The sequence below is a fragment of the Perca fluviatilis genome, chromosome 17, assembly GCF_010015445.1.
Source record: "Perca fluviatilis chromosome 17, GENO_Pfluv_1.0, whole genome shotgun sequence".
Classification (NCBI taxonomy): domain Eukaryota; kingdom Metazoa; phylum Chordata; class Actinopteri; order Perciformes; family Percidae; genus Perca; species Perca fluviatilis.
Genome location: NC_053128.1, coordinates 30,231,086 through 30,372,189, shown reverse-complemented (window position 1 = coordinate 30,372,189; position 141,104 = coordinate 30,231,086). Strand labels below are relative to the sequence as shown.

The window sequence follows — 141,104 nt, the reverse complement described above, 5'->3', positions numbered from 1 at the left end:
CCTTGCAGGTGTTGCATATTGCAAACTTGTTATCTTCTGCTCACACGCTGAAGAATTACCGAACAGCTGACATGATGCAGATTAATTCACGAGGTTCCCTACATGTGCGAGAATAGCGCCGACACGCGCTTCACACCGCAAGCGGCACAGTGGAAAAGTTGAGAGAAAGGAAAAAGAGACGGTGCTGTGGCGTCCGTGTGCGTGCGTCCTTGAGAACTGTAACTCGTATAACTTATGCTGTCCGTTAATTGTAGCGTTGACCGGCAAGAAATCGGCATATGTCAGACTGACCTGCCGGTCGCCGGTCATGGCCGAGCACGTGAAAACCGGCCAATTCCGGTCACCGGCCGGTCTATCGGTGCATCTCTACATTTGACACAACAGGTTAGCGTTGCATTATCTTAAACATCTTTAGAGTCTCTTAAACAAAAGGGCATCAGCAAGGTCCAAAATTTACTTTTTTGTCCACCAGCCGAATGGCTAGTGAATGTTCCGAGTTTACCAGCCACTCAATAGATAACCGGTGTTTTTTGGCTGGTGAGTGAAGCAAGTCTACTAGCCCCTTGCATATTTTACCAGCATTTGGCTAGATGTTTTAAGCATTTAAGCAGATGTGCAGAGCAGATGGGGGAAGCAGGTCGGGGCTGAGAGCCTGGATGCTGGCGACAGAGATGAAGCAGGTCGGGGCTGAGAGCCTGGATGCTGGCGACAGAGACGGAGCAGGTCGGGGCTGAGAGCCTGGATGCGTGGCGACAGAGACGGAGCAGGTCGGGGCTGAGAGCCTGGATGCTGGCGACAGAGACGGAGCAGGTCGGGGCTGAGAGCCTGGATGCTGGCGACAGAGACGGAGCAGGTCGGGGCTGAGAGCCTGGATGCTGGCGACAGAGACGGAGCAAGTCGGGGCTGAGAGCCTGGATGCTGGCGACAGAGATGAAGCAGGTCGGGGCTGAGAGCCTGGATGCGTGCGACAGAGACGGAGCAGGTCGGGGCTGAGAGCCTGGATGCTGGCGACAGAGACGGAGCAGGTCGGGGCTGAGAGCCTGGATGCTGGCGACAGAGACGGAGCAGGTCGGGGCTGAGAGCCTGGATGCGTGCGACAGAGACGGAGCAGGTCGGGGCTGAGAGCCTGGATGCTGGCGACAGAGATGAAGCAGGTCGGGGCTGAGAGCCTGGATGCTGGCGACAGAGATGAAGCAGGTTGGGGCTGAGAGCCTGGATGCGTGCGACAGAGACGGAGCAGGTCGGGGCTGAGAGCCTGGATGCTGGCGACAGAGACGGAGCAGGTCGGGGCTGAGAGCCTGGATGCTGGCGACAGAGACGGAGCAGGTCGGGGCTGAGAGCCTGGATGCGTGCGACAGAGACGGAGCAGGTCGGGGCTGAGAGCCTGGATGCTGGCGACAGAGACGGAGCAGGTCGGGGCTGAGAGCCTGGATGCTGGCGACAGAGACGGAGCAGGTCGGGGCTGAGAGCCTGGATGCTGGCGACAGAGACGGAGCAGGTCGGGGCTGAGAGCCTGGATGCGTGCGACAGAGACGGAGCAGGTCGGGGCTGAGAGCCTGGATGCGTGCGACAGAGATGAAGCAGGTCGGGGCTGAGAGCCTGGATGCTGGCGACAGAGATGAAGCAGGTCGGGGCTGAGAGCCTGGATGCGTGCGACAGAGACGGAGCAGGTCGGGGCTGAGAGCCTGGATGCGTGCGACAGAGAGGGAGCAGGTCGGGGCTGAGAGCCTGGATGCTGGCGACAGAGACGGAGCAGGTCTGGAGGACGAACAGCTGGCCGGGCAGACAGGGCGGAGCCACTCTAGAAAACGGCCTGAAGGGCGGTGATACACACGGCAGCCAGGAGGTGGGGGAAGACGGGCTGAAGCACCATTCCCAAACAACGACCTGGAGGGACCGCTCTGAAGTTGGGGCGACTTAGGCGGGAGCGTTCTGAAGGTCGGCCAGGAGGCGGGCCAAGATCTGGCATCAGGGCATAGGCCGTCACGGTTATTGTGCAAAAAAAAAACTTGCAAAAACAAGTTGTGAACTCAACATTGACATATCAGCGTCTTTTAAGTTGATATGTTGAACTTGTTATCAAACTGTTGTCTTTTTACACATTCATCAGGAGTCTTTGTGTCTGTGTTCCACCTGATGAATGTCAGTCCAATAATATCTGTCTCGTTATCTGCTAAATGCTCCACTACGTTCACCAGGTAGTCTGTCTGCTGTTTGCTGCTGAGCAAGTAGTGCTCAGTGGCTTTTTACATTTTGTTGTCTCTGAAAGCGACGCTATGAGAGCGCCGAGAGAGAACCAGAACAGCAAAGTTGAAGCCGGACAGATAAACAAAGAGCTAAACTCACTGTGCCAACGAGGAGCTGCATATTCAGCTGATAATTCTCCGGAAGTTTTATCACTACCAGAGATTGGTTTCACTCATTTAATACATTGTTTAAAACAATGTTTATCTATAGCAGCTAGGGCTGCTCGATCATGGAAAACAATATAATCACGATGATTTTTGGTCAATATTGAAATCACGATAATTTAACTCGATTACTCGTTGACTTCTGGAAAGATGTTGCAATTATTGAACTTTAAAAACTGTGGAAAAAATTTAAATAAATCAAATGTAAAAAAAACAAAAAACACATACAACTGTGAAATTTGCCTATGGAAACTTTATTTTTTCATTCAGAACACAGAGAAAATAAGAGTTTACTTGCAAAATGTAATGAGCTAAATAATTGTTTTTCTCGATTATTCTGTTTTTGTCATCGTTGGGAGCTGAAATCATAATCACGATTACATTTTGATTAATTGCACAGCCTTAATAGCAGCTTTAAAGATATTTAGTCTAAAGGTCAAAATATGATGTATATAGACATTTATATAAATGTGAAAAACTGAGAAACAGATTTATATAGTGATACTCATATTATGTTATGTGTGTGTGTGTGTGTGTGTGTGTGTGTGTGTGTGTGTGTGTGTGTGTGTGCGTGCGTGCGTGCGTGCGTGCGTGTGTGTGTGTGTAGGTAAGGTGCTGGTCCACTGCACTGTGGGAGTGAGCCGCTCTGCCACTCTGGTGCTGGCCTACCTGATGATCAGACAGAACCTGACGCTGGTCGAGGCCATCAAGACGGTGAAGGACCACCGGGGCGTCATCCCCAACCGGGGTTTCCTCCGCCAGCTCAACGGCCTGGACGGCATCCTGAGAGAAGTAGAGGCCTTAATACACCCGCTGAAAACCCCTCCACACACACACACACACACACAAAAAAACACACACACACACACACACACACACACACACACACACACACACACACACACACACACACACACACACACACACACACACACACACACACACACACACACACACACACACACACACACACACACCTGAGGACTGGTTAAACTGGGGGAGGTAATGGGACCAAGTCAGGAGCAGCTGGTGGGTTTCTGATGCTGTGGCTCTTAGTGACAGAAGGTGAGAGCAGGGTTTGACTGATATCTGATTATAATATCTACAAACTCAATTTTTATTTGTTATATATCTATATGTTGTTTTTGTGTTTGAGGCTACATCTACACTGCTACGTTTCGGTTTAAAAACAAATACCTTTTGCTATGTTTTACGTCTCGCGTCCGCACTACTCCGGCTTTTCCGAGCAGCTCAAACGGAGACATTTTTGAAAACACTGCTGCCCCCGATTTGGTTTGAAAACTCCGGGGTTGCTTTGTAGTCTGGACGGACACAAACGGAGAGCTTTGGAAACGATGACGCCAGTCAGCCAGTCTTATCGGTTAGGTATGCTTACATACTTGTCAGTAACAGTTCGGTCCAAGCAGATAAATCCCTGCTCTTAATTTATCCGTTGTTGATCTTTCTCCAAACTATTTTGTTGTGTTTTCAACCTCTACATCCATGATTTTTTACTACAGAGTAACGTCAGACAGTCTGCTCCCTGTTTACACCGGCACGCACATGCCCGGTGTGCAGAGATGGCAAAAGTACTCACTTCCCATACTTAAGTAGAAGTACAGATACTTGTGTTAAAAAATACTCTGATAAAAGTAGAAGTACTGATTTAACTTCTTTACTTAAGTAAAAGTAACAAAGTACGGGCTTTGAAATGTACTTAAAGTATAAAAGTAAAAGTAGCCTTGCGAATGACAACCACTTTTTATGCAAAGCTACCTGGACCACACACGTTACTAGAGTGCAAGATGAGAAACTTCAGTGGACATAAAAACCAGGCTCTTTATATGCCATTGTCTACATTTTAAATGGATGTCTGCCAAACATCACATATATGATTATTGTGACAGAGACTGGGACTCCAGCTTAATAAGATTCTGACTGAGTAGCAAGATATGAATTAAATTGTGAGTCTGTGAGAATTCACAGATCCAGTTTCTCTTTTTTAATCGTCCACTTAACATTTAAAGGAATCTACATGTATGTGTGTGTGCTCAAATACAGCCAGAAAATAAAAGATCCAATATGAATTACTAAACATAGATTAATTAAGAAGTTCCCCATACTTTTAGAGTTACACAGCACATTGGCCAGGAGTCATACTTGATGCCTCCTAGCCTATCTCAAACATCTCTCTCAGATAAGACCAGGGATGATTGGGAATGTCTTGCTGCTTGTCTGCCTAATCTCTGGGATCTCTGTTTTCTTCATTTTCAATCATGTCGCCGTCCATACTACTAGTGCTAACGTTACCGCCATCAAGCTGCAATTATTTGCCGCAAATGAATGCAGAATGCGGCCGAATCTGTCAAGTCGTCTTGTAGTGTTGCGTTACATGCAACGTAGCCTACAGTATATTCCCATCCAATTAGATTAAATTCGGTATTGATCACGTGAAAAATAATAACGGTAAATCCGGTGAAATTATTTGAAACTTGCTAGTGAGGACTAGATTAGGACCGTATTTAAAGCTGATGCTGGTTTCCAACTTCGCCCCCCCTCCATCCCCCAGGTGTGTCTGTAAAACACGGACAGAGACAACTTCTCTCTTTTGATGCTTTCCAAGCAACGTGAAGCCTAGCTAACAGGTGAAGAACACAAACAACTAAATCACTAGCTAACCTACTTTAACTGTGCAGGAACTATAGACCAATACAACAACAGGCTTAAATGAACTGACAACATAAGTTATACTACTTACAGTTCTCAAGGACACACACACACGATCTCAACTGATTATCCTCCGGACAGCAGTCTCTCTCTCTTTTTTCTGTGTGGCGCACGCGCCCGCTCGCGGTGTGAGGCGCGTGTCCGCGCTATTCTCCGACATTACGACCTCGTATACAAAACTAAAGTAACGAGCCAATTTTTAAAATGTAAGGAGTAGAAAGTACCGATATTTGTGTTAAAATGTAAGGAGTAAAAGTAAAAAGTCGCCACAAAAAAAAATAGTAAAGTAAAGTAGAAATATCCGAAAAATCTACTTAAGTACAGTAACGAAGTATTTGTACTTCGTTACTTCCCATCTCTGCCGGTGTGTGCAAAGGCCCTGACACACCAACCCAACGGCCGACCGTAGCCACGAAAGGCAGTCTGACTGATCATTCGGCTCCCGTCTGTCCAAAAAAGTGCCTCGGAACACACCGAAGTGACGCCGACTTGAGTGCACGTTCTGCGCGTGCGCAAGACGTAATACGTCTCCATAACAGCCGGCGGCGCTAATCTGTATATATAACGGCGGCTCGTTCGAAATACAATCTTGTATTTTACGTAAATAGTTCAGCGAAACGTGTTTCTGAAAACATTTTAAGCGAGGAATAGGCCGTGCGGTTGCTGAATCTGTCTTCATTTCAGATCGACAACGGTCAGTTTAAAAGATTTTCGTCCGATTTTGAGAGGCGTCCGTCGCTCATCCCGCTTGTCATTTCCGGGTTAGCACTCCACCAATCAGATGGGTCGTTGAGTCCGACTGCCCGCCCTCCGATTCAACAATGTCAAATCGGCCAAAATGAAGGCCGACGGCCCCTCTGACAGACGACGGCACGGAACACACCGAACAGACTCGAGTCACCGACCTCGCCAGACTGTCAGACGATTATCGGGTTGGTGTGTCAGCGCCTTAAACGGTCGTGCGACATGTGTTGTCAGACGTGTTAATACGGACGGAAATTAGTTCTGCTACTGGAGCTAAAACTCTTGTGTGGACGGAGATCGTTTTTGTCTCAAAACTTAAAAATGAAAACGCTAGTCGTGTCGATGTAGCCTGAGCCTCTGAAACAACATGAGCTCTGGAGGGTAAAACTCTCCAGTGAAGCCAACATCTTTTCTAATGTGACATGTATTTAATGTCAGAAGGAAACTCTCAGCCCATTAATGAAGAACTCATTTAAGTCAATGAGTTTGATTGATTACATTCCACCTGTGACGAGCAGGCGATCAGATCGGGAACTCCTCGTTTTATTATACAACAGGAAAGTCCACTCCTTGAACTTTTTAATCAAACTTCAGAGCATTCCACTTGAACCTGATGTTTTACTGCCACTGAAAAGAGTACAAAATATAAATCTTGACTCTTGACAGAACCCAGGGGTTGCTAATACGCTGCAGGAATCCTCCACAGGTCACGGATTCTCTGACGCATTTGTTCTCGTTTCCGTAAATTTCTAGAAAGAAAGTCGACGACTCCACCAAGGTCTTAAAATGAGATGAATTATACTGGAAGTAGATGAAATAATCTAATCTCAGTAGTAGATTTTTTCACTTTTTTTAAGAACCTAAAAACCTGCAAACTTGTGGTCACTTGAACTCGCTTTATTTACAAAGTTTCAGTCGTCTTTTAACAGGTAAAATGTACGATCCTCGCCGTGAGGGGGGGCATGTCCGTCTCACTTTTTAAAATCCTATCTTAGTCCCCCTCACTTTGAAAGTTTCAGTCGGATTCATCCACTAAGAAAACCTTTAAAATGTGTCCTTCTACTGTCTAGATAATTCTCCTAAAATGATTTTTTTGGAGTTAAAGGTTTATTGTTGACATGGGAAACGTTATTACATTTTTGTTAAAAAATGTTTTATATAACATAATACCATTTATCAAAATAAACCGGAAAAAAAACGCCCACGTAGGTCGTTTGTACAATCAGCAATTATGACCCATTTTTAGTGGCCATACTAATTATGACGGGAGTAAAACCGGAAGACCCAGGAGACATGTCCCGTTTGAAAATGAAAGTAAACATGAGTCATTCTAACTTTACGTAGCAAACGTAACTACGTCACGTTCTCCATCACGAAATTACGTCATGAACTTTTGCATGGAAGGGTAGTAATGTAACAACTGTGCAGACAATCTTTTTCTAAACCCAACAAGTAGTTTTGGTGCCTAAAACTAACCAAACTGCGACCGTTTCACTTATGACATGTTTAGAGAAAATCCCACACACTGACCATTACGCAAGCAATACCTTATTTAGAAAAATACAACGTTTCGGTCTCAGGCGATGAAGGTCTGAGACCGAAACTTTGTATTTTTCTAAGTAAATTATTGCTTGCGTAATGGTCAGTGTGCGGGATTTTCTCTAAACTTTTTGATCTGCTACTTTTGATCATATCCTACGCTCCTGCCCGAATAAAGAGGTGTGCTAAAAAGCTTTCCTACGTTGCACTTATGACATGTTTAAAACCGTGACGTTACGTTTAGGTACGAAGACGGAAAACACTCCTTTGGGTCGCATTAGAGGGTCGGAATAAACGACCTATGTGGTCGTGTGGTTGGAAGAACTTGTTGGGTTTCTATCAATGAAATTAAAAGTGATTATTAGGTTGGTTTATTATATTGAAGCAACTTAAGTCGCTTTCTTTGGTATACTAACATTTTTATGGAAAGAATGATCATAACCCGTCTTGTATAAAGTCATAGAAAGAAATACCTTCTATAACTCTATAAAAAACTATATATACTCTAGAAAGAAGTACAAGTATCTTACCAGAAAATGACTTTGGTAGATTACTTGAGTAAAAGTCTCTAGAAGTATCTGATATGTACGCTACTTAAGTATCAAAAGAAACATTAAATATACTTAAATATTAGAAGTAAAAGTAAAAAATAACTTTGATTCTGAACTTTATTGTGGCTTCCCTATAGTAACGCATAATAGTCAGGGTTTCCACACCTTCTTAAACTTAAAATTCAAAGACTGACATCAACAAAGAGAAAAACAGAAAAAAAAATGTTTTTTAAATGTTTGTGCGGAAGGATCTTTCACTCCAACGTACGACATTTCTTGCAAGTAACGAGGAACGTTACGAGGATACATTTCCCTTATGGAAAATGTATCGGAGTAAAAGTTTACATTTTAATTAGGAAATGTAATGGAGTAAAAGTTAAAGTTTCCACAAATGTAAATAATGAAGTAAAGTTCAGATATACGTGAAATGTATAAGAAGTACAGTCACGGAATATTTGTACTTTGTTACATTACAAAACTCATATCATAATATTTGTTTTATTTTGCTTAATAACATAAACATGAACCAAAAGGTCATTAATAAAGTGAGTACAAGTGATCGACAGAGTGCAGGATTCAACAATAGACCAAATAACTTCAAATAAATAACTTAAAAGTTCAGATGGAGATAACAGTATTGCCTCTGGCCCTTTTCTTATCAGCCCGCCTGGAGCTCAGGGTCGGGATTTAAGGGGCCGCATGCTTTATTTTGTGCGGGGCCCCAAAATAACCACACCTGGCTCTGTCCACACGTGGGCTACTATTCTGTCTTTTGTAATCCAAACGGAGGGTTAAACCTGTGACGTCAGCCCTCAGAGACAAAGACTCTTGCTCAGCGATTCTCCCCCATAGTTCAAGTGTTTGCGGGTCTCCCCCCCACTTACTTTTTTTTTACATTCAGCAAGTGTCATTAAGTGCTCTGAACAACTCACACACTAGTTGTAGCCCAGGTCTAAACCAGCACAGGTATATGTAGCCTGTTGATTCATCGTATTAACAGTGTTGTCACAATCCGTACACAGTTGTTACCTGTGACGAGTTTGTAAATAGAAACATACAGTATATGGTCATTTTTGTTCAATTCAATGTATTGTTTCAATCCAGTGTATTTCAAAAATAATCACACTTTATTAGATATCTTGTGTAATGATCTTAAAAGTCATCCGGTAGAGAAGAGACTTGAGCCCATTTGGACGGGATTGAGATGGCGCAGGTGGAGGAAGGAAACCATCACTGTTCACCTCGGTAATTAAGAACCCAAAAATACATCTACAGTATAACATGAGACAGGGGGCGTTGGGAGGGGACGAGTAGATCAAAAGTTGCAAAGGAATTCCCACACATTGTCTTTACTTGCAAAAAGGGGTCGACCGATACTGGTTTTTCAAGGCCGATACGATAATTAGTAGTTAATGGGAGGGACAGACAGAGATGGGGACAGACAGAGCTGGAGCCAAGCCAAAGTAGAACACTTTTTAATTCATTAAAGGTGCTGTAGGTAGGATTGGGAAGATCCAGGACATTGCCAAAAAATTTTAACATCAACAACTTCTCAGTCTATCCCCCCTTTCTGCTAAAGCCCAAAACTGTCTCCTAAGCTCTCCCCACAAGGGAGAATGAATGCGTGTTCATGAGCAGTGATTAATGACCTGCTTCATGTAGTTCTACTGGAACATAGGGGCAGTTTCAGCAAATATGACAGAAAGTTAGATTTATAAGTCTTACCTACTGTACCTTTAATTAAATCGGTTATCAGGCAAATAAAAAGGCAGATACAGATATCTGCAAACTGCCAAAAAACGGGCCGATAATCGCTCTATCCCTAAATTTCAGCTAATAGATTTGGCAAAAGATTTGCCTAATGAAAGGTCTAGCACCGAAACGTTGCCAGCTATTAAATTTATCTTTGCAAGTTGGACAGTGTGCAGGAGTTTCTTTGCACCTCAGTAGTTTGACTCATCGTTACCGAGGCCTTTCAATCATTGTGAATACGTGAATCTACAGAATATGTCTGGAATAGATCCGGACATTTAAAGCCAGGCAAAGATACTGCAAGAGGTGAATTGAGGTCAAAAATCACACTCCTTCTCTGGATCATAACTCAGTCAAATCTAAACACATTGACGTGGACCACATATTATTAGATTCAGGGTGACTTACATTTCCCATGGATATAACAATTTCTGGTGTCCATCACGACTAAATGTCCACGAATCTGCTTGAAAATCACAGAAAAAAAGACACTTCAGAACTTCCCTGAGAATCATTTGTAAGTTATCTTCAGTTTCAAAGCAATAAATACAGTAGGTAGTTGTCTGTACATCCATGGGTACACTGCTTACAAACTGCTAATGGCTAATTCTGCATACTTTTAATTGCGCAAGTTTCCCAAAACGTAGACAAATAATGTTAACAAAACGTGGCTCAAAAGAGCCATGCTCTCCTGATGGCTTTATATAGTAGAACTATTGTTTTCTTCAACTGGCCTTGGTGTTGGTGTTAGCCTGTTTCAATGTGTCAGATTATTAGTAAGAACATTTATGCTACGTTTTCACGTGGCTATGTATATGCCGTCAATGCCATCAAGAGCACGCCAGACCTGTAGGTGGCAGTGTAACGAGAAGCTCAGGCCCACGTTAGCCAATCAGAATCCCGAAAATAGCAACAAACCACTTCCTCTCTCTTCTCTTCCTCAGCTGCCTAAACCTCCGTTTGTCTCAGTTAACATGCACACGTGCAAAAAAAGTTTTCCCAAATCTCAACTCTGGCCGGAGTTTTTAGAAATAATCGTTTTCAGAGGCAAATTCTCTGTTTGCATGTAAACGAAGGGCACAAACGAAGGAAATGTCTCCGTTTTTAAAAATAACCATGTACGTATAAACGGGGTATTAGGCTGCGACTCCATCTTCACAAAACATGGATAATAAAAAAGGACTTGCAGCTTTTTCCCAAAGAAACATTTTAGTGACCCATTTTGAACTTTAAATTAGGAAAAAGGAGCAATCCGTTCACTTGAAGTTGGATTTAAATTTCAGTTTAAACTCCCCCCATCTTCACGTAAGTAATAAATCCAGTCCAAATGGTGCTTCAGACTCAACCCAGCGCTCTAACGTGGCTATTAAACCACTTCCTAGTCTGGTGTATCTCTCCACCTTTACAGTGACTGTTAGCTGTCCCGATTGGGACTCTAAGGGATCATTGACAGCATCATGCCAGCACAAGAAGCATTTAGAGAAGACGTGCACTGGGAGACAATACCACAAATGTGCCATCGCAAAAGCTAACAACTGCCTGGATGTCAGGAAGAGTGCACCGTATTCAGCGCTGTACGCCAGTCTTGCAAAAGTCCGCTCTTTGGTCTTGGTGTTAAGTGAGGCTTGTGTTCTCGTGCTAATGAAAAACAACAGAAGATCCGATGCTGAAACTCAAACCAGCTTTTTCAAATACCCTCCTGTGTGTTATTAATGATTACCTCAAGTATGAAACATATTATTTTTGGGACTCGTGGTCTTCGTCTGTGCTGTTTTTTAACACCATGATGAAGTACAGGAAACGGGGAAAAGAGATGAGCAACTTTTCTCAGCTCGTTTGAAGAAAAAAATGTGTAAATAAAAAGTTGAATATTGTATCTGTACAGTCTGTGGAGATTTAAAGGTATAGTTTTATTTGAATATTTTGTGGAAATGAGCTCTCTGTTGTAGCTACAGAGTGAGACATCTCACTTCTGTTCCATCTTTGTTGGGAGTCGCACATGTGCAGTAGCTAGGTAAGGACTACTAGCCAGTCAGAAGCAGAGTATGAGGGCGTGCCCTGACAGTAGCTAGGTAAGGACTACTAGCCAGTCAGAAGCAGAGTATGAGGGCGTGCCCTGACAGTACCTAGGTAAGGACTACTAGCCAATCAGAAACAGAGTATGAGGGCGTGTCCTGACAGTACCTAGGTAAGGACTACTAGCCAGTCAGAAGCAGAGTATGAGGGCGTGCCCTGACAGTAGCTAGGTAAGGACTACTAGCCAGTCAGAAGCAGAGTATGAGGGTGTACCATGCTAGCAGCTAGGCGAGCATTATAACGTGTGTTCCAAAGTGACCACGTCTGTCTCTGAAGTAAAGGCTGGACTACACGATAAATGAAAGGCAAAAAGCCAAAAAAAGCATAGTCTGAGCACTTTAAATCGATACTGATTTGCATCACAGCCGGCTATTTGGGGACCAATAGATGACCCAAAGGGTCCACATCAAGCAGCCGCTACATCCCCATCTCATGAGAGATATTTCCATGAGATTCTGGACATTTGCAATTGCCACATTTTGTATAATATTTGGTTTGATTGTGTGACGGCATGAAGTTACTCCCGAAGTCCAGAATCAACCCGTCAAAACTCTTCTCTCTTGTTACATTTTGTGTCAGGAAAACAGAGACTTCCTTTGCTACGACTGTCTGTTAAATACGACGAAGTCCTGCGGAATCTGCCTTTTTTTAGAAGCTCTCCACTCAGTTAAAACACAAGTGAACTATATATATATTATATATATTCAAGGATATTTTCTTGACGGAGCCTCTCTTGCCGCAACGATCTCTTTTTTCTGTATTGGATCTGTATGTTTTGTATTTGTGGTTTTACTGTGCCGTGATTGGTTGTTGGTCTCAATTGCTGTTTTCTATTCTCGTAAAATATCTTTGTTTTCTTACAGAGAACTTTCTATAAGAAAACTTGGAATTGTTTTGAATTTATTTTTGTATCACTCTCTTTGAGGTTCATTGAAGAAGAAACTGGCAAAGGAGATGTTGATGCCTTAATCTGTGTACTTCAAGTTGGTTTTCAGACTTTTGTTTCAGTTTGTATTGTGAATAACAGTTGAGCGTTGATTGATAACTTTGTTTTGATAAATTCTCTACTTAATCAGAAATAAAATAAAACTTCTCTCACAGCTGTTGTACTGCATTTTGTAGGCCCGCGGGCCAAATCCGACCCCTCGCAGATTTTGATCCGGCCCGAATTTCAATTTAGGTTCATGATATATTTTGGCCTACCGCGTTTTTGTCGCATTTCAGAAAGTTGTGTCCCTTTATTCCAATGTTTTTGGCATTTTTAATTGTTTTTGCTACTTTTTCTGTCGATTTTGGTGCTTTTTCCACACTTTTTGTTTCTTCTTTCCATGATGGCTAAGGAACTTTTTTGCCGACTTTCTGGGGCCCAAACTGTAAGTGAGAAGGCCATATTATGAGACATGCAAAAATAGTCAAACTGTTCTTAATCAGAAATCAAATAAAACTTCTCTCACAGCTGTTGTACTGCATTTTGTATTAAAAAGAGGTAGATTTATGCTTCCACACAGGGCCGTAGACAGGGGAGGGGGTTCGGGTGGTTCTAAATAATAATAACTTAATAATGACAACAACTTGTACTTACAGTAAATAGCACCTTTCGTGAAACCCAAGGGCACTTTACAGAATTACTGTGGCTAAGCTAAAGGAGGTTGTAGGCTGTGGTGAACAGCTGTCCAGGGATGCAGCATTTCGGATATGTGCAGGGAGGGCGTTCCGGGGGGGCTGCAACACTAAAGGCTCCGTCTCCGCAGGTGTGGGGAATGGAGAGCAGGCCAGCGTCTGAGGGGTGTGGTGTATGGATGGAGTAGTGATGGCCAAATAAAGCCTCATGAAGCTTCACCAAGAATTTTCTTTATTTTCTGAGCCCACTAGATGGTGCTCACTGTTCAACAAAGGGTTGAAAACCCACTGATTTGCCATTCCTTGAGCCTTTTTATTTAACCAATAGCCCAATCTAGTGGGCTCAGACAATTAAAAGAAATGGTTCACGAAGCTTCATGATGCTTCATTTGGCCATCACTAGGATGGAGCAGGTCGGAGAGGTACTGAGGGGCCAGGGCATGGAGGGGACATTTCACTCTACTACTACTACTACTACTACTAGTCTCACTATACACTTTCGACGCATAAATTGCAGATTTCCGCACAAAATATGCGGCGCTTGCACGATTTAATAATCCCCCGCATTTTCGTTGCAAAAAAGTCACATAATATATCTTAGCAGGAAGTTGAAAAATGTTGCGTTTACTTCACACAAGAGCAGCCATTTTCCCCTGTTGCCATGGGAACGTTATGAAGTGACGTAATTACACAACGTGAATTTCATCGCATAAATATCCCGCGTATTCCATCCGTAGACACAAACGCAAACAGCAGACCGATGCGTTGTGTTCGATTTTCACGTAACCAGTTTAAATCTTAATATAGTCTTCTTGGTATTTGATCTATGAAAAGGTTGTTTGTATTGGCACTGAGGCATTGGTTTCATTTTTGGATTTATTACAGTACATATATTACATATTGGACCTTTAAATGTTTATTTAAACCAGCTCCATTTCAATTTTTGAAGTAGCATATAAAAGATTCACTCCAAAAGTATTGGTCCTATAAAATCTAAGTAAGATAAACAGCATAGCAAGAGAATATATTTATTTTTTAGGCTGATAACAATTTTGCTAAAAACAATATTTTTGTGCTTGATTTCGTTTTTTTTAACTGTATTAGGTGAAAATACTTAAAACAAGAATCTATCAATAGAACGATTTTCACAACTTAGAAAATTCACTTCTTTCAAAATGCAATTAAAATGTGTGCAACATGAACAGGGCCCTTACAGGACAACAAGATGTGTTTAGCAACTTAGCCATGTTGAAATTCACCTACCACTGCTAGCTGCTAGCTGCTAGCTGGGATGAGTGAGTGTATTCAGCCAGGCTTCGGTAATAATCATCACACAGCAGTTGCGTGTGTATTTGCAGCATATATATCCATTTTGTGTATGATCCATCTGGCGTTGGTGAGTAGGAGTCTTGTCAGTGTTGATCGTTGTGGTTTCCTAGCAGGCCCGGCCGGCGTCCTGGCTTCTGCTTCCTGCCCGCCCTCCTCACTTAACGCGGCCAACAACAATCCAACGAGCGCCCGCTGGTCGGGGGTCCGTTCCAGGAAGGAGGTTTAACAAACTCTGAGTCTAACCCTGATCTCTGAGTTGATTAACCCTGAGATGGGAAACTCTGAGTTTTAGGTTCCAGAACAGCTGATTTGAGTTGGTTCAATCAACTCGGAGTAGGTTCACTCAGGGTTACGCGCGTGCACAATAAAAAGGCAGCATGAATGGAGCCATGATTCCACGATTCACCATGGTAACAACCAAGAAACAAACAGGTCAGCGGAAATACTCATGCGCACAAACAGTGAGTTTGAACCATTGACATATATATAATGGACCAATAGACCCCGTTGCTCTGGACGGAGACCAGTGAAGGATATTAGAAGCACTTTTCCGGTGATCTCTTCCTTTACTGCGCAGCCTCCAACTGACGGAGACAATGTAAATGTGACGTGAGCAACCTGTCTGAAAGTGTGAAGTCTTCTGGTAGCTGTTCCAAGAGAAATCTCAATCATTCCCAATCTTACAGAGACGGAGAGCGTAGGTATATGTAAGGAGATAACATAGACACAGGCTAATTACTGATCACTAACATGCTAGTTAACATTAGTAATTAAACCTAAACAGCTAATGTAAGTCCAAACTGCCTTTGAGCTTCTCCTGTACTATACGGTAATTCCTCTACTGTGTGACAGTAAGTCTCGTGGTTATGACCCAATCGTTAGCCTATTTTTATAAAAGCGTCTGCTACGGAGCCATAACGTGAGGTACAAGGTAATGGAGCCTTTTATACATTGTCGTGTTTCTTTAGAAATAAACAACGGACAAATAGAGTCTTTAAACGCTTCAGATGTAAAGTTATTCGCTGTCAAAGTGGCGCCAAAATGTATGCTAGTCAATGGGATGCTAACGGGAGGTGATCTCTTTGTAGCGTCAAAATGGCGCCATAGGAGGTTCGAGTTCTGAAGCGAAGCTTACCCCCTTGGTTTGAACCTACTGTCTATGGTTTGAACATGCATTTCGTTAAAAAAGCAAGACAGCGGCTGCTGCTGCCAAATAGAGAGAATTGGTGTGGGAGAAAATTGCTGCTAGAGTCAATGCTACGCATCAGTGAAGGACTGGGATAAAAAAAAAACGGCCATATTTTTGTCAAAAAATTAGGAAATTAGGAACTCTGCCTTCTGAGTGAATGTTTCTACGTATCACTAGTGGCCCAAAGGAGTCCATAGGGGGGCAGCCCTTCTAGCATTTGCCCAAATTACAGATGGCCAGTCCGTCACTGGTACGCATTAACAGTGTATTAATTTCATATTTAATCACAGTTAACTTATAATATTACTGGTGAAAACTGGAATTGTATTACACCTAGGCCTATAATTTCATTTAGGTGCAATCCTGCGGGCTAAAAAGTAAACTATAGCCTACTAATCCCATTCTGAGGCTGCAGCACCATGATCATTAACAGAACTATAATGTATAATCATTTATTTCTTTTTAATGGCTCTCAGTGGTTTGTGTCCAGGGAACACTACAAAAAACGTACATAAAACGTTTCAGAGCAAGTCACACTTTTCTGACGGCTCTGCATACAGTGGCTTTACTATTACAGCGTGATCCGCTACACCAGGGGTCACCAACCTTTTCTAAACTGAGAGCTACTTCCTGGGTATTGAGTCATACGAAGGGCTACCAGTTTGATACAATCTTCTGAAATAACAAATGTGCTCAGTTTGCCTTTAGTTATATATGGTTATTAATGATTAATGATACTCACCTATGTGAAGACACTGATCACGTTAATGATTTCTCACAATAATTATCAACAATGACTTAACAAGGTGGGAAACAGATATCAATATTGTATACCATGTTGGTGACCCCTGCGCTACACTGTTATAAAGAAAACTGCCGTTTGCAAAAAACGTAATGCGACACAAAGAATCGGCTTGGATGTTAAAGCCTGTCCACGATGGTGGATGTTAGTGATATGAGGACCGATAAGGTATCTACATATCTGATGGACTGTGATGAAAAATACCTCTCAAATCGGTTATGTGGAAATGAAAATACATCGGGACTCAGACACTATCATCTCCCGACGTAAACTTTCTGTGAATTAATACAGCTTTTTCATCAACGGGATCGTCGACAAAAGGACATGATGACATGTTTGAGAAAAAACGTTTTATAGCCTAGTCTGCCTAACATAAACCAATACGTTTTTTTTATTCATGCAGATAACAACATGCATTAAAATGCGCCTGATACAGACTGAATGAATGAATGAGGAAATGAACTGAGAGAAACTCAAGGTTTTTTTCTCAGTTTCTCTCAGTCTCCTCCCTCTCAGCGGGAGAAACTTGAGGTTTCTTGAAGAAAAACCTGCTCACGACCAGGTTAGGTTCACAGGGTCAGTTACCATAGTAACTGACTCTGAGGTTAAGTTACCTCTCTTTCTGAAACGGAAAACCCAGAGTTTCCCTCATCTCAGGGTTAACCAACTCAGAGTTTTCACTAAACCTGCTTTCTGGAACGGGCCTCTGGTGGATTTCTTCCAGAAGACCATTCGTGCCTTCGGCGAGTGGTGGTAACCAATGACGTTCTAAAACCATATAGCCTGCGGGGCAGAAAGGCAAAGAAGGCCTTCCAGGACCTGACACTCTGCAGGGTTATAACAGGCAGGTGTTATTTTATTGTTCACATCAGTATTAAGCTTAGCTCGGCTGATAAGAGGTTTTAATTTGACTTGTAACTTTGCATCATTTTGACTTCTACTCTAGCAGCCTCCCAGAAAAACTTCCCCGCCTTGACTGCAGCAGACGTGGAGGACTTGATTGGGCATGTGCTGAAGTTTGCCCCACACAGACGGTAAATTGAAATTCTTCTATGTGATGTTCATAATAATCCAAGGAATGGGAAAACTATCAATATTTTCGATCAGAAAAAAACAGGGGTGTTAGTAAGGCAGTTTGTCTTGCTTTTGTCAACGTGTTCATTCTTAGTATGACATATTCAACTTTTGTTTTTCTTTTTAGGCCAGCTGAGAAGGACTTTTTCCTCAACGCCATCCTTAAAAAGGCTCAGCAGAGGATGTACTTCCTACAGCAACTGGACAGCAACAGCTGTTGAACATCCCCACTTTGGCCATTCACCTACACATTACATACTTTATCATTCCAATATGCATCTTGCACACTACTTTGCACTATTACTTTGCACTCTACATCCCACTCCATGTGTACTTGTAATTTCTTTTTTAGGCCTTTTATATTTTGTTAATTTTATATTGTATATTAAAGTTTTAAATCCCATCAAGTTTGCCTGTTCATTCATTCCTGCTCATGCACAGACAGTTTAAAGTAATAATAAAATTGGCACCATGGTTGTTAAAGTTTTTTAGCGGAATGTAAAAAAAAATAAAAACGTAACGAACGGGAACGTTCGATGTAACTAAAAGTTACATGAGGGAGCTTTCCATGGGAGCCAAAACCGAACTAAAACCTAGCCTTCAGGGAACGTTCCCGCAACACATAAATTGTTAGCTGGGTTAGACCCTCATTAACAATTAAATATAAAATGAAATAACTGCGATAATTTCAGCAGACTGTAGAACGCACATGAAGCGGCGAAGATCATCACAGCAGCATAGTCAGTCCTTCCAGAAAAATGCGTAGTTCTTTTGTGATTGTCGCGGGCAAAAATCCTTGATTATGCGGCACGTTTTCTTAAAAAATGCGATGGAATATGCGGGATATTTATGCAATTTTATGCGATGAAATTGCGGGAACTTGAAAAAGAGAAAAAAAAGTGACACATGAAAAAACACACAAGGGCAGTCCCTCCAGGATTTCGCGGCCTTTTTTTGAGACTGTTGCGGCCCAAAATGCCTGATTGCGCGGGAGCTTTTTAAAAAAAATTGCTGATAAAAGTTGCGATGTCTTTTGTTTGTTTGTTGCAATGAAGTGGCGAGAGGCAGTGAATGTTGCAAAAAAAGATTTTTTTTGTATAGTTCTTTAAAAATAAAAAGGAAACTTGTTTTTGGGAGAATAATAATGATTACTATTAATTTATTACTCTGGGCTGACATTTACTAGTAATCTTACCAAAAAGGCTCAGGATGCTGCAAATGTTCGTATAATATGAAAATGGCTGGTGGATTTAAGACAAAAAAATAATAATTTGTTGAATGAATCAAATTTGAACCCATGTGTCAGTGGCTTGTTGATCTTTATATTGTTAGTTCATTTCCTATCCTGGCCACACACACACATTGATAAAGTACATATTGGACTTGCACTTACAATAATGAGCATAGCTGTCCTCACTTTAGGTCATCCTGTCTCATCTGTGGTTTTTCCTGCATCAATCGTGTGTGTGTGTGTGTGTGTGTGTGTGTGTGTGTCAGTCAGTCGCGGGGGGAACGGAGCAGCCCCGCCCACTGCAGAGAGCCGACAGGATTGAAACAGCAGCAGCTTTCAGCGACTTTAGAGTGACAAATCGTTACAGCGTTCATTGATATTAAAATGTCTACAGGTAGGCAGGACGGTCTGAAATGTTTTGCACGGTCTTTCACTTTACGTTTTGTTGGTAAATGTGAGATGTACGAGTCACACACGTGTCTCGTCCACGGTCTCGTTTTCATATCAAAAACAAGGAAATGAATTTGACCCGTTCTCACTCCCGCTTGGTCACTGGCTGTCACAGTGGGACTGCTGGGATTGTCGCGAGTAATGAAAATGTGTTAGGGGGCCCCGGCTGTCAATCAATATCTTCCAGTCACGCGGGCCCGATTGGTCCGGGCCCGTAAGCACCGCTTACCCTGCTTACTGATAGTTACGCGTCTTGATCGAACCACCAGCCTTCTGATTGGTAGGCGACCGCGCTACACCTGAGCCACAGCCGCCCATAAAGAAGTGTCTTTTAAAATAACCAATAATTCTAATCCTCCCCAAATAAAAACTATCTAAACCAAACGGAAGCCTTAATCTTGTTAAAAGCACCACTTCAGTGAATTTCTAACATCCAATGTATCAACAACCCATGCAACTAACTTTATGCACTCATAACAAAAGTATTTGAACCTGATGTATATACAAAACGAGGGAAAAACTGCAAAAAAAGGTCCACTTTTTGAAGGTCTCCCCCACCTTGCAGTAGGCTGACCACGGACCTGCCGTTGCACATCTGAGGGAAATATTTTACTCTGTACTCGACTACATTTGTCTTTTTGACAGCTGTAGTTACTTTTCAGATGACAGTGTTACCTCCCCTTCGTGTCCAGTGAAAACCACGTATCTCCAGATGTGGTGATGTTGAATGTTTGTGATAATCTAAAGGATTAAGTCTTCCTTTACGTGTTGAGAAAATTCACCTCCATAAGCTAAATAAAGTCTTTAAAAAGCCTCCTGGATCAGCTTGAAAACGCACAAAGCTGCAATGATAAGTTGACAAATGGAAACCTTTTGATAATTGTCATTAACCATTAAAGTAAGTTTTCATGCAAAAATGGCAGAAAATGCAGTTTTCATCCTCTCAAATATGGAGATTTTTCTACTTCTCGGTTTGAAAATTAGAATAAACTGAATAGATTTGGGTTTTGAACTGACAAAAGAAAAACTGGAATGGAAGATTTCTGACAATTTGTAGACGAATAGAACTTTAGTTGCAGCCGTAATCATCCCAAAGGTGAAAACAGGGCTGTTTTTCTGACATCACAAAGTTTTAAAATTTTTTAGAGATACGTGGTTCTAAAACTGAAAAGATAAATTGATAGTTGTCAGCTATTAAATGAATCGCCAACTATTTAGACAATCGATTCGATTTGAGTCATTTTTTGTTGTTGAAAACTACTACTTCTTTGATGTCAGCTTGTTAAATGTGAATATGTTCTAGTTTCTTCTCTCCTCTGTGACAGTAAACTGAATATATTTTGAGTTGTGGACAAAACAAGACATTTGAGGACGTCCTCTTGGGCTTTTGGGGAAACACTGATCCACATTTTGACATTTCAGAGACCAATGAAAACTATGAACATAATCGCTAGTTGCAGCCCTACTTGGTTCTCACAGGACAACGACGCTACAAACATGGCGATCTTAGTACAGACCAGAGGCCTGTACTATGAAGCGAGACTTGGCGTTAACGAGGTGACTTCAGGTTCAACCCAGGATTTTCTGTATCACGAAGGTGGATCACTTGTTACCGGGTTCAATCGCCGTGGTAACTTATGCTGAACACCTAACCTGGTCGGGAGCAGGTTAAGTTGGAGATTAGAGATCAACCGGTGTAAAAGCACTGCCCACTGACCCATTCATTCTTGATCATAACGGCATCATCGTTCTTAGAAGATCCTGTGGACCTTGGTGCGCGGATAGTGAGAGGTGTGCTCAGAAGAGCCAGAACATTTAGAGACCGACAAAACCCTTTGTCATTCCCTGATGACTATCTTTATGAAAGATATAGATTCTCAGCGGAGGGAATTACGTATCTTTGTCAGCTTCTTGAGCCCCATGTTGCCAATGCAACACAACGAAGCCGTGCGCTCACAGTCCCACAGACTGTATGCTTAGCGCTGCGTTATTTCCATATACAGTATATAAGAATGGCCCAACAGAGCCCATTGCTCTGGACGGAGACCAGTGAAGGATATTAGAAGCACTTTTCCGGTGAGTGCTGAGCGTTGCTGCGCAGCCTCCAACTGAGAGAGACAACGTAGATGTGACGTGAGCAACGTGTCTGAAAGTGTGAAGTCTTCTGGTAGCTGTGCCAAGAGAAATCTCAATCATTCCCAATCTTACAGAGACGGAGAGTGTAGGTCTATGTAAGGAGATGGACACATGGGCACAGGCTAATTATTGATCACTAAAATGCTAGTTAACATTAGGAATTAAACCTAAACAGCTAATGGAAGTCGAAACTGCCTGTGAGCTTCTCCTGTACAATACGGTAATTCCTCTACTATGTGACCCAATCGTTAGCCTATTTTTATAAAAGCGTCTGCTACGGAGCCATAACGTGAGGTACAAGGTAATGGAGCCTTTTATACATTGTCGTGTTTCTTTAGAAACAAACAATGGACAAATAGTCTTTAAAAGCTTCAGATGTAAAGTTATTCGCTGTCAAAGTGACGTCAAAATGAATGGGAGTCAATGGGATGCTAACAGGAGGTGATCGTTTTGTAGCATCAAAATGGAGGTTTGAATTCTGAAGCGAAGCTTACCCCCTTGGTTATTTCGCAACAGGTACGTTCATGTACAGTGTGGGTGATGCGGAGAACCTAAGCAAGAACACCGTCTGCCGCGCAATCCGCAAGATGGTGCGTGCTTTAACGGCACACTTAAATGCATTTGTAGTGTTCCCAGGGCACTTGCCCAATCAATCAAACAATCAAATCAATCAAAAAGGGCTTTTATGAAACAGCAGGTAAATATTCACTTAAACTGAAACTTCATCTATAAATAATCTAGGCCCCTTGATGTTCACCGTTGCATATGAAATTAATCCTACTCCTTAGGCTTCCCGAGGGTAATTGGTGCCATCGACTGCACCCATATCCCCATTTCTACATCGCTGGGGGAGAATGAAGGCGATTTCATTAATCGCAAATCATACCACAGCATCAACGTTCAGGTAAAGCATAAAGAACAGGCTACACATGTTTGGACGTACTGGTAAAGGAGGAGTCCTAATTCACATTGATGTTTCCCTCACATTAATGCTATTATGTGGATGGACATTTTACACAAGATGCTTTTTGCAGATGACTTGTGACCATCGATGTTTGGTTACCAGCATTGAGGCAAAGTGGCCTGGGTCTGTCCATGACTCCCGGATCTTCAGGGAGTCTGCACTGTGCCACAAATTAGAGCAAGGTATGGCAATTGCAAGTAATATGTTGCATTTTGTAATACTGATAATGCTAATATCAATTTTCATCAGGGTACGCCTGCCTGCCCTTTCTGATGACCCCCTATCCTGACCCGAACACAGGGCCACAGACTGCTTGTAACGTGGCACTTAGCAGAACAAGGGTCAGGATCGAGATGACCTTTGGCATAATCAAAGCACGCCTCAACTGCCTGCGTGGCCTTCGAGTGGCCGCAGACCGGGCTTGTCAAATTGTGACAGCCTGTGTCGTGCTCCACAATGTGGCCACAATAAGAAAGGAGAGAGCCCCACCTGTCAGCCAGCAACCCCCAGATGTGGTACACCCCCTCACCCTTGACTACCCTACTGGCAGGGCCGTGAGAGAGGCTATTTCACAGCAGTTTTTTGTTTAAGGGGAGACTGAATTTAGAATTCAGTTGGGCTATTTTGGTTCCATAGCATTTGAGCTATACGGATTTTCTTTAATGGCTGTTGCCACCATATTCTCATTAATTGAGTGGTAAAAAGGAGATATCCAAAGTGTGCCCAGTGTAAAAACTTTGGACTCTAATATGTTGACAAAATGAAACAAGGATTTTCATTCAGTCTTATTCCAATGTTCTGATTTCCATCCTGGAAATGTATGCAAATGTAATCATATTTTACAACTTAATGCATCATTTGCTGATTTAAACATACATTTACAGGAAACCAGGAGTGAAAACAATAGCTGACCTAATATTAGTTATCACCTGGGGAGGTTTCATGTTGATAGGTTATCCCTATTCACTGGGGTGTCTCCCCCTTAACCCTTTCTGTTGTCCTTGGGTCAATTTGACCCATTTTCTAATCATTTCCATATCAGTAATTTGGGTTTCTTTCAACCACAACATTTCAAACAAAAAACAACATGTATGGTACCGTACAATGCTCTTCACAAGTGAAATAAATGATAATTTCACTACTTTCAGCTGTTTCAAAACACAATAAATAGGACATTGAAAGAACAAAATGGTGAAAACCCCCACAAAAGACTCAAAGTCACAACAAAAAACTTTGGGAAAAGCCACAAAAAAATTGTTAAAAGACCAAAACGTAGAAGAAAGTACAAGAAATACATCCTCATGTGTTGCCCCTTTCGTAGGAACACAGAAAAAGTATCAGTGTAACTGTAAGTTTTGTCATTTATACATTCAGTCATGTACTACCTTCTTCTCATGTTCCAGCTTTTCTATCTCCAGCCTTGTTTTTTTAATTAAAAGCCTCTTGTACTCAATGTCGAGCTCCAGGGTTCTTTTACCTAGGGCCCTCCCATTGTCTGCTCCAACCTGAAACAAATAAAAGAACATTGTCCCTTTGCAAGGCACACTTGGAGGAAGTTGAAGGTGTCCATTTGACTACTGTGTTTCAAGGTCCATTGCTTACCACGTGGCTTTGTCTTGGCCTTGGGGTGGAATATGTTCCTCTTCCTCTTCCTGCTGAGTTTAACGCCATAGCAATTTAATCAATTGAGTCATATTTGAAATGAGCACTTTAAGGACTTGTGTCTCATGTTCAGACCACCACCATTAGCAAGTCATTACAGACACTTCAATCACAGCCACACATTCTCACCATCTGTGTTGCAAGTGGTAAAAATACTCAAAAGTGTACCCCCATAGCGCTCTCTGAGCAGGCAGACACAGTTTCATCATCTAGGACTAGGACCTCCACCTGAGGAAATAAATGGCCTATTTGATCAATATTCAGCAACCACATATGGCATACATACTGGCGTATGACTATTAGTTTCACTGTTACCTCTGTGTGGCACAGTGGGACGACAGTGGGTGGTGGCAGCAACACCACTCTATCTCCGGTCACTGCAGAGAACAGTAATACATTTCACTCCTACAATATTCATAAAGAATTGTTGAACGAACATGGTCACGTAGATTACTTGACACATACCCTGTAGGTATGCCTGGGTCTGTGAGCTGCTGCCACCAGGGTCAGAAGAAATGCCCCCTTCCACTCCTTCCATCAGGGGCCAACCCTGATTGCTGGAGAGGGCCAGCTCCTCAGCAGGAGTGAAGTCCTGTGGGGGAGGGCCCCCTCCAGTCTTCTTTGCCTCATTTTTCTTCCTGTTGGCTGCAAATTCATTGTTCTATAGGCTTTTTGTATACCAATATCCTACAAAAGGGACTGACCCCGCAATTCTGCCTTGTAATTGTTGGCCTTACAATATGTGCAAGTATTGCTACTGCTACATACCATTTTGAATTGTGTTTTTATATTTAAATTTTTATTTGCTCCCACGATCGTTTGCCACAGGGTTGCAACTAAAATAATACAGCAACACAAGTTAAACGTTATGGAATGCACAAGTAATTATGGTCAGATCTTTCTGCTGTGGCAGTTATATCAATAAGTCATGTAACTTGCGCATTTATAGCGTCTGCTATTTTCTGACAGCTTTCCCTCCTTGCTTTGGCAGCAGCGACTGTGTTGCTTTTAGCCTGTTATAGGTTTAAATTCCTGATAAGTTTGTAGGATTACTCCTCCTGAGTGAAATATGCGGCTCTTGTTTTGTCCACGTTTGCGTGATCACCGCCCCTTTTATGTGAACGCGCGCGTCTCTAGATTGGAAAAACCTTTGACGGGTTGACCGTGGTTGTTAGGTTAGGTGAAGCCGGTTAACTGGAAGAAATCCAGGGCTTGTTGATCTTGATTTGTAGTACAGGCCTCATGATGCATGGCTGTAGATTAAACTACCCAACAGTATATAAAAAAGGAGTTAAAATGAGCACAACATTAAACATCTACAGCAGGAAAATGCAACATAAAAATGAATGCAGCAGGAATATTACTCCAGAAACATCAGATACAGTGGCTTGAAAAAGTATTCATACCTCTTGAACTTTTCCACATTTTGTCACATTACAACCACAAATGTAAACGTATTTCATTGGGATTTTATGTGATAGACCAACACTAAGTGGCGCATAATTGTGAAGTGGAAGGAAAATTATACATGCTTTTAAAATTTTTTTTTTTACAAATAAAACACTGAAAAGTGTTTACTCCCCCTTTACTCAGATAGCCCTAAATAAAATCCAGTGCAACCAATTGCCTTCAGAAGTCACCTAATTAGTAAATAGAGTCTACCTGTGAGTAATCTAATCTCAGTATAAATACAGCTGTTCTGTGAAGGCCTCAGAGGTTTGTTAGAGTGAACAAACCCAAGGAACATACCAGACAGGTCAGGGATAAAGTTGTGGAGAAGTTTAAAGCAGGGTTAGGTTATAAAAAAATATCCCAAGCTTTGAACATCTCACGGAGCACTGTTCAAGCCATTATTCGAAAATGGAAAGAGTATGGCAAAACTGCAAACCTACCAAGACATGGCCGTCCACATAAACTGACAAGCCGGGCAAGGAGAGCATTGATCAGAGAAGCAGCCAAGAGGCCCAGGGTAACTCTGGAGGAGCTGCAGAGAGCCACAGCTCAGGTGGGAGAGTCTGTCCACAGGACAACTATTAGTCATGCACTCCACAAATCGGGCCTTTATGGAAGAGTGGCAAGAAGAAAGCCATTGTTGAAACAATGCCATAAGAAGTCCCGTTTACAGTTTGCCACAAGCCATGTGGGGGACACAGCAAACATGTGGAGGAAGGTGCTCTGGTCAGATGAGACCAAAAATTGAAGTTTTTGGCCTAAATGCAAAACGCTATGTGTGGCGGAAAACTAACACTGCACATCACCCAGAACACCCCATCCCCACCGTGAAACATGGTGGTGGCAGCATCATGCTGTGCTTTTCTTCAGCAGGGACAGGGAAGCTGGTCAGAGTTGATTGGAAGATGGATGGAGCCAAATACAGGGCAATCTTAGAAGAAAACCTGTTAGTCTGCAAAATACTTGAGACTGGAGCGGAGGTTCACCTTCCAGCAGGACAGCGACCCTAAACATACAGCCAGAGCTACAAGGGAATGGCTTAGATCAAAGCATATTCGTGTGTTAGAACGGCCCAGTCAAAGTCCAGACCTAAATCCAATTGAGAATCTCTGGCATGACTTGAAACTTGTTGTTCACAGACGCTTTCCATCCAATCTGACTGAGCTTGAGCTATTTTGCAAACAAGAATGGACAAAAATGTCAGTCTCTAGATGTGCAAAGCTGGTAGAGACATACACCCAAAAGACTTGCAGCTGTTTATTGCAGCAAAGGTGGTTCTACAAAGTATTGACTCAGGGGGGCTGAATACTTTTGCACGCCACACTTTTCAGTTTTTTTGTTTGTAAAAAAAAATTTGAAAACCATGTATAATTTTCCTTCCACTTCACAATTATGCGCCACTTAATGTTGGTCTATCGCATAAAATCCCAATGAAATACATTTACATTTGTGGTTGTAACGTGACAAAATGTGGAAAAGTTCAAGGGGTATGAATACTTTTTCAAGCCACTGTAGAAGAGGAAAACACTGACAGGAACATTTCACTGTACTACATGCATTACTCCACATATTTCCCTGAGTTTAGTTGATGCTTATGATGACCTCTGGTGGTCAAATGTTTAAACAGAGCGTTCTCCAGGGAAGAATCACATGTTGAGTGACAGCACATACACAAAGTTAGCTTTTCAAGTTGCTTTATTTACACCATCAGCAACATTTTATTCAGATTGTGTTAACAAATGTCCTCAGAGAACCGATTAGAAGGTACAAAATGGTACACGAACAAATAAATCTTACGGGAGAACAAGCCCAAACTATTTTAGCTCGCCACAGTCGGCGATGACAACCTTGGCTTTGTCTTTTGGTTTGCCGCCGTCTGTGCCGTAGCTCTCCATTTTCTTGACAACATCCATGCCCTCCACAACACAGCCGAACACCACGTGCTTCCCGTCCAGCCTGGAGGGGAGAGAGGCCGATTAGTACGCCAGACGAACGCCTCAAGACTGCTGATTTAGGGCTGCAGCCAACTGTTATTTTCATTGTTGATTATTTTCTCAGTAATCGATCAGTTGTTTGGTCTATTAAATGTTAGAAAATGGTGAAAAAATGTGGATCGGTTAGTACGTTTACATGCACACTAAGGGCACCTGCACGCTGCCTGCGTGGCGTGAGCGTGTCAGCTGTGTGGCGTGTCAGTTTTTATTTTGGCTCCCATGTTAACAGGTTAGAGCGTGCACACTGACTACGTTTACAAGCTGTCAATTTTCGGGTTATGGTCGGGTTAAGGTCACTATTCGGGTTTCTGAAACATTCGGAATAACCCGTTTACATGCGTGAGCAGAGAGAGTTACTCCTGCATGGAATATGTAATCAATTGGCGATATCCCGACGTAAACGGCGACGCACGGTTAGCGTCTGGACGTAGCCTACGGACAACCTTAAGACGCAATAACTTCTCGGTCCCCTTCTTATAAATCTCACTATCTCGGTACTTTCTGCCGTCAACAAAAGACATTATATTCATGGTTTTCACCACACTGATGAAGAAATTGGTTTCCTCCTCGCTCCAAAAGTGTGGCGCTGTGCTGCGTCTCGCCATGTTTACATCTACTTCTTGTTTACTTCCGGCATACTGTGCGCAAGTCTATTGGTTTTGACATAAACGCAGATATAAATGTAATTAAAAAAATAAAAAATTATGATTTTTCAAATACTGCACCTGTCAATACAGAACGAAATATTCTGTAGCCTATATGGCCGTCAATACTGCCGACATTCTCTTTGCTGTAATCAAATCAGTATATATTTATGTTAAACATGAAGTATACTACTGCTTGAGTGCAGTAAACTTCCACAACTCTCTCCCCATATGTTGAACAAGGGTGATCCAGCCGCGTCAGACACGTTTCTGGTGTGCAAAGACATAGAAAACGCCACGCAGCAGCCACGCAACTGACGCGCAACAGAAACGCCACGCTCACGCCATGCAGGCAGTGTGCAGGAGCCCTAATATTGCACTATTATTCCAGATATGACATTATGAGTTTGATTCAGTTCATGTTATATTCCGGTTGTATTTTCTGAATAAGGCCTTTTTCCGATTAAGACGTGGGATGACGGCCTCTTGCCCGTTTACGGCTTACGGTCGGCTCTGTGCGTTGCTATGTTTTCTGCACACAAACCAACCAGCCGACAGTTTGCAGGGCTGCAGACCCGATAAGAAGGAGAAACACAGCTACTTTTAAACATGATCAAAGACTTGGATATCAACAGGTTTATGGATATGAGCGCACATCGCTACGCCGACCTTTTCGAGAAGCTGGTTGAAGGAATGAAAGAGGGACGCTGTGTGTTCGCACGATCCAACAAGTCCGCTACTGCTGTAAAACATAAAGCGTATTTTGCACGGCTACATGTAAACGTGAATATTAAACTTTCTTTAGCCATGTAAACAGCTTAGTCCGAATGTGGTCTTTTTCGGAATAAGGGCATAAACCGGAATATTATGTGCATGTAAACAGAGTTTCCCAAAAGCCCAAGATGACGTCCTCAAATGTCTTGTTTTGTCCACAATTCAGTTTACTGTCACAGAGGAGAGAAGACACTAGAACATATTCACATTTAACAAGCTGGAATCTAGTTTTCCTTTCATAAAAAAAATTACTCAAACCGATAAATCTAAATAGTTGGCGATTAATTTAATAGTTAACTGAATCGATTAATCTTTGCAGCTCTAGGTTGATTAAACCTGAAAGCAGCAGCACAGGGGTTAAAGTGGAGCTCACCAGCTAGTTTTTTCTGTGCAGAGGAAGAACTGGGATCCGTTGGTGTTGGGCCCGGCATTAGCCATGGACAGGATGCCCGGGCCTGTGTGCTTCAGCTGGAAGTTCTCATCAGCAAACTTCTCCCCGTAGATGGATTTGCCTCCAGTTCCATCGTGCCTAGTGAAGTCCCCGCCCTGAAAAAAGTAAAGGTTAACTCAGCATTTGTGGCCACAGCCATTACAAAGATCTAGTTCCTTGTCTTCACTGTACCTGGCACATGAATTTAGGGATGATACGGTGGAACGTGGAGCCCTTGTAGCCAAAACCCTTCTCCCCAGTGCACAAAGCACGGAAATTTTCTGTTAAAAAAGACACGGCACTTCATTAACTGCAGAAAAATAAAAAATTAAATTGTTCATGTCACAAGTAACAAGCACTATTTCTCAAACTCAAACCACCCGAGGTCACTAGCCAGGCTGTTGAGTACTTTATTAATTATCTTTTGCATCAATATTTTCCATCTAGCTCTACCTGTGATACTACTTTGCATTAGGCCTGTAGCGACACGTCAATGTCAAAATTACGTCGACGTCATATTTTTGCGTCGACGCTTCGCCACAGCTCGCCACACACACGTGGGAGACCAAAACGTTGCAGAATGGAGGACGAAACGGCAACCTACTCACAGAATTCCCAACAAAGTCCTGCAAAAAGCCCCAATAAAAGAAAAAGTCCTAAAAAAAACGCTCGCCCTAAATCATCGAAGGTATGGGAATACTTCAAATTTAGCCCCAAACATAAAAGGCTGCGTTATTTGCGCTCTTTGCCAAATGGAGATGGCATACCACTCTAGCCCAACAGCAATGTGGGAGCATCTGAAATGGAGGCACCCCGTTGTCACTCGTGAAGGAGACAATAATAAATAAGTACTAACGTTGGCTAAATTTATTTCATGTTTGTGTAGTGTGTTGTGTAGCTTGAGCTCTACGCACTTCGGTGGTGCTAGCTAACTATCTTAGCTCTCTGTGCAGTTTGTTCGTGCTAGGTTAGTAGCTAACATTAACGTTAGCTAGCTACTGACGCCTAGACAGCTGCGTTTAGCTAACGTTAGTTATCATCTAATGTTGGCTTGAATGGTAGCTAGCTTACGGCTGCAGAACACAGCTATCTATAGTAGCTAACGTTAGCTACTAACCTAGCACGAACAAACTGCAGAGAGAGCTAAGATGCGTTGGTTAGCGTAGCACCACCAAAGTGCACAGCTGCTAGACCTAGCTAGCAGTAGCTTTTAACGTTATATGTCTAACGTTAGCTAACTCACTAGTCACGACTTAACGTTAGTAAGCGTTAACTCATGCTGTGGTCGTTTACGAGTGAAATATAACATAACATAACATTAGACTAACGTTAGCCAGCTTAAACAGGCTGGCCTTTCATTCTGTACAACAGTAAAATTATTTTATTTTGTGTAAAGCAGAAGATTTTTTTGCTGTGCAAAACAGTTTAATAAAAGTATATTAAGAATTTTTTGGTATTTGAGAAACATTATGGTTTTTATTAATCGACAACAGAAAAATAATCGTTATATTAATCGTCCAATTAGTCGTTAGATTAGTCAACTAATCGCTAAAATAATCGCCCGATTAATCCTTTAATAAATAATAGTTTACCCCCAGCCCTACTTTGCCTGCTGAGTGGAGTGATGCTGCTGATATGAGACAACGGGCCTCCCCAATGCTTGCTATTGGGGGAAATTGTTGGGTCTTTCAGAGTGGGGTGTAGACCTACTCTATCTGTTAAGTGTCTTGAGATAAATGGGGTGACGCCTCCGAGCTAGTTCAGGCAGGCAACTCGAGCTGCACCGCTGTATACACGTGTGACACGCTTCACACTCCGTATCATTTTCCAAACACACCCTGTCAATTTGGCGGTCTATTTAAGCTGCTCGTCAATGGCGCTGCTGCCCTGCTCCCGTATTGCTGACTGCTCTGTAAGCTCCACCACCACCCCGGCATCCACCTGCAGGCTCCGGCCAGAGGTGGAAAGCTACTTTATCACCACTCCCCAATATTTCAACTAAACCCAATCTGCGGGGAGTGATGAGGTCGGAGTCTGGCCGCCAAACACAATGCTCTGCTGTTATAATACACATTCCAAATCGGGAGTTGTCTGACTGAACTCCTGTTATGATTTGATACTTCACACGTAAAAGCCCACCCTTCCTACAGAGGCAACGTTCTTTAGCGTCTCTTTATGGTGGGTTGAATCTGTTTGAAGTAGTACTACTTTGTGTCGCTTTGTAGTCATGTTGAGTCTCTTTGCGGTCGTTTTGCGTCTTTGCGGTTGTTTTTAAATCTCTTTCTGGTCATTTTGCATCTCTTTGTGTTTGCTTCTCTTTGTGTTTGCTTAGCATCTCCGTTGTCATATGCATCTTTGTGGTTGTTTGTACTTCGTAATTCTCCTTTTGGTCTTTTTTGCGCCTCTTTGTGGTCGTTTGCATCTCCAAAGTCGTTTTGAGTGTCATTGTGGTCATTTGTGTCTCTTTGTACAGAGTTTCTGCAAGTTTCACCAAGTCAAATGTAAGACTTTTTAAGACCATGAATGACATTAAGACCTTTATCACAACATCAACTGAGCCCTACATTCAGTTTTTTTTAAAGCCAAATATCTCTGAACTTTTACTTCCCCAAAGTTGAGGAAAAAAAAAAAAATCTGTTTTATGTCTGTGGGACAATCCCAAAGAGACTTGCGCCAATAACACAAAAGCTGATTGGCTGCAATATAATATTGCATGTCTGTCTCATTTGTAGTAGTAATACAGCAAAATTTATATTTGGAATAGCGAAAGAAAGAACTACAACACAACGGAATAAATATAAATAAATAAATAAAAAAAGCGCATTAGAGGCATTGCATGGATGTAGGAAAATGAATACCGGTTTGAAATTATTTAAGACCTACAACACAATACTTCAACGAATTTAAGACTTTTTTAGACCCCTCGGAAACCCTTTTTGTAGTCAAAATCCTAACTTCAGAGAATATGACAATTAAAACTGCAGAAACAGAATGATGCATTTGAGCCATTTACTCATAACCTAAACAAGAATGGTCTGGGAGACCAAATATCTCAGTCAGTCAGTAATGTATCTTGCAGGTTTTTCATGTTGGGAGTTACATCAAGGTTGTGTATAAATTGCTGTCATCCACCAGGTGGAAATGACCAACACCAGGACATGTAACGCTAAGAAAAGTTATTTTTAATCCTCTCCCCACTCATTAATCATATAAGTGGTACTCTTCACTGTTTACACACTTTATTTTTTTTTTTGGCTCTACAAACTTGTTATTCAGGCTCTCACAACCTGAGCCACCCACAGCCTCGCCTCCATTTTAAACCGAGACGCTCAGGTGAGGATTGATAGCCAATCAAATCCCTTTGAGGTGTGTGTAAAAAGCCAGAGCAGCTGCAGATCTCTGGTTACAGTTACTGCTGCATGCAATCAACTTCAGAAAGCTTTCAAACACTTACCTGCAGTCTTTGGGACCACATCAGCCCGGAGCTGCAACACACACACACACACACACACACACACACACACACACACACACACACACACACACACACACACACACACACACACACACACACACACACACACACACACACACACACACACACACACACACACACACACACACACACACACACACACACACACACACACACACACACACACACACACACACAGAGAGGCCTTTTTTTTGAATCAACTGATACTTATTTAAGCCGCCGATTTTAAACAATAGTTGAAATACACACAAGTTAAGTGATGCTTTCCTTACCTCCATTACAATCCTGCCAGTCTTAGCTCCATTAATAGTGATGTCGAAGAAAACTCTGGGTTTCGCCATGTTTCTCAACGAGCTTGTGCTTTAGAGTGGGAAAGATACTCTTGTATGGACAGCGTGCCAGACAGGATACACTTCCGTATTTAAGTGAGCCTATGCACCGGAAACGCAGAGGCAGCCGACAGCCAATCACAACCAAGGTTCAGGCTCAAAAATGGACCAATAGGTATGAAGATGGGCGGAGTTAAGCGGTTGGAAACGTTGCTACAGGGGCGGAGCAATGAGCAGGCAGACCGGTTTCTGAAAAAAAAAAAGTTGAAAGCATTGAAAGCGTGTACAAACGTGTTCAAATCTAACCCACCCCAAAATAATAGGTAAGGTTAAAATGCCTTTCAGTGGGGAAGAAAAGGGAGGTGGCTATCTTCTGGAAATATGTGTCCCTACATGAAAATAAAAGTGTTTTTATATGTTGTCTACTCCCATGACAACTCATTGCAACCAACTAAAACCCTACTTTTATTTAAAGTGCACTAATGATTGTCTATTCTGACAGAAATCCCACCTGGTGAGAGTATAACTTACATTTAGTCAGTTAGTGAAGGCTACATCAGTGATAGACTTTAGTTAAGAAAAAGTACTAATACCACACGGTGAAAACACCATCACAAGTAAAAGTCCTGCATTGAAAATGCAATTTAAGTAAAAGTATGAAGGCCTAAGTATCGTCAGGAAAATGTACTTAGAGTATTAAAAGTAAAAGTACCCAATGCAGAAGAATACTCACATTTCAGAAACTGGAAACAATCCAAACAGTTCTGTGTTTAATGGTCTAAGCCAAGGACCCCTTAACTGAAAGAGACACGGAGCAGGGACCCCCTACTACACATATTAACATATCATATCACATATATAAAATAGAGTTGCATATTAAACTGGGCCTACAATAACGTGAGGGCGGCCTAAAACCTTTATACATACCGTTTCAGTGCACAGAATACTAAGCTATTACAATATTTGTTGGCATGATTTAATAAATCAAGTTTTAATGTTAAACATCCATGTGGGCACAGTGAATCCTTATTAACTGTATCTGTGGAAGGCTCCCAGTGATTATCTTACCTTTAGGCCAGTAAGCCCATCATCAGTGTGTTTTTTTTTTTTTAACAAACAGGCTGATTTATATTTGCTAATAATTTGTTGGGTCATGAGCGAGAGAAATGGGTTTCCTCAGGAGGGGGGCTGGCGTCTCCCTTAGAGATAGGGTGAGAAGCTCAGTCATCCGTGAGGAGCTCGGAGTAGAGCTGCTGCTCCTCTGCTTCGAAAGGAGCCAGTTGAGGTGGTTCGGGCATCTGATGAGGACGCCCCCTGGGCGCCTCCCTAGGGAGGTGTTCCAGGCCCATCCAGCTGGGAGGAGGCCTCGGGGGAAGACCCAGGACTAGGTGGAGGGATTATATCTCCACCCTGGCCTGGGAACGCCTCGGGATCCCCCAGTCAGAGGTGGTTAATGTGGCTCGGGAAAGGGAAGTTTGGCCCTGGATAAGCGGACGATGATGGATGGATGGATGGAATAATTAAGACATTTTAATTTATGAAAAAAACATTCAAATATTGCAAAGAAACTCCCTTCATTTACTTAGCCTGATGATGGTCTAGTACCAAAACGTTGCCTACTATTACATTTATTTGTTGCAAGTCAGACACAGGAGTTTCTTTGCAACATTTGACTAACTTCTCTCCCTCCAATGCACCTGTCGCATGTTATAGATGTGCAAAGTTTTTTGTAATGAAAAAGTTTCAAAAAATGAATAATAACTTCAAAATAATAACTTAGTGGCCCCCATGCAGCAACTCTGAAGACCCCCTAGGTCTAGACCTGAGGACCCCCTGTTGAAGATCTCTGGACTAGTCATTTCAGCTGGACTTGTAGGCGGTTATATTGTTGGGTACAGGGTTGGTAGTTTAATTTATAATAAAAAATCAGAAGTACTTCTGTACTTCTTAAGTAAAAGTACTAATATCACAATGCAATATATACAGTGGAGTGAAATGTTACCTTTCAGTAGTTGACTATGATATTTCTGGATTCACGTTAGCCTGCTGTTACATTAATGTTTATGTTGCACTCACTCTAACTCTATGTTTCTGTGTGCCACTGCCAAGATTCAATGTTACCTTGTACCTGTAATCTTAGTATGATTTTAGTGAGGTGAGATGTTTTACTTCTGATTTTAAAGCATCTTATAACTAAAAGCACTCTCTGAATAATCCCTGAAACTGGCTGACATAGAGGATTTTTGATGCTTTTGTGTGCAGCAGCCATCTCTCAGTGGAGCACTACATCAGGTCAGTCCCACTCAGACACTTAATAGACAGCTTTGCATCTGGTCATGCTAACATGTAACACTGGTTTAATCTACATTACCATTCAGTTTGAGCTCTTTGTGTGGAGCAGTCATGTCTCCTGGAAGCATGTCCCCAGCTGTAGCTCCCTCTGGAACCAGTAAGCTGAACATGACATCAGGTCAGTCCCAGTGAGATACTTCTTAGCAGTGTCAGCAAGCTTTGATTTTCTCTCTCTTCCTCAACCCACACAACGAACATCTGACTCTTCTGATTGCTTAATCCTCGCGTCGTCTTCCTGTTGACCATCAAATTGTTATCCTTTTCCGACATTTTTCTTGCTTTTTTCAACGCTTTGTTTCATTAATGGCCGATAAACCTAACTTAAATGACATTATACCTCATTCTTTATTAAATTATGAATAACTTTGAATAATAGTTAAGATGAGAGGATGTTCAGTGGATCACAGACTGGTTTATGCCAAAGTTTAGTCAGGACTTTTTCAAATGCTATAAAATTTAATAAAAAAATAATTCAATGGAAGTAATGATTAATTTTATCTGTGAAGAACGTTGTATGGGTTCCATACAACGTTCATGCATGCATCCAGATTATTTTGGGTCAATTTGGTTGAAAGAAACCCATATTTGTGATAAAAAAAAGCTTTTAAAACGGGTCAAATTTGACCCAAGGAATACACAAGGGTTGAAAACTAAACTTTTTTTGACTGATTTTTTTTTTTTTTTGGGAGGAACTACTAATGAAACACATTTAGTTTTAGCTTAATATTTATTGTCTCAGAGAGGAAATGTTGGCTGAAAAAAACAACAGGTGATGGTCATCTCAAAAAAAGAAATGTTGAAAAACTGACAAAAAAAACATTGATAAAAGCAACAAAAACATAAAAAAAAAGACATAAACAATCAGCTCTAAACAACAAACATGGAGCCTAAAATAACACGGTTCAACGTGAAGGTTTCTACTTGTCCGGAGACAGTTTTTACTGGCCCCTTTCTTTTTTTAAACCTCAAAGAGGAATGTTTGAAAAAACGTTTTTTTTAAAAGCATTGAAAAAGTAAAGAAAAACATTGGGAAAAACATGTCAAACTTCGGAAAAACTGTGAAAAAAACGTGAAAAAACATTTTTTTATAAAGTCGAAGTCATTGGAAAACAAGTCAAATGTAAAAGAAAAAAGTCCTAAAACGTAAAAAATTACTTGGAAAATGTTCGAAACCGTCAAAAGTGTAAAAGCTTTTTTTTTTTTTTAAACATCTCGTGTCAGGCAGGTGGGTTGTTATATTTATTTGCCCCATGTGGTGTTTTATTTGCCCCGGGCCATCAGGAAACCCTTGTTGTTGAACCCTGAATAAGTTGAAGAGTTAAAACACAGAATTTAACCCTTAAATGACTTCTGTCTATTTCAGTTTACACAACTCAGCAGAGTCTCCAGAATAATGAACCATTAGTCCAGCATAGAGCGGCTGAGTGAATGTGGTCTGGACTCTGTGGAGGAGAGTCATGGTTTCAGAGACGCTGTAGAAGGACAGGATACCTGCACTGTGATCCAGGTACACTCCTACTCTGGAGGACTCAGGACCTGAGACATGAGTGTGGACATTGTTGTACCAAAATATATAACTGTTGTTGCAATATAACGCCCAAGATTTGTCATTGTATCCAAATCCACATTCAGCCGACCCCCCTGCTCTGATGATGTTCTTGTATGCGACTGCTACATAAACTCCTCCTCCTCTCCTCTCCACCTCCCAGTAACAACGTCCAGTCAGACTCTCTCTACTCAGGACCTGAGACCAGTTAGTGAATCTGTCTGGGTGACTAGAATAAGACTGTTGTTGATTCATGAATGTTACTTTCCTGTTCCCCTCAGATAATAACAGCCGTGTGTGTGCTGTGTTTGGATCCAGTGTGATGTCACGTGAATATTTTAAGAATCCAGCTCTGGTCTTGGGCTCTGGTTGTGGTTGTGGCAGTAAAACGTCCACTTCAGTCCCTGTCAGTGAGATGTTTGTCCTCTTCTCTCTCAGGACGTCCTGTAGTTTATCTCTGACTTCTGACACGGCCGCTGTCACGTCCTCAAAGCAGCTCAGAGGACGGATATGGATGCTGGATGCTGATTGGCTGAGTGGTGACAGTGAGGGGTAGTTGTGTAGAAACTGGTTGTGATCCTCTGTGTGCGAGAGCTTCTTCAGCTCAGCGTCTCTCCTCTTCAGCTCAGTGATCTCCTGCTCCAGCTTCTCCTGAAGCTCTCTGACTCGACTCTCTTCACTTTTCTGCCTGGATCTGACCTGCTGCTCCACATCAGAGCTTCTTTTCTCCAGGAGACGGATCAGCTCAGTGAAGATCTTCTCGCTGTCCTCCACTGTTTTATCAGCAGAGAGATTGATGGCCTCCGCCTGCTGTTGAAGCAGCTTCACATCTTTCTCTCTGTCCTGGATTCTCTGCTGGATGTTTTGTCGACTCCCCTCGAGCTCTCTCTGCCTCTCAGCTCTCTCTGCTGCAGCTGAGACTGTGTCGTGGCCTTTATGTTCCTCCACAGAGCAGAGATAACAGATAAGCTGCTGATCATTACGGCAGAACATCTTCATCACCTCATCATGACGAGAGCAGACGTTCTCCTGGAGCTTCTTGGACGGCTCCACCAGCTTGTGTTTCTTTAATGGAGCGACATCATAATGAGGCTGAAGGTGTTTCTCACAGTAAGAAGCCAGACAGACGAGACAGGACTTGTGTGCTTTCAGTTTTCTCCCGGTGCAGAAATCACAGACCACATCTCCAGCTCCAGCATAGCAGTGATCAGCAGGAGCAGCTTGGAGTCCAGTCTTCTTCAGCTCCTCCACTAAATCTGCTAACATGGTGTTTTTCAGCAGGACAGGCCTCGGTGTGAAGCTCTGTCTGCACTGAGGACAGCTGTGGGTTTCCTTCTCATCCCCTTCATCCCAGAAACTGTTAATACAGTTCATGCAGTAGCTGTGTCCACAGGGAGTAGTCACCGGATCCTTCAGTAGATCCAGACAGATGGAACAAGAGAAGGTTTCCCGGTCCAGCTGAACTCCTTTCTGCGCCATTTTACCGCTCAGTGACAACGACTGTCTGAGTCTCACTTCCTGAGAAGTGGAACTAGTCTGAGCTCTGATCTAAAAACAGCAGTGATACTCTGTTGTACTTCAGCAGCGTGTTGGTTACACCAATCTGCAAACTGTAGATCTGAAGGGGAGGGGTCAAGGAAATGAGTGGACAGAGTGGAGCTGGTTGTGTTTGAGAGCAGTGAGAGGAGGGAGGGGTTATCAAGCTTTGCTTTATTCCTGGAAGAGGAGCGCTTTGAGAGAGATACTGGGTGTGTTGTAATGCCCATACACCAGTAGTATGACAGAAAAAGATTAAGTATGTCCAAATACATAGTATGTCAAATGCAGAATGACAAAAATATGTCCTAATGCATTCAGATGTATTTGGCAAGCCAGTGTGCTTTTCTGACCCACAATCCTTTGTGCAGCATATCTGAGCAAGAGGCTCAAAGTTCAAGCTGTGATGTTATCACAGAGTCTTCAGTCCCAAATGTCTGCAGACTGTACTGCAGGCATCAGTATACATTATGTAAGAGCAGCTGCAGTTTGTACTAAAAGTAAAAAAAGTAAAAGTACGTGATGAGGAACGCAGCAACACTTGTTGACAACAGAGCTCATTTGTCATTTAAAACTCTGCTGACTTCAGCTTTTAGGAGGTAAACTCTTCTTAGAATCAGAGGGTTTGGAGACGGCCCCCCAGTTTACTAAATGACTGAGTTGTCCTGTTATTAAGTTTAATTAAACTTTATATTGTTTACAACAATTCAATTACAGTCCTTGACAGATTAGAGTCAAATAAAACGAACTTAACTCTAACTTTTTCAAGCTATCTCAAACACCGGAGTGAAATAAAATCCCAGCTCACACAGTCCTAGGTAAGAAAAACAGCTCAAACACAGCAGTCAAGTTAACATCAGACAGCAGATACAGTAACAGTGAAGCAGAGAAGTCTATTTAAAGAAAGTACTCAGCCTAGATTCAAGCAGTCTAGCAGTTAGAAACCTCCACAAGTCCAATGCACACTGCATGTTTATTATAAAAGGTTTCCATCAGCTTCAAGACATGTTGTTAACTAAAAGCTGCAGACAGAGTGATCTGAGGAGCTTTAACCTCCACTACATCCCTGGTTAGCAGGATGAAGGAGCCCTCTTGTGTCCTGCATCAGTTTACACATTTCACTTGTTAACCTGCTGGGATGTTCACTGCAGGAAGACATGTCCAAACTTCACACAACATCAGTAAAGAGACATTTAAATATATGTTATATCACACTGTGTCTGTTTGTTCACAGGAGTCACACCCTGTAACACTGATGCTGCATTCAGGTCTCATGAGAAACATGGGAGAGAATAGTTTCAGCTCTCAGGTTGAAAATAGTATTTGGGGAAAGTGAGATTTGAGGCTAAACGTTAAAACATCTCTGACTTCTTAAATTGTGATGAATCAATGTGGAAATACTTGAAACCAAATGTAAAGAATCAACTACACATTATCTGTTGTCTTATGTGTGTCGGGACTTTTAAGTCTGTGTAATATTTATTGACTCAGTTCAGAGAGGAAATGTTGGCTGTAAAAAGCAACAAGTGATAGAAAACTCTGCTCATTTCTCTGTGACGGAGCAGTTTTAGTGAGGAAAGTTGAAAGGACAGAGACTGACTGACTCTAAACATGACCACTGTACTTTGTGGTGTTTCAGGAGGAAAAGGGCCTCAGTTATTCTCTCATATCAGTTTCACATTTTCTCTGTCAGCTTTGTCTGAAACCCTGGAATGAAGACAGGAAGAAAAGACTTTGTTCATGTTAGTTTATTCATCATGTAAAGCTTCAGTTTGTTCACACATCCCATCAGTAAAGTCTGTTCAAAGACTCTTGTTCAATGATTTCATAAAGATTCACTTCATCCACACAATCACTTTGTTAGACCAGAATCTCAGCTGTTAAAAGAGAAGAATGAGTTATTGATTATGATTATAGGCGTTATTTACAGGGGAGATGGGGGGGTTACAACCCTATAATCCATTCTGGGCTTTTTCTGAAGTTTTTCTTGCTTTTTTGGACGTTTATGTCCCGTTTTCTGTCATTTTGTCCATTTTTTTCAACGATTTTGTTGCTTTTTTTTGTAGGTTTTTGTTGCTTCTTTCAATGTTTTTTGTGGACAATTTTTTTTCACTGTTTTGTTGCTTTTTTCTGAGTTTTTGTCGCCTTTTTTTAGGCTTTTTTCCCAAAGTTTTTGTTGCTTTTTCTGATATTTGTAATCTTTTGACGTTGAGGTTCTTCTTCGACAGAGTTTTGGAGGTTTTTGTCTCTTTTTTCCTACAATTTTTTCAATGTTTTTGTTGCTTTTCTCAATACATGCATACATGTCCCGGGACCTCCCTGGATAGTTGGAGATCTCAACCCCAACAATGTTGAACCCAAAGTTACCCTTGATTATGATAACAACATTTGGTCCAACGAACAAATAAATGTAAATAAAGAGAAGAAAGTGTGCAGGATAAAGGAGGTCTGGGGCTTTCTCTCTTCAGAGCCATGCAGTGGATGAGACACAACAACATACAAATACATCGATACAAATATTCATCAAACATTTAGAGCACAGAGAAGTTTTCATGTTCAGTTCAGGTCAACTAACATCATCATGAGCAGTGGAACAGACACAAGAAGGAGCGCCGCCTAAAGACACTCAACCATTTACACAACAACTAATGACAAGATGTCAAAGTACCGCCCACAATGTTTGATTGACAGCTGATCTCTGAGCAGCGAAGAAAAGCCTCAACAATCAGCTCTCAGCAACAAACATGGAGCCTAAAATAACACGGTTCAACGTTAAGGTTTCTACTTGTCCGGAGACAGTTTTTACTGGCCCCTTTCTTTTTTTAAACCTCAAAGAGGAATGTTTGAAAAAACGTTTTTTAAAAGCATTGAAAAAGTAAAGAAAAACATTGGGAAAAAAATGGCAAACTTCGGAAAACTTGTGAAAAAAATGTGAAATTATTTTTTTTATAAAGTCGAAATCATTGGAAAACAAGTCAAATGTAAAAGAAAAAAAGTCCTAAAATGTAAAGAATTACTTATAAAATGTTAAAACCGTCAAAAGTGTAAAAGCTTTTTTTTTTAAAAACATCTTGTGTCAAGCACCAACTCAGTTCCTGATTGGCCAATGGCACATTCAAATTTAGGAGCGTTCTCCGACGGGACAAGAGAACGATGACGTCTGTTATGATACGATCAACAGGCAGGTGGGTTGTTATATTTATTTGCCCCGGGCCATCGGGAAACCCTCAATGTTGAACCCTGAATAAGTTGAAGAGTTAAAACACAGAATTTAACCCTTAAATGACTTCTGTTTATTTCAGTTTAAACAACTCAGCAGAGTCTCCAGGATAAACCATTAGTCCAGCATAGAGCGGCTGAGTGAATGTGGTCTGGACTCTGTGGAGGAGAGTCATGGTTTCAGAGACGCTGTAGAAGGACAGAATACCTGCACTGTGATCCAGGTACACTCCTACTCTGGAGGACTCAGGACCTGAGACGGGAGTTTGGACTTTGTTGTACCAAAATGTATAACTGTTGTTGTTACAATTTAGCGCCCAAGATTTGTCATTGTATCCAAATACACATTCAGCCGACCCCCCTGCTCTGCTGATATTCTTGTATGCGACTGCTACAAAAACTCTCCCTCTCCTCTCCACCTCCCAGTAACAACGTCCAGTCAGACTCTCTCTACTCAGGACCTGAGGCCTGTTAGTGAATCTGTCTGGGTGACTAGAATAAGACTGTTGTTGATTCATGTACGTTACTTTCCTGTTCCCCTCGGATAATAACAGCTGTGTGTTTACTGTGTTTGGATCCAGTGTGATGTCACGTGAATATTTTAAGAATCCAGCTCTGGTCTTGGGCTCTGGTTGTGGCAGTAAAACGTCCACTTCAGTCCCTGACAGTGAGACTTTTGTCCTCTTCTCTCTCAGGACGTCCTGTAGTTTATCTCTGACTTCTGACACGGCCGCTGTTACGTCCTCAAAGCAGCTCAGAGGACGGATATGGATGCTGGATGCTGATTGGCTGAGTGGTGACAGTGAGGGGTAGTTGTGTAGAAACTGGTTGTGATCCTCTGTGTGTGAGAGTTTCTTCAGCTCAGCGTCTCTCCTCTTCAGCTCAGTGATCTCCTGCTCCAGCTTCTCCTGAAGCTCTCTGACTCGACTCTCTTCACTTTTCTGCCTGGATCTGACCTGCTGCTCCACATCAGAGCTTCTTTTCTCCAGGAGACGGATCAGCTCAGTGAAGATCTTCTCGCTGTCCTCCACTGCTTTATCAGCAGAGAGATTGATGGCCTCCGCCTGCTGTTGAAGCAGCTTCACATCTTTCTCTCTGTCCTGGATTCTCTGCTGGATGTTTTGTCGACTCCCCTCGAGCTCTCTCTGCCTCTCAGCTCTCTCTGCTGCAGCTGAGACTGTGTCGTGGCCTTTATGTTCCTCCACAGAGCAGAGATAACAGATAAGCTGCTGATCAGTACGGCAGAACATCTTCATCACCTCATCATGACGAGAGCAGACGTTCTCCTGGAGCTTCTTGGACGGCTCCACCAGCTTGTGTTTCTTTAATGGAGCGACATCATAATGAGGCTGAAGGTGTTTCTCACAGTAAGAAGCCAGACAGACGAGACAGGACTTGTGTGCTTTCAGTTTTCTCCCAGAGCAGAAATCACAGACCACATCTCCAGCTCCAGCATAGCAGTGATCAGCAGGAGCAGCTTGGAGTCCAGTCTTCTTCAGCTCCTCCACTAAATCTGCTAACATGGTGTTTTTCAGCAGGACAGGCCTCGGTGTGAAGCTCTGTCTGCACTGAGGACAGCTGTGGGTTTCCTTCTCATCCCCTTCATCCCAGAAACTGTTAATACAGCTCATGCAGTAGCTGTGTCCACAGGGAGTAGTCACCGGATCCTTCAGTAGATCCAGACAGATGGAACAAGAGAAGGTTTCCCGGTCCAGCTGAACTCCTTTCTGCGCCATTTTACCGCTCAGTGACAACGACTGTCTGAGTCTCACTTCCTGAGAAGTGGAACTAGTCTGAGCTCTGATCTAAAAACAGCAGTAATACTCTGTTGTACTTCAGCAGCATGTTGGTTACACCCATCTGCAAACTGTAGATCTGAAGGGGAGGGAACAAGGAAATGAGTGGACAGAGTGGAGCTGGCTGTGTTTGAGAACAAAAAGAGGAAGGAGGGGTTACAAGCTAACCCATATGTCCATACTACCATTAGTATGACAGAAAAAGATTAAGTATGTCCAAATAAATAGTATGTCAAATGAAGAATGACAAAAAATGTCCTAATGCATCTGGATGCAGTTTGCAAGCCAGCGTGCTTTTCTGACCCACAATCCTTTGTGCAGAATATCTGAGCAAGAAGCTCAAAGTTCAAGCTGTCATGTTATCACACTTTTATGTCCCAAATGTCTGCAGGCAACAGTACATATCTATAAGATCAGCTGCAGTTTGTACTAAAAGTAAAAAACGAAAAAGTACGTGATGAGGAACGCAGCAACACTTGTTGACAACAGAGCTCATTTGTCATTTAAAACTCTGCTGACTTCAGCTTTTAGGAGGTAAACTCTTCTTAGAATCAGAGGGTTTGGAGACGGCCCCCCAGTTTACTAAATGACTGAGTTGTCCTGTTATTAAGTTCAATCATACTTTACATTGTTTACAATAACTCAAACACAGAACATGAATTAAGTTAGTGAATATTTTAGACAATGAAAACGGCGAGTTCATGAGTTCGCCACTTGTAAGAGACACGAGAGATAAGCTCATGAACGAGCATGTTGCTACCGGTTGCTACGACAACACAAACAAATTGTTGCTAGTGCGCGTGTCCACCGTGACGTCATGGGCCAAGAATGCGGAAAAGCCGAGCTCCATGTTGTCTTAATCTTATATATATGTCAATGGTCTTAATGCGCTTTTGAGCACTCTCATTGGAACGTACGGGGCTTCCCGCCGATCACTGTATCCAGTTCTCTTAATGCATCCATGATCCAGTTCTCTTAATACATCCATGATCCAGTTCTCTTAATACATCCATGATCCAGTTCTCTTAATACATCCATGATCCAGTTCTCTTAATGCATCCATGATCCAGTTCTCTTAATACATCCATGATCCAGTTCTCTTAATGCATCCATGATCCAGTTCTCTTAATACATCCATGATCCAGTTCTCTTAATGCATCCATGATCCAGTTCTTTAATACATCCATGATCCAGTTCTCTTAATTTAATACATCCATGATCCAGTTCTCTTAATACATCCATGATCCAGTTCTCTTAATACATCCATGATCCAGTTCTCTTAATGCATCCATGTTTATCCAGTTCTCTTAATGCATCCATGATCCAGTTCTCTTAATGCATCCATGATCCAGTTCTCTTAATACATCCATGATCCAGTTCTCTTAATACATCCATGATCCAGTTCTCTTAATGCATCCATGATCCAGTTCTCTTAATGCATCCATGATCCAGTTCTCTTAATGCATCCATGATCCAGTTCTCTTAATGCATCCATGATCCAGTTCTCTTAATGCATCCATGATCCAGTTCTCTTAATACATCCATGATCCAGTTCTCTTAATGCATCCATGATCCAGTTCTCTTAATGCATCCATGATCCAGTTCTCTTAATGCATCCATGATCCAGTTCTCTTAATGCATCCATGATCCAGTTCTCTTAATACATCCATGATCCAGTTCTCTTAATGCATCCATGATCCAGTTCTCTTAATGCATCCATGATCCAGTTCTCTTAATGCATCCATGATCCAGTTCTCTTAATACATCCATGATCCAGTTCTCTTAATACATCCATGATCCAGTTCTCTTAATGCATCCATGATCCAGTTCTCTTAATACATCCATGATCCAGTTCTCTTAATGCATCCATGCACGAATGAAGTAAAAGAAAAAAACAGGAGTGAGTCGGTTCATTGACGTATGGCACTCGATTCTCCCGGCTCAGTGACACGAGTCGGGTTAATTAACCGGCTCTTCGGTCAGTTCGTCAACACTAGTGGAGTGCAAACTTCTGCTGTAGAAATGTCTTTCTCAAAGAAAGCCAAATCAGGCTACCAAAAAGAAAGGAAAGACAGGAGGAGAGAAAACGAAAGGAGGGGAAACAATTGGTAACTGACTTATTTTCAAAGAAAGGTGAGCACAAACTAAAAAACGAAATCCATGGTGCTGAACTGCTTGAATATCTCCGTGACTGTTGGTGCTAAAAACGGACTGAGACAACCCATTGAAAGAGCAGAACATACACTTTCAAATGATAATTTGGTTATACATGTAATCTGAGGTAAAGGCTAAATAAATAAACTACACTAGCAATACTGTTTGCATACAACACACCATTGTAATAGCCTAATTTAAAACATGTTTAATTTTAAATGAATAGGCTGTAATGTCTATAATTAGCAATAATAGGCTAATCAGTGTCATAGGTAGCTTGGTAGCTCATCGGTAGATACGTATCATGTCAACATTATAGTTATGTCAGATTCAGTAGATGTTAACATTGTGAAACATATGGCCCTCAGTTTCAGAAACTGTCACACCAGGGAGCAACAGACCCCTCATCCTCCTCTTTGGATTTGAGACAAGGTGAGCAAATATCAAAATTAAAGCAAACCATGTTTAGCCATTTTGACTGAAAGGTGTTAAGTAACACTAACATCTTAGTGTGTTTTATTATATTTGGTTACAATTAAGATAAGAGGTTACTATCAGATGTATCCTTCATAGAGAAAGATGATAGAGATGATCTGATTGAGGAGGATGGGAGTGAAGACAGCAGGGAGGATGAGTGTTGCTCTGAGCACACTGTGGAAATGAGAGCTGAGGAACTGGAAAGTAGGCAGAGCAGTGCAGACCAGTTTTTGCCAGAGGATCCAGGACTATGGGCAGATAAATTAACAGATGAACAGAGAGACACCATAGTATGCAGGCTGGCAAGTAAAGGTACAGAGAAAACAACCAAAATGTAGTAGTAACCACAGTAAAGTAGGCTAGAGAATGTTGAGAAAGGAGGTTTGAAATGTGTGTTATCAGGCTACTCTAAGCATTACAGTTAATAGTTATTAGCCTATAAGCATCTAGGCCTACAGATTCATGTGTAGAGAGGCCCGATTATTTTATTTTTTGGGAGGGGGGATGGTGGTGAGTTGAGGAACATGGGGGCCCATCAGGACTGCCTATGCATAGGGCCCAGGGTCTTGTGCTACACCCCTGACTGACTCTAAACATGACCACTGTACTTTGTGGTGTTTCAGGAGGAAAAGGGCCTCAGTTATTCTCTCATATCAGTTTCACATTTTCTCCGTCAGCTTTGTCTGAAACCCTGGAATGAAGACAGGAAGAAAAGACTTTGTTCATGTTAGTTTATTCATCATGTAAAGCTTCAGTTTGTTCACACACCCCATCAGTAAAGTCTGTTCAAAGACTCTTGTTCAGTGATTTCATACAGATTCACTTCATCCACACAATCACTTTGTTAGACCAGAATCTCAGCTGTTAAAAGAGAAGAATGAGTTATTGATTATGATTATAGGTGTTATTTACAGGGGGGATGGGGGGGTTACAACCCAATAATCCATTCAGGGCTTTTACTGAAGTTTTCTGTAATTTTTTTCAACAATTTTTTTTGCCGCTTCTTTCAAAGTTTTTGTCGCCTTTTTTTGATATTTGTAGCCTTTTGACATCAAGGTTCTTCTTCGACAGAGTTTTGGAGGTTTTTGTCTCTTTTTTCGAGTTTCTTTTCTAAAATTTTTTCGTTGTTTTTGTCGCTTTTCTCAATACATGCACACATGTCCCAGGACCTCCCTGGATATTTGGAGATCTCAACCCCCCCAATGTTGAACCCAAAGTTACCCTTTATTATGATAACAACATTTGGTCCAACGAACAAATAAATGTAAATAAATGTAAATAAAGATTTCTTTCCAGAGGTCCAGAAAGAGAAGAAAGTGTGCAGGATAAAGGAGGTCTGGGGCTTTCTCTCTTCAGAGCCATGCAGTGGAAGAAATATTAGAACATACAAATACATCGATACAAATATTCATCAAACATTTAGAGCACAGAGAAGTTTTCATGTTCAGTTCAGGTCAACTAACATCATCATGAGCAGTGGAACAGACACAGGAAGGAGCGCCGCCTAAAGACACTCAACCATTTACACAACAACTAATGACAAGATGTCAAAGTACCGCCCACAATGTTTGATTGACAGCTGATCTCTGAGCAGCGAAGAAACGCCTCAACAATCAGCTCTCAACCGTTTTTACTGGCCCCTTTCTTTTTTTAAACCTCGAAAAGGAATGTTTAAAAAAAAAGTTTAGAAAAGTAAAGAAAAACATCGAGAAAAATAATGACTTCAGTAAAAAAAAATTTAAAAACGAGAAAAAACTTTTTTGATGAAGTCAAAAGCATCAGAAAACAACGTCAAATGTTAAGAAAACGACCTCCAAAAACGTTTAAAAAAGCATCAAAAAAGTTAAAAACATAAAAAAGTCAAACTTAAGTAAAAAAAAGTGTCAAAAAAATCTAAAACAGAAAAAAAAACATCAAAAGAGACACCAAACTTAAAAAAGCATGCCCAATGGTCCCACAGCCCTATGTTCCCACAGCCCTATGATCCCACAGCCCTATGTTCCCACAGCCCTATGATCCCACAGCCCAAAGGTCCCACAGCTCAATGGTCCCACAGTCCAATGGTCCCACAGTCCAATGGTCCCACAGTCCAATGGTCCCACAGCCCTATGTTCCCACAGCCCTATGTTCCCACAGCCCAATGGTCCCACAGCCCAATGGTCCCACAGCCCTATGTTCCCACAGCCCTATGTTCCCACAGCCCAATGGTCCCACAGCCCAATGGTTCCACAGCCCAATGGTCCAACAGCCCAATGGTCCTGCAGCCTAATGGTCCTGCAGCCCAATGTTCCCACATTTCTAAGATTGTTCTTAAAATTAGGCCCTATGTTATAGGGTTAGGGTTACATTCCATCTGTAGTCCACTGCTACTGGATAAGAGGTTGGGTGTAATTGGCTACCAAATTGGGAGAAAGGGGGATACGATCAGATACAAATTTATGAAAAAGGAAATGTGGGAACATAGGGCCTAATTTTGGAAAAATAATCTTAGAAATGTGGGAACATAGGGCTGTGGGAACATAGGCGCTGTTTTGTTGCCGGTGGTTGTGAACATTTCTCAGGCTCTGTGCTCTGCTGAGCCGGGTTCCCTGCTTCTGCTGCCCGGGCCACATCACCTTAAAACTACCACGATGTGTGACTCCTACACCGAAACAAAAGGGGACATGCCGAATCTCTAGCTGAACGGGGCTGCAACATGTGTTGCAGTTGGAGTTTTATAAAGAATAAATGACCAAAAAACACACTCACGTGGCGCTTTATGTAGTATGGTAAAACCGCCTGTGAGCGCACAGTACAAGTTCTGCTTTCATTTTTTAGTTTTACAATTTAAAAATTACATTTTATTTTTCATTTTTTAACAAAATACAAAATAACTAAATGGCCCATCACACGTCTCTCCCCTACGGACAGAGCTTCTTAGGAGTCCTCCAGAAAGCTTCGGTACTTTCCCCATTTTCTAGTATAGACATCCAATCTGGCAAACCGTTTATATGACCTCTTTTCAAATGCCGCCACTCTAGCCGTCTCACACGCGCTCTCCTGGATTGAAGGCACTCCTTCACTCTTCCATCCTCTTAAAACAAGTTATGCTTCCAAATGTTTAGTTAAAGTAAAAAGAGAGGCATTATTAGCGCAATATATTTATATATTTTAGAGTACAATGGTTCTGGAGAAAATCCACAGGCCAAGCAATTAGCCCGGGCACTGTACTTGTGTAAATATGGTGTAAATATATGAAAAAGCACCTTTTATACACATTAACCCGTTCCAAGAGTTATTATTTTCATGGTTTTAGTATTAAATCACCAGTTAACCTGCACTGACATCTAGTGGTGAAAAGTGTCAACAGCAATAATCTTTTCCACTGGCAATAATTAGACTAACGTTGGGATTTTTTTTTTTGAGCTTTTTCTGCCATTTTTGTCACTTTTTAAATCGACATTTGTCACTTTTTTTTCAACGTTCTTTTATCATAACTTTTTCAAATGCTATAAAATTGAATAAAATACCCACATTCAATGAAAGTAGTGAACTGATCATTTATTTTACTTGTGAAGAGCGTTGTAGAACCATCCACCTTACTTTTTTTTTTTTTTTTTTTTGGTTGAAAGAAACCCAAATTTTTCTGATATGCCTATAGAATTATTTTGAAAATAGGTCAAAATTGACCCGAGGACAAACACTAAACTTCAGACAGCTGGTATTCATCAATGAGAGGACATACACATAGTAAGCTTTCAAGTTGTTTTATTTACAACATCGAGATCATTTCATTCAGATTTTGTTAACAAACGTGGTCCTCAAGGAACAAATTAGAAGGTACAAAATATTACACAACGAATATCAACGCAGGAGACGGACATTTTCGGAGGAGGAAGCAGGGTTAACTGGGGGGTTCTCTACGGATGGAGCAGATATACACGACTATCTCAGAGATTAACTGGGCTGTGGACGGTAGAGGATACATCCCAGCTGAAGGAGCCTCGTCGCTCTAGTTTAATTCCCCACAGTCGGCGATGACAACCTTGGCTTTAGGAGTGCCGCTCTTCGTGCCTTGCTTCTCCATCGCCTTGACAACATCCATGCCCTCCACAACGCAGCCAAACACCACGTGCTTGCCGTTCAGCCTGGAGGGGAGAGGAAGTCGGTTAGTATGACAGACCAACATCTCAACATCTCAAGTGGAGTAAAGTCTAACTAAACCACAGATGCACTCTGGGATAGGAAGGGGAAAAAAATGCTCTGGGATGGGAGAAAAACGTGCTCTGGTTTATTGGCATTTCTTTACACCAATCACAATCGTCTTGGGCGGAGCTAAGCTCCGGACGCAGCGACTGTGGCTCTGCTAAATAGTCTCGGGAAGGAACTTGTTTTGGCAGAACATTTGCACCCCGCAAAAGAAAAAATGCACGTCGTATGACATCAGGCTTTATCCTGGAAATGTTCTTGCGTTGATCCAGACTAATCAAACCTGAATGCAGCAGCACATGGGTCAAAGGTGGCTTGTGGCTCGGAGGTATAAAATGTTGCCCCATAACCACAAGGTTAGCGAATCAATCCTCCTCCAGCCACGTGTCTAAGGGCTCCTGCACACTGCCTGCGTGGCGTGAGCGTGGCGTTTCTGTTGCGCGTCAGTTGCGTCGCGGCTGCGTGGCGTTTTCTATGTTTTTGCACACCAGAAACATGTCTGACGCGGCGCTGCTGCTGCTAGCCTTGTCTGGACACATGTATGTTTACCATAAACATAAAACATAAATATATACTGATCTGATTACAGCAAAGACAACGTCGGCAGTATTGACGGCAAAATAGGCTCCAGAATATTTCCTTCTGTATTGACAGGTACAATATTTGAAAATTGATAATTATTCATTTATTTATTTATTTTTAATTACATTTATATATCTGCATTTATGTCAAAACCTCGAGACTTTCAAACATCAAAATGTCATTTATTAATATGTATTTGTGTCAAAATGAGGAGGAAGACACTGAACCCCAAGTTGCTCCCATGGACCCTGTGTGTATAGCTTACATTTCACTGCAGCTGGCATGTCATTAATATAAACTAAAAATAAAAGGGGGCCAAGGATTGAACCTTGGGGCACCCCACAAGTAATATCCTGAGGATCTGATATGGTCCCCTCAACATCACAAACTTGAGTCCGTCCAGTGAGGTAAGAGGTGAACCACTTCACAGCAGTATTTCTGAAGCCTATACTTTGTAGCTTTGATAGTAGTATTGCATGGTTTACAGTATCAAAAGCTTTTTGCAAATCAACAAGAATCATGCCCACATACTTTCCTTCATCAAAGTTTTGTCTCAGATTGGACAGATGGTCTAGCTAGCTGTCTGGATTTACCCTGCAGAGATCTGAGGAGCAGTCAACCATAGTCCTCAGAAATCCACCACTGTGTGTATAGCGGTCCACTGCTCCTAATACTATAGGATGGGTTAAATGCAGTAATAGAATTTCACTAGATTGTACTATGGTGTATGTGACCAATAAGGAGTAAAGTTTGTTTTGTAAGTGGAGCTCACCAGTCAGTTTTTTCTGTGCAGAGGAAGAACTGGGATCCGTTGGTGTTGGGCCCGGCATTAGCCATGGACAGGATGCCCGGGCCTGTGTGCTTCAGCTGGAAGTTCTCATCTGCAAACTTCTCCCCGTAGATGGATTTGCCTCCAGTTCCATTGTGATTGGTGAAGTCCCCTCCCTGAAAAAAGTAAAAGGTTAACTCAGCATTTGTCGCAACAACAATCAAAAGATCTAGTTCCTTGTCTTCACTGTACCTGGCACATGAATTTAGGGATGAGACGGTGGAACGTGGAGCCCTTGTAGCCAAAACCCTTCTCCCCGGTGCACAAAGCACGGAAATTTTCTGTTGAATAAAGACACGGCACTTCATTAAAATACTTGAGGTGCAGTAGGTAAGACTTATAAAACTAACTTTCTGTCATATTAGCTGAAACTGACCCTATGTTCCAGTAGAACTACATGAAGCAGGTCATTTAAAGTAAAAATCCAGCTCCTCTGGCTCCATCTAGAGCCTGTAGTGAGATTTGCAAAAATCCACAGCTCTCTGTTCAGATGCACCAATCAGGGCCAGGGGGGGTGTCTAACTGCGTGTCAATCACTGCTCATGCACACACATTCATTCTCCCTTGTGGGGGGAGGGGCTTAGGAGACAGTTTTGGGCTTCAGCAGAAAGGGGGGGAGGGACTGAGAAGTTGTCGATGTAAACATTTTTTGACCCCTTGAGGACCACTAGACACATGCGGGGCTTTATAAAAACCGTCTCATGGGTCGTATCCGGCCCTCGGCCGTTAGTTTGAAGCCCCTGCTTTTGAGAATATGGCAATGAAAGTGCAGAAAAAGCAGAAACAGCATGTACTCTATGCACAAAAGGCAGAATATAGGACACTTACTCTGCATGCAGTATAAAAGGAGGTCATATATAACCAACAGTGGCTAAAGTCAAAAGTCAGCAATGCATCATGCAGCTTCTCTCGTTGGGAGTTGCATTAAGGTTGTAGGAAAGAACAACCAATCCATATTTTCCTCTCATTAATCACAGCAGCGTCTTGCTGTTTACACTAACATCCAGCTCTGCAGAAGGCAGGCTCTTTGTGCAGTGCTCTCACACTCTGAATCACCCGCAGCCTCGACCCATATTCAGAATAAACTCTCAGCAGAAATTAATGGGGACGCGTATTTTCCCCAACCAAACATGAATGCATTTTAGGTGTGTGTGTTTTTTTTTTTTTGGGGGGGGGGGGGGGTAAAACCAGACCAGCAGCTCTGTACAGTAGGTGATGCGGCATGCAGTGGACTTACAGTGTTCTCCTTTTTGTTAAGTCTTACATACCTGCAGTCTTTGGGACCACATCAGCCCGGAGCTGCAAAACACAAGACGTTTCAATCAGTGACCAATACACAGCAGAAGTGTGTGTGTGTGTGTGTGTGTGTGTGTGTGTGTGTGTGTGTGTAGCAATAGAGATTCAAAATGTCTGAAAACACCAGCAACAACAAATTATTATTACCTTAGTTTATAAAACTAAGCACGATTAGAGGCCTAAAGCCCAAACATTATATTGCGTTTAGGTCTGCAACTTCATTTTCATTATTGATTAATATCAAAATTGTTATCTCGGTGAAACGGTTTGTCTGTAAACAAAACAAAAAAACATTGAACATTGTAATTTAATAGAAAAAAAGCCAAATATTACTTATTCAAAATAAGGGGTGCACCGATCAGATATTAAGATTGGATATCGGTCCCGATATTGACAAAAATAGCTGGATCGGGGATCGGAAAAATGAATAGATGCACAGGTTTTGTTAGTTTTTTCCCCCTCTGTGTGTCACATGCTGGAAGAGTTGAGTGTACAAATAAATAAGAATTCAATACATCACATCTATGATATTTTGTCTTAGTTAGCAAAGTCTGGTGCCTTCAGTCTCTTCCACATGGTGGAACGAAGGTATAAGGTGGAAGGTGTACTATAGCTGGGCAATATATCAATATTATATCGATATTGTGATATGAGACTAGATATCGTCTTAGATTTTTGGAAATCGTAAAATCGTAATATGGTAAGTGTTTATTTGTTTATTTATTGAGGATCCCATTAGCTGAAAGTCTGTGCAATCAGCTAGTCTCCCTGGGGTCCATTCTAAACAACAATATACACATTTCAATCATAACAAAATCGAATATACACATTTCATATCTATACATACATACACATACATACATACAATCTAATTTCCATTCATAGTAGGACTAAATGTTAATACAATATTAATATAATTACTTTAATCTAAACATATAAAAACCTACATCAACACAAAACATCTAAGATTTCTTTTAAATGACTGCTTATTACAAAGCTGACGCACTTCAATAGGAATGTTATTCCAGATGACAATAGCTCTATACAGGACAGTTTTCTTCATAAAATTAGTTTTTGGATAGGGGATTGTTATATGACCAGTATTTGCCTTTCTGGTGTTATGATTATGCACGGAGTTACAAAGAGAACTTTGAGGCCATACAGTAACTAACTTTAATAAAGCATTTAATTCTTAGACCATTAAATATCAATGATTGTACGATACGGTCAGTTATCTCGGAGGTAGTGTAAAGTGTAGTCTTTTCCTGGTTGTAAAGGCTGCATTACAGTAAAGTGACGTCATTGTCTGAACTTACCAGACTGCTATAGCTGTTCTATTATTTGCCTTTACCCACTTAGTCATTATATCCACATTACTGATGATTATTTATCAAAAATCTCATTGTGTAAATATTTTGTGAAAGCACCAATAGTCAACACTACAATATCGTTGCGGTATCGATATCGAGGTATTTGGTTAAAAATATTGTGAAATATTGTGATTTTCTCCATATCATCCAGCCCTAGGCATCGATATCAGGACGGAAAAAGTCGGATCGGTACATCCCTGTTCAAAATGCCTTTTTTTGTCCAACCAGCAGTCCAAAACCCAAAGACATTAAGTCAACCATCATATATAACCATATATAACCATATATATATATATAACTAAATAACGCAAGAAATGATGGCATTTGAGAAGCTGAAAACAGATTGTTGGGCATTTTTGCCTGAATTACGAACGATTAGTTGATTGTCAAAATGGTTGATTTTCTGCCCATTGACTAATCGATTAACTCGACCAATAATTCCAACTCTTATTGTGTTCAGAAGATACGATTCCTCTCCAGTGGTTTACAGCCTGACCTGCCCATCTTAACTGCAGTGCCGTTATTACCAGCTGTGCTGCTGCTGCCGCCGCTGCTGGGCGTTTCCATCCGGATATGATCTCTCTTGGAGGATTTGTTTATGATTTAAACGCGCTTATTTGTATTTAAGCAATTAATTATACCATATCAGAATAATACAAATATATAATATATGCAAAAAAGCTACTAAAATGGAAGCCTAAAAGCTGCATGAGAGGAGTTTGACGCACTGCAACATGTCTGTCAGAGCTCCAGGCCTTCTGTATCATACAGATGGATGTAAAAGATAGTCCTCCTGCCGCCTAAATAAAAAACTAAAACGGGACAAATGTCAAGGAAATAGTCGGTTTTTCTTACCTCCATTATAATCCTGCCAGCGTTGGCTCCATCAATGGTGATGTCAAAGAAAACTTTGGGGTTCCCCATGTTGATAGACCTGCCTGTGATACGGGTATGATGATGGAAATACGCACTTGTATGAATTCCTGACAACGCGTCAGAGACACTGGATCTGTTTGGGTCTGTGCGCCGGTGAAGTAAAGTCTGCCGAGGGCCAATCACAGCCACGTTCTTCTTGAAAGGCTCCAGAATGGGCCAATGGGAATGGAGGAGGGCGGGGGGTTAAAGGCAAAGCGCTGTGCCAGTTGGTGAGGCGTCTCCACGGCAACTGCAGTCCAGTGGCCGTCGCCATAAAAAGAGAGCTTCTGTCGTGACAATCAGCAACTTGAACTTTGCATCCGTGTATAAAGCATACGGTCTATGGTATAAACAGAAGGAAAGATTCATCTCACCCAAAATGCAATGCTGTGTGAGTGTGGAAAAAAACTGAGGTAGTTTATTCCATCTGGAAATATCTGTAAACACGCACCAACACTGTTAAAAATGTCTTAAAAAAAGAAGGCGAACTAGTAGACCTAGCATACATTTTAGTTAGCATTAAGTTACTGTAGCCTACTTCAGTGGTGTAAGAAATAAAATGTGGAACGCCTGAATACACACGTACATCGCATTTTAGACCCATAAACTATGCCTAAAACACACCATGTAGCCTATATGTATATGTATGCTGCATTTAAAATTATTTTCACTGCTTTATCTTGCTGTCGGACAGTCCTTTACCATCAAAATAGTCCCCTTTCCACAGCAGACATGTTGACATGTCATAGTATGAAAAGCACAGGTGCATTCAAAACCATTACTGATGGCTGTATTCCACTTAGGAGAGGTCCTGGTATTAAACCATTAATGATGGCTGCATTCCACTTAGGAGAGGTCCTGGTAATAAACCATTAATGATGGCTGCATTCCACTTAGGAGAGACCCTGGTATTAAACCATTAATGATGGCTGCATTCCACTTAGGAGAGGTCCTGGTATTAAACCATTACTGATGGCTGCATTCCACTTAGGAGAGGTCCTGGTATTAAACCATTACTGATGGCTGCATTCCACTTAGGAGAGGCCCTGGTATTAAACCATTACTGATGGCTGCATTCCACTTAGGAGAGACCCTGGTATTAAACCATTACTGATGGCTGCATTCCACTTAGGAGAGGTCCTGGTATTAAACCATTACTGATGGCTGCATTCCACTTAGGAGAGGTCCTGGTATTAAACCATTACTGATGGCTACATTCCACTTAGGAGAGGTCCTGGTATTAAACCATTACTGATGGCTGCATTCCACTTAGGAGAGGTCCTGGTATTGTGCATGCTGACTCACTGAAATATCTTACTGGGACACTTGATGGAACTGAGCCATCGTTAAGGTTATCAATTTCAGCTGTGCTTTTCCTACTATGACAAGTCAAAAGGTCTGGGGTGATGAAATTAAATGACTGTTTTTGTCAAAAGGAGTTTGGTGGCTTTGAAGAGAGCAGAGATAACGGCTTCGGTTACCTTCGCGTGCACGTTAACGGGGCTGTCTGATGGCAAAGTGCAGCTGTGAAAATATTGTAAATATAACGTAAACTTAACGGACTATGGATAAGTACCCCGTACAACTTCACTTCAAAAAGATACAAACTATCCTTTTCATGGTGCTCTTTTTATGCATTTATATAGGCCTTAGTGGTCCCCTAATACTGTATCTGAAGTCTCTTTTATATAGACCTTAGTGGTCCCCTAATACTGTATCTGAAGTCTCTTTTATATAGACCTTAGTGGTCCCCTAATACTGTATCTTAAGTCTCTTATATAGCTCTTAGTGGTCCCCTAATACTGTATCTGAAGTCTCTTTTATATAGGCCTTAGTGGTACCCTAATACTGTATCTGAAGTCTCTTATATAGGCCTTAGTGGTCCCCTAATACCTAATACAGTAGTACTTGAATGTAAAATATAATCTGTAAAGAAAATAGAAACCACAGCTGATAAATGTAGAGCAGTAAAAAGTGCATTATTTCCCTCTCAAGTATCAGTGGTGTATTAAGTAGCAGAAAATGTAAATACTAAAGTACAAGAACCTGCGACATTTATGGACGTTCGTGGCCACCCAATGGCTGCAAAATGAAATACATAACTATTAAATTGAATGTTGAACTATAAATACCAGAGCCTGGCGAAGACAAGTGTGTCAAATAAAGTGATTTTTAATTCTGATTCTGAGATTCAGGAAAGGGACAAGGAAGGTAACTGTAGGTACAATGACGATTATGATTAAAAAATAAATAGAAAATAATGGCAATTACAATGTTTTACAAAATATGTGGAATAGTTTACATATTAAAAAACCTTTGTATCTAGCAAATTTGCAGTTAAATAGTCCATCATTTCCAAATATAACATTATCGTGTTGCTCAATTGGCGGAGAACAGTTATTTCTTGTTGGACCACGAAGGGTGAGCTCATTCATAGAAAAAAACCCCGTCAGCTTTACAAAGTGGTATTAAGAATAATTTCATCTGCATCTTTAACTGCATTGCTCAATGTCCGCTGACTGTTTTCTGTCATACATGCATTAGCATGACCTTTTTACAATTGCTTTATACTTTTTTTTTTTCTTCTAACATACATTATGTATACAGTGCCAACAAATGATCCATTATCCAACTAAATAACATTTAAATTACCATGGTTAACAATTAATTTGATACACACACGTTCTCTAATGAAAACAGCTGATTATACAGTACACAAACCCGCGTCATGATGGGTTATACATGTCAAAACGATTTGAAAAACATAACTAGTAGCTTTCAAATGGCAGAAAATGCCACGACACACAGCTGTACTCATTTACAGTATGCTTGAAAATAACCTTCGAAAGAAGGTGAAACCAAACGGAGGAAAAGATGGGAGTTTATATATATGTATATATATATTTCACAGTGCTGAAGGATGTCAGAGATACAATGAACCTCAGCTCAAACTTCATGTATTTTAAAAAAAAAAAGTCTATTGTACACCTGGGCCCCCAGCCTTCATATTTTTTTTCTCCTTTTTTTCGCGAGGTCACTCTTTTACTCCGACATCTGACTGATCATAGAGAAACAAAATAGTCGCCGCTGCCCTTATCTTACATCCTTATGTATTCAGGTTAAAGCTGGTGACAGTCTCGGTTCTTCTTTCTGTCAATAAATCCCACACACACACACACCGTCCTGCTGCCACGAACACTCACTAAAGTGGATTAATCCGCCGCTGAAAATAGTCCCCAACAAATGCACTATTTTCCTCCCGTTTGTTTGATACCAAACTATCGACCAGCCGTTTTAGGAAAAGTATTAAATTATAACGAACGTATAAACTCTTGACCCGTTTTCAAAACGTTACGGTCTTCAGTAGGATCCAGAGGGTTTGGGCTGAGACAGTTACGCCGCGGAGGAAGGACTGGCTAGTCCACACAGCATTCTGGGATGGGAGAAAAACCGTGCTCTGGTTTATCGGCATTTCTTTAAAAATCGATCACAATCGTCGTACGGTGTCTCTGCAAAATAGCCTCCGGAAGCAACTTGTTTTGGTGGAACGTGTACGTTCAAAAGTTCTTTTTGTCGCGCAACAGAGAACTCAGATTGTCTAGCTACCCTGCAGACATGTGAAGAGCAGTTAACCATAGTCCTCATAAATCGACAGAGTTTAGAACGCCATAAGAGGAAAGGTAACGGACATCTGGCAGAATTTCGTGGCAGCACCTGAACAATCCCGTAAATGAAACATCGGCGATATAGACTACGGTACGGAAGTCTGAAAGTAAGAACGTGAAGCGAACTTTTTGTGCTGTACGATTAGATATAAAGTCCACGCAAAGACGCAAAACACAAAGTTTTTTAAATTACTTTTGAGGCTTCCTTTTTTTTTTTTTTAAGTATTTGTTCATTTCTTACACTGCACGGTTACTTTTATTATTGTATTTCATACCTGTCTTATTCTATTTTAATATTCTCTTCAGCAAATGTTTTTTTTTTTAACGGCATCGTCGCTGAAATGTGCTATACAAATGAAGCTGCCTTGCCCATCAGCGTTGAGATTCTCCTGCACAGCATGACCCTGATCGATCCAAACTCCATCCACAAACGAGGCATTTTAAGAGTTCTTTGCAGACGGCCCCGACAAAGCACGAATTCGGACTTTTTACAAATCGGCATCATTATGTGGTTTGAATCCCAGATAAATCTGTTCCTCAAGTAGTGCAGTAAGCGGCAGTCCTCCAGACGCACTCCCTGGAGAAGGCGGCGAAATTCACCGTGCTGTGTGCGCCTCCGGATGGCGTCGTGAACCCGGATACGACGGCGTTTGGTATCGGCACTGGCGCGTCTCGTGTTTGTCGCGCGTGCTCTTTTCGTGGGGTTTGTTGACAACAAGAAAAATACTGAATGTCCTCAGCTTTAACCTTCAGTGCGGTGGTTCCCAAACTGAAAGGTAGCATAAGCAATGGGGTGTAGGTGTGTGGGGGTGGGGGGTGGGGTGGGGGGTGGGATACAGCAGTTTAAAATATGACGAGAAAAGATTTTACTTTACAACTCTGGGAACTGACTCACAATGATAATGAATATATTTTGTTGCAGCGATCTCGAGGTAAACAGTAGAAATACAGCGTTTTGCGTTACAAAGTAATCTACAAGGAATGTGCGTGTGTGCAAAAGGGCGCCGCGGCAGAAAGAAAAAAAGTTCGGGAACCACTGTATCATGTGTCCATTAACTCCTCATTAACACATCCCAGATTCCATGAAACTAAAAACATAAATTAAATACTTTATACGTAAAACCTTCAGCCTGCGATTTGTGCTATAGTTTAAAATGCTGGTCTGCAGAGTCCGAGCTGTTAGGTTCTGTACGATAGACCGTGTCCCCTCCGGTTCCTGTAGACCGCATCAATCTATTCCAGAGTACAGCAAACTACAGATACACCAAAACACACACACTCGCGCACTGACACACAGACACACACACACACACACGCGCACTGACACGCACTTGCCCATTGACACACATACACACTTGCCCATTGACACACACATACACACTCGCCCATTGACACACACACACACACACACACTTGCGCACTGACACACACTCGCCCATTGACACACACATGCACACACTCTCCCATTGACACACACACACACACACACACTCGCCCATTGACACACACACATACACACACTCGCCCATTGACACACACATACACACACTCGCCCATTGACACACACATACACACACTCGCGCACTGACACACACTCACACACACACACACTCGCCCATTGACACACACACACACTTGCGCACTGACACACACTCGCCCATTGACACACACACACACACACACACACTTGCGCACTGACACACACTCGCCCATTGACACACATACACACACTCGCCCATTGACACACACACACACACACACGCGCACTGACACACACACACACATACACACACACGCGCACTGACACACACACGCACTGACACACACACACGCACTGACACACACACGCGACTGACACACACGCAGCGCACTGACACACACGCACTGACACACACACTGACTACACACACACGACACTGACACACACACACACACACGCGGCGCACTGACACACACACACACACTCGACGCTCACACACACACACACACACACACACACACACACACACACACACACACACACACACACACACACACACACACACACACACACACACACACACACACACACACACACAGCGCTGTCTTGGACCAATGAGGGCGGGGCTACAGCAGACGGAGAAGGAGAAGCCGAGGCTGGAAGAGGACTGGTGGGACAAGGTGAAGGCGGTCAGTTGTTCTCGAACAGAGACAGCAGGTCATCGCTGCTGTTGTTGGGCAGGTCGGGGGGGCCCAGGTAGGACAGCAGCTCGTCCGGGTTGGTCAGCTCAGGAAGAAGCTTAACGACAGACAGAGAATTCAAAATTAAATTCAACACCAAACTGTAGCTGCCGCACCCAATGATTATATTCACCGTCATGTAATCTGTGGATTATTCTCTCCATTAATGGATTAGTTGGTCGGTCTCTAACGTGTCAGAAAAAGGTGAAAAGTGTGGATCAGAGTTCCCCAAAAAGCCCAAAGATGTCTTGTTTTTGTCCACAACTCAAAAGATATTCAGTTTACTGTCCCAGAGGAGAGAAGAAACTAGAACATGTTCATATTTAAAAGGCTGCGATCAGAGAAGTTTGACTTTTTTCCAACAAAAAAGTGAAAAACCAATTAATCGATTATCTAAATACTTGGCGATTTGTTTAAAAGTTGACAACTAATTGATTCATCTTTGCAGAGAAATAGTGGAGGTCAAGGTCTGTATTTGCCAAAATTGTAAGAATTATATCTATGACCGCTCTAAAGAGCCAATTTAGAAAAAGATGCTAACTCCTCCTTACAGGGAAGTATAAAGGCAACCTTAAAGACCAGCTGCTCAGTGCAGAACAGCCAATCAGAGATGTTCATTGTTAAGAACAAACCCTCCAGTGTTACTCGCGGTATGTTTTTCTGCAAAAAAAACGTGACTTTTAAAAGTTTATGTTCAATGTTTGAACTGGGAAGGAAGGGAAATTAGCTGAAATCAAAACAGAAGTACGGAAAAAAGGATTAGGGCCACGTTTAGTCGGAGAATAAAGTCAGAATTCTGACTTCAAACTCAGAACTCAAATACATTTTCTGACTTTAATCTCCGAAATCAAACATTTTTTGGTCCTAATCCTCTTCCGTACGAAAGAAAAACTGGAGTCGAGGTTAAGTGCAGACAATGAAGATGCACGGAGAGTCAAGGCAAGAAAAAAAAACAAAAAAAACTTAACCTCTTCTTAAATTATACATATGGCTTCAGATAACCTTCATGAGCAGTGATATTTTTCTACAATCACTCCGAAAATACGTCTCAGGAGGTTTTGTTCTCACCTCTGAAGTTACTGCTCCTGGTCAAGAAATATTCTGCTACAGTATGCCCCCACACAACGACTAATTATCATTTTTACACTTTTTCAAGATTATGGTTTTGGGCTTTTCCGCCTTTAATGGATAGGACAGCTAGGTGAGAAAGGGGAGAGAGAGAGAGAGAGAGAGAGAGAGAGAGAGAGAGAGAGAGAGAGAGAGAGAGAGGGAAGACATGCAGGAAATCGTCACAGGTTGGACTCAAGCCCTGGACCTCTGCGTCGAGGAATAAACCTCTATGTATATATGTGTGCCTGCTCTACCCGCTGAGCCAACCCGGTCACCATTTTTACACTTTTGTACAGATTAAAGGGTGATTTTGGTTGTTGTTGTTTTTTTTAACCCTGGACCCTATTTTCCATGTTTTTGTGTCTTAGTGACTATCTGAACAAAGATCTTTGAAACTGGTCCAGTGTTCAGCGAGAACGCTGTAACCGGCAGCCGTTAAACCGAGCTGCGAGTGATCCTATATATCGGCGAGTCCCAACTGTCCACTAAAAGTTCTGGTTTTGCCTCCGACAGGCTAAGATTATTATTATTATTCTAAGTGTCTGACGGCATTATGGAAAGGATCCCTACAGAGATAGACCTTTCTGTTCAAGAGGAAGATCAGGGGTTCATACGCATTTTAACCAATACCTTTCGGCAAATATCCATGACTATGTTTACCTGAAAATGTCAGTCGACATTATACAATAAGAATACAAATCTGTGTTGAAGTTTCCCCTCAGAGGTTTAACTATAAAATTAACGATAATGTATGTGGTTCAGACGACGTGAAAATACATTTATTAATGACATATTACTATGCTGTGTGTTAAAAAAAAAAAAATTCCATGACTTTCCCCAAACTTTCTGGGTCTTTTTAGTTTTTCAAAACCTTTCCAGGCCTGGAATTTGCATTTTTCAAATTCCATAACTTTTCCAGGTTTTTTCAAAAACGTATGAACCCTGAAGATCCTGTTTGTTGGAAACTTAAAAAGTGCGCTCTAGCCCGTTAAACGTTACATTGCAGCTTGTGTCTCGCTTAATACTGGACCCAGAAGATCGTTGTTCCCATCAGTCACCTGCAAACATAAAACATGGAGCGGAAAAAAGGGTCCAGGGGGAACATCAAAGTTACCCTTCAAACAAACAGGGTATGACGTGTTAATGAGTGAGCTTTGGAGGTGCTGTTAGGTCGATTTGTTTTTTTACCTTTAGAGAGAGCCAGGCTAGCTGTTTCATCCCTGTTTCCAGTCTTTATGCTAAGCTAAGCTATCCCGCCGCTGGCTGTAGCTTCATAATCCCCGTAAGGACATGAGGGTGGTATGGATCTTCTCATCTAACTCTCAGCGAAAAAGCAAATAAGCAAATTTCTCAAATGTTAAAAGGAGTATTTTAAAAGAAGTGGTGATAATTACCTTCTATTCTTGAGTTTTGCCAATAGCAGGGAAAATAAAAGTTAAAGTCCCACATTTCACTTGTAGCAGTTTCAGAAATATATGTGCCCTCAACTATCAAACAGAGACATGAAGTCACAGTCAAGTACGCGCTCTTACCAGTCCTTCCAGAAAAACGCAGAGTTTTTTTTTGTGATTGTTGCGGGGCAAAAATCCTTGATTATGCGGCACGTTTTCTTAAAAAAATACGATGGGATATGCTATATATGATATTTATGCAATTTTATGCAATAACATTTCGGGAACTTGCAAAAACTGCAACTTGTTTGATGAAAAAGAGAATGATGTTCACGTTGCGTAATTACGTCACTTCATAACGTTCCCATGGCAACAGGGGAAACTGGCTGCTCTTGTGTGAAGTAAACAACATTTTTCAACTTTCTGCTGAGATATATGTGACTTTATATGCGACCTTTTTGCAACAAAAATGCGGGGATTATGAAATCATGCAAGCCCCGCATATTTTGCGCGGAAATCGGCAATTTATGTGGCGAAAGTGCATAAATATGCGGACTTTGGCAGATTATGCGTTGAATTATGATAATCGCGTTTTTCTGGAGGGACTGGCTTATATAAAACGGAGTCAACAGGTTGGTCCACTCACATCTAGCGCGTGATCGGGCCCCTCTCCTCCGGGCGCTCCGGGGCCTCCCAGACCGAAGGAGCCTTCGCTCTGCAGCCGGGAACTCTGGGAATTGACGTTCCGCTGCGGCAGCGGGCTGCCGGCGTCGCCGAGACTGGGATTGCCGTGAACGGCTGAACCGTGCTGCTGGAGGATGTTGTGGCCGTGGTCCATCCGCCCAGAATGAGACGTCTGATGGGGACGGACCAGGAAGAGACACAAAGACAAGACAGGAGAAGCTTTATTTTATGGTCATTAAAAATAAGACGCTGCTTCTGTCCAACACGTTGAATTCACTGAGAACACTAAGCATGAGGTGTAATCCTTGTGGTCTTTTCAGGTGCTGCGTGATATCTCTGCGCCCAAGTAGCAGTGCTTCGCCCCAATATAGTCCCACGTCAATATCTGCCTAGGAAATGGCCTAGTTTTAAAAGGACAATTCCAGCGCAAAATGAACCTAGGGGTTAATAACAAGTGTACCACTCTGTCGTTCTCTGGGACATGTTTTCATGCTAATCGAATGTGTTTGTAGCTTGAAACAAGCTAGCGCGGACCGCTGATTAGCTTACAACGCTAGTATTCGGAGCACAGGGAAAGTAAAAACAAATCGCTATTTTGTACCGCTAAAAAGGCTCAAAATAGCACCACGCTTCCACGGTAGCATAATGAGGGTCCCTACATGTAAACCGAAGCATTGAGAACTTTGTAAGTGTACAGACAGTTTATTAAAAAAGATAGTTTATAAAGACAGTCGCGTTCTCTTATACAGGCGGCCGCCGTCTTGGGAGCTACTGTCTTTTCGCGGTCCGCGCTAGCTCGTTTCAAGCTACAAACCCATTCGATTAGCATGAAAACATATCCCAGAGAACGACAGAGTGGGTACACATCGGTTATTAACCCCTAGGTTCGTTTTGCGCCGGAATTGTCCTTTAATCTGCATTGCTATAGTTACTTGTTGTGAATACACAGGCCAAAAGAAGTAATACTTTTTTTTGGCTCACTTTTACTCACGACTATGCTATGCGGCAACAAAGGATTTTATTCAATATGCTAAGCTAAACTAGCAGTGGCGCTGCCGGACTAAGACAGTGCATGCACAGAGACAAAAATGTGTTTGCCCATCTATCTAAATCTAGGGGAGACTGTGAATAACCCCTATTCCAAAATACAGTGGCGTGTTCCTCTAAGTGGCTGAGCACCAGCACTTTTGTTTAATTTCTATGGAAATTTCTACAGCTGTTATAAGTCGCAGATGCAGCACCCGAGCCGTGTTTGGGCAGCACCTAAGCTGAATGAATATGAAATGAAAAAGGGCCAGAAACGACTTCTTTAGCAAGTTTTGTCTTCAAGCTTTTCAAGTGTTTTTTATTTATGATCTGCCCTAGATTTAGACGTTTTAGACACAGATATGGTGATAGTAACAGTCCAAAATTATGTCAAATTGCATTTTTTTTATTGAAAAACATCTTTTTTTTTGGGTAAGGACCCCAAAACACGCCGCCAAATATGCACACTGTACTGTTATTTTCACTTGTTATACGTTTGTGCATCTTATCTATTTGACCAATGCTTAGACTGGTGGAATAAATGTCTTGGGACCACTAAAGTAGGGTTAGAGCTGTTTTTCCCTTCTAGGTTGTAAATGTTATTTTATAATACATGTACATTTTTATCCAAACAATATGATTGCATTAATAATGTGTATCATTTGCTAGTGTCTGGGCCCCTTTACACAAGCTTCAGATAGCTTACCAGGGGTGTCCCATTTCACATATCTGCATTATGTCTTATGATTGTACTTGCCTTTTAACTTTTTGTGAATAAAACTGAACTGAACAGAAGTGTGTGACAGTAGAGGACACGCGTTGTTGTTGTTGGCGAGCAGCTGCCTGCGACAGGTGGTATGTGGTTTAGCGGCGCGGTATGTGAGCGAATATGTTCTCAGTCAGCGCTGTCTACTTCAGCCTCAGTTAAAGGCTCTTAAACCAACTCACAAGCCAGAAGGACGAGACAGTCAGTGTTGGTGACTAACGCAGCAGCGCACTCGGCAACCAGCTAAAGCTCCCGGAAACCAACGGCGCTTTCACACTTTCAGTTTGGTAAACTTTTCCAATATGTTAACAAATCGACAAAGTTTTTGACAATATCCTTTGCTGTGAATTTTATTATTAATCTATTTATTATTATTATTATTATTATTATTATTATAATAATTATAATAATAATAATAATAATAATAATAATAATAATAATAATAATAATAATAATGGACATATTTGGGGTGGCAGTAGCTCAGTCCTTAGAGAGTTGGTTTGGGAGCCGGAGGGGGGGCGCGCATCTCAGGGAGCAGTCCCCCCCCCTCACTCTGGCATCTCTCCATTAGTGTGTATAGCATGTATCAGTCCTGAGCGTGTGTGTGTGTGTGTGTGTGTGTGTGTGTGTGTGTGTGTGTGTGTGTGTGTGTGTGTGTGTGTGTATGTGTATTTCAGGCCTGTGTGCAACTGTACTGTAAAATGTGAATATCCCTGGCTGGATAAATAAATAAAGGCATGTCTTCTTCTTCTTATAATAATATGTTGTTATTTAGTTATTTTGATTTTATGATTATTTATTGTCCGTTTCTGTTCACATATTGCAAATTAACACTTTAAATCAAAAACTTTGCGGGGAAGTTGCACCACGGTTGTATTTTTCATTTGGTTTGGTTTGTGTTCACACTGCACTTGGTCAAACGCAGCAAACCTTTTAAACAAATGCCAGCAGGTCGAGACGGCGCCCTGTCTTTATTACACATGTATTATGCACGGAGGGATGTCAGAGACGAAATCCACACCGGACGGCGCTCCGAGCATTCAGGCGTTCGGTGCCTTGAATCTCAAAAATATTGCCAAAAACGTAGGGGTTTTAAGTCAAAAGATGACTTGGAGAAACTGATTCATGCCTTTATCTCCAGTAGGGTTGATTACCGCAATGGGCTGTTCACAGGCCTTCCTAAAAAAGACCCTTAAACAGCTTCAAATAATACAAAACGCAGCAGCCAGAGTTCTTACAAAAACAAAAAAGAACTGAGCACATAACCCCTATTTTGAAATCCCAGCACTGGCTCCCAGTAAGTTACAGGGTTGACTTTAAAGCACTGCTGCTTGTTTTCAAGTCGCTTAATGGAATAGGGCCAAAATATCTATCGGACATGTTTCTGCAGTATGCTCCACTCAGGTCTCTAAGATCAGACAGAAACATCTTTTAGAAAAACGGCAGCACTCAGCACTCAGCCATTACGCGGTTCACCTCTGGAACCAACTTCCAGAAGGCATCAAAAACACCTCAGCTATTCAGTTTTAAATCCAGACTTAAGACTAAACTCTTTTCAGATGCCTTCTGCTAATGCTTCATTGAAGCATTACTACTTATTGTAGTAGACCAATCATTTTTACTATGGTTTTCTTTATTTTATGCTTTTATCTTTCACTGTTTTTATGCTTTGATGCTCTCAGGCTTTTATTTATTTTTTTTACTGTTTTTATGATCATGTACTGACCCTTGCTTTTATTTTGTGTGAAGCACATTGTATTGCCACAGGTATGAAATGTGCTATATAAATAAACTTGCCTGGCCTTGCTTAAGGGCGTAAGATCAATCAGACCTTGAACACGATACTGCCATTCTTTGTCTTTTCGTGGGATTTATTGACAATAAGAAAGATATAGAATATCTTGACTCTTATTCTTTTACCTTTAACAGAAGAGGATTAGGGCCACATGTGACAAAAAATATTGAATTCTGTGATTAAATTCAGGATTCGGACTCTTTTTTTTTTTTAAAGTAAGAATTCTGACTTTAAACTCAGAACTCAAAATACATTTTTCACATGTGGCCCTAATCCTCTTCCACAGCGTTTACTGGTTGACTTTATGAAAAACAAAAACAAATTTGCACATCATCCCGTACTCTGCTCTTGCTCAGCATCAACAATTTATTGAAGAAACTAAAGTTCAACGTTTCAAGTTTCTTGTGTGGTATCTTCCCTTTTTTAAGTCTACTGGTTGAAAAAGGAGCCCATTTTAAACTAGGTCACATTCAGACATCAGTTACATAACCGATACCTCTAACTCTGGGTCTGTGCGTGAAGGAAGCTCCGTGATCCATCTATACTCCGGTTACATTGTTGCCTACTCAACCGTTAAGGACAACGCACAGAGTGAACCCAACAGAGAGATCCAGAGGCTACGTCGATTGAAGGGAACACGCTTCCTGTGTGTTTCGCTCATTCATGGGTTACGTAAGACATGTACGTTAAAGGTGTCTGACCTGCTCAGACTGATAGGGGAGTGGAGGTCCAGAGGAGGCGTACTCTCCGAGTGTCGGGGTGCCAGGAGTGTTGGGGAAGTCCGTGAATCCCGCCTGGCTGGAGAATCCCTGGCTCCCTACAGGACCATAAAGAAAAACACATTACATCCAATTAGACACAGCTCGGTGTAGACTGTTTGTTTTCTCTTGTATAATAGTGAGCAGTGCAGCTTCCAGCTGTGGAGTTTAAGAAGACGTATATGGGGGGGGGGACTGGTCTTGGAATATTGTTCTGGGTCACTTCCCATCTACGAGCAGATGATCTGACTGACTGAGCTGGAAAGTGTGATTTTGCGAAGTACGTGTATTTATAGATTATATATACGTCACATACTGTACCAGTCAAAATGACTCATTCCTTACACCATGTTTATAAAGATCTTTTATACCTTAAATAGCCCCGAGCAGCGCTGCACGATATGAGGAAAATATGCGATAATGATATTACTTGCCATAAATAAGCAGATAGCAAACTATTTTTTTGTGTGTGGCATTTTTAGGCCTCTATTATGACAGGACAGCTTAGACAAGAAAGGGGAGAGAGAAGGGAATGACGTGCAGCAAAGGGCCGCAGGTCGGAGTCGAACCTGTGGCCGCTGCGTCGAGGAGCCTCTGTATACGGGCGCGCGCTCTACCAGGTGAGCTACCCAGGCGCCCCTGATATCAAAGACTGCTTCCAGTATTCCGCTGAACTACAACAAATTGATTGTTGAATTGAAAACCAACAAAAGGAAATCATTTCCAACGTTATTTTATCAAACAAACTGAACATTGAATTGAATATTAAAGGCAGCGCTAAAAAAGAAAGAATGACCGTTACATTTTTAAAGTGCAGTTTTCTGCTGATATTTTCTTCCAATTAACACAAAAAAAAATCTCCAGAGTGTCTTTCGTGATACGTCGCAGCCTTTTGCAATTAGTTTATTGAGCCAGTTCATACCGCGATGACGATAAAAAAACGATATATTGTGCAGCGCTAGCCCCGAGTTCGTATTCTTTTTATATACTATAATAACATAATACTGTGAAACTTTGCACATCCGTGGAATATATTCTTGCAGATTCCTGCCGAGCACAGATATTTAACTGTAGCAACTCCCGTGTTCTGCGAGGTAAAATACCTGTTTTTGTCAAAAGGAGTCTGGTGGCTTTGAATACAGCAGAGATAACGGCTTCAGTTCCCCGTCTTAGAGGGCTACTTCCCCCCCACTGACCCCTCCCCCATACAGAGCTTCCCTCCTCAGTCTTGGCCCTACTGTACCTGGCCTGTTGTAGTCGGGCGTGTTGCGGCCACCTGCAGTCAGACTGTGGTAGGGGGACGACGCCGGGCCCAGAGCGGCGATCATCTCCATCACATTAGGCAGGACCATATGACTCGGGCTGACTGTTCGGCAGCGCTTCAGGACCGGACCGTCTGGCTCCTCCTTTATGTGCAGGTCGGGTTTGACTGGAACTGGCCTCCAACCGCACACCGGGTCGATGGTGATCTCCTCATAGTCAGAACTGAGAGAGGAAGACACAGATACAAATAGTTAATAACTATTAAATGAAATGCCAACTGTGTTTCCTTTGTTAGTTCTAGTTTCTCCTCTGTGACAGTAAACAGTAAACACTTTCACTACACGCACAAGCAGTTTCTTCTCCTGAAAATCTCTCATTCCTGCTCAGCAAATCCTCCATCATAACAGCAATGCTCCAAGGTCCAAACACGCCTGGCTTTTAAAGGGAATGGCAGATGATCTCTGATTGGTTGATTGCATGTTACACCCAAAACACACCTCTGATTAATGAAGACACTAAGTACAACCCTTTAGGACCATGCACCTGGCGCACGGACCCTTTTTTTCCGCCATTATACTAGCAAAAGTGGATTCCTACACGCCCTAAACGCACCTGCACCAGGCGCTCCACGCTGTGCGCTCAGATCGTTAAAATAGGACCCCAAACTAATTATTGATTAATCCAGAAAACAATGGACTGATTAATAGACAATGAAAATAATCGTTAGTTGCAGATTTACATTCATATTTTGTTCGCTTACGTTTCTTTTAGATATTATTTATTGAGAATTGTTGGGGTTGCCTGAGGCCAAAGCTTTTCATTTCCAGCGACTACTTCTGTTATGTTTGTGGACATGACAAATAAAAGAACCTTGAATAGATGGGGTTTTCACTTGGACAAACAATACAATTATTTACACAAACTCCACACATAAAGACCTACTTGTGGATGTAGACGAGAATCCCCAGCATGTACTGGTCCACCTCCAGCCCTTCTAGCAAAGCTGTTTTACTGTGAATGAGACAAACAAACTGCTGTTACTTGCCACGCTGACAGGATCCGATTCTAAAAAAGGTGCAGTGAAACCTCGATGCAGAACCTACTTGCACACAGGACATCTCCAGGTCCCTCTTTCACAGTTCAGCTGCAAATAGGACTCCAGGTCGAAACACTGCAAAAACAAAAGACATCAGTGTGAGAGAATTCATTTGCATGTACAGGTGCGTATGTTGAGTGTGAGACCCTCTCTCGACAGCGCGGTGGTGTAATCTCTGGTTACACCACAGATGCATTCTGGGATAGGAGGAAAAAAAACCTCTCTGGGTTGTTTGCATTTCTTTAACCCAATCACAACGGTCTCGGGCGGCGCTGAGCTCCGGACGCAGTGACGCCGGCTCTGCTAAATAGTCTCGGGGAGGAACTTGTTTTGGTTGAACATTTGCTCCCCGCTAAAGAAAACGAAACATACAATATTAACCCTTGTGTTGTCCTCGGGGCAAATTTGGCCCGTTTTCAAAGTTTTTTATAACAGAAATATGGATTTCTTTCAACCAAACTGCCCAAAAGTAACTTGGATGCATGCATGTACGTTGTATAGAAACCATGCAACATTCTTTGCAAGTAAACTTAATGATTACTTTAGTTGCATTTTGGGTGTTCTATTAAATTTTATGGTATTTGAAATTTTTTAAATGGTTTTAAAACAGTATCCTGACTCAACTTTAACATAAACCTGTCTGTGATCCACGCAACATCCTCTGATCTTAACTATTAGTCAAAATAATTCATAATTTCAGCTTTGTTTTAACTCAAATTGGGTATAATGTCATTTAAATTAGGTTTATTGATCATGTACAAAGAAAGAAAACTAGTGACAAAAACGTTAAAAAATTATTATTATTAAAAAAGCATCAAAAGCATTGAAAAAGAGCCATAAACAAAGACAACAAGTTCATGGTGGACGGGAAGACAACACAAGGGTTAAATGAAGTTAGCTGTTCACACAGTACAGTAACGTGAGCTATTTAAATCAGCTGATCCACGGTTAAACCTCATCTGCTCTTACCAGTGTCTCTCCGTCTGCACTTCGTCCGCAGCAATCCCACCAATCAGTCCCAAAAAACGGTCCCAGTTAGAGAGGAAATGCCATAAACATATTCTTTGTTAATCTTTACAATAATTTCCCCGAAAGAACCAAGCAGGCCTGCCTTTTGCCCGTTTAAAATTTTCTTCAAAACTTGACATTTTCAGCGTGTAGCTCGCTAGCTTGAAGGTTGTCGTTTCCCGTAGCGAAAGAAATTTGAGAACCTCAACACGCAGAGAATGGAAGGCGAGGCGCAAAGCCTGACATCCTGTGTGTGGCCTACGCACCGGATGTCAGGCTTTATCCTGAAAAGGTACTTCCGTTGATCTAAACTAGTGGGGACCCCCCCCCCCTACCTGTATGTGTCTGCAGTCGTGCCCTCTGGCTGGCAGCTGGATTCGTCTGAACGTGATCGGGCATTTAAGGGAAACTTTGATCGCCGTCTGCTCTACGCCGTCCTCTCCGTTCAGCCCAGGGGTCCCGGGGATGGTGCCGTTATTGAAATTTCTCTTTACTGAAACAAAAAAAAAAAGAAAGTACGGTTACTTTACGACTTCATGAAAAACGTAAAATGTGCTGTTGAGAACAACTCGGAGCATATTCTGGATTCAGACGCCTGGAGGAGGCGGAGCCAGCCGGGTCTTCATATCAGCCACTGGTTCACAAAAGGCTTTAGACCACAGCACAGCGTTTTATCAAAAGCAATGCATACAATTAACCCTTGTGTTGTCTTCCATTCGACCATGTACTTGTCGTCCTGAAAATCGACACTTCTTCTGACGTTTTCGTCTCTTTTATCAACACTTGTCACTTTTTTGTTCAATATTTTTGGCTCTTTTTACATTTAAAAAGGTCCCATGACATGGTGCTCTTTGGAGGCTTTTATATAGGCCTTAGTGGTCCCCTAATACTGTATCTGAAGTCTCTTTTATATAGACCTTAGTGGTCCCCTAATACTGTATCTGAAGTCTCTTTTATATAGACCTTAGTGGTCCCCTAATACTGTATCTGAAGTCTCTTTTATATAGGCCTTAGTGGTCCCCTAATACTGTATCTGAAGTCTCTTTTATATAGACCTTAGTGGTCCCCTAATACTGTATCTGAAGTCTCTTTTATATAGACCTTAGTGGTCCCCTAATACTGTATCTGAAGTCTCTTTTATATAGACCTTAGTGGTCCCCTAATACTGCATCTGAAGTCTCTTTTATATAGACCTTCGTGGTCCCCTAATACTGTATCTGAAGTCTCTTTCCCAAAATTCAGCCTTGGTGCAGAATTACAGCCACTAGAGCCAGTCCCACAATGAGCTTTCCTTAGTATGTGTCATTTCTGTGTCTGTAGCTATTGAGGAGGAGAGAGGGGGGGGCAAGGTGGAGGGTGGGGGGCCCTTGACCAACTGCCACTTTGCTCGTTTGAAAGCCATGATCTCTCTCTCGCTCTCTCATGGGTGGGCCAAATTCTCTGGGTGGGCAAAGTAGAGAAAGGGGAGGTAACCTTGCTCCTTATGACCTCATAAGGAGAAGATTCCTGATTGGTCCATCTGAGCTTTCATTTTCTCAAAGGCAGAGCAGGATACCCAGGGCTCGGTTTACACCTATCACCATTTCTAGCCACTGGGGGACCATAGGCAGGCTGGGGGAACTCATATTAATGTTAGAAAACCTCAAAGTGAAATTTTCATGCCGTGGGACCTTTAACACTTCTTTTCACTACCATTTATAAACACCACTAACACCAACTTATTACCAGTTTTACACTCATTTTTGGAATTCATGGTCAGTACACCTCATTTATATGAATGTATACCTAATTCTTGAGTTAAAAAAGAAGAAATGTTCAGTCTGGTTTAGAAACATTTTTTTAAATTATTAAACAACCAAAAGTCAATGCAAGTAGAGAGCCTATCTTTTGTTGTACTTGCGAAGCGCCATGTATGGTATCATCCAAATTAGGTCGTTAAAAAGAAACCCATATTTCTGACATAGAAATTTTGAAAAAACGGGTCAAAATGGACCTGAAGACAACACAAGGGTTAAGTTGTAGTTTCCATTATTTAAAAATCTTTTCTTCTTTAAAAGTTTTTTTTAAAAGCACAGAAAAAGAAAATATTTCTTCAAGTCTGACTATTTTCCAACGCACCTGCGCTGAAGAAAGAAGGTTTGTTTCTTTGAAAAGTAAACTGCTTTACTGATGGAATGATAAAAATGAGAATGGAAAAAGCAGCTACAGTTATGAACCAAAAGGATTTGAAAATGAAAGCCGGCGGGGTGTCAGACTCACTCTTAGTGATGCAGTGCTCGGCCGGCAGGAGTCTCTTTTTCATCAGACCCTGCAGGACGGACCGGACCGACGGCCGGTGGACCAACTGTAACACAAACAGGTGGGACTGGAAAGAGACAGGAGGGGGGGGGGGAGGTGTTTAAAATGGCTTTGTTTATATAAGACATTTAATGTGTTCTGACTGTGGGAACCGATCGCTGACCATTATTTTCCACTGGGCGCGTCTGCGCTGCGTTCCGGAGGCACCGCAAGCAATCACTGCCGTTCAAGTCCACGCTTGATATTCCACCAGCTGTACCACGGCGCGCCCCAGAAGCGGCGCTCCGCTAAGATAAAGATACGCGCCAGGTCTATTTCCACGCGAGCGACGAGCCGTTCAGACAGCCGGGCAGGAAGGGAAACAGCGAGAGCATCCAGTCAATTCACCAAAAGACACCCCCAATATATAACCGATGTCTCCTCTACAACGCCACGGACGACGAGAGATTGATCTCGGAGGTGGAAAAACATAATACGACACCACAGATATATATTTTTTCTTTTCTTTTTTAAAGACAGCGGCAGAAAAGAGAAGACATGGAGTTTAACTGCAGGAGTGCTTGGAGTGGAAGGTAGATACTAGCTTAATAAACACCTGATTGTTCTTTTTACGTACTTGTAGAGCACATGTTTCAAACTCAAGGCCCGTGGGCCAAATCCGGCCCCTCGCAAATGTTGATCCGGCCCGCATGTCAATTCAGGTTTACGATAGATTTTGACCCGCCTAGTTCTTCGCCAAACAGAAAAGACTGGAAACGGTTTTCAAACTGCAATTGCACCACACTTAAGGCAGATTTGGGCTGATTTACCGACTTCGAGACTCAGAAATTCACACACAAGTTGCACAACCGGAGAGTTTTCATATTCAGGGTATCAAAAAGGTTGTTGCGAGTCGGCTGTGTAGTAGTTTTTAATAAAAAAATTTATTAAAAATGCTTTTATTTTTTTAATTTTTTCACTTGATTTGCTGAATTCTACGATGGCTAAGGAACTTTTTTCCTGACTTTTTTAGGGCTTTATGTAGACCAAACTGTAAATAAAATTAAAGCATGTCAATAAACATCACATGTCTGGCCCTTAACGTTTTTCTAATTTACCAGTGTTGCCCTCAGTGAAATTGAGTTTGACACCCCTGTTGTGGAGACAATAAAATCTAGGAGTCGTGCACCAAGGCGCTCCCGGTGTGGTATGGCGCGTGGCGGAGGACGGAACAAAACTGGAACGCAGCACAGATGCGCCCGGGGGTTAGACTGGAAGGGGTCACTCAAAGGCTACTCACACAACAGCAGGCGGTCACTGTGATCTGTACGGTGTTACGTCCCGGTTGACACACTGGCTTTAGGTACAAGGGCTTGTGGGAGGTTTTGTTGTCCCCTCTTTCAATGCACAGAGGAGTTGCATTGACGCTCACCTGATACAGAATGTAAAAAGGGGAGAGAATTAAATTAAATGACAAGTAAATCTATTTGATACTTTGTTTAGCCTCGTTTTTGAGGGCTGAATCCAAAAAAAACTGTATTACAACATGGACGTTTAACACTTCTCATTGCTGTAAGTAATATCCTTGACAATATACAAATAATTACCACAACATTAAAGTTTAACAGTCAATAATAGCATCAAGTGAGGACACTTTCAACCCAATCTAGGAAAAGAAGGCCAAAAAAGGCCCAAAATAACCATATAACCCTTTGAGGGAGAGAGCACCATCTTAAAGACTCGAGCGATAAAATGTTAAGAAAGGCCGATGATGCTTACTTGAACAGAGGCAGGCCAGTTAGTGTTCATTTGTCTGTCCTCGTGGTGGTAACACTTGAACTGCAACTCCAGATCCGGTCTGCAGGGGGCGAAACAACACAAGGCTCAGGGAGAGACGGGGTGGGGTTATCAAACATTCCTCGTTTTCTTTATCTGGTGTTTTTCAGATCACTCAGGAAGAGCAACAGAGAGCTCTGAATTCACACTGAAAGCCACATTTTATGTTACAGAGGGAGTTATAAAAGCCTTCTATGGTAATCCCCAAATAGATATCCTTTAAAACACTGTTCCTTTCCTGCCTCCATGATTCTTTAGAGAGTAAAAGCCTAGTTTGGAGTCATGACAGTGGAGAGAGATTATCTTTAATCTTTATTTGAGGACAAATCCCTTGAGATCTCGTTTCCAAGGGGGTGCCCTGACGCACATAAACATTTAAACAAAAAAATAAAAACACATATATAATTGTAATGACGATCAATTAAACAATCCAAACGGCACAAACCAGGAGCAAAATTATCCGCAGAGGTCTCCTTCCCTTCAAAGCAAACGGGCCTGTTAATTTAAACCAGTAAAAACACTGACAAGGAAAGGGACTTTCACTTTATCCAGCATGGTGAGTCGGACGCTGTATAAAGCTAGAGAAGGAATATAAAGTGACATGCAGCTGAGCTACCTCGCCGTAGGTCAGACGGCCTATTATTCTGACAGCTAAATAGTCTGTTACCTCTCTTAACGCCAAAATACAAATATCTCTGTGGCAACGCTTTTCATCCCGTTTTGGCACGTATTTCAGCAACATGGACAGAGGGTGTACGTCCACATTTAACACGTGCACACACAGCAAAGGAACACACACACCATTATATTTCCAAGTATTTCTGTTGTCCTAGCTTTTGCCATTCATATATTACAGGTGGGGAACTCACAGTACTACAACTACACGCTCTTAGTCAAGAAGGACTACTTCGCAGACCTCATAGTAAGACAGACACGCACACACAGGTTTGTGGCACTATCTTTGTGGGGACCCGTCATTGACATAATGCATTCCCTAGCCCCTTACCCTAACCCTCAACGTAACCATCACAACTAAATGCCTAACCTTAACCCTTACCCTAACCTTAACCATCACAACTAAATGCCTAACCTTAACCCTTACCCTAACCATCACAACTAAATGCCTAACCTTAACCCTTACCCTAACCTTAACCATCACAACTAAATGCCTAACCTTAACCCTTACCCTAACCTTAACCATCACAACTAAATGCCTAACCTTAACCCTTACCCTGACCTTAACCATCACAACTAAATGCCTAACCTTAACCCTAACCTTAACCATCACAACTAAATGCCTAACCTTAACCATCACAACTAAATGCCTAACCTTAACCCTTACCCTAACCTTAACCATCACAACTAAATGCCTAACCTTAACCCTTACCCTCACCCTAACCATAAACTAATTATATCCCTAATCTTAAAACCAAGTCTTAACCCTCAAACAGCCCTTTAAACTTGTGGACATTTTGGACCCACAAAGCTGTCGGGACCCCACAGTATACCTGACTCCCGGTTTTTGGACCCCACGAATATAGTCACGCACACGCACGCACGCACGCGCACGCACGCACGGCCTTGCGGCCCACTGCGATGACTCTGAATGGTGCAAATATAGGGATTGCAATGCTTAACCCATGAAATTGAAATCAACCATCATTTATCAACAATGATGAGGAGCTCATGAAAAGATGCATCAGGCCAAAGGCTTAAAAATATGGAAACAACAGTTTGTGCATACCATTAGTAACGACACAAGTGTTCGGTCAAACAAACCGAAGAGGTGAGGGTGTGTGATTGGTTAGTCTTCCTACCTCAACATGAGCGTTTTGTAGACGGAGTCTCTCAGCTGGAAGGCGTGGTTACTGACGGCCAGGTTGTGCTCCAGTCTGAACGGCTCCAACACCACGCCGTCTCGTACCGGGAACGTCAGGCGCAGGTCGTCGCTCGGGTTACCTTTAATGAAAAACGAGAGCCTGCCTTCAGGGGCGTTTCCACCGAGCACTGAGACACTTTCACAGGAACTTAACATGCGTTTGGACCGAAAGCACCAGGGACAACATTTAATTCCTCTACGATAGCTATCAGGATCGTGCGATAGTGTTGTTTCCTCTGAATAGTACCCCTCTCCCCTGGCTCCGTAATATATACTGTATATGTTTCCTACAAAAGGCCCTAATACGCTGTCGTAGGTTTCTGCGATTATCTAATCCAACAACGTTTTTATGACTTTTAAGAAAGCCGCTTACTGGAGAAGACTGCCTGTAGACGCACAGACTGTAAAGGATGACAGAATATCTTCTCTGCTTTCTGTGGTGTGTTTACTGCAGAGTCGTGTCTCACCTGTAGAGACCTGCTGGGTGTTGATGTTGGGTTTGGTGTCCGGTGGGAGGTACGGGGGTTTCGTGTCCTGGCCCGGGGACAGGTAGGGAGGTATGGACGTCCCGGGTGTCATCGGAGGCGTGGGATTCCCTCCCATCGGGGAGCTGGGATACCCGGGCATCACTCCACCCCGACCTGGCTGAGAGACGAGGATAAGGGGTGTTTACAACTCCAAAGTAGCTCCTTAAAAAGCACGTTACGGTATATTTCTCCGTGTTATTCCTCAGTCCTTTATTAGTGGGTGAGTTGAGTGCATACATGACTTACCCCGTTGACTGCAGCCTGCGTGAAGGCGTTGTATCCTCCGGCTCCTCCAGGTGGCAGACTGCCCTGACCGTTGAACGGCTCGGACTGGAAAACACAGACAGGAAACCAGACACTGAGCACTGTAATTTCCATTTTTATGGATGAAATAAACTTGACTTTGACTGACTGACTAATGATCCATCCATCTGGACCCTAAAGAGTTCAACCGTGTTGAAGAAATTAGATCTGTATGGCGAGAAGATTGATTAGATTGATTGTCAATAGATTGACCACTGATTTTGGGTCTTCTCCCCTCCCGCAGGGAAACTAGTTATTTTATTGTGTAGTATTAATAAATATGCATATCTGTCGGTAATAAGTAGCGAAATTACGTTCTAGTGCATAATTACATTCAAGTGCAATGATGAGTTATTCTAGTGCAATATAAGGGCAAAGTGACATTATATTCATTTATTTATTTTACTTATTTTAGAACGTGTTGTTGGCTGAGGTTCGTTTTACTCTGGTGGTTTTATTTCCTTTCGTTCCCCCGTCTTTTAACGCACTCTCTAACAGATATTCATGTTAAAGTCCCTGTTGATTGGATCCCTCAGGTCGACGAAGGAGAAAGGGGCGGGGCACATAGCCCCGGGAAAGAAGTGAGAGAGTGTTAAACAAGCGTTTGGCTGGTGTTTAACTGGATGCTGATTTTCTAATGAGACCTAGCTAGGCGAACCTAACAGTCGGTTAGAGCACTGATCAGGAGCAGCTCTTCAAAATCTGGGGACACGCCGTCTTATTTTTGTACCGCCCGCTCCCAGCCGCAGCCTCGTTAAAGCCGCCCGCTCCCGCGATATTTGTGTTGGGTCCCGCGCGATCTCAATCCCAACGCGCTCCTCTACCGTGAAGTTCAACAATTATAAGTCTCAGTCATTGTGTTTGATTGATTTGTCAATATAATACCAATGTCAGAAAACAGTGAAACATAATATTATAAATTTCCCAGGGGGTTTTATTTGACCAAAAGTGCAAAAACTGCAAAGCTATTCATTTTATTATCATGTATGGCAAAGGAAAGCATGGAAATAGAACATTTAGGAAGCATGAAAGCAGCAAAAGTTGAACTTTTTTGCTTAAAAAAAGTACTAAAACGATTATCCAATTACCAAAATAATACTCTGTGCAAAACCTGTTTTGTCCAACTAACTTTCTAATCCCTAAAACATTCAGTTTATCACATAAGATTAAGAAAAGCAGAAAATCCTCATATTTGAGAAGCCAAAACTTTCCTTAAATTATGATTTATGTTTTGTAAAATCTATTTTGTTGCTCCAACATATTTTGTTTCGCTCTTGACTGTTTTTTTTTTCAGTAATTGCTTTGATTGTGAAGCTGTTTGTTACCTTTGAGAAGTTTCATATAAATAAATCTTTACCAACGTAGAAATATTTGAATAACAAACTTTATGGGATTGCTACTGAACCTTTTTGTTATGTTTTTTTTTTTTTTTTTTTTTTAAACACAGAATTCTGGCTGATTGGATATTTTGGATGCACGTTTGAGGCTGATAGCAGCTTACTGTTCCTGTAGAATGTGTGTACTTCATATCATTTTGGTTTTGTTTTCATTTTAATCTAGACAAAGCGTTGGGCCTCTATATACAAGCTTCAGATAGTTTACCAGGGTGTCCCATTTCACATATCTGCGTTATTTCTTATGATTGTACTTGTCTTTTAAACGGTTTCGTGAATAAACTAAACTGAAACTCAAATATCGATGTCGGCCTCGGACGTCCGGCATCAGCCAGGCTCTGTTTTTATAAAAGGAAACGGAAGTGGACTACCTTATAATACTGTGGAGGATTGGGCTGGCCGGCTCCAGGGGGGAACTGTGCCGGGTTGTGTGATCCAGAAGTGTACTGCCCCATGAGAGGCATCCGACTGGAGGGGTAAGAGGGTGAGGGGGGGCATCGCTGCTGTGGACCAGTGGGGTACTGCAGAGGCTGGGTAGGGTACCCCGACATCCCACCGGAGCCGTACTGCTGCACTGGAAAACCCTGAACACACAGACGGGAAAAGGTTAGTGGCGTACGAGAGGTTGTTGAGAAACACAAGCCACGGGAGGAAACGGGTCAAATTACAATTCAGACAGAAGCTGCGCCTCACACCTGTGTTACAACACCACAGAAACGCTGAGTCACCGCATTGCTTTGTTGCCAAATACATATTTTGTTGCTAGTTGTTGCACCTCTCCTCGATTATGTGTTAAGGTAAAATCATGTCAGCCATACATTTTAAGCTACATTGTGTAATTTTTTGAGTCGATTCTTAGCAAAAAAACCTTTATTTCACAAATGTGCTCATTCATGTGTAATTACTTCCACCAACTAATCAAAGTATTCTCGTAAGCGTAGAATCTGACATTCAGAATCATTCAGAAAACATACGAGGGACTCGCTCAAATGACGGCCGCCATGTAGCGCCTCCATCTTTAAAATACATTAGCCAAAGAGGGACATACCTCCATCTTTATAATACATTAGCCAAATAGGGACATACCTCCATCTTTATAATACATTAGCCAAATAGGGACATACCTCCATCTTTATAATACATTAGCCAAATAGGGACATACCTCCATCTTTATAATACATTAGCCAAAGAGGGATATACCTCCATCTTTATAATACATTATCCAAAGAGGGACATACCTCCATCTTTATAATACATTAGCCAAATAGGGACATACCTCCATCTTTATAATACATTAGCCAAAGAGGGATATACCTCCATCTTTATAATACATTAGCCAAAGAGGGACATACCTCCATCTTTATAATACATTAGCCAAAGAGGGATATACCTCCATCTTTATAATACATTAGCCAAAGAGGGACATACCTCCATCTTTATAATACATTAGCCAAAGAGGGACATACCTCCACGTACCTCCATCTTTAAAATACATTAGCCAAAGAGGGATATACCTCCATCTTTATAATACATTAGCCAAAGAGGGATATACCTCCATCTTTATAATACATTAGCCAAAGAGGGACATACCTTCATCTTTAAAATACATTAGCCAAAGAGGGACCTACCTCCATCTTTAAAATACATTAGCCAAAGAGGGACATACCTCCATCTTTATAATACATTAGCCAAAGAGGGACATACCTCCATCTTTATAATACATTAGCCAAAGAGGGACATACCTCCATCTTTATTATACATTAGCCAAAGAGGGACATACCTCCATCTTTAAAATACATTAGCCAAAGAGGGACATACCTCCATCTTTATAATACATTAGCCAAAGAGGGACATACCTCCATCTTTATAATACATTAGCCAAAGAGGGACATACCTCCATCTTTATAATACATTAGCCAAAGAGGGACGTACCTCCATCTTTATAATACATTAGCCAAAGAGGGACATACCTCCATCTTTATAATACATTAGCCAAAGAGGGACATACCTCCATCTTTAACATACATTAGCCAAAGAGGGACATACCTCCGCATTTCACCATTTTACAGCTAGTGGCACCGTGACGAATGCCAGCAGGAGATTACTCGCCAGGGAAGCCAAAAAGAGAATTAAAACGACAACGCGACAGGCATAGCAACAAGACCAAAGTTAATATTGGGAGTGGCTAGAACAGCTGACTATAAACGATGGAGATACTAAGAGATCATTTCGGGTTCGGCCACCGTAGGAGGAAGGGCTAGAAAGTAATATTCAGCTGGTTGTCATATACAGTTTCACCACTAGATGGGAGAAATTCTTACACAATGTAGCTTTAATAAAAACTGTCCAACATTCAGCCCCCCCCAAAAAAATTGGAAATATTGAGCAGAGCGATGACACATTGCAAACAATCTGGCAGCACAATGTAGTATTAAACATAGTGATGAAACACACTGGAATCATAATGTCCATTTACGGAAGCAGGAAAAACACACTCGGATTCGAGACTAGGGCTAACGATTATTTTCATTGTTGGTTATTTTCAGACACCTCCTACCAAGAGCCTGGCCAGAGAAAACCCAAGAATATACCGAAAACCCAGACGATGTTCTGAAGGGAAATGAAAATTGAGCGTAAGTACGTAGGAGGGCGGAGCCAGGCTACAGGAAACCACACCAGTCCAGGGAAATCATCTAATATTAAGATTTTAAGATGTCAGCCTTCTGCATTTTGAATGTATGAGCAAACCTCTCCCCCCACAGCCCTCCTCACTGACCTCTGAATGGAAAGGCCGTTTGAGCCCCTGCTGTTGCCCAGGATAACCTCCGTGCTGGGGCATCTTCTGAGCCTGGGCGGGGTGAGAAGGATACAGGCCTCCGCCGGGCGGTGGAGGTCCCGGCCTGGAAGAGACCATCCCTGGAGGGCCGCGGGGGCCCGCATGAGACAGGAACTGGGTGCTGTAAGAGGATGCTCCACCCATCTGGGAGGGAAAGGGAAGTACAGCCGCAGGGGTAAACAACAAAGCTCACGGGGTATTTGACACAAAGTACAAGGGAGTGTGAACAGTGTGTCAGAGAAGGTAAAGTTAATAAAACACTGTAAAAGGCACATTCAGTCCAGAAAAAGGCGTGCATACATAATTTACTTTGCCTAGTACGCTCCATCTAATCACACGGTCTTACGCTCCCTGTATTAGTGCTGCATCTTAAATAGATTGTAAAATATTGATCAGTGATCAGGTTGCAAATGGACAACTCGCGTTCCAACTACACCTCGTGTTAATGCAGTCGTACACGTGGCGAAATGATGTGCCTATTATGTCAAAAATGCTCGAATGCAGCTTGTTTCTCCACAACTTAACTGTGAGCCGTTTGGAAATGAATGACTCTGCACTTCAGCTGAGGAGAAATTGGATTTGTCACTGTTAAATTATACGGTGTTGCAGACCCAAATCATCAAGTTTTTTATCCCCCTTAAGGTTGCAAGGACCTTGGTTTATGCAGAGTGAGCATTCGCTCTCTTTTGCATCCCGCACACTTGTCAGTCAAAATTATTTCATTATTGGCATATCTATCTTTTAATAACCGCATAGTTTATTAATTAAAAGCTCTCCTCCCACTGAATGTGTGCGTGTCTCTCCCTGAAAATTTCTTAAAGACAGAAGTTGTCTCACAAGTTAGGTAAGTCAGTACTTTAACGTCTCGGTCTAAAAGTAGAACCAAAGATGATAAAAGGGTTGGCCAGTTTGGACTGATTTTTGTTAAAGTTGTTAAAGACCAGTTGTTTCTTCTTTCTAAAATGGAATCTAAAGATGTAGCGTTGTCAGCATTAACGAATAAATGTGTACATTGAGACGCATGACGTTGTACAGCCCGTGTCTGCCTTGTTCATTTGAAGTGGAAACAGAAAGGATTGGAGAGTTTGCGAAGCTCCTACAGCGACTCGCGTTTTGTAAACAGTTCTGGGAGAGTAAATAGTCTGGCGAGAGAGAGAGACGTGTCAAATGAGGTCATGTCTCTGCTGTTAAATAAGAAACATGTGTCATGAATCTGTGGAAGCAGCAGAAAAAAAAAACCAACAAAAAAAAAACGCTTCTGCTTTGCACCCCGCCCCTCCCACGGCCCCGCAACCAAACGTCACAACGCGTGTGTAAAACCTGTCCTGAACTTTGACTTATGAGTCAATAAACTCGTACCAAAAACTTAGGTTAGGAATTGGACAGAGATTCTTTTTTTTTTTATTTTTTATTTAAAACCGTGTACGTGTGGACTAGGACTTATTTTTTGTTCTAAGAAGGGGAAAAAATATGCATGTTGATGCAACTCAGACAAATAAATTACTCTGAATGGCTTTATACACACTGGCCCAAGTTGTGACTGGAAACTGAAGACATCCTGTGCAGAGATCCCATTATTATGTCAAACAAAATAATAAAAAAGTGCCAGAATAAGTTTCAAACATGTTCATCTGCCAGACAACTGACATGGACAGGCTAGACCTGCACTGGATCTATTTTTTGGGCAAAAAAAAAAAAAAAAAAAAATGATGAATGAAATTACTCCAGATAGGGTTAAGAGATCCTGTATAGTCTGACACATTTACCTGGCCATAGTTCATCTCCTGGTTCTGCTTCTCCTGTATTGCCGCAACAGTTGCCGTAGCAGTGGCAGTTGCCGTGGCAGCGGCGGCGGCAACGGCAGCGGCTGCAGCCTGAGTGAAGTCTGAGGGAGGACGAACGCCCATGCCGGCACCTCCACTGTTACCAGAGTAACTGCAAGGGAGGAGAGGAAGACGTGGAGATGAGTGGGCAGGGAACTAAGTGAAACGAGCATGTGAGTGTGTGTGTGTGTGTGTGTGTGTGTGTGTGTGGTTTTCGCCATGAGCGTGAGTCAGAGCAGTGGGTGAGAGCAGCCACGCTGACATATGTTGATGCTAAAACCCCGCAGAAATGACACAAAGCATTGTGCTACATCACAACACACAACACTGCTCAATTATCAAACTCATTTCCATTATATACTTTCCATTTTCTTTCGTGATCAAAGCCACGCATGAGAATGTACGTTTCCTTGCAAAAAAAACGCACGCTCGGTGTTAAAGAAACAGGAAACTCAAGGTTGTGAATTATTCTCTAAATAGGTGATACTTGTGTTTATGAGCTCCTAGAAATAATTGCTGTAAGTGGCTCTTATGTTGTTACACTAATGTCCACATAATGAACATTTCTCTGCCTGGGTGTCTCCTTTGTTGAGTGATTGACTGTTGAAGACTAACCGGTGAAACAGCTTATCTTAAAAAAAAAAATTCCACAGAGCTCATTCCAAACTACAAAGAAAATGTATAACTGTGTGCAGCAACAAACTGTAAACAATTGAGTTCAAGAGGCAGCATTGTGACTCGAAAGTTGGAATTTCGTGGAGCTCCGTGACAGGTGAGTTTTTAGCTGTGCTAGCAGCGCGGCTTTAGAGATTACACGTACATGGTTATTTTGAAAAAACTGAGACGTTTCCCTTCGTTTTTGGCCCTTCGTTTACACGCAAACGGAGAGTTCACCCCTGAAAACGAGCCTTTCTAAAAACTCCGGCCAGAGCGGAGATTTTGGAAAACGGAGGTTTTAGGCAGCCGAGGAAGTGAAGAAGAGAAGAGAAAGGAAGTGATTCCTTGCGGTTGTTGCTATTTTCGGGATTCTGACTGGCTAACGTGGGCTTGAGCTTCTCGTTACACCGCCACCTACAGGTTTGGCGTGCTCTTGATATATACACGGGTACGTGTCAACGAACACTTTTCTGAAAACTGACAGCTGTTCACAATGTTATTTCAGGCAGGAAGTTAAATGTGATCGTACTGTACGCACGTTATCACTTTCATTATAGGTTAATGTGCCAATTATTGTCTCTATTAAAAGGTGCTCTAAGCGATGCTCGGTGATGTCACTTCTCGTTGACATTCAAAAGTATTTTCAAACAAAATGAGGCTAGCTGCCCCCTCCCTCCTCCTCATCCTGTCCCCTCTCCCTCCCTTAATTTTAGAGGTTGAAATCAGTTTATGAAAATAGCCGGCCACGTGTAAATGTAGCGTTAGAGATAGCAACGGTCTAGAATAAAATCTCTCAACAACTATTGGATGGATTGTCATTCATTTTGGTTCCGACGTTCATGTTGCCCAGAGGATGCATTTTAATCACTTTGGCGATTATTACTAACTTTCAATCTAGTTCCATCATCAGGTCAAACTTCCAAGTTGTCCAATACTTTAATTTCATGAACAAACACCTGCAGAATTAATGACATTCCCATCAGCCTCAGCTGTACTTTGAGATTAGCGCTGATTTAGCATTTATTTAATTTAGCTTACACGGTAAACTAAGATGGTGAACATGGTAAACATTACACCTGCCAAGCATTGGCATGTTAGCATAGTGGCATTTAGTTAGCATTTAGGTCAAATCACCACTTTTCCTAAATGCCGCCTCACAGAGCTGCTTGCTCGACTGCAAACTTTTTTTCGTCTTGTTACATAATATTGTCACGGCACAGCCTTCTCCGATTGGCTGTTTTGGCCCGCCGCCAGGCTGAGGTGGGTGCGGCTCATCTGCGTCAGAGTTTCCAAAGGCGGAAGTTAAGGACAGACGGAGAGACAGTCGTGAGGAAAGCCGTGTGTTTTCGGAACGCCGAACAAATCCTATCTTCCCTCGTCTTAAGAGACTACAAATAAACTTACAGCAGAGCAGCAAGGCTGATCGACGCCTGGCGGGCTAGCGCTTGTCCCAGTAGGTTCACATGTACGGGCAAACTGGACTCTAGAAGCCCAAGACACGTAGCGATAATATCATGTTATCCCAGAGTGTGGTTAATGCCGTGACAATATGAAATAGGCAACTGGGAAATGGCTGCAATATACATTTATTACCTACACATATTTTACTGTTACAGCTGTAGCTTTTGGTGCGAACAGCTGCACTGTTAATTGGCTGCGTCTTCATCCATTATCATAATACACTGAGTAAACTGAATGACACAATATTTGTGTTTGCAATGGCAACATATTTCACGTGGCTTTAAACAATACCCACCCATATCCTTACGTCTGGATTTCAGGGAGAATGAACTACATACAGATATGTAAGAAACTTGATCCAACGACAAGAGTGTGTGTGTGTATGTGTATGTGTATATATATATATATATATATATATATATATATATATATATATATACACATATATATATACACACATATATATATACACACATATACACACACACACACAGTACAGGCCAAAAGTTTGGACACACCTTCTCATTCAATGTGTTTCTTTATTTTCATGACTATTTACATTGTAGATTCTCACTGAAGGCATCAAAACTATGAATGAACACATATGGAATTATGTACTTAACAAAAAAGTGTGAAATAACTGAAAACATGTCTTATATTTTAGATTCTTCAAAGTAGCCACCCTTTGCTTTTTTTGATAACTCTGCAAACCCTTGGTGTTCTCTCAATGAGCTTCATGAGGTAGTCACCTGAAATGGTTTTACCTTCACAGGTGTGCCTTGTCAGGGTTAATTAGTGGAATTATTTCCCTTATTAATAAAAAGCAAAGGGTGGCTACTTTGAAGAATCTAAAATATAAGACATGTTTTCGTTACTTCACACTTTTTGTTAAGTATCATAATTCCATATGTGTTCATTCATAGTTTTGATGCCTTCAGTGAGAATCTACAATGTAAATAGTCATGAAAATAAAAAGGAAACGCATTGAATGAGGAAGGTGTGTCCAAACTTTTGGCCTGTACTCTGTACTCTGTGTGTGTGTGTGTGTGTGTGTGTGTGTGTGTGTGTGTGTGTGTGTGTGTGTGTGTGTGTGTGTGTGTGTGTATGAAGTCATACTGAAAGTATAATTTAGTGTTAAATTCACAGCAGCTGACATTTAGTGACCAGAGGAGCAGCGTACCTTCCACCGTAGCCAGAGGACTGGTTGTAAGCGCCACTGGGACGTCCGTACATGACCGGCTGGCCGTAGCCCTTAGAGATGGCGTCTCCGTACGACTGCTGGCCCATATACTGGGAGCCCATGCCAGGACCCATACCGGGGCTGCCGCCGGGCATCATGTGACCGCCAGAGCCCTCACCCGGACCCATGGGTGCCCCAAACACCTACATGGGAAACAGAGAGAGGTGTCACCTCAGTCAACAGTCATATGAACCATAACAAGTGAAGTCAAATCAGAGAGAGGAAGGCGAGAGAGAGAGACGACATTCTACAGTCATATTCACACTGAGAGTCACAACGAAAGTTAACCTGGGTTTAAACATGAAGTAGAGAGGCCCACATCCCAGAAACAAGATATTAAATTAATGACCAATGTCGGTTTCTCAGTAGTTATGGTGTGTGAAATCAACACAAAAGGTTTACAGACTGATAGAGATACAGTTACACTAATAACATTTTATTGTAAATGACATGACATGACTAGTTGATTTCCATCTTGCACTCACGGTGGCTTTTTCTTTGGTAACACTTTATTTAAATAAAGTTTCCTGTAAAGACTTTGTAATTTGGTACTTATAAAAGGGAAATAGGAAAGTCCTTGAAAGAAAAGCTCCATTTACACCAAAATATAGACTCATTTAGGGCTGCAACTAACAATTATTTCTTTATCAATTAATCTGCACATTGTTTAGTTTATAAAATGTCAGAAAAGAAGTGAAAAATGGCCATTGTGCTTTCCCCACAGCCCAGGGTGTTGTATTTAGACAGCTTGTTTTAATCAATTTACAGTCCAAAAACCAAAAGATATTCCAGTTATGCGAGAAACATCCCCTGGATGCGCTGGCACGCGTCCTCAGTGATGTGACATGGGGGTCGTCAGGTGTTTCGGGTCTCGCGACATCAGACACCCTCTCCCATGCGACCCAGCCAGGGTCGATCAGACCCCGACTTGCGTCCCAGCAGCAAATCGAATGTTCTTTGTGTAAGATTTCCAAACATCCCAGTTTGTTCTTCCCTTATAATAATCTTTGCAGCTCTGGCCCTACATCCTGAAGGAGAGGTTTCCCACGTCGATAAAATGCTTTTACTCCTACACTTATAAGTGGGAACACGTACGCATCAATCTGAGAAGTTTGGGGGCATATTCAATAAGTTAAAAATGCTCTAATGAGCCAACTGAAGCAATTAGGCAGCTCGCTTCTACTTACACTGAAGCGTAGGAGTGAGCTTTAAGAGCAGCTTCTAAGTGTTCAAAATCAGTCACATCAGAGAGAAACAGCCATGTGGATTTAGCTTTACATCTTCTCCTTTCATAACTTTCTGTAAGGCGAGACACTACAGGCAAAAACAATGTCATATGAACCTTGATTTCACATAAATAATAAATACAAGCTTTTCTATGTGTCGTTACATGACACAAAACAAGAGGAGAAAAAAAAAAATGCAAAAATGTCCCTGGGTGCTGAGACATGTGTTGGTGTTACCTGACTGTGTGTGGGATTGGTCACGCCCCACACTGTGGTTACTACAGAGAGAGATCCTGGGTGCTGATTGGTGCCTGGTTGCCAGGAGACTGGGTCATTCAGGAAGGGGCCGTCGCTGCTGCAGAAAGGAGATGAAGCTGAGTTACCGGGATGGTTAGAAAGGTGCAGGAAGGGCGCATTCATCCAGAAATCCATAACTGTATCAGAGTTACGGCTGCAACTAACGACTATTTTCATTCTCAATTAATCTGTGCATTATTTTCTGGATGAATGGATTAGTTGTTTGGTCTCTAAAATGTCAGAAAATTATGAAAAATGTGGATCAGTGTTTCCCAAAAGCCCAACATGACATCCTGAAATGTCTTGTTTTTGTCCCAAACTCAAAGATATTCATTTTATTGCAACAGAGGAGAGACAAAACTAGTATATGTTCACGTTTAAGAAGCTGGCATCAGAGAAAGTGTCTTACTTTCATGAAAAAATGACTCAAAACAATTATCAAAATAGTTGCAGATTAATTAAAAAGTTGACAACTAACTGGTTAATCTTTGCAGCTCTATCGGAGACAGAGTGAATATTCATCAGGCGGGAAGTTAAATGTGATCGTACTGTACGCACGTTATCACTTTCATTATAGGTTAATGTGCCAATTATTGTCTCTATTAAAAAGGTGCTCCAAGCGATGCTCGGTGATGTCACTTCTCGGTGACATTCAAAAGTATTTTCAAACAAAACGAGGCTAGCTGGCCCCTCCCTCCTCCTCATCCTGTCCCCTCTCCCTCCCTTCCATACTTCCTCGGTACCAACCCCCACCCCCAAATCCTTCTTGTCTGTTATTGGCTGGAAGTTTGTTATGTTTAGTGGTGCAGGTTGGCGCAGTTTGTTTTTGTTTGCGTTTGTGGAGCCTGGGCTGTCTACAGAGACCGCGTTTTTTACAGTGTGTTCAGGGGACAGGCAGCTAGCAGATAGTGAGGAGATGTTTTTTACAGTGTGTTCAGGGGACAGATAGTGAGGAGATGTTTTTTACAGTGTGTTCAGGGGACAGATAGTGAGGAGATGTTTTTTACAGTGTGTTCAGGGGACAGGCAGCTAGCAGATAGTGAGGAGAGGTTTTTTTACAGTGTGTTCAGGGGACAGGCAGATAGTGAGGAGAGGTTTTTTTACAGTGTGTTCAGGGGACAGGCAGCTAGCAGATAGTGAGGAGATGTTTTTTACAGTGTGTTCAGGGGACAGACAGCTAGCAGATAGTGAGATGTTTTTTACAGTGTGTTCAGGGGACAGACAGCTAGCAGATAGTGAGATGTTTTTTACAGTGTGTTCAGGAGACAGGCAGCTAGCAGATAGTGAGATGTTTTTTACAGTGTGTTCAGGAGACAGGCAGCTAGCAGATAGTAAGATGTTTTTTACAGTGTGTTCAGGGGACAGGCAGCTAGCAGATAGTGAGATGTTTTTTACAGTGTGTTCAGGGGACAGGCAGCTAGCAGATAGTGAGGAGAGGTTTTTTTACAGTGTTTTTCAGCTAGCAGATAGTGAGGAGATGTTTGCTGTGTGACAAAAAAAATGTGTAGCCTAAAAAAAGAGCTTAGAGCACCTTTAATAGTTGAGATTGTATATAAATGTCAGGAAATAATGAAAATGTTTCCCAAAGCCAAAGATGACGTCCTCCACGACTCAAAGATATTCAGTTTATTGTCTTTGACCTGAAATAGGTCTTCGTTACGTGTTGCATGTTTTAACACCAAGGACCATGTCGGAAATAAGTGTTTACACTTTAACATGCTATCTTTTGGATTATGTTGTTTGTCAAATCCAATATAAAAAAAATAAAATAAAAAAAAAAGAAGTTTACTGTCACACAGGAGCGAATTAACTAAAAAAAAAAAAAAAAAAATCACATTTAAGAAGCAGCAATCAGAGAATTTGTTACTCAAACCGATTTAAATCGATTATCTAAATAGTTGGGGATTAATTTAATAGTTGACAACTAATCGGTTAATCTTTTTAGCTCTAAATCGCAGTCAAGGTTTTATTACTTCCTCATTAAAAACACAAGTGTGTTTAAGCACCTTATTAGGGATTATTTGTACTGCAGTAGCACAGAGACAGTATCGAGTAAAAGGTCGTCAATACATCCTTTACACCTCGGTGAGCTAACGATTAACCTGAGCCATGGTTTATTCATCTGACGGTTGAGGTTACCCTCTGCTTCCTCCTCCTGAACCATTTCCCTAACAGAAAACTGCCACAGCATTATGTCATCTGTAACCCTGTTTTTTTTTTTATATTTTACTGTCCATTTTTCACTGTTCCTAGGGAAAGAATCACAAGCTCAAAAGACTGAATTTAACTGCACTGCCTTTTCTGTTTCTTTTTACAAATCAGCTACATTTCTGGGGCTGCCTGTCGTGTCAGAGAGTTGGCAACACGTCTCCTGCTCTCTTGGCTTTCTGGAGAGAAATGGAGCAGTCAACAGGCTTTGTGGCTGCACTCAATTAAAAGTGTGTTTTGGCTCGAGTAAACCCAGTCGAGATGCTTCCAAAAAAAACAGGCTGAACAGAGGACACTCAACAGTCGATTGCCTTTAGAGTTTGTAATTAAGGATTCAAAAGCCGTTTGACTGAATTAATTGGTTTTCTCTTGCATGTTGGGTTACATAGACAACAGGGAACCGTGCATTTCTGTCTAGGGCTGTCAATGAATTGTCTAAATTTGGATACATATTAAACAGAAACAAGACATTCAAATATTGACATTCGATTGTGAGAATAGTGCCGCTGGCTCCCTCAACGTTCAGCTCCCTGTCTGGGTCCTGTCCGACTGAGCCCAGCCTTTAGTGCAGGTCATTCACAGCGAGCGAGTGGACGTGTTGATGACGTTTTTCTATCATGCGGCCGCCGCTAACGGAAGTAAAACAACAACAACAACAACAACAACAACAACAAGGCTGAAGATAAAGACGGCATCAAGACGCCAACAAAAAATGACTAACTGGGGAGACGATGCGATTTAGGGACATCGTTTGGTATAAAGACTGACGGCGAAATCGTCGGACAAATTCAAGGAACGGCAAAACGGTTGTTTATGACCAAATTACAAACCAGATACGTCCTGCACACTCGGGGTTTAGGTCTACGGTGTTTATTAAGTTTTAAGTTATATAGGACATTCTTTTATTAGTTTATTTTTCAATGTATCGGTATGTAGATCTTTAAAATACATGTTGAAATAAATGTACCTGTACAAGTAGTTTTGTCTCCTGCTGTATTAGTTTGCCCTCTTATTGACATAAAGCACAAAAATTGATATTCAAATGTATTCGAGCCTGTGTGCTCAAACGTCATTTCTGGCCGATTTGGACAGCCCTACAGCAACCGACTGGAGAATTAACTCCAACAACTTTTTATCTCGATGCACCAACTCCTAAAGCCGGTGTGGCACCGAAAACTGTGACCCCTTCCAGATCGGTTTCCCTCCTGCTTAAAATGTGTCGTACCCCCTCCGTAGTTATGGTGCGTTCTTTTTGTCTTGTAATCGCGACTAGTAGCTCGAGCGTGACTTCCCATCTGTGTCGGAAAACGAATAACCGCGGGGTTGTTGCGTTCTTTTTGTCACACAATACTACGAGTCGGAGAAAAGATGGATTTTTGTAACATTTTTAGTAACATTTAGCATTCTATTCACCCAGTTATTGACATATTACACACATATATTTCACAGTTTGATACATGAAAATTACGTTTTGATTAACGTTAGGCTACTGCTCTGCTTTCTGCTCAAGACTCGGCTTAAAGCCGTTGTCATAGCAACCGAGCGTCTCTAGCCAATTTCAGCTGCACAAGCTACAAAATAACTAATGAGGCGGTATTTAACTCCTAATAAGACTGTAGAGACATGCCTATAGGTAGCAGTATACAGCGCTATGTTTAACTCCTAATAAGACTGTAGAGACATGCCTATAGGTAGCAGTATACAGCGCTATGTTTAACTCCTAATAAGACTGTAGAGACATGCCTATAGGTAGCAGTATACAGCGCTATGTTTAACTCCTAATAAGACTGTAGAGACATGCCTATAGGTAGCAGTATACAGCGCTATGTTTAACTCCTAATAAGACTGTAGAGACATGCCTATAGGTAGCAGTATACAGCTATGTTTAACTCCTAATAAGACTGTAGAGACATGCCTATAGGTAGCAGTATACAGCGTATGTTTAACTCCTAATAAGACTGTAGAGACATGCCTATAGGTAGCAGTATACAGAGCCATGTTTAACTCCTAATAAGACTGTAGAGACATGCCTATAGGTAGCAGTATACAGCGCTATGTTTAACTCCTAATAAGACTGTATCGACATGCCTATAGGTAGCAGTATACAGGCGCTATGTTTAACTCCTAATAAGACTGTAGAGACATGCCTATAGGTAGCAGTATACAGCGCTATGTTTAACTCCTAATAAGACTGTAGAGACATGCCTATAGGTAGCAGTATACAGCGCATGTTTAACTTCTAATAAGACTGTAGCGTATACGCCTATAGGTAGCAGTATACAGCGCCATGTTTAACTCCTAATAAGACTGTAGAGACATGCCTATAGGTAGCAGTATACAGCGTATGTTTAACTCCTAATAAGACTGTAGAGACATGCCTATAGGTAGCAGTTTACAGTGCTATGTTTAACTCCTAATAAGACTGTAGAGACATGCCTATAGGTAGCAGTATACAGCGCTATGTTTAACTCCTAATAAGACTGTAGAGACATGCCTATAGGTAGCAGTATACAGCGCTATGTTTAACTCCTAATAAGACTGTAGAGACATGCCTGTAGGTAGCAGTATACAGCGCTATGTTTAACTCCTAATAAGACTGTAGAGACATGCCTATAGGTAGCAGTATACAGCGCCATGTTTAACTCCTAATAAGACTGTAGAGACATGCCTGTAGGTAGCAGTATACAGCTTGAAAGTGAGCTCGGGGTCCTCTGAGTTCAGACGACTTGACGAATCGTAAATACGACCTCGGGGGCGTTCTTTTTGCAACTTCCGGGTCGTAACTGGAAAACGACTCGTAAAACGACTTCGGTGGACAAAAAGAACGCACCATTCGGGTTAGGGAATAGGTTTGGTTTAGGTTAAGGTAGTTAGGGGGACACAGATCGACGGGTCACAGATTTCGCTGCAACACCGGGCAGAGACTGTACAGACTCCACCAAATTTCTGCCAGATCGGTTGTCGTTTGAAGTGCGGTTCGAGGGGCGGGGGGTCACAGCTGATCAATTGCCTGAGCAATCAATGATCTGGCTCGCGACGTTCAGTTGGAGGTCAGAAATGATTTGGTGCAGCAGTTGAACAGTTCCAGACTGAAGTGTGTCTGTTCTGAATCTTGCTGCAGTAGTATTTTACATGTTGTGGATGGACAGGTTGTGGCAGTCTTGAATGAGACTGAGGTGGGATATAAAACTGAACTTTGTTGCAGAATAGACTTAGACAGCAGTAGTCTTTATTGATCCCTTTGGGATGACTCCCGCAAGGAAATTAGATTTCCAGCAGCAGATTTTAGCATCTTACAAAACACTCTTTAAATAGAAAAAAAAAGATAGAAAAAATACAGTATAAGAATAACAATAAACTTTTAGCTAAATATTTTTACAAAAATAAACAAACCGTAAAACAATAAACTACAGATAAATAAAGATAGATATATAGGACTGTTATTGGTATTGTGTTATTATACAGTTAATAAATAAATGACATTTAGCATAAATTAGCAGTTAAGAGCAGTTAAGAGTGTCCAGGTATGTATGTGAGTAGATTATTAATAATTTATTATAGTGTTCTGTTCTGTCCTCTTTACCCTATTTCCTCCTCCCCCCGAGTGAGGAGTTGTACAGTATGATGGCATGAGGGACAAAGGAGTTCTTGAGTCTGTTGGTCCTACACTTGGGCATAAACACCATATTTGGGGCGTCTTCCAGACGTGTGTTCATAGAATTGCACAAAGTAACGCTGCCTTTTGTCAACATTGTTGAGAACGTGGTAGTCTCGTTTGAACAAGCGTCATTGGAGTTGTCACAGGACAAAATGAACCGGGCGTTACGAGCTTTAAATCAATGCCGATCAATTGATCCGTAGAAAAGGCGGATTAAAAACGTATAGTTGAGTTAACGCAACTAGGGCTGGATCTGAATATTCGGATATTCCTTCTGTAGGTATTCGATTTTCAATATTGTGATTCGAATATTTGTTTTCCTTCAATACTGTAACAAAGTTGAGACGGATTCAACTTTTGGAGAAAACGCAACCCGACGTCACGCTGCAGTTGCCAATCATGTGAGCGGCGATCAGACTCGTCGGTGTGTTTTTGAGGCGGTGCGAGAGTCCCGTACAGGAAACAGGAAACATCGCTGCCACAAGAACATTTTCCAACGCCAAACACAAGCTCTGAACGGCCCCGGGAGTTTGTGGAACAGCTGACCGTTTCCTCGGTCCCTTTCCCTTTTTTTATTTCTCTCTCTCTCTCTGTGAACAGAAGCTGCCTTCAAGTACGGTCGGAAACGTCCAGATCTATAAACGATCTAACGGAAAACAATACTTGTGAAATATAGTCTACATGTGCTACATCGGAAGGGGTTAAAGAACACAACAGGACGTTACACAATGAGCACACAATGAACACTCCCACCACCGCACAATCCTGCAGCGATCAAATATTCGCCGTTGATTAGTACCGAAGCTTCGATGCACAAAAAATAAATATAAACAGAAAATGGTATTTGGGACAGACACACACAAGATCAATAAGAAAGCACACTGTGCAGCCCAATATTTGCATAACAGTTGCGGATGGAAATGTACATTTAATGGCATCTTTTGTGTGCAAACTTTCTAAAAATTCTGTCGAAATTTGCACGACATCTGGATGTGAACTTGGAAGCCAGGTGCCCTAAAGAGAGCCTGACTGTGTGATACAGACCACAGGAGTGGACAACACACCACGGGTGTCACATGGCTCATCTGCGGACACCGAGCTTAAAGTTACAACAGTGTGTGTGTCTGTGTGTGTGTGGGTGTGCACCTTTGTGGATTGGGAGGCAGGGAAGGTTTCATGGAGTTGAGGTGGTTCATCGGATGAACGGGGGGATCATCAGAGAGCCCCCACTGTACTTAAGATGCAGCCCTAAGAGGGAGAAAGACACACATAAAAAGACAGTTACTTAGAGCTCATTTGCTGCACAGCAACAATTCATCATCACCATACCCCACACTGTGTGCACAAAGACACAGTGCCCTCCCACTCAGAGCCACTCGCTTTAATCTGTGTGTGTGTGTGTGTGTGTGTGTGTGTGTGCGCACATCAAAACGTTAGCCTATCGCTGACTGCTGTAGCTCTGAAACCTCTCAGAGGAGGGGAGGGAAGGGTGCTGGAAGCTAAATTTAGCTTGCTGATTTCAAAAGGAATTTAAGAGAACAGAGATGTGAAGAGGCAGCCTCTTCTCTCAGCAGCACACCGACACTCGTTCTGCCGCGGAGAGGAATCGTCTTGTTCTGCGATTTGCTTCATTTGATAACACCCCCTGCATGTTTATCCGCCACTCTCCCTCCTTCAATACCTGATGTTTTCTCTATTTTCCTACGTTTTCCTCATCCCCGCTCCCGCTAATGATTTTCTCTATCAGACAGTGACACGCTCATTTTCCGACCACCCCCTCTCCTTTCTTCTTTTTGGTTTCCTTTTTGCACTTTTGCAGATTTGGGTCAGACACCCCACATGTTGTGCAGGGGAGAGCGGAGGGGCGTGGCTTCTGAGGCTACAGCCAAGTGTTTTCTTAAAAGCCCTAAATCTTTTAGGCTTTAAAAATACCTCAGACTGTTCTATGACACTGCCTAAAGAGTTCTCATATAAATTGACTAAATGTTCTTCTGTTGACCTAATATTCAATTCAGAGTATTGAAGATGACCACATTTACTTGGTATTGTTGGGGGATCACTGAATTGCAATTAGAGCAGCCCAGATCATTGGGATTTTGATTCAAATGCAGCAGATTTGTCAGCTTACCATTCATTCTGGGAACTCTACTCAAGCATCGATTAAAAAAGAGGGTTTCAAGATCAGTACTCTGGATCAACGGTAGTCCATTTCCAGACAACCATTGCCTGACATCCCGTGGTGGCAAACAACAACCTTCGAGCTAGCAAGCTACACACTGAAAATAGCAAGTTTTAAACCAGTGACCCCTTAATTTTAGGCCTCGACCCCCCTCTGGCCCCCCTAACTGTGGCAAATATTTTCATTCATGTTTAACCCCACCTTTACAAAGAGGGGATATTATTCATGTGCAGTAGGGCTTCGCGATATGGAGAAAATCAAATATCACAATATTTTTGAGGAAATACCTCGATATCGATACCGCAACGATATTGTAGTGTTGACTATTGGTGCTTTCACAAAATATTTACACAATGAGATTTTTGATAAATAATCATCAGTAATGTGGACATAATGACTAAGTGGGTAAAGGCAAATAATAGAACAGTTACAACAGTCTGGTAAGTTCAGACAATGACATCACTTTACTGTAATGCAGCCTTTAAAACCAGGAAAAGACAACACTTATGTCATATCACGATATTACGATATCCAAAATCTAAGACGATATCTAGTCTCATATCACAATAGATATAATATCGATATATTGCCCAGCTCTAATGTGCAGTGATAAATAAACTGTAAGTCAACACTAAATGAGTATTCTTCTTCTTTGTTTATTGTTATATGTATCGTCAGTCTTTTGTAGAACCCAATCTACCCAATGTTAAGTAGTTATATGTGTGTTATTTTTTTCTGTATTTATCGTTTATTTATTTCATATTAACGTTTAATATGTTTATATATGATGCACCAACAACAAAGGCAAATTCCTTGTAAGTGCTGTATTTACTTGGCAATAAATCCTTTTCTGATTCTGCAATAAGAGTCTTGGGATTCCCCATCAAAAGACATCGTCAGCCTCCAGACAGCACTTCACTTTGTAACTTCCATCACAGCTGAGCAGCTAAACCACACAAAGGGCGAAGGACATGCAAAAGGTGGGTCTCTATCACAAGCAGCACCGACTGTACCTGCAGTGGAACGACACAGACGCTGTTCTCTCACACTCTTTGCCTCTTTTGACCTCAACTTCCTGAGCTTTTCTTTACCCGCAACTCTTCAATCTTTCAATCCAACTGCAAATTTATCTTCCCGCCCTTCCCCTTCTTACATCTCAGCGAATGCCATCACACGGACAGCAAAAAAACACTGGAGGCGTTGAACCAACCCTCAGCTGACCCTCTGCTTTCAGCCACTACAAACGCTGTCTGGTTTGGATCGATTCCAGCTTTTTGTGCAAAAAGCAGATGAAACAGATAACAGAGAAGGTCTGATTCAAGTTTATCAACTCACGTTTATTTCCAATTTGCACTTTCAAATAATACTAGGGCTGCAACTAACGGTTATTTTCTCAATTAATTGATTTATTTGTTGGTCTACGAACAGTCAGAAAACCATTAAAAAATGCCAATCACAATTTGCCACAGCCCGAAAAGGGATTTTCTCTTGTTTTGTTGCGACTTTAGAGTCCAAAATGTAAGACAAAGAGAAGCAGCAAAGCCTCATATTTGAGAAGCTGGAATAATCAAACATTTGAACAAAAATGATACCATTTGATTTGGTAAATAGTTGCAGAGTTAGCTAACCAATTGGCTAATCGTTGTAGCTCTACATAATACCCTGAAACAATTGTCTGCACATTGTGTGAACCAACTGTTTTAATTAGGTTATGGTTGCAATCAAATACTGATGCAGAAAGGATTCAACCAATGATTATTTTCTTGATTCTATGAAATGTCAAGACACACTGGATAAAAGAGTCTAAGGTGAAGTCTATATATCTCTGATTTAGTCTGACCAACAGCCCAAAAACCCAAATATATTCAGTTTACAGTAATAGAAAAAAAGCTAATTCCCATTTTAAGGAAGCTTGAATCAGCAAATGTTTTGCTTTCTGGCTTAAAAAAAGGACTGAAACGTTGAATCAAATATCAAAATAGATGCAGATTCATTTTATGTTGAGGATTGCCTTCGGGCTGGGTATCAAACCTCTTTAATTTTGTGTACACTCATCTTTTGATCAGAAGGTTCCTGATTTAAATCAATTGTAGAAGTTTGTTATTTCATGGTTACTGTTACGTCCCGCTGTTGGAAGCCTCTCCAGTGAAATACAGTCACACTTTACACCGTTTAGCGGTCAGCATTTTAACCATGTTTAAGCCAGCTACTAGCTAACGGTAGGCTAATGTTACCTTCTGTCGAGTGTAACGTTAACTAGCGTCACGTGCAGCGATACTTCAGTTGCCTGTAACGTACATTTCGGAGCATCAGAGAGCAGCGCAGATATTTAAGTGGCACCGAAATGAGGCACGAGATCTGCGTTGCTATTTGGTCCGGTAGTTACCGGCCGTTAAGTCACCGGTGCCGTATTAGCACCAGGTTTCGGTACCCAACTACTTGCACACTCAGGGTTCAACAATAAGGGTTGCCTTATATGTAAAGATAACAACCCAGTTGCCCGTTTGGGCATCATCGTATGATAAAGGACGTTTTCGTTCTCTTGCTCCCGTCTGGGAACACTTGTTGAATGATTTGATTTTAATTTGTGCAGTCGGCCAATCAAGATTTGAGTGGGTGATTTTGAAGTAGGGCTGGGCGATATGAAGAAAATCAAACATCACAATATCTTTGACCAAATACCTCGATCTCGATACCGCAACAATATTGTAGTTTTGACTATTGGTGCTTCAACAAAATATCTTCACACTTAGATTATAGATAAATAATCATCAGTAATGTGGACATAATGTCTAAGTGGGGATTGGAAAAGGCAAATAATAGAACAGCTAGAACAGTCTGGTTAGTTCATCACATCAAAAATACATCACTTTACTGTAATGCAGCCTTTAAAACCACGAAAAGACGCCACTTATGTCATATCACGATATCCAAAATCTAAGTCGATATATTGCCCAGCTCCATTTTGAAGCATTTTTTTCCCTCACTTTTGAGGCTTTTAAAAAGGTTCTTTTCTGACATTTGATGCTTTTTGTGATGTTTTTTTCTGCCGTTCTTTTCAGCACTTTTGAGGTTATTTTGAAGATTATTTTCTGGGGGCTTAAATGCCTTTAATGGATAGGACAGCTGTAGACAGGAAAGGGGGATAGAGGGTGGGGACAACATGCACCAAAGGGCCTCGGGCTGGAATCGAACCCAGACCGCCTTGGTACATGGGGCGCACGATCTACCAGGTGAGCTACATATACATTTTTTTATGTTTTAACGCTTTGTTTTCAAAGTTTGTTCCGAAAAAAAACTTGTAAAAAGGTTAGGGTATATACCGACTGGACAAGTGAGAAAAAAAAACGAAAAAAAAACTTAATGTTTAGCCCTGACACTATAGCTTTAAATGAAATAAACTTGAAACAACCAAATAATAAGGTTAATTTGTAGTTTTAATGAAACCTCTTCATCATCATTTAATGCCTGGACTGCTGTGATACAGTGAAGTCAAACAGACTTTACTGAGTAATTGTTTTAAAGTAATCATCATAAGACACTTCAAACTTACGTTTTATAATTAAAACACTTAACACTCATTCAAACACGCTGAAGTCTCTAGGGATTAGTTTAATGCTGATTACAATAGGAGCCAAACAGCTATAATCAAATTCAATTAAACTAATAATCAATTCAAGTCAAGAGAAATCAGCTATTAATGTTCAAGTACGTATGAATTGCTGGAGGGGAAGAGAGGTTGGCAGCTAGTCAGGAAAGATGATTAAATACTCCCTCTGCTACTTAATCAAAAAAATAAATAAATACACTTTACATAATTTATTAGCTGCCAGTCTGACCACCATGTAAATGAATCAATCAAGGTTCAGTGAATCTTTTACAATGATACCCGCGGGGTGTCCGGGTAGCTCAGTTGGTGGAGCGCGCCCATATAGAGAGGGTTAATCCTCATCGCAGCGGCCGCAGGTTCCACTCCGACCTTGTGGCCCTTAGCTGCATGTTGTTCCCCCTCTCTCTTTCCCCTTTCATGTGTTCAGCTGTCCTGTCAGAATGAAGGCATAAAATGCCCCAAAAATATATTTAAAAATTATTTTTTTCTTAAATAAATGCTGAGACGCGCTTTTTTTATTTAATTTTTATTGTATGTCTACTGCAATCGCATGGGAAAAGTAACTACATTTACATACTGTAAATCGTTTTTTGAATCGAAAATCAATTTTGAATCGAATCTTGAAGCTAAAAATCGATATCGAATAAATTTTTCTGAATCGTGCACCCCTAATATTTCCTCCAGTACTGTTTCAGGTACATGTAGTGGTGTAGTCTACTTGATATGCAGGTATATGCCGTATACCCACTAAGAAAGCTCCAGAATTTCCATATATCCACTTAAAAATGTGCAATGATACGTTAACAACATTGTTTTGGGACCAAACTTTTACTTTAGATATTTGTTTTTCGCAAATACGAGTCAAGTAATGTTACCGCAAACTCAACAAATGCTTCGGAACAAGCAGAGAGATTAACGTAGTATACCCACTACAGTAAACTACACTACACCTCTGGGTACATGTACTTGAGTACTTACATTTTCTGCTACTTTATACTTCTACTCCACTACTTCTCAGAGGGACATATTGTACTTTTTACTGCATTAACATTTATTTGATAACTGTATTTCAGATTAGGAATTTTTCTAACAAAACATACAAATTTATAAAATGTGATGCATCGCATTGTTATGAGATTAAAAATTTAATACAATTTGAAATGTTTCAGCGATTATTTGATTAATTGACAGAAAATTAGAGCTGCAAAGATTAATCAATAAGTTGTCAACTATTAAATTATTCACCAACTATTTAAATAAGGTAAAGGCACTTTATTGTCACATACACATAGCGAAATTCATTCTCTGCATTTAACCCATCCCTCAAGGGAGAGGTGGGCAGCCAATCACAGCGCCAAAGGGACCAACTCCAGATCTGAGCCAGTGCCTTGCTCAAGTAGCCTGGGTAAACCCTGACGAACTTCCGGCAAATTTGAGATTTGCTCTGCAAGTCAGTCTGGCCAAGAGAGCCCATTCAAGCCCATTTCCAGTGTCCCTAAAATCGAGGCACCAATCACAAGCGCTGACACGGGCTTTACACCAATCACAACCGCTGAGGCGGTCTTTAGACCAATCACAACCGCTGAGGCGGTCTTTAGACCAATCACAACCGCTGAGGCGGGCTTTACACCAATCACAACCGCTGAGGCGGGCTTTACACCAATCACAACCGCTGAGGCGGGCTTTACACCAATCACAACCGCTGAAGCGGGCTTTACACCAATCACAACCGTTGAGGCGGGCTTTACACCAATCACAACCGTTGAGGCGGGCTTTACACCAATCACAACCGCTGAGGCGGGCTTTACACCAATCACAACCGCTGAGGCGGGCTTTACACAACGATGATAGCGCAGCGATGGCGAGCAGCTTTTTGTTTACATTCAACATGACGGCTACCGAAGCGCAGCGTCACCCAGATCGTTGGTCCTGATTGGTTGAAGGACTATCCAATTGCGCCCAGAGGTATTTGAGCAGCGTCCGTTGGTGACGCCACTTTGGAAATGAATTGTCAAAGAACCTTTCCCAGACCCACTCTCAGTTACAGCTGAGAAGGGTCTGGTGTCAACCAGACTATTGATCAAGGGCACTGACTGGAGAACCTAGTACATGTTTATTGATGGTGGGGGAAACCAGAGCACCCGGAGGAAACCCACGCAAACATGGGGAGAACATGCAAACTCCACACAGAAAGGCCCGGAACGACCTGGATTCGAACCCAGAGCCTTCTTGCTGTGAGGCCACAGTGCTAACCATTGGGTGACCATGCTGCCGATAATAGAATCACCTGTTTGAGTCATTTTTTAATGAAGAAAAAAGTTAAACTTCTCTGATTGTAGCCTGTTACATGTGAACATGTTCTAGTTTCTTCTCTCCTCTGTGACAGTAAACTGAATATCTTTTGAGTTGTGGACATCCACATTTTTCACCATTTTCTGACATTTTATAAAGCAAACAACTAATCTATTAATTGAGAAAATAATCATTAACAATGAAAGTAATCGTTAGTTGCCGCCCTACAGAAAATTGAAACTATTTTGATGATAACGGATTTATTTTTCATGCAAAAGTGTAATTTCATGGTTCCAGCATCTCTCAAGTGTTACATACATACTTTGTAAAAGTATTTTATTTTTCATAGGTATTAAAGGTGGGTACTTCCTCCAACACTGCTTATACTTGAGTAAATGGGAGGTCATCGACGATGACTGGAGGGTAAAATTAGGATATGTTTTTAATGGTTTGAAGATTACAACTTTCATGGAGGGAGGACTTATTACACGATCGTTGTATAAGACTGCATTCGTAAGTGATGACTGAGAGAGGTTACTTTTGTATTAATCTATTAGGGAAAATCAAACATATTAAGGGCTTGACAGCTAATATTTACTCCCAATAATGTCTGGAAAGTATTGTTCTGAAGAAGGTCACGGTTGGATAACTCGACTGCTGGATGAAAACATACGGCACAATACACAAGCCCTACTGGTTGATCTTGCGGTGCACCTGCCTTCAATAAAGCTCTAATTAAAAGTCTCAATGGCATCTGAGAGATTACCAATTAAAAGACTCTTAAATACAGCGGAGCAGCAGTCATCATGAGAGCGAAATGTCAGCTCGCAACAATGAAAAGACAAGATATTATTACTCCGAGGAACGAAAGGACAGCCTACAACAACCAAAATACGTTTGGGGCCCTATCTTGCACCCAGCGCGGCATCGCAAGCGTCTTTGCTAGTTTAAGGCCACCCAGTGCCCGTGTGGTATAAATAGCAAATGCATCGGCGCCCATGTGTGCGTCCATGGGCAAGCTGGTCTTACAGGGAGGTGTGTTCAGGTGCATTCTGGGCGTATTGCTATCTTGAGGCAGCGGGAAGTGATCGCGCCATTGACCAACAAAAACCTGGTCTAAAGTCAATAACGCAGCATTTCATTGTTATTTTAACGGAGCATTAGTAAAATGCGCCTAGGCTCGTACACAGCGTGCCTACTGGCGCAGAGACGCGCAGCAGCACACACACACACACAAAAGATAAAAAATATATCAATGTGAAATAGTATGATATGATCTGCTCACGCGCTTTTACTTCACGCACAAGCAGATCAGTTTCTTCTCCTGAAAATCTCTCCTTCCTGCTCAGAAAATCCTCCATCATAACAGCAATGCTCCAAGGTCCAAACGCGCCTGGCTTTTAAAGGGAATGGGAGATGATCTCTGATTGGTTTATTGCATGTTACGCCCAAAACACACCTATGATTAATGAAGACACTAAGTACAACCCTTTAGAACCAGGCGCCCGGACCCTTTTTTTCCGCCATTAAACTAGTAAAAGTGGATTCCTACACGCCCTAAACGCACCTGCACCAGGCCAGTTTAGGTCGTTAAAATAGGGCCCTATAGACACTGTGAAGAAAAGATAAAATTAAAAAGGTCTGAAGGGCCTATTACATGTTGTTATTGTGGAAAGTAACTTTGTACATTTATTCAAGTCCATTTTCGAGGTACTTGTACTTTACTTAAGTATTTCCAGGCATTTTTTGCTACTTTATACTCCACTACATCTCAGAGGGAAATATTGTATATTGTACATTTTACTGCACTACATTTATCTGACTGCTTTAGCTACTTTGCAGATTCAGATTAATAACAAAATATAATCAATAATTAAGATACGATGTATTATTACAGATAAAATGGTTAAAATCATGTATTGATCCCTGGTGGGGAATTCAGAAACTACCCAACAGTATTTGAAGTAAGGTTGGGTGAGAAAAAACAATTATTTCGCACATTACATTTTGTAAGTAAACGCATATTTTATCTTGTCTTCCGAAGTCGAATTCAAAAGAAGAGATATAAGAAAATTAGAAGAAAAATATAAAAAAGGGAAAGATCACACTTCAAGGTGTTTTCACTGTTGTTGTTTTTTACCGTTTCACTGTTTTTTAAGTTCAATAAATGCAACATCTTTCCAAAAGTTATTAACCGTGTTAAATAAATTTGATTTGTAGGGCTGCTCCCTCTTAGTTGACTAATCGGTCGTTTTGGTCTTAGTCAACTTAGATTTCTTTAGTCGATTAGTCATGTTTGATGCTTTTTTCATGCTGAATGACTTATTTCCAAGAAAAGTACGAGCACATCTCTGTTAAACACAAGAATTAAAGTGGTGCTTTTGTATGACTCTTTGCGGAGAAACTCCGAAAGATTGTAAATCTGAAAGATTTACAGATCTGTCGATTAAATCAACTAATCGATTAGTCGATACAATTGAATGAGTGCTAGTCGACTAAGAACTTCTTCAATTGAGCGCAGCCCTATTGATTTGACCAAAATAATTGTGATTAGGATGTTTCCCATAATAGAGCAGCCCTAATATAGTTACAGATCAACAAGGTGTACACAGGACACGTCCTACAGAAAACCCCCAAACATCTGGAGGTTTCAAACATCAGCAGGCTCAGACTGGAGCCGTCAGTCTTTTTAACCACCATCTTCATTCAAGACTTCTCTGCCTCTTCATATGAACACTGAGCCGAAATAACTACCCCAGCCTGGCTTCCAGCCAAGACAACATGTTATTGTACCCATGATACGTTCAGGAAGTCATGTCCAAAAAGGTGGAAAAAACAGGTTCAGGCTACCTCATAAAAATACATTGCAATACAACAACAAGTCATGCATAATAAAGCAACTGTTGTGCGAAGCATCCAGGGTGTCAAATCAGCTTTTGTTAACTAAAACACGCAGAATTTCCCTTTCCTAGGATTTGGTTTTCGGTGTTGAAAATCATGCAAATAATATCTGAATGCAAAATGCCCCTGCAACCATAAAAACAAACACATGCTGCTCAAATTTGCAGCAGTGCAAAGCAGAACAAAGCATTTCAGCAGTGTACATGCTGTGGAGGAGTGCAGCCTCCCTCTATATATCTCTCTCTGTCTGTGTGTGTGTGTGTGTGATCTCAATTACTAAAAAAGATAATAGCAGATGTTTCGATTCACCTACCTGAGCTGAGCTGGTTAAAAAAAAAAAAATGTTGGAGCTCACCGCAAAACGCAAGTATAATTGGGAAATAGTGTTTATAATAAATGTAATATTTAGGTGATAACGCAGTGTTATAGCCTCATGTTTGAAGTATCTGTCTTGTCAGTGCCAGTGACTGGAAACAAGAGCTGTGTGGAGGGTCTTTAACACGCTGCTGCTGCTGCTGCTGCGCCGCCGCTGGCACAGTTAGCTCCCAACGGCTACTTAGTTAGCTTGTTTTACGTAGCCCTTAGCTTGTTTTACGTTACACTGACTGAGCGGTTAGCTAACACGATATCGCAAACAGATATCTTGATAATTAATGACTGTAATGACTGTAACCGAAGCTTACCTTTTGCCTGCTCCGGCTGCCAGACGAACGATGAAGAGCCGCTTGGTTGTAGACGGTTAGCTAGCTCAGCGGCTAGCTAGCTAGTGTCGCAGTCCAACGGCTAGCAAGACAAGGCTGCTTGATTACCGTGTTGTCGAGCGTATTGATAAGGACTTCTTTTACTCGTCACACCCCAGACTATTGGGGAGTAAGTAAACTATTCACTAATCCTTTAAGTATAATTAGCTATGCTACTCTTGTGTGTTGTAAACTCCACCCATAAGCTGTAACTGATAAGAAAATAGCTTGTTGCGGTCTGTGCTTGGCTTGGGGCAGGACATAACCTGGCAGCTCGGCGATACCTTCCTCATTGCACAATGACCCTCTTTAATATATTCATGAGATCACAGGGCTAAATGTCTCCCACAGAGAAAGGCATTTTCCTGTCCCTCCTCCTTCTGCAAGACAAGGCAGACTGACTGACTGCAGACCAGAGCAGCAGATCATTTTAGAGAGGGGGAGGAGGAGGAGGAGGAGAAGGGAGGGTAGATGATCACAATCGGAATCTGCTTTAATGGCCAAGTAAGTGTGAACACATGCAGGGAATTTGACTACTTTGTGTTGCTCTCAAAGTGCATACACATAATCATACGTGGCTAAAACAAGGGTGTAGGTTTTGTTTCAACATTGGAGGGAGGGTGGGTGGGGGTCTGGGGGTCTTGGGGTCCTACTCCCCTCAACATTTTGGGCATCCAACACTTAATTTCCTGCATTCTGGTGAATTTCTATGCATCAATTTATGGTGCAAATGTCTTTATTTATGTAAAGGAAAGTATTATTCTCCTTGCATTGTTCAAAACTTTCTGCATACTCAAAACATCACACGACACCTTGTTAAAGCCATAAAGCTTTATAGCTCAAAATTTTAAAGCTACATAATGGACATCACAAGAAATCACATCTTTCTTTTACACTCTCCTGTTGTGTTCTTTAAACCCAATGTAGCACAAGTAGACACAATTCTTGTTTTCCGTACATGTTTTGAGCCCCCTGAAAATTTTTTTTTTAATCTCTTTTGGGAAGTGGGTTGTCTCTCATATATTTTAAAGGGGACAAATCTACCTCTTCTAAATATTGGGGTGGGGACAAATCCCCTGCATTCCCCCCCCAAAATCTACACCTATGGGCTAAAAACAAGGACAACAAAACTGAACAAGCAAAACGTAAACATTTGACTGCTGTGTTCAGAAATAAGTTTGGATGAAAAAAATGTTTATACATGCATTAATACCTGTGTAAATACACAGTGTTTTCCATAGGTTTGTGGAAGACTTAAGGCTGATTTATGCTTCTGCGTCGAATCGACGGCGTACCCCTGCAGACCCCTCTGCATCGCCCCGAACCCCCGCTCCGAGCCCTCCGCTGTAGCTCAACGTGCACCTCCAAAAATGTGTAACTTCGTGTTGAGGCGACGCAGACCGCAAGGACTGTGATTGGTCAACTCGTCCTGTGTGTTGATAGTTCAGGCAGCCTACCGTGGGGAGTAGCAACATGCTAATAAACTCAGACATATTTTGGTTACAACGACGAGGTTAATCCGTTTGTTAAAGGTCCCATGGCATGAAAATTTCACTTTATGAGGTTTTTTAACATTAATACGAGTTCCCCCAGCCTGCCTATGGTCCCCCAGTGGCTAGAAATGGTGATAGGTGTAAACCGAGCCCTGGGTATCCTGCTCTGCCTTTGAGAAAATGAAAGCTCAGATCATAGTTCATTCAAGCTCAGTCATAAGGAGCAAGGTTACCTCCCCTTTCTCTGCTTTGTCCGCCCAGAGAATTTGGCCCACCCATGAGAGAGAGAGAGACATCATGGCTTTCAAATGAGCAAAGTGGCAGTTGGTCAAGGCCCCCCCCCCCTCTCTCCACCTCAATAGCTACAGACACAGAAATGGCACATCCTAAGGAAAGCTCATTGTGGGACTGGCTCTAGTGGCTGTAATTCTGCACCAAGGCTGAATTTCGGGAAAGAGACTTCAGATAAAGTATTAGGGGACCACTAAGGTCTATATAAAAGAGACTTCAGATACAGTATTAGGGGACCACTAAGGCCTATATAAAAGAGACTTCAGATACAGTATTAGGGGACCACTAAGATCTATATAAAAGAGACTTCAGATACAGTATTAGGGGACCACTAAGGTCTATATAAAAGAGACTTCAGATACAGTATTAGGGGACCACTAAGGTCTAAATAAAAGAGACTTCAGATACAGTATTAGGGGACCACTAAGGTCTATATAAAAGAGACTTCAGATACAGTATTAGGGGACCACTAAGGTCTATATAAAAGAGACTTCAGATACAGTATTAGGGGACCACTAAGGTCTATATAAAAGAGACTTCAGATACAGTATTAGAGGACCACTAAGGCCTATATAAAAAAAGAGACTTCAGATACAGTATTAGGGGACCACTAAGGCCTATATAAAAGAGACTTCAGATACAGTATTAGGGGACCACTAAGGCCTATATAAAAGAGACTTCAGATACAGTATTAGGGGACCACTAAGGTCTATATAAAAGAGACTTCAGATACAGTATTAGGGGACCACTAAGGCCTATATAAAAGAGACTTCAGATACAGTATTAGGGGACCATGAAGGTCTATATAAAAGAGACTTCAGATACAGTATTAGGGGACCATGAAGGTCTATATAAAAGCATCCAAAGAGCACCATGTCAGTAACATTTTAAAATTAGCACTTTGCCAGCAAGCACTCCTTTGTGGGCAGTTGTGCTAAAGTTTGCTTGCTAACATAACATAAACTGGCTGGCAGACACCTCGCAAATAACCTCATCACTCGCCGCCACTTTTGTTGTCATTACTTAGAATTCCTCACTGGGGCGACAGAAACTACACACTGTAGCTTTAAGACGTTTACATTTTTGAGAAAAAAACTCTGACGACCCCCCCTGTCAAAGATCTCCGATCTAGACGATATATCGATGTCAGTATTATATCGATATATGGCCCGGTGGATATGACAGCACATGCAGTGTAAAATATTTGACATGTTTAAATTATGAATTGAAAGATGGATGCCCGGTGTTAAAGGGTTAAATCACGGAGAATGACGTCACCCGTGCGTGGTCACGTATGTATGATCCGCCATGAGTGCAAACTGGTCTGTGATTTCCTCTGCGTGTACTGCATGTGTCACTGTGACCTTCTATAATTCATGAGATCACAGGGGCTAAATGTTTCCCACAGAGGAAGGTATCTTCCTGTCCCTCCTCCTCCTCCTACGAGGCAGCCGGCTGACTGACAGACTGACTGACTGACTGACTGACTGCAGACCAGAGCAGCAGATAATTTCAGAGAAGAGAGAGAGGAGGGGAGGAGGTGAGGGAGGGGGGAGATCATGGAGAATGACGTCACCCGTGCACGATCACATACGTATGATCCCTGCATGCAACATGGTCTGTGATTTCCACTCTGGCACCTGCATTACAGCTGCAAAGATGAATAGTTGTAATTGGGGGATTTTTTTTTTCCCCCTCAATCACACACACACACACAGACACACACACAGAGAGGTGGGTGGTGTTTCAGAGTCGGAGTCATTAAGAGGTGTCTGCAGTATCTTGCCAGAGGGCAGTGCAGCGTGGAGAATGAAAAAAAAGTCCAACCTGCCTGTGTTTTTCAGACCTCTGTTGCCCTGGAAACAGGTGCCGAGAGTTCCCATTTCTTCATTTTTTTTTTCTTTCTCTCTCCACACTATCCATATCTCTCCCTACCACCACCTCCAACACTACTACTACTGCTGCTGCTGCTGCTGCTTCCTCCCCCCACGACCTGCCGCATAGTACAATCACACACACACACACTTTACACACTTTACACACAATTTCCAATCTACTGCTGCAGTCATTTCACAATGTCACAGCAGGGCGGAGTGACTGACTCCTCCACCACATAGCTACACACTAAAAACCAGAGACACCACAGAGTCGTTGACCCCCCCTTTAACTCAGAGACGGTGCTGCAACAACCTGACCTCCGGGAGGAAATACAATTTAAAAAAGGGAGAGGGAGAGAGACACAGAGAGAGAGAGAGAGAGAGAGAGAGAGAGAGAGAGAGAGAGAGAGAGAGAGAAAGATAGGGAAGGTTGAGGAGACAAAGACGGAGTAAAAAAAAAAAGCTGCTTGCACTCTCAGATTTAAGAATGTGGTTTATCTCGCTTGCTGTGAATTCGATGGATGCGAGGATAAAGAAGGGGGGGGGGGACAAGATAGAAAAGTGCCCCTTCTCCAGTGCTTAAATTTGGTCCCAAAAAAAACAAAAGGTGCCAGCACCCTTATTTAAGGCTGCAACTAACACTTTTTTTTATTTTATTTTTATCGTCGATTAATCTGTTGATTATTTTCTCGGCTAATCGATTAGTTGTTTGGGTCTCTAAAATGTCAGAAAATGGTGAAAAATGTGGATCAGTGTTTCCCAAAAAGCCCAAAATGACGTCCTCAAATGTCTTGTTCTGTCCACAACTCAAAAAATATTCAGTTTACTGTCACAGAGGAGAGAAGACACTAGAAGATATTCACATTTAACAAGCTGACATCAGAGAAATAAAAATTATCTGATTCCAGCTTCTTAAATGTATGTATATATATATATTATTATTATTATTATTTTTTTATTTTTTATTTTTTAAGCGCCCCATGTATCAAGGATCAGTCCTTACCGCAGTGGCCCGGGTTTGAATCTAACCTTTGCCTCTTTGCTGCATGTCTCTCTGTCCTCCCTTTCCTGTCCTAACTGTCCTATCAATTAAAGGCAAAAAAAATAAATAAATAAATAAATCTTTAAAAAAGAATGCTCAAGGGAACGTTATAGGGTTCAGACAGATGGTTCACCCTATTGAACACACTCTCGTTTCATAACTGTAGGTGTTATTTTTTTTTTTATACTCGTGCATTAAGAAAGCGAAGACAGGCAGGCATACAAGCTGCCACCAGAGAGACACGTTTCCGCGCGGCACGTCTCCTCACTTTCAGGCCTTTTTAAGTCATCGGTGTGTTTCTGCGGTGTTATGTGTGCATACCATTGTGATGACTTCTCTTTGGCAGGAGGCAGAGCATTCCAGGGAAATGGCTGACCCAGAATAACACTCACAGACGCAGGACGGCTGAGCCAGGCAGCAAGTGAGTGAGTGAGTGAGTGAGTGAGCGTGTGTAGTCCTCCACCCTTTCGTTCCCCAAGCATTACTTTAGCCGCTGTTTCCGAGCAGACATGCATACGACATTTCATGTGGGGTGGGACACGGACACACTTACTGCGTAGTACACACAGCACTCGTGACTATCATCACAAGAACTCATGACAGCGTTTTCGCCCCGCAGCTTCTATACAGCTCCATTATCGTGTCCTCAAACCAGACAAAATTGGAATTTTCACCCTGCAGTCATCAATGGCCTTCCATCTACTAAGTATAGGGCTGCAACTTGTGATTATTGTCCTAATTGATTAATGTTAGAACGTCAGAAAATAGTTTTAAATGCCCGTTACAGTTCCCTAAATCCCAAGCGGATGTCTTCAAACAGCTTGTTTGATCCAATCAAGAGTCCCAAACCCCGAAAATGAAGGATTTACTATCAATGGAACAGGGAAACAGGGTTTTTTCTTCTTTTCCTTCAAAAATGACTGAAATTATTAACTCCAACTAGAACAAATCAAAATTTTCACCCCACAGCCATCAATGACCTTCCATTTAGGGCTGCCACTAATGATGATTTTCATAATCTTAAAAAGGCAGAAAATTGTTTAAAGTGCCCGATACAATTCCCTAAATCTCAAGCTGGTGTTTTCAAATAAGCTTTTTCTGTCCAAAACCCAAAAAATGAAGGATTTACTATGAATGAAACGAGGGAACGTTGGGTATTTTTTTTTCTTTAAACGTGACATTTATTGATTATGAAAAACTACAGAACTTAAACCAGACAAAGACTGAATTTTCACCCTGCGGTCATCAATGACCTCCCATTTACTCAATTCAATTCAATGTTATTGTCGATGAGACAATGTGCAGGGTGCACATACATATATTCAGCAAAAAAAAAAAACGTCTTGTCACTTTCAACTGCTTTTATATTTTAAGCAAACTTAAAGGGATACGCCACCGTGTGTTGAAATAGGGCTTATCACGGTCTCCCCTAGCTGTAGATAGGTGGGGTCCCCCCTAGCTGTAGATAGGTGGGGTCTCCTCTAGCTGTAGATAGGTGGGGTCTCCCCTAGCTGTAGATAGGTGGGGTCTCCTCTAGCTGTAGATAGGTGGGGTCTCCTCTAGCTGTAGATAGGTGGGGTCTCCCCTAGCTGTAGATAGGTGGGGTCTCCTCTAGCTGTAGATAGGTGGGGTCTCCCCTAGCTGTAGATAGGTGGGGTCTCCCCTAGCTGTAGATAGGTGGGGTCTCCTCTAGCTGTAGATAGGTGGGGTCTCCCCTAGCTGTAGATAGGTGAGGTCTCCTCTAGCTGTAGATAGGTGGGGTCTCCCCTAGCTGTAGATAGGTGGGGTCTCCCCTAGCTGTAGATAGGTGGGGTCTCCCCTAGCTGTAGATAGGTGGGGTCTCCCCTAGCTGTAGATAGGTGGGGTCTCCTCTAGCTGTAGATAGGTGGGGTCTCCCCTAGCTGTAGATAGGTGGGCCAACGCATTTTTTAGTCCGGTGCAACACCGGCAGCGCCGCCGCTAGTTAGCTTAGCATAGTGAATGGAATCCTATGTTGCCAGTTAGCATGTTGTGAGTAAAAGTGAGCCAACAAAAGACAAAAAAACAACCTCATTACTTGCACTGAGACAAAAAATGCATTGGCCCACCTATCTACAGCCAGGGGAGACCGTGATAAGCCATATTTCAACAAACAGTGGCGTATTCCTTTAACATGTGCAAAAATGTAACAACTAAGCCATAAACTGAACAATTTTCACAGACATGTGACTAACAGAAATGGAATAATGTGCCCCCGAACAAAGGAGGGGTCAAAATCCAAAGTAGCCCTCAGTATCTGGTGTGGCCACAAGCTGCATTAAGTACTGCAGTGCATCTCCTCCTCACGTACTGCACCAGACTGGCCAGTCCATCCTGCACCTGTCCCACAGGTGTGATATTGGGATGTACCGATCCTATGCAGGTGTTGTTACACGTGGTCTGCCACTGCCAGGACGATCAGCTGTGCTTCCCGTCTCCCTGTAGCGCTGTCTTAGGCGTCTCATAGTAGGGACTTTGCGATGTATTGCCCTGGCCACATCTGCTGTCCTCATGCCTCCTTGCAGCATGCCTAAAGCACGTTCACGCAGATTAGCAGGGACCCTGGGCGTCTTTCTTTTGGTGTTTTTCAGAGTCATTAGAAAGGTCTCTTTACTTTAATAATGTTCTTTTAACTGGGACCTTAATTGCCTACCGCCCCTTAAGCTGTTATTGTCTTTTCGACCGTTCAACAGGTGCATGTTCATTACTTGTTTACGGTCCATTGAACAAGCATGGAAAACACTGTTTAAACATTTTACAATGAAGATCTCCAAAGTTATTTTGATTTTTACAAAAGTATCTTTAAAATACAGTGTCCTGAAAAAGGGGAGTATCTGTTTTTGCTGAGTTTATGTAACGAAATGTAAGTCACCCCGGAAATGAAGGATTTACTATTAATGGTACGAGGGAACGTTGCGAATGTATCAAAAACTACAGAACTTAAACCAGACAAAATCCTAGGTCATTGAATCCCAAGCTGATGTCTTCAAATAGCCCAATGAACCAATTTACAGCCCCAAACCCCTAAACTGGTCGCCAAACTCCCCAGCCTCCATTTAAATAAACAGGACTTTTAGCGTGTATAGAGCCAGCATATCTTCCAGGGATGCACCGAATCTAGGATTCGGCTTTTTCCCACCGAACCGAACCCTACGCTTGCACTACGCGCGCTACGCTGGTCACCGTAATGACGGCGCCGTTGATTACGGGAAGGTGTTTACGTAGGTGGAGCGTTCAATGCAGCAGGCTGTGAGAAAGTGGAAATGGAACTTGTGAGCAGAAAAAGTTGTTGTTTGGCAGTACTTTCAGTCAAAAGAAGGCCATTCAAGTCCAGCTACATGTTCAATCTGCAATGCTGATTTGTCTGGTGGTGGCGAGGACCCTAAACTATACACAACATGGCCGCTGTTACAACATTTGGTATGAAAACGAATATGAGTTGTGCATGAAGGAATCTACAGACAGCAGCCAGAATGCAGCAACTTCAGGTACGGCAAAGGAAGGACAGTCACAGCTAAAAAATTTTATAAAATGAAAAATACACTGCTGTGGACGTTGTTTACTTCATTAATGTGTTTACTGTGGTAATGGACTGAGGATGGGAGGAGGATTCGGTATTCGGTTTAGGCAGAATCTTAACCAGTGGATTCGGTATTCGGCCGAACCCCAAAAATCTGGTTTCGGTGCATCCCTAATATCTTCACACGTTATTGGGTGAATTTAGGGTTTGTTTCAACCAAACCAGAGTGGTGATTGTTGGAACCAAGACGGCTTTTGAGAGTTTTATTTTGTTCCTGTCAACTTTGAATAGAGTGTGTTTGACGATGATAAAAATGAGTCTGGTGGAGTTTGGTGATGGTGATTTCGGGGCTGTTTCATGTTAAACTAAAAGGATCTTACTCTTTAACTAAAAGGTCTATCTCTGCAGGGATCCTTTCCATAATGTTGTCAGACACTTGGAATAATAATCTGAGTCTGTCAGCGACAAAAACAGAACTTTTAGTGGACGGAAACTGACGGTGCGCAATTGCCTAATAACTTATATTGCAGCTTTTTTTTCTCTGTGTTGATTAATACTGGACCAATTTCAAAGACTGTTGTTCCTATCAGTCACTAAGACACAAAAACACGGGGAAATAGGTTGAATCCAGGTTGACATTTACCGAAGTTACCCTTTAGTTTCTTGTTCTTCTCTCCCCTTAATCGTCTCTCGACCCCTCAGATTTATCTGGTGACCCTTTGGGTGGGCCCGACCCCTAGGTTGGGAACCTCTGGATCAAAGTATCCAACAGTATATAAAGAAGTAGTTAAAGTAGCTCCACCTGGAGCAGCCACAGCAGTTACCTGCTGCTCTAACATTAATATATTATAAAAATACTCCATTACAAATGACAGTATTCACAGCCAAAAGTACTCATTACGCAAGCCGGCAGCATTTAAATGTTGTAGGTGGTAACAATTGTATATACGGTTGAATAGTTTGAATCAATATATTGTATTTTATAAGATGATCCTATGTTTTAGATGTAAAAGATTAATTTGAAAAAGAATCAGTAAATAGTTGTTAAATAAATACATGTGGCAGAGTAAAAAGCAACATGATTTCCCTTTGAAATGTAGTTTTATAAATGGACTATTCTAATTGTATTCTTACTCTTCTTATTCTTATCTTGTATAATCTTGAAAAGATTAGAGAAACCATTATTTTTGGTGGTTTTGTGAATCACAATGGCTCACTGCTGCCACCTTGTGTTAAAAAGAAAAAATCCACTAAATGCAGAATTGTTCTGGTACATAGTTTTATTATTTTTGGCAAATTATTCTCAACAAAGTCATAATTATATACTACTTGTTGCATCAAGACTTAAAAGCTCTTTTTTTCTGTGTCAGTGGCCACAAGTAAAAGGAGCTGTAAAAATACTCTTATCTGGTAATACTTAAGTAGGCTACAGTAATTGAGTAAATGTACTAAGTTACTTTCCACCACTTGTTGGTGTCTTGAACCGATTGACGTGATAACAAATCTGTTGATGTTTGTTTCATAGAAGCTGGTGTAAAATAATAAATAGTTTCTCCTTATGGTGTTATTATAATCTTGCAGACTGTTATTATAATAACAGTCTGCAAGATGTTGTTGTTGTTTTTCTATTTGTTTAAACCAGTGGTGTAGTCGAATGCATTGTAGTGGGTATACTGTACATATTGGCCAGAATCTGCCTTTGGCTGAGGGGTCAGTGACTTCATTTCCTGTATATGCTGTATACGCTTGTATGCAGCAATTCACGGTAGAATTACCTTTATTTAGCTTATGTGAAGAAGAAAAACTGATGACAATTCAAAATATATCAAAAAATATGATGTAAAGTATTTTTACTTAAGGCATTTTTAAGTGGGTATATGGAAATCCTGGAGCTTTCTTATAGCCTACTGCGCATACCTGCGTATCACACCACTGGTTTAAACTACTTCTATAATGATGATTGCAAAGTGTTTTTAAAGTCGCTCACGTTGAGGTTTTTATGCCAACAGAAGGATTTAAGTTTAGCTGCGCACTTCACTTCAATTCACTTCACTTTCGTTTTGCGTCAAAGTGAAAGTAAAGTTGACTCGGTGTGTTTGAAACGTCTTTTTCGCTGCGTTGTCACCGATGAACGCTGCGGCTTTAGAGAATAACGTGAAACCTGAACACACGCTGTACGGCGAAGCCTTCGGTGAAAGGTGAGCATTCTGTAGCCTACAAATGTTTTTTTTGTTAATGCAGTTTATCTCGAGCGGAAAGCCAGATTTCACCAGTATCAGGCCATAGTCCAACGTGGAATGTAGGCTACGGTATTCTAAGTGCCTCGTTATTTGCCTTTATGCTTTTAAATACGACTATTTGAAAGAGTAGTTGTCCTCAGATCCGTGATTTACTCAAATCAAAGTAAAAAATGGGCTAAAAATACACTCAGGTAACGCCTTCCATTACAGCAGTGTACAGCGTAATGACTCCAGGGTCAAACCTATTGGGCAATAATCTGAACGTCTGGGAGGAATTTAGAGATCATTTATCCTGTATTTAGTTGTTATTTAACTGCTCTTATATTAGTATTAAAAGCTACGATATGAGCAGGGGCGGAGCCAGACGTTGTAAACATTGGGGACTCTGCCCAAACCTAGGGGGGTGGGGTCTGAGGGCATGCTCCATTTACAGCAGCTACATGCACTATTTTCAAGACATTTGATAAAAGCATGCCTAAAAATCTGTAGATCATTTGGGAAAACATGATAGTTGTGACATTTTTTGACATCCTATCGCTTTTTTTTGGTCGACGTTTGATGCTTTTTTCCGATGTTTCAGGAGAGATCTGGCATAACCCGGTGATTGATTATTATTTTGTGCAGATGCATAACCTGTTTAAAGGTCCAGTGTGTGGGAATGTCTCCCATCTAGCGTTGAGATCATATCGCCGTCAACTCTCTAGCGCCACGCAGTTCAAAGTAGGTATTACAGCTACGGTAGCCTTCACGCTTCAAAAAGACGGTCTCTTGCTCTTTTCAATCTCCTTTTTCTTTTTCTGGGTGAAGAAGAAGAAGACTCCTGTTCCTGACATGTGGATTTTGAATACATGTGGTCCTCCAGGTTTCCTTCTTCAAACTTGCCGGGGCCGGGAAGCTACGATACCCGTTAGCAGCATTAGCAGCAGCTGGGAGTTTAACATGTGACAGCGAAAACGTGAAAGGCCGAGCAGTATTTTCCTGTATGTCCCTTACACACACAGACACACACACCTATGTCCTGTATGTCCCTTACCGGCTAACGTATTTCAAGATGGAGCATGAATATGGAGCGCCTACCCCAGTTCATGCAAACGCAAATGTTACATTTCAAGCCAATAGGAATACTTGGAATTGATGGTGAAGATAAATATTCATGAAAAAGTACAAGTTTGTGAAATGGGCAACACGGATTTTGATAATAAAATAAACAACTAAACACGTTACACACTGGGCCATTAAGATGTAAACAAAAGAGTTATCTAGGTCTGTTAACCCCGGGGGATTAGAACTACGATTTTAGGCGGAGAAAGACATTTACGTTGCATTTGAGGAAACAGCGTTTCAAAGCTGAATATATTGAGGATTTTAAACTGCATGTTAACACACTGACTGTCATGTTTTGTCTCTAACCTCCAGAGATGGATGACAACCGCCGCAACAACAGCAGCCAGATGGCAGAGCTGCTTCAGCCGGAAATACTGCACAAGGGCAATGAATGCACAAGTCTGGTCGCCTGCTCCCCATCCTCTTCTGAACCCCCCTCTTCCTCTGCATCCTCTTCCTCTAAACCCCCTTATTCCTCTGAACCCTCTTCCTCTAGACCCCCTTATTCCTCTGAACCCCACTCTTCCTCTGAACCCCACTCTTCCTCTGCACCCTCTTCCTCTAAACCCCACTCTTCCTCTGAACCCTATTCCTCTAAACCCCCTTATTCCTCTGAAACCCCCTCTTCTTCTGCACACCACTCATCCTCCTCTGCCCCCTCCGGTAACGGAGAGAGAGATGTACGTAGTAGACGTGTGGAGGGGGACGAGGCGGGGAGGACGCAGAGGGAGGACGGCGCCTCGTCTTGTTGTCCGCTGAACGACCTGAAGCGACTTCCACAGTGTGACAAAAGGCTGGGACCTCTGAAGTTCAGCCCCACGCACACCATCCTCATAGATGTGAGATTTGGTCCATTTGTTTGTCCTTTTTTACCCAAAAAGAGGTGCTTTCTGACCGCAGGAACATACCCCAGAAGTAGGAACTCGTTGTAACCGCAGGGATCAGGGTCTAAATTAAGTTCTGGGGTTATTTCCCCCCCAAAGTACTATACCTCCCTGATCACGGGGTAGTACTTTCTGAAAGTACAGGATCTTTCAGGGTGGGGTTTGCAGGGATGGCAGTCGCTGATTGGGCAAACACACACAGCGAGGCTGCTTCATTTTGCCGACATTCATTTAGCAAGAAAGTACTCTCGTATCGTTTCATGACTAAATTAGGACGAGTTGAGAACATTTCTCTGTTTGATAACATTAAAAGTACATTTAGGCTTTGCTGTCGGCTACCCTGGAAATCCACAGTTCTCGCGAGAGCACAATTTGAATTTGCTCAGCGAGTCACTCTGGCATTCAGTAATGATGCTCATTAACTATGCCCTGGTAGCCGAGCTGCACCAATCACATCCGGGTATCTGATATAGGCGGGCCAGAGGCGAGCTAAACAGATGACGACAGCGCTGCGGCTGAACAGCAGTTGTTTGAAACGGCTTTTGCTGCTACAATGAACGAGTTAGACTTGGCTTTTTATCTAAAAGAGGAACAGAAGATGGCGCTGAAATCGTTCCTTTGCAAGAAGGACGTTTTTGCGGTTTTGCCGACCGGATACGGCAAGAGTTTAATCTACCAGTTAGCACCTTTGGTAGCTAAGAGTTTAATCTACCAGTTAGCTCCTCTGGTAGCTAAGAGTTTAATCTACCAGTTAGCTCCTCTGGTAGCTAAGAGTTTAATCTACCAGTTAGCTCCTCTGGTAGCTAAGCGTATGAGGCTCTGGATCTGGATATGTCACCCTGTGTATTGTTGTGATTGGTCCTAGTCTTATCCAATTGCGTGCAGTGAGATTTTCAAATGCATGCTTGGTGCCGCCCCTCGAGTTGGGCCATTATCATTACTCATTGACAGACCCTTAATCTTTCGGATTTGGGTCTGGATTTCCAGGCTAGCTGTCGGCTTGAATGAGAGGAAAATACAAATTGAATTCTCTGATTGTGTCAGGTTAAGTTCTAAAACATCAAACCATCAAACTCACAACAGATGATTTTGTGGAGACAGACGCTCTCGTAGTTTCATTCTCCTTCTCGGCATTTCATTCATACCTGTGCAAAGTAAACAAGAAAGTAGAGTAGCATCGACTTATGACCATTTTAGGACAAGGGAAGAACGTTTCTCATTATTTGAGAACATTAAAAGTAACCCATCAAACACTCAACAGAAGATTTTGTGGAGACAGACACTCTTATAGTTTGATTCTCCTTCTCTGCATTTCATTCGTATTTGTGTGAAGTAAACAAGAAAGTAGACTCTAGTATCGATTTATGACCATTTTAGGACAGGGGAAGAAGGTTTCTCTTTGTCTGATAACGTTAAAAGTAAAGTTAGGATTATAAATGCACAGCTTTTACTTGTAATGGAGTATTTTTACATTGAGGACCTGAGTACTTCTTCAACTGCTGTCTGTTTCACACACAGCACATACTGTAGAGTCTCGCTGTGCAGAAAGAAATTGTTTTTGACTATTTTATTTTTATTTTTTTTAGGTTGCTGCTTTCAACAATGGAAAAGGACCCTTGCCTCAGAGAGGGAGAGACATGTGGCACAGTAACTTTGTGAAAAGTCCGTGTTCACCGTCCAGTTTCATGATCAAGACTGGACTTATGAAGGCGTGTTTGAGACTATTAACTGATCTACATTTATGCTGGCTTTATGATGTGATCCACATGTACAGCTAGGGCTGCTCAATCATGGAAAAAAACATAATCCCAATTTCTTTATCGAAATCGCAATATGGTCTAGTGCAGGGGTCACCAACCTTTTTAAAACTGAGAGCTACTTCATGGGTATTGAGTCATACGAAGGGCTACCATTTTTATACACTCTTCTGAAATAACAAATGTTATTTATTTATTATTTATATATTTAGTTATATACGATTATTAATGATTAATGATACTCATCTATGTGAAGACACTGATCATGTTAATGATTTTTCACAATAATGACTTAACAAGGTGGGAAACAGATAATATCAATATTCAATTTTCCTTTTTAGAACAGGCCTGAGGGCTACTCATGTGGTCCTTGGGGGCCACCTGGTGCCCACGGACACCGTGTCGGTGACCCCTGGTCTAGTGCAATATCCAAATGGCAGGGGGGGCCTATTTGTTAAAGGCAAAATATGTGTCAAAATACAAGTCATATCATACAGACTAAAGAAAATGTCTGTTTTGTATAGATCCTCACTAAAATCACACTATAATCATTTACTTTTTTTTTATTTTAATATTTTTCTATGAAAATGAGAATAACGATACAAAAATGATCGTTCCCTCTAATATCGTTAATCATATTTCAATCGCAATATCCGTCAAAATAATCGCAATTCGATATTTTCCTCACATTGTGCAGCCCTAATCACAATTATTTTGGTCAATCTTAAAATCAGGATTGTTTTCATATTATGACTTTTGCAAAGATGTTGCATTTATTGAACCTAAAAAAACAACAAATCAACAGTGAAAACACCTCGAACTGTGATATTTCCCTTGAATACTTTTCCCTTTTGAACTTTTTGAATTCCCCTTAAAATAAAAAAATCTTTTGAAAACAAGTAACAAATGGAACACAAATAAAAGAAAAACTAAACTAAATTTATGTCAGAAATCTGTGTCATCCAGAACACAAGACGATATAAGAGTTTGCTTGCAAAACGTAATGTGCAAAAAAAAAAATTCTCTCCATTAAATAGTTTTTTGCTGTAATAAAAATAGATTGATAGATTGCACAGCCCTACATGTAGCCACAGGTTAACTCTACCCCAAGAAAATAATGGGTTGTACATATCAACGCAAGAAAAATCTGAAAGGTTGGTGTTATTGAAGGACTCTTTTCTGTCCACAGTCACCGACCCAGACGTGGAGGTGGGACGTGATCTCCAAGCAGCTGAGCGCTCTGGCCAAGAAGACCGCCGCGAGCGTCGATGATGTGAAGGTACGTTGTAGCACCGGTGGAAGAAGTATTAAGGTCCTTTACTTAAAAAAGTACAAACACCCCACTGTAAAAATACTCTGTTACAAGTAAAAGTCCTGCATTGAAAATGCAATTTAAGTAAAAGTATGTAAGTATCATCAAGAAAATGTACTTAAAGTATTAAAAGTAAAAATCCTCCCATTTTAGAAACTGGAAATGATCCAAACAGTTCTGTCAATCGACTAAGTGTTTAATCTGCTCATAATTTCAGCTGGACTTGTAGGCCGTTATATAGTTGACTAGTTTAATTTATAATAAAACATCGTATTTTATATACTGTAATGTGTTTTGTTTGCAAAAATCTTAATTTGTAAAGTAACTAGTAACTAAAGCTGTCAGATGAATGTAGTGGAGTAAAAAGTACAATATTTCTCTCTGAGATGTAGCGGAGTAGAAGTAGAAAGTGGCATGAAAAGACTCAAGTAAAGTACAAGTACCTCAACATTTGGACTTAAGTACAGTACTTGAGTAAATGTACTTAGTTACATTCCACCACTGCTTGTAGGTAGAACTGCAAAGATTAATCGATTAGTTGCCAACTATTAAATTAATCACAAACGCTTTTATAATTAGTTTGAATGACTATTTATGATTAAAGTTAAACTTCTCTGATGCCAGCTTGTTAAATGTGAATGTTGTTCTAGTTTCTTCTCTCCTCTGTGACAATAAACTGAATATCTTTGAGTTGTGGACAAAACAAGACATTTGAGGACATCATCTTGGTCTGAGCCACATTTCTCTGACATTTTAGAGACCAAACAACTAATCCATTAATCGAGAATATGATCGACAGATTAATCGACAATGAAAATAATCCTTAGTTGCAGTGCTAGTTGTAGGATGTTATTAATATAAGTTAAACAGTTAAATACAATATTATAAAATAAAAAAGTTTACAGTCTATTTCTCAACTTGTTAGTGCAAACTTCAAACTAGCAAGCGATAATATTGTCTTATTGTTACACTAATGCACAAATCTTTGCATTTTGCACATCTTTGTTTTATTTTCTCTTAAAACGGATGTATTTTACATACTTTGTATTGTACATTTCTATTTTCTATTTATGATTCTCAACTCTCTTAACCTAAACCTAAACCTAAACCTGATTCTAATCTGTATGCAAATAACATAAAATGTACTTTTTCAAACTCTCACCAGGATGCTATCATCAAATATAACCCCAAGTATAAAAGTCAGTGGTCCTTTGATGCCCTCTCCAGCTTTGTTAAGGTTAGTGTCCATGTGTTTACTTCAAATCATTCAACCGTCAGTTTAGTGTCTAAACCCTCTAACAATAGAAAATTATACTTTCCTTCTAGGTTATCCCGAAAGAAGAAAATAACTTCTCTAAACTGTTTTCAAAGATTGCTGCGTTGGCCTTAAAGCTGCCTGAACTCCTGCAGAAGGTATGAAACAGACTGGCTCCAGTTCACTCAACAGTTGGTCTGGTTTTGCGGTGTTTTAAGAACGGCAACCAGTCCGGTGCATGTTGCCCCCTTCGCTACGGTAAACAACAACGACAAGAAACTTTGAGCTAACGAGCTACACGCTGAGTCAAGTTTTAAAGTGCTCATATTATGCTTTTTGGCTTTTTCACTTTCCTTTATTGTGTTATGTATCTTTTTTTAATATAGGTTTACAAAGTGAAAAAGCCCAAAGTCCACCCCAAAGGTACTAGGGGTGTCACGATACCAAAAATTCATAGTCGGTGCCAATACCAGTAAAATAACACGATTCTCGATGTCGAGTTCGATACCACGGTAAATCTAAGATTCCATGTACTTGAACTTGAAACATGAACTTCTATATTAAAATATTTGAAAAATATCAACATGTCATAACAAGACATACAAAACATGTGCAATAGAGCATAGAACAACATAATAAAGGGCCATGAATGGTCATAGTGCAACAACTAGTGTCCCCGGACACATTCCAGACTTCTAGGCATCTTTTCAAAAGGTACTGGGCAAAATCAACTACAGTGTTTCTAACAGTAGTGTGACCAGAGACGTTACAAACCTCTGGTGAATATTGGAGATGGATTTGAAAGATGGAGACAGCTTAGATCGGCATCACTTTACTGGCCGTGTCTCAATTAGTTTTTGCGAGTAACCAACTTGGGTAACGTTACTCTAGCTGTATAATTCAATGTGAGTACACCAATGTCCCTTGTAGCTGTGATAAATTAGCCTGAAGCTAATGCTTAGCTACCTGTTCAGGAGGAAATTAGCCAACTCGGCGTCCTTTTAGGCTCTAACCTTTCTCCATCTTTCAAATCCATCTCCAATATTTACCAGAGGTTTGTAACGTCTCTGGTCACGCTACTGTTAGAAACACTGTAGTTGATTTTGCCCAGTACCTTTTGAAAAGATGCCTGGAAGTCTGGAATGTGTCTGGGGACACTAGTTGTTGCACTATGACCATTAATTGCACTTTATTATGTTGTTCTATGCTCGATTGCACATGTTTTGTATGTCTTGTTATGACATTTTGATATTTTTCAAATATTTTAATAAAGAAGTTCATGTTTCAAGTTCAAGTACATGGAATCTTAGATTTACCGTGGTATCGAACTTGACATCGAGAATCGGGTTATTTTACTGGTATTGGCACAGACTATGAATTGATACTGAATTTTTGGTATCGTGACACCCCTACCTCCAAATACAATTATGAACCTGAAAATGAGCATAACATGGGCACTTTAAGAGAAATTTGGATGGTGCAACATGGCAGGCCTGCTTGGTTCTTTCAGGGAATGATTGTAAAGATTTACAAAGAATATGTCCACAGCATTTACTCTTTGGAACGTTCTAGCATGTTTGCCCACCAGTTATAGAAAAAGATTATTATGCCGGGCGAGATAAAGACACATGACACCAGTTTGCCCCTCATTTAATATTATATGTGGCATTTTCTTTTGCGTGGTGCAAATGTTCCACCAAAACAAGATCCTTCCCGAGACTATTTAGCAGAGCCGTTGTCGCTGCGTCCCGAGCTCAGCGCCGCCCAAAACCATTGTGATTGGTTTAAAGAAATGCAAACAACCCAGACCGTTTTTTCCCCCCTCCTCTCCCAGAATGCATGTGCGATGCAAAACTGCTTTACGGTTCACTCGCACTGATGATGATAGTGAAGTGTGTGTCCGTGTTTTCAGGGAATCCCGCTGCTTCGGACCGGACACCCTGCATCCATCACTCTGTCACAAGCTCAGATCTCCTGCCTGCTCGCCAACGCATTTTTCTGCACTTTCCCTCACCGCAACGCCACACATCACAGCGCAGAGTACCACAACTACCCCTCCATTAACTTCACCAGGTCAGGAAACACCCGTCACAAACGGTTTTGTTTGTTTTGTGTTTAAAAGCCCTTCTAGGGACAGGCATTGGATACTAGCAATAGTTATTAATGCTGGGATGCTGTACATTGGAGATGTTTTTGCACAAATGCATCCGTCCCTATTCAAATAAACATGAAATTAAAATGATTGCAGCAAAAGTACTTACATTCTGTGTGCTGCCTGTACGTTAACGCTTCATTCTCTCTTCATTCTGCATGCAGTCTGTTTGGACAGTGGTCACAGCGGAAGAAAGAGAAGCTGAGGGCCATCATGTATTACTTCCAGGTGGTTACAGATGAGAGTGAGTTGATGCTAAACCTCCTCTTCCTCCTGATTTGTGAGACATGTCGGTGAAGATCTGTGACTGTTGTTGATGTCTTTGCAGACACTAAACCAAAAGGACTGGTGACGTTTGAGAGGCGCTGCCTTCAAGAGAGAGACCAGACCGCGTCCGAATGGAGAAAGTAAGTAAGAATAATAGTCATATTATTTATAGAGACTACTTAAAACACAAGCTTCACACAAGATGTACAATTTAAATCAAGAAGTGATGAAATGTGATTAAAATGATGATAGTTAGTGATAAAATAACAAAACAAGGTCAGGTAAATAAGATAAAAGACATTCAAAGATACATAAAGGATCATAGACTTTAGTGGAAGCAGCTAGCTAGCCATTCGCGGGCTCAATAAACATTTCCATTGCAACAGCGAGCTCCACCAATCAGAGATGTCGCTGTTACGCTTAGGATTTTGAGTAGTTGTAGTACCTCTCTGTGACACTGCAAATAAAACATGTTTTTCTTAAAACAAAGTCAAATTTATTTGGACTTCTGGCTCCTACAGGAGCATAAGCCTTCGTTTCATAATCTTGTAGCTCATGGTCAGTCGACCTTGGATGGTTTACACATTATGGCTATAATCAAAATACTTACGGAGAAAACGAACAGGATTATCACAGGGCTCTGCCTCGAACGCTGCATCCTGTTCTTGTTATACATCCATGGTATATATATTCATAAATTAAATTATTGGACACATTAAAATGTTGGCCTTGATGATGGCGCTAGATGAAAAGTCAGAGGATCACCGAAGTTATTACAATTCATCCTGAGGGGAACATGAATGATGAAGCACATTTCATCCCAATTAATCCAACAGTTGTTTATATACATATTTCAGTGAGGGCCAAACTGTTGGACGGATGATTGGCATCCATAAAGCCATGGAACTAGCATGACTAATAGAATGATTCCTCTGTATCAAAAACACAGCAGTGTAAATCACTTTAATTCTTTGTTGTTGTTCTTGTGGTAGCTGTCAGGAGAAGCCGCCCAAACTGCACGTCACCACACGCGGGACCATCGAGACCGAAGGCACAGGGTTGCTCCAGGTAAGAACTAGTCTGTATCCTTGACGTTCAACTCCCGGGATTGCTCCCAGGCTGCAGGAAATTCCACCGGATGCATGTCTTTTCCATTTCCTACCGCTTTCTTTGTGATGGAATTTTAAATTCGGTGGATTAATGAGGACTATTGTTGACAGTTGTCAGATCTCTGCAGGGTAAATTGAGACAGGTAGCTAGACCAATCTCAGTTTTCTCTCGCGGCTCTGTGCGGAGTTAAGCGCCGCTCATGACGATTCTAATTGGTCTAAAGAAATGCCAATAAACCAGATCCCCAAATGCTATTTGGAATAGCCAGACCCTCCTCCAGCGTGCTTTGAAGGAGGGTCCGGCAAAGCGAGACTAGGTAGGAACTGACGACCCCCAGCTGTTTCACTCCAGAACTCGTTTTATTTGGGGTGGCTTGTACCACATGTCAAAGTGGTCCGATAAGCAAGACACTAGACCCCAAAGTTTCTCCCTGGATACTGAGTATACAGTATATAGCTCTCCACCCATCCTAACACTATACACTGTGTGTGTATGTGAAAATTAAGAATAAAGTAAGTTTGTTTTTAAGTTTCTGTGTGTGTGTGTGTGTGTGTGTGTGCAGGTGGATTTTGCCTGCAGCTCTATAGGTGGAGGTGTCCTGGGCTCTGGTCTGGTGCAGGAGGAGATCCTGTTCCTCATGAATCCAGAGCTGATCGTGTCCCGCCTCTTCACTGAGAAACTCGCAGACAATGAGTGTCTGATTGTTACCGGTAAGGTAGCAAAGAAAGGATTTGTGGATTAATGGTAGGGGTGTCACGATTTCAATTCTAAATTGAAAATCAATTACTGTCGACCGGTGTGGCAGTTCGCTGAGGCGTCGCGTCGCTCGCTGTGGCCGAGCCAACCCCTTTTTATTGCCTTCCCCTCAGCAAACCCCCGGCCCTACTAGTGCCCTCTTTTGCCGTACGGACGAACACCAGTTGCCCGTCAGCGGGGCGGATGTTTTGACCTATACTAAAAAGGAGTTGCTTTTGACGCTTCCCTGATTAATTTAGTTTATAGAGACACACACGCCCTCCGTCTAAGGAGAAGCGCCCTCGCCCGGATCAGGGAACCCAAAGGCGAGACAAGAGGTTAGATACACACTACACCAGACGTCCCCAAAAACACGGGCTCTTATCCCCCTGTATATGACAAGCACTGCCCGAGGGGATCTTTAAAACCAATGATTTTTCTTTAGTACTCACGGTCTCAGCCGTCCTCCCAGGGTCACGGAGGTCCCTTCCTTCTCAAGGACGCCCGCCTTGCCCTTCTTGGTCGCCCGACTGAGAGAGGGGGGTGCTCAGAGGATATGACCAGGCCGCGCGGATAGGGAAATGCACTCCTAGGAGATAACAGGAGGTCTGCATGTCCAAGTTGATCCCCGCCGGGAGGCTACTCTCCACGGGCGGTTAAAGAGGAGTCGCTAACCCCCGTAAGGGGGGAAACCCCACCCGCTTGACAGCGGGCTGTACGATCCCAGAGAAAATAAAGAACTGGCAAAGATTGGCTCCCCTAGTCTAAAATCAGACTCAGGTGATTTTTATTATTTTGTGACAAAAGCAGAAATTAAAAACAAGTGGTCCTTTACAAAATAAAACAAAAAATACAAATAAAGATAAAGCCTCCGCTCTAACAGAGGTATTTAAGGCTGCTTCTCTTTTCCTCCTGGCCCTGTCTCTCCCACACTCATAAACGAGCAGGTAATCTCCTTCTTCGATGTCGAAGAGGGTAAATAAATCTTCCCCACAACGCAGCGAAAATAGCGTCTGGGTAAAAACTAAGGGAGAAGAACACTTTTTGGCCTCTGTATAACAGAGGTATTCGAAGCTGCTTCTCAGAGATAGTCTTTTTTCTTTTTTTTCCTCCCTTACACTCAGCGAGCGCAAGGGAACCCCTCTCCAGCTGGGAGAGTGATAATGAATCTTCCCCAAAACACAGAAAGTGCAAGGGTAGATGGAGAAGGCTTCATGGTATCCCGATGCCACGTAAAGCACTCGGTAAAAGAGCCCGAAAGGGAGCCCAAAAGGGAGCCCAAAAGGGAGCCCAAAAGGGACCCAAAAGAGGGGCTCACCCGAAAGGGGCCGCTACTCGGCAAAAACACTCATATTTATACACAAAAAACATTTTACTCCTCCCAAAGTTATCAAAAGGGACGTACTATATGTACTTCCCTATCCTTGTAAGGTAATGTAGGAAACACTTCACAAATTACGTTACAGTAATGAACTTCATGAACTCTGCAGATCGTGTGCTGTGTATGGCCACACACGTGCCTTCAAGACGCACACACACACAGCTGCATGCACCGGTCAAGGCCGCAGCTCCTGCCTGTGCTCTTCTTATCTGTCTAGGTGCTTTCCTACACTTTACAGTTTCTCAAAGAAAGCTCTTTCTGCCCTAAAATGCAAAAACAGATCTGTATGTAAGCAAAAGACAGATTAATATATAAGCAAGATATATGTTATTTTTTGGGGGGTTTCAACACACACTCTAAGCAATGATATAGTTTGCTTTTCAAAACACATCTATCTAAGTGATTATATGGTTATCTTGTTAATACTGACAACGCTATATATGTTGTAAAGCAAGAAATGACATGGATTCTGCTATTTCTTTGTTTTTGAGTTTTCATCTGGCCTCGCGGACAACATTACAATGAGCTTTCAATTTTCGACTATTGAAATCGTCGATTCCCCCAGTATTTCTTTCTCTGTCCACACCCGCCCAGTTGCGCACGTCTGAAAGAAATAGCCCAGCTTACTTGCTGATAGCATGCAGCTAAATATACAGTTGATGTTTGCTTACCGGCTGGTAGCATGCAGCTAAATATTCAGTTGATGTTAGCTTACCGGCTGGTAGCATGCAGCTAAATATACAGTTGACGTTAGCTTACCGGCTGGTAGCATGCAGCTAAAGACACAGGGTTAGCTTAGCAGTAGCCTGCAGCTGCTCTGAACTACCGAACTAGAAAAAGAAAATCCACCTGCTTTCCTGAAGTCACTGTGTGGCAACATTTTGTCCTTCCCTGTGAGTAGGTTATGGAAACAAACAACGAAGGTAAAGTACGTGGGCGCCGACAGGACTCCATGGATCATTCATGTGCACCTTGTGAAACTAATGGTGCATTCAATTGCACCTTGTGAACTCTGAGAAAGTCAAACTGTTGTTGCAAAGTACTCATCTAGTGGCTCTGACTGTGGCATTGCTGTTTCTAATTAAAAAAAAATCAAAAGTCAGATCAAATTGTGACACCCAAAATTAATGAATTAATTATTGTTAATTTACACAAATAAATCAATAGTATTTTTGATAATTAACTAAAATGTGAGGATTTGCTGTTTTACTCTTGTTTTACATCACTGTGAACTGAATAACTTTGGGTTCTGTTCCTCAGGCTGTCAGCAGTTCAGCCTTTACTCTGGTTACGGTGAGACCTTTGAGTGGGCGGGCCCTTATGAAGACCGCCTCGACAGGTATGAATGCTTCTGGTTATGTCTCTTATCGTTGAATATATTTGGTTTTCTCACATTTTGGGTCTTTACAGAGACGAGTGGGCTCGGCTGAAGAGGCAGATCTTAGCCATCGACGCTGTGAACTACAAACACAGACGGGAGCAGTACAATATGCACCGCGTCATGCGGGAGCTCAACAAGGTCAGGTTTATCTGTGTATTGTTATTTTAACATTAACATATAATATGACAATACATACGAACATCATTTATTTAAATAAAAAGGTTCAGATGATGCAGTGGTCTTCACTTTGTTTCATGAGAGCCACACTGATAGGACCAAAGTTACATCCAGTCATAAGTAGCATGACTGCTTATCAATATGTCTTCCCTGAACATACAATATGCAATTTTTCTCTATTCTACCATCATGTATCTAACCATCGAGAGCACATTCGGCGTTAAGAGCTGGAAAGACCCAAACTAGCACCTCTGCAGTGAGTCAGTGTTATAGACGAAGGGCAGAGCAAGTTTAAACATATTTTTTAGTCTATATTTCCGACTTGTAATGCCACTGTTTGGGGTATTTTTTTAAATATAAATTATTTGTAATAGAACAGACTTAGGGTTATGTTATAGTGCTGCTTGTTTTTAATGTTTTTAGGAAATATCTGTATTGACCCGCGCGATCACAGAAGGCTTGTATCATGTGGACGCGCTGACAGTGTTGTTGTCATTACTTAGAATTCCTCATGGGGGCGACAGAAACTACACACTACAGCTTTAAAGCTTGGCGAGCCACAGGCTGAGATGATGCAACATTTACAATAAATCAAAAGAATTCCTGTTCTTGATCGTCCTTCACATACATGATCCATACATCAATATACAAGTTTTTCTTTTTCTAAACGGACTCTCTTGAAGTTCTATTTTGTCTTTTAACCAAAGAGGCTTTAATAATAATAATAATAATAATAATAATAATAATAATAACAAATATAGTTAAAACAAAGAGGCTATTATTGTAACCTCTTTGGTTTAACTTTTACTTATTTTTTTTACCATATTCCCTTTGAATATAATAAATAAATACATAAACTAAATCTATTTAAAAAATAAATCATAAAAATTATAAATTAAAAAATAATGAATAAATAGGTACAATTAAATAGGAAAGAAAATAAATATGGGAAATCATACAAAGGCAAATAAATAAAACATTATTATTATTATTATTGACTAATAAAACAAATATAAATTTGTCACATTTTACATATTTAATATACATTTGGGACATTTATGGAATATTACTTATTTATTGATCCACATTTGTTACTCTAGTGAGTGTTGGCAGCAGGCCTGTGTTGTTCTATGGTTATCATATTTACGTGATTTGTTTGTGTCCTTGAAGGCATACTGTGGATTTAAGGATCATGGGCACAATGAGCCCGACATCGCTACGGGCAAGTGGGGCTGTGGAGCTTTCAACGGAGACCCACAACTCAAAGGTACTTTTTTTAAAATGTCCATCAATCAGTCCGTTCATTAAAGTGACTACATGTAACTTTTTAATGTTTCTGAAGCTCTGTCATTTTTCACACAATGATCTTATATGACCTGTAACAGAAAACGAGACTAACAGTGCAAAGAACGCTATTATTATAAAGTTTTTAGTAAGTCCTCTTCCCGGGTCCAATTTTTTCCGTGAAGTCACAGAATGATTTACGGCAGGTAGACGGCGCTACAGTCCCATATTCTGACGGGTCACAGATTTCTTTGTAACACCAGAGAAGCCTGTGTCAGCGTATCCAGCCAGAGGAGCCAGGTAAAAGGAAGCAGGAGATTTCTTTATATAGCCCTAATTGTATTTTAATGCTATTTTAGAAGTTGTCTGTTGTAGTTATGGCTGATACTGGGGCAGGACCATCGCAGGAAAGAAGGAAATTAAACAAAGAACAACTAAAAGCTACGTGAAAGACAATGATAGCGTCGGACTTTAACAGATAGAGACAAATACAGGATTGTAAACGATTCCAAAACATCCCAGAATTGGCCCTCAGGTATTTAATATGTCTATTTCACGGATCGGGCCGGTCAGATCCTACAAATTAACATTCTGATTAAACACAGCTTTAAGCTTTTAAGATTATTTTTGGGGCTTTTTCCACCTTTAATTTTTGACAGGACAGCTAGGTGAGAGAGAGGGGGGGGGAAGACATGCAGGAAATTGTCACAGGTCGGATTCGAACCCTGGATCTCTGCGTCGAGGCATTAACCTCTCAGTATATGTGCGCCTGCTCTACCACTGAACCAACCTGGCCACCTTTAAGCTTTATTTTAATGACCGTCCGTTACATTCAAGCCATCACCAAATGAGTTGCTCCAAAGCTAATGAAGACTATCAGCTCCACACAGCTCTCTCTGGATCTCTCAGTCTGACTACGTTCAGAAGATTGTGGCGTCCGGAGACTTTCGGCGAGTGAAGATAATGACCTCTTCTGAAGAGTCCATCATGTTTTTTTAATCCTCCGTGTCCTCCTTGGTCGATCACAGAAGGCTTGTATCATGTGGACGCGCCGACAGTCTTGTTGTCTTTACTTAGAATTCCTCATGAGGGCGACAGAAACTACGCACTGTAGCTTTAAACTGACCAAAGTGCTGTACAAAAAAGCACTAAGGTGTTGTATTAAAGAACATTAAAATGTAAAAATAGAACCAAAACACAAAAAGAACATCCAACGACAACAAATAGACATGATGATAACAGATGGAGGGATTAGTGGGCTATTAGGGCTGCAAAGATTTATACATTAGTTGTCAACCATTCAATATTCGCCAACTATTTTGATCGATTAATCGGTTCAAGGCATTTTTTAGTGAAAAAAAGTAAAAACTTTTCTGATGTCAGCTTGTTAAATGTGAATATTGCTCTAGTTTCTTCTCTCCTCTGGGACAGAACACTGAATATCTTTGAGTTGTGGACAAAAACGAGACATTTTAAGAACAAGAGTCTCGGTGAATAAGATCCGTGACCATAACAGATGATGGCGCCTGACCTAAAGGAGACACTTACGTGATCTTTTTCTTCATGTTCAGCGGTGATCCAGCTGATGGCGGCAGCCAGGGCGAAGCGAGGACTGGCCTTCTTCACCTTTGACGATGACAAGCTGAAGCAGGGCCTGCAGCAGACGCACCACCTGCTGGTCACACAAGGAACTACAGTTGGTGAGAGATTTCAGGACATTTAAACTGTTCAAATGAGGTCTGAACGATTTGTTGGAAAAAAATTTAATTTTGAATTATTATTTTTTTGCCAGATATTGCGATTTCTTTTTTAGCTACTGTACATATTACACCTTCCTACGAGCCTGTTAAAATCCACAGTATAAATAAACAGTAAAAACAGTATAGCATAAATATAATAATGAAGAGGAATATAACAAAAAAAGTGACAATAAGTAACTTTTTAATGTTTCTGAAGCTCTGTCAGTTTTCAACAGTAGGGTTGGGTACCGTTTGGATTTTTCCGATTCCGATGCCGAACCGGTACTTTTAAAAACGATTCCGATTCCTAAACCGATTCTTGAAAAACTGAAAAATGACATCAAAGGAAGGCTTTTCCGTCCGTTTTGGTGAGCCCAGAGGGGAAAATATGGCATTTTACAAGTAGCTCTACATTTACGGTAGCTAGCTAACGGTAGACTACAGAGAAAGGGGGATGTTTTTACGTCCGTTTTGGAGCGACAGAGGGGGAAAATATTTCAGTCGACACGTTAAGTGGAACCGAAATGAGGAACCGAAATTTGCGTTCTGATCCGGTCCGATTCCTACCGGTTGCGTAGGTTTCGGGTACCCAACCCTATCCAACAGCAAACGAGACTAACATTTCTTCTCCTTCACAGCGAAGCTGTTTGGCCTCCTGGAGGACTACTGCGCTGTTCAGCAGGCGTCCAGCGGTTCACATGTGGAGCTGTTTGAGTTCATCGGGAACGCCGTGAGACCTTCCCGGAGTCAGCTGTGAGGACGGATTCAGGCCTGCTTTGGAATTTTGCACTAAAATTTAACCCCCAAAACAGAAATGAAGAAGCTACTTAATTACCTTTTTTTTTTTTTTTTTTTTGTAACTTTAGCAAAAGTAAACCTTCTCAATCATCACGTATGAAGCACTAGAAGTGTGCGGCAGTGTCTGTATCTGCAGAGACTCTGCCCTCTGCCTGGAGTCTCATTTTGGCCTCCATAAAGAGCCTTTTGGGCCCCAAGTGGACGTGTAACCCCCCCAGCCAATAAGTGTGCAGTATACCTCCGTGAAACAATCAGAAAATAATGTTTTTATTCACGGCTCATGTTCTTACCAGCGTCTCTCTCTCTCTCTCTCTCTCTCTCTCTCTCTCTCTCTTACTCCAGACAACTTTGAACGCTGTGTGTTTACATACATCAATAGAAAACCCTGCTAAGTACACCTTTTAATTTGATAGTTGACAGCGTAGCGATGGGACATACCAGACCTTATTTGGCATGCTTTTGGGGACATTATATCCTTTCTAAGAATTGTTTTCTGTGTTTGATTTGCATTCGGCCGGAAGGAGGAGAGGCTTTGGTATCCTCAGTTTATAATATTGTTTAAGTTCAGTTCACCAAGTTCGGTTGTATGTTTGCAGACTTGGAGCGCAGATCTTTATTGATGAAATAAAGGTCTTACTATTGCACCATCTCATTCTCCTGATAACCATTTATTCAGCCTAGGCATCAGAAAAAGCCCCGACAGCAGGGCTACGTTCAGCCCCGACAGAACGGAACAAACTGTTTGTTTGAACTGAAGCAAGGGTGCGTTGAACACCCTGCTGCGTGCACAAGAGAAAACAATTGTTCCAGATGTGCCAGATCTGCGCAGAATCGATCACCGGCGATCGGCGCCCAACGCGTACCGGTTAGATTTGTGTCCGACTTGATCCCGACTTGCTCCGCCGTCACGCACACGCGTGGGCAACGATGACCTCACACGATAAAGCCGGCCGCAGTTCCTAGACGCAGGCAGCGCAGTTGCTTTCCAGCGACTGCAAGACCCAGGCGGACCCAGGGCATGCTGGGAAACGCCTGGCTCTCAGCTGATCTAACAGCTGATTGGTTCAGAATCGACTCAACATGATAATGTTTTATATAAACTTTTTATTGATTTTGAATCGGAGGGATTTTAACTGTGATTTGTCTGATTTAAAGGCTTATTCTGTACAGAACACATGTTGTGAGGCTGATAGTTATGTTTAGAAGTCAGAGAGACTACATCTGTTCAGATTACAGATCATCTACAGTCTGTTGTTTATTAACATCAGCAATATATCGCATGTAAAGCATTTTGACAGCTATCTGTCATAATAAAAACATCTGGAGACTGTGTACAAGCTGATATATGGGTCGGATAACATTTTATTAAATGGGAATCGGACCACAGTGTTCCTGTCACTTCGTGTTCAGCCTGAAGGCTGCTGGAAACGGCCGGAAAACTGTCCGGCTTGAGAACCGGTTTTTGTCACCGCCCCCGGCTGCTGCCGCCTGCTCTCGTCGACTTTACAGGCGAGGCGCAGTTCATCTCCAACGAGCCTACTGCATCAAAGCCTGTTGCGCAGCGTTCCGAGGAAACCGGTCGTTCAGTCAGTTGAACCTGTTTTTGCCCTCTGCAGTAAGTCAAATTTCCCCTCGAGGGACAATAAAGATGTGATTCTGAAGTGAACTTTGTGGTTACCTGGTATACACGTTAACACAGGACGTAGAACAGGGGCGTAGGTTGTTTCAACATTTAGGGGGGCGGACATTATAACCCATCATCCCAAATTTGTTAGGCTTCAAACACTTCATTTCCTGAATTCTGGGGAATTTGCATGAATCAATTTATGGTGCTAATCTCTGTATTTATGTAAAAGAAAAGTATTATTCTCCTGCGTTGTTCAAAACTTTCTTCACATTCAAAACATGAATCATTTACATCTCCACAACAAATCTGTTCGAGAATAAGACCTTGTTAAAGGGGTGACAGAATGATTATAAAGGGTATTTCACACTGTTCCTTAAGGTCTCCTACTGGGGTATGTAACATTGGTTGGGCTGAAAATGGCCCGGGTGCTATTTTTTTTTTGCCCTTATGCATCCTTGTGTAATGGCTCTACTTGGAATGACAGTTTTTCTTCCAAATATGGTATGCTCATGAATATTTAGATGAGCTGTGCGCTGACTGGTTGAGGAACCACTAACACAAATATTGGGGCGTGACAAAGACTAGAGCCAAATGAGGAGGAATTGAGAAGTTGACGTCAACTTTTACCTTTGTTCAGATTCGCCCATTTTCAGCAGCAGTTTCAAATAGTGAGATTTGCAGAGGAAAGAGGTGTCAATGGGATTTTGAGGTTCTATGTATGTCCTATTTACCCTCCAAACTGTCATTTTTAAATCAGTTTTGCATTCTATCACCCCTTTAAAGCTCCATAGTTCAAGGCTACAGAGAAGACATGAAATCACATCTTTCTTTTTCACACTCCTGTTGTGTTCTTTAACGCCCCGATGTAGCACAAGTACACACAATTCTTGTTTTCCGTACATTTTGAGCCCCATATACTGTTATTTTGACTTCTTTTGGAGAGTGGATCGTCTCTCATATATTTTGAGAGGGACAAATCTACCTCTTCTAAATATTAGGGGGCATATCCCTGCATCCCCGAAATATAGGCCTATGATGTAGAAGTGGAGTAGGATGTTAAGTCAAAAGGGTTTTATTATTTCATTTGTTGTGTTCCCAGTCGCATATTTTACTTACTTTTTAAGATTATTTTTTGGGGCTTTTCCCTTTATTTCAGAGTGACAGTGGATAGACATGAAAGGGGGAGAGAGATGGGGGACGACACGCAGCAAAGGGCAGCAGGTCGGATTCTAACCTGCGCAGGACTCAGCCTACATGGGGCGAACGCTAACTGGGTGAGCTAGAGGCCGCCCCGCATATTTCACTTTTAGTACGTACTACACCTGCCCTTACAAAGTACGTACAGAGACTATGGGTATTCAAATTCTTCAACAGCCACCGAATACATCATATTGAAATGTCTTAACTTTGATAACCATGTATCTGAATTTGTGTGTTCTCAATTAACCTCTTCAAAATATGAAATTTCTTGATTTGAAATTTAAAAAAAGCTGGAAATATTTTTTTCATCGTCACAAATTCAGATCTAAAAATTCAAGTTTCAGGAAGAAAAGTAAAATTAGATTCAGGCTGCTCCAATTAAAAAAAAAAATTAATTATTACAGATTCCCTCCCACTCTCTTAATTGCAATAACTCAGGAATGCCTTGAGAAACAAAATACTATATTTGGCCAGAACACTAATTATCTCAACAACTCACACAAATATGTAATAGGATAAAATTATGACATTATATATATATATCCAAAAGGTCAACTTCACTAGGACGTCATCATGTTCTTTTCTACGTGGTTATTCTCTTGAATAACCACGTTTGCAGATGATAGCCTATTTTGTCTTAGACGCGTGCAATAGATCGTCCAGGGTTTTCAATACAAAGAGAAATTGATATCTTAGCGTTCCTAATCAACAGAGTACAGCCACTTTATCGCTTATTATTCTATTTCCCCAATTCATAGACAAACATTCAGTTACCGCACGGTCAAAAAAACAGTTTGCTTCTCCAGCGTCCGCAACACCTGTGTGCAGTCATCTCTCTTGATTATAAAACCTTCTTCTAATTCAACAGTGAACTACTGCCCCTTAGTGGCGGGAGGTTCAAAACAAACAAACATTCACTGAAATGGCTCTCACAACTTTATTCAAATAATTACATCCTTCAAATCTAAAGGAATCTCCTCACGTCTTTACAGAAGTCTCTTCCATTGCAGATTTCTGCATTATTTCTTAAAATAAAATGTCATTTTCAGTTTGTTTTATTTGGCGCCCAACATACGTTTACAGCCATGAGGCAGGACGGTGAAGTGTGAATCTTGGAGGAGGAAATAAATACGGACGAACTGAAGCAGAGTATCTGAAAAAAATGTTTTGGTTACAAAATCAACTGAAAAAAAGAAGAGGTTTATGATAGATGTTGATTTATGTGAAGCATCCCCTCTGTACGCTGCTGATAAACAACCCCGGGTCATTTTAAAGTCACTGATGAACTCCGATAAAACCCTCTGGTCTGTTCCTCTTCCACCGAACAAGATTTTACACAAGACACACGCAGTGATGTTTTACTTTTGTCACAGTTAACATGTGGAGGGCTAATGGTGCGTTCATGTGCTCCTCAGATAGTGCCAGTTACCGAGATCTCGATGTGTTCACGTTCTCTCAAGTCGAAACATTGATTTTAGTCTCGCTTTGCCAGACCCTCCTCCACAGCACTGCGGAGGAAGGTCTGGCTAGTCCACACAGCATTCTGGGATGGGAGAAAATGTGCTCTGGTTTATTGGCATTTCTTTAAACCAATCACAATCGTCTTAGGCGGGGCGCCGGACGGAGCCACGGCGCCTCTGCAAAATAGCCTCTGGAAGGAACTTGTTTTGGTGGAACGTGTGTACGTTCAAAAGTAGTTTTAGTCGTGCAACAGAAAACTCTGATTGGACAGATAGTCTAGCTAGCTGTCTGGATTTACCCTGCAGAGATCTGAGGAGCAGTTAACCATAGTCCTCACAAATCAGCCGGAGGTTAGAACGCCAACACAGAGACAGAGGAAGGGGACGGGACATTCGGCGGCAACAAAGCAGTCCAGAAAGTGGAACGTTGTGGATATAGACTACACAGATTGTTACCATAACAAACCACATACAATAATAGGTTTGAGTGAAGTGGATCCCTTTGGAGGACCTGATAATATTCCCATGATGAAGAAAATAGTTCTTCTGGTACCTGGCCAATCAGTTTCTTACTTAATAAAACATCTACTTTTGCCGCCATGTTGATGTTGAACACATAGGACGTCAAGTCAGCAAGTCGGGCACCAAAATCTTTCCCGTTCCCCCCCCCCGAGTTGAGCAGGTGTTCACGTACATTTTCCAACTCGCAAACTCCTTTTGACTTAAAGTGAAGTCTGCCTTCAGACAAATTAAAGTGAGCTAAAAAAAAAAAAAAAAAGGAAATTTGAAAAATTGTTTTTGGCAAGTCAAGACCGTTGTGAGGAGGAAATGACAACCGGTAATGAACAAAATACTACAGATTAGTTTGATATCAACACATCATACCATACACCACATGAAAGCAACGTAAATCAAAAACATTATATAAAAGGCTGCTTAAAAATATCCCTACAAACTATTAGATAAATTAGATTTTTCATCCTGGGTTGCCAGCTCTCATATGGTCGCGGTCACACTGTAGTTGTGAAACATTGCTGGATATTGCTGTTTGACATTTAGGGGAATAACTTTCACTTACTTGCAGAGTTTTAATTGAGAAGATTGAGGCATGTGCTCTAACTATGCAGCTGGTTAGCCTAGCTTAGCATGAAGACTGGAAACAAGAGTATACAGCTAGCCTGGTGCGGTCAAGAACTTAAAGTGCTCATTTTATGCTTTTTGGCTTTTCCCCTTCCCTT

The 141,104-nt window shown here is 41.7% G+C and overlaps 7 protein-coding genes, 1 long non-coding RNA gene and 1 pseudogene across 15 annotated transcripts in view; 4 read left to right on the top strand and 5 right to left on the bottom strand.

The window, feature by feature from the left end:
- Positions 1-17,280, top strand: part of LOC120545069 (dual specificity protein phosphatase 26) — a 20,338-nt gene extending 3,058 nt beyond the window's left edge. Inside the window, exons 4-5 of the mRNA XM_039779061.1 lie at positions 3,019-3,209; positions 17,257-17,280. Coding sequence (XP_039634995.1) covers positions 3,019-3,209; positions 17,257-17,280 — 215 coding nt within the window. The remainder of the gene's footprint in view (positions 1-3,018; positions 3,210-17,256) is intronic.
- On the top strand, positions 282-2,012 carry LOC120545431. Its single transcript, XR_005636695.1, has 2 exons — positions 282-1,498; positions 1,757-2,012. It is a non-coding gene; the product is annotated as an uncharacterized LOC120545431 (long non-coding RNA).
- A 3,712-nt stretch (positions 17,281-20,992) lies between the features above and the next one.
- On the top strand, positions 20,993-23,326 carry LOC120545068 (annotated as a pseudogene).
- Positions 23,327-27,386: 4,060 nt separating this feature from the next.
- Positions 27,387-33,480, bottom strand: LOC120545426 (peptidyl-prolyl cis-trans isomerase-like). Its single transcript, XM_039779732.1, has 5 exons — positions 33,320-33,480; positions 33,006-33,036; positions 29,744-29,832; positions 29,495-29,667; positions 27,387-27,665 (listed from the first exon to the last, which is right to left on the bottom strand). The coding sequence occupies exons 1-5, from the start codon at positions 33,386-33,388 to the stop codon at positions 27,524-27,526; spliced, it is 504 nt and encodes a 167-aa protein (XP_039635666.1). The 5' UTR covers positions 33,389-33,480; the 3' UTR covers positions 27,387-27,523.
- A 2,956-nt stretch (positions 33,481-36,436) lies between these two features.
- LOC120545413 (tripartite motif-containing protein 16-like) lies at positions 36,437-38,883 on the bottom strand. Its single transcript, XM_039779708.1, has one exon. The coding sequence runs from the start codon at positions 38,751-38,753 to the stop codon at positions 37,083-37,085; it is 1,671 nt and encodes a 556-aa protein (XP_039635642.1). The 5' UTR covers positions 38,754-38,883; the 3' UTR covers positions 36,437-37,082.
- A 2,046-nt stretch (positions 38,884-40,929) lies between these two features.
- Positions 40,930-43,801, bottom strand: LOC120545414 (tripartite motif-containing protein 16-like). Its single transcript, XM_039779710.1, has one exon. It carries the CDS (start codon positions 43,763-43,765, stop codon positions 42,104-42,106), a length of 1,662 nt encoding a protein of 553 aa, XP_039635644.1. The 5' UTR covers positions 43,766-43,801; the 3' UTR covers positions 40,930-42,103.
- Positions 43,802-50,186: 6,385 nt separating this feature from the next.
- ppiab (peptidylprolyl isomerase Ab (cyclophilin A)) lies at positions 50,187-55,731 on the bottom strand. Its single transcript, XM_039779733.1, has 5 exons — positions 55,577-55,731; positions 53,324-53,354; positions 52,248-52,336; positions 51,999-52,171; positions 50,187-50,583 (listed from the first exon to the last, which is right to left on the bottom strand). Exons 1-5 carry the CDS (start codon positions 55,643-55,645, stop codon positions 50,448-50,450), a joined length of 498 nt encoding a protein of 165 aa, XP_039635667.1. The 5' UTR covers positions 55,646-55,731; the 3' UTR covers positions 50,187-50,447.
- A 5,564-nt stretch (positions 55,732-61,295) lies between these two features.
- Positions 61,296-112,824, bottom strand: zmiz2 (zinc finger, MIZ-type containing 2). 5 transcript variants are annotated; one of them, XR_005636691.1, is made up of 21 exons: positions 107,706-107,807; positions 97,187-97,288; positions 90,115-90,232; positions 88,592-88,794; positions 85,237-85,405; positions 83,411-83,614; positions 81,006-81,218; positions 79,184-79,267; positions 78,878-79,055; positions 78,349-78,490; positions 76,475-76,553; positions 75,996-76,127; positions 74,678-74,783; positions 72,754-72,911; positions 71,418-71,485; positions 71,257-71,325; positions 70,295-70,536; positions 68,995-69,110; positions 64,669-64,878; positions 63,820-63,946; positions 61,296-61,579 (listed from the first exon to the last, which is right to left on the bottom strand). XR_005636691.1 is itself a non-coding variant. In XM_039779694.1 (20 exons), the coding sequence occupies exons 2-20, from the start codon at positions 97,234-97,236 to the stop codon at positions 61,472-61,474; spliced, it is 2,649 nt and encodes an 882-aa protein (XP_039635628.1). In that variant the 5' UTR covers positions 97,237-97,288; positions 107,706-107,807; the 3' UTR covers positions 61,435-61,471. The 5 variants fall into 5 exon arrangements, 4 of the variants coding, with proteins under 4 accessions (XP_039635628.1, XP_039635629.1, XP_039635630.1 ...); XM_039779694.1 differs by lacking the exon at positions 63,820-63,946 and having other exon boundaries at positions 61,435-61,579; XM_039779695.1 differs by lacking the exons at positions 63,820-63,946; positions 107,706-107,807 and adding an exon at positions 112,787-112,824 and having other exon boundaries at positions 61,472-61,579.
- On the top strand, positions 107,781-136,226 carry pargl (poly (ADP-ribose) glycohydrolase, like). 4 transcript variants are annotated; one of them, XM_039779701.1, is made up of 18 exons: positions 107,781-107,892; positions 108,114-108,266; positions 112,812-112,886; positions 119,660-120,186; positions 121,818-121,940; positions 123,178-123,267; positions 124,466-124,537; positions 124,627-124,713; positions 126,468-126,628; positions 126,872-126,951; positions 127,036-127,114; positions 127,967-128,042; positions 128,647-128,794; positions 131,461-131,539; positions 131,611-131,719; positions 132,929-133,025; positions 134,614-134,742; positions 135,420-136,226. In XM_039779701.1, exons 4-18 carry the CDS (start codon positions 119,662-119,664, stop codon positions 135,536-135,538), a joined length of 1,974 nt encoding a protein of 657 aa, XP_039635635.1. In that variant the 5' UTR covers positions 107,781-107,892; positions 108,114-108,266; positions 112,812-112,886; positions 119,660-119,661; the 3' UTR covers positions 135,539-136,226. The 4 variants fall into 4 exon arrangements, with proteins under 4 accessions (XP_039635635.1, XP_039635636.1, XP_039635634.1 ...); XM_039779702.1 differs by lacking the exon at positions 108,114-108,266 and having other exon boundaries at positions 107,785-107,892; XM_039779700.1 differs by lacking the exons at positions 107,781-107,892; positions 108,114-108,266; positions 112,812-112,886 and adding an exon at positions 117,956-118,201.
- The last annotated feature ends 4,878 nt before the right edge of the window (positions 136,227-141,104 follow it).

Excerpts from the sequence above, each read along its gene's own strand:
- LOC120545426 (XM_039779732.1), bottom strand. The coding sequence starts at position 33,388 with ATGGCGAAACCCAGAGTTTTCTTCGACATCACTATTAATGGAGCTAAG. Across the intron at positions 29,668-29,743 it reads TCCCTAAATTCATGTGCCAG|GGCGGGGACTTCACTAGGCA; the intron begins GTACAGTGAAGA and ends TACTTTTTTCAG. Across the intron at positions 27,666-29,494 it reads TGCACAGAAAAAACTAGCTG|GCTGGACGGGAAGCACGTGG; the intron begins GTGAGCTCCACT and ends TCTCCCCTCCAG.
- LOC120545413 (XM_039779708.1), bottom strand. The coding sequence starts at position 38,753 with ATGGCGCAGAAAGGAGTTCAGCTGGACCGGGAAACCTTCTCTTGTTCC.
- LOC120545414 (XM_039779710.1), bottom strand. The coding sequence starts at position 43,765 with ATGGCGCAGAAAGGAGTTCAGCTGGACCGGGAAACCTTCTCTTGTTCC.
- ppiab (XM_039779733.1), bottom strand. The coding sequence starts at position 55,645 with ATGGGGAACCCCAAAGTTTTCTTTGACATCACCATTGATGGAGCCAAC. Across the intron at positions 52,337-53,323 it reads TGTGGTCCCAAAGACTGCAG|AAAATTTCCGTGCTTTGTGC; the intron begins GTATGTAAGACT and ends TTTATTCAACAG. Across the intron at positions 50,584-51,998 it reads TGCACAGAAAAAACTGACTG|GCTGAACGGCAAGCACGTGG; the intron begins GTGAGCTCCACT and ends TCTCCCCTCCAG.
- zmiz2 (XM_039779695.1), bottom strand. The coding sequence starts at position 97,236 with ATGAACCACCTCAACTCCATGAAACCTTCCCTGCCTCCCAATCCACAA. Across the intron at positions 64,879-68,994 it reads TCCCCTATCAGTCTGAGCAG|ACGTCTCATTCTGGGCGGAT; the intron begins GTCAGACACCTT and ends CGTCCCCATCAG. Across the intron at positions 61,580-64,668 it reads GGCCCGATCACGCGCTAGAT|CTTCTTCCTGAGCTGACCAA; the intron begins GTGAGTGGACCA and ends TCTGTCGTTAAG.
- pargl (XM_039779701.1), top strand. The coding sequence starts at position 119,662 with ATGGATGACAACCGCCGCAACAACAGCAGCCAGATGGCAGAGCTGCTT. Across the intron at positions 124,538-124,626 it reads CCCTCTCCAGCTTTGTTAAG|GTTATCCCGAAAGAAGAAAA; the intron begins GTTAGTGTCCAT and ends CTTTCCTTCTAG. Across the intron at positions 126,952-127,035 it reads CCAGGTGGTTACAGATGAGA|ACACTAAACCAAAAGGACTG; the intron begins GTGAGTTGATGC and ends ATGTCTTTGCAG.